Source organism: Cricetulus griseus, chromosome 3 (genome assembly GCF_003668045.3).
Source record: "Cricetulus griseus strain 17A/GY chromosome 3, alternate assembly CriGri-PICRH-1.0, whole genome shotgun sequence".
Lineage (NCBI taxonomy): Eukaryota > Metazoa > Chordata > Mammalia > Rodentia > Cricetidae > Cricetulus > Cricetulus griseus.
The window spans coordinates 21,313,945-21,458,123 of NC_048596.1; the positions used below are offsets into that span (position 1 = coordinate 21,313,945).

Consider the following 144,179-nt stretch of genomic DNA (forward strand, 5'->3'; position numbering starts at 1 on the left):
TGTTAATTGTGGATAAACAAGTAATGGCTTCTAAGATAAGGCTCAAGTTTTAGAGCCAGCTCTGTTTTCTGAATGTGTGCCTTTTGCTCAGCGCTGGCCCATTAGGAAGGGACGGGAGATCAGATAGCAAGGCCACATCCCGAGGAAGACTAGCATTTCTTCTGCGTCCTAGGAGCTGAAACCACTTGGCTGATCCTGAAGACTGCATCACCACTACTGGAAACTAGCTTTAAAAAGTCTCCCCGGTGCAAAGTCATCTTTTGAATTTTCTCGCGTCTCCCCCTCCCACCCCCCGCCCCCAGCTATATATACTTTTAAAAATCATGGTATACAAACCATTTTGTTCCATTCGTTTCACATATTTTGAACTCTGGGGGGGGGGGGTGAACATAAGCTCTCCTGCGCGTTGGGTAAGTGCTCTATCATTTTCATGTTGCACACTATTTCTTCACATGGTCATAATACACTTAGTCTCACTTTTGTTATTTGTTGGTTGGAGCTTTTTGTCGTGTAAGTAGAACTTTTCTTCTTTTAAGTCATGCCTTTGGAATCAGTGCCCTGAGAGGCTGAAAACATTGACATTGTGTGTGTCTTTTGTTCTGTGGACCCAGATAACAGCTGAGGACATTTAATAACAAAGCAAAGGGGACAGCCCTCAGATATCTATATCTGCATACAAACAAAGCTGTGTGCAGTAAAAACGTATTGACACCCACTATGCCACAGATTCACACTAGCAGGAAACGGGGGTGGGGGTGGGGTGATGACTAAGGGGCTAAGGGGCAGGCCCTGCCCTTGGGGAGCACAGGAGCTGTGGCCTTTCAACTTTCTCTCACTAAGACACAAAATATTCAAGACTGCTAAATAGATGACCTTTGCGGATGCTACCAAATTATGCAGAGACATAAAGCCTTGTGCCTTCCTGTTTTTTTTTTTTTTATATTGAGTATTGAATGAAGTTACTCTTACCTATAAGCATGGTTATACAGAGCCAGGCATGGTGGCTTATGTCTGTAATCTAAGTTCCAGGCTAGCCTTTGTGTAAACGTGACACCTTGTCTCTAAAAACCAAGGGCCAGGAAGATTGATCCATTGGGTAGAGTTAGGCTTTTTTCACCACACCTGGCAACTGGGTTTGAACCCCCAAATCTACAAGGGGGAAGAAGAGAACTGACTCCTATAAATTGTCCTATGACCTCCACAGACATGCTGTGTTATGTTATATGTATGATCACACACACACACACACACACACACACACACACACACACACACACACAAATACCTGTAAAAATCATAATAAATTGCTGTTTGAGTGGCTGACTTGAGTTGCATAAGAAATTGTACAATTAATGTTAGTTTGGGATTAGGACAGAATTCCCAACAATTTCTTAAGTGTCCCAAGACACACATTCCTATCATTTTGTACAATGCCATGATGCAAAGTGGCATTCTAGGCACTGACAATTATAAAATCAAAATATTGATCAATTCTAGAAAATGATGAAGTTACCCTATGTCCTATCATATTAAGAATTCAGCCAGGATTTAATTCTTTATGTAAAAATAAACAAGAACATTACCCCATAGGTAGCAGGTAAAATTTTTTGTCATAAACAACTAGTAAAATTATGTGTATACCAAAGAATAGCTTTAAAAGGTTTTGTGTATGTTCCTGTGTGTGGATACATATGTGTGGGTACAGTATGTATTCACATGTATGAACGTACAAGTAGGGGTCAGAGTACAACCTTGGTGTCATTCATCATCTTCCTGTGGTGAGATATTATTTATGATTTATTAGAGCTTGCCTGAGGATTCAGAAAGCAAAGTCAGCTATAAGCCATAGGAGCCAGGCACACATCTTTAATCCCAGCAGCCAAAAGCTAGGAGGTGGTGGTACATACCTTTAATCCTAGGACTCAGGAGTAAGAAGAGGTAGACCGATCTCTCTGAGCTCAAGGACACCCAGGGATACATGAGATTGAACCAGTTGAAAAGAGTAACAGATCACTTGCCTTTAATTCCAGCACTAGAGGGCTATAAAAGATAGAGGCAGGGTCTTCAGTATTCGGTAGGGGGCATTCATTCTCCAGCCATGCTGAGAGGCAGCAGGATCAGCCCACTCAGCCTGAAGTTAGTGGTAAGAGCTAGTGACCCTCTGCTTTGCTTTTCTGTTCTTCAGCTTGAAGTTTGAACCCCAGTAGCAAGCAGTCTCTGGGTCATTTATTATTATTCATGTTACACCTTCCACCTTTTGTCTGAGCAGGGGTTTTCATTGGCCTAGAACTTCACCAAGCAGACCCGGGGCTCCAGGATCCCATCTCCCCCATCCATCCTGCAGTGGCTGGGATTTCAGACTGTCGTCACTGAGCTCAGCCTTTCACATGAATTCTGGGGATCAAACTCAGGTTCTCACACACTGAAGTCCAACACTACTGACAGAGTCATTGCCCTAATATAAAATAAACAGACTTTTTCAGTAATTGTTTGGCGTGTATACCTATTATACATACCTATATACTTGAGGTAAATTTGTTCTGGGTGAAAAGGAGTTGAAAATGGAAAAAGTTTGAGGAGATCTGATCTAGAAAACCGGGATGAAGTTGATTACTAAGAATGAACTAATCATTCCCGGACACAGGCCTTCGTGCTGGGAGAGAGGCCAGATGATCCTTTCATGTGTAAATCTGTATACAGAGCGCCACAGAAGGTTGGCCAGAATGGCAAGGACACAGGAGCTGTTCATTTTACAGATTCATTCAACCTGGGTCCAGCTTCCAGAATGAATGGGACCGAGAAGAACTGTGGTGTCCAGAGGGAGTCAGTGGTCTTGGAGTTGGCTAATCTATCAAGTGGTGGTTCTAGCCTGAGAACACAGCGACTAGCAGCTTGCCAGAAAAAAAAAAACAAAACAAAAAACAAAAACATTTCCAGTCTTGAAACTAGTGCTTAGGAATGTGGGTGGGACAAACAGATAAGTAAACTGTAGACTGGATAGTGACAGGAAGAAGGTTAAGGCAGGGGAAGACAGGCGTTTTAGAGAGGATGTTTAAATGGCTCTCAGAAACGATCTTAGTAAGAAGATGGTATCTGTACGAAAAAAAGCCTTGGCATGTCTGAAGGAAAAGGGTATTCTCGATGAAGGCCTGGTGGTGGCAAGGCTCTGAGTAGGAGGCCTGTGTGGCTAAGGTTGGAACGTGCTTCTGGGGTAGTTCACAGCAGAAAGGGTTAGGAAGCGTTCCAGGCATTGGTCCATCCAGCACATCAGGACTGAGCTGTTGGGAAGATCAGAACCTGCCTCCGTTTCCAACTCTAGCCGGGAGGAAAGGTTTCTAGGAAAGTCCTGGAGCCTAATTATAACCCCCTTCCCCGTTATAGACTTATTAGCATTTGGAAGACTTCCAGGGTAGCACAAGGAGCCTGGGAAGTGATTCTGTAGCAGCCCCTAATTGCTGTGTAGCCTTAGGGGTGTCTTTTATCGTCCGGTAGCCTCAATTACTTCATCTGTAAAATGAGACTAGAGAGCCTTCTCATAGCGTCACGAGAGATCGTTGAAGGTACCTCTTACACTTCCCTATAATGTCCAAAAAGCAAAAGTGAAAACGGCTGTGACTTCACTCAGCCCTTTTCGGCTTTTTGCAAAGCACACTGCGTGGGTTTGTAGGACCCACCGTGAGTAGGGACACGGTTCAGGTCTCACCCAGCCCGCACACCCGGCTGGGAGCCGCAGAGCGGCTGTGGGTAGCGCGGAGGCGACGCGGGAGGAGGTGCGGGGGTGCTGGGCGGAGCCGCAGAGCCCGACCGGGCGACCTGAGTCTGGCGAGGTACTGTGAACGCGTTGGGAGTGGAGGCTGAGACCGGGCGGGGCTGCAGCGACACGGTTGAGGGCGGATCTGTCCCCGCCCTCGCTCGCGTCCCCGCCCGCTCCAGGAGCTCCCAACCCGCGCGGCGCGCTCTTTCTCCGACAGCTGCTCTGGGAGCTCTGCGCGCCCTGCTGTTCCGTGCCTGGCCCGTCTGTCCCCTCTGATTGTGCCTAGCGATGACCACCCAGCAAATTGTCCTTCAGGGCCCGGGACCCTGGGGTTTCCGCCTCGTAGGCGGCAAGGACTTCGAGCAACCTCTCGCCATTTCCCGGGTAAGAGTGTCCTGGGACGCGCGTGGGAACCGGGCGCTTCGGTAGGGTGGCGGCGCTGCGCCCGGAGGGGAGTCGGGGAGGTTGGAGCCCGCGGCGACCGCGGCGGGGCACATCAAGGTGCGCTGTGCTCTGAGCGCTCTGTGCCATCCGCTGTCCCTTCCCCGCCACTTCGCTCCGGGGCAAGCGGGCTCCTTGCTTGCCGCGCCAAGGCCAAAGACAGTTTTCTTTCTGCGCCCCGGAAGCGTGGCATGGCACGCAGACGCTCTTTGTGCCCGGGCGTGTAGACTTGGAGCTCCGCAGACCCCGCGCGCTGGGAGTTAGCACGCCCTGTTCTTCACAGTGGAAGAGCTGGGGAGCGCTGATTGGAAGCAGCAGAAAGTCCTGGAAGGTGAATGGGAGTACAGAGGAGTTCCCTGGAAGGCGAGTGGGATTCTTTTAGCTAAGAACTGAAACAACTACTTTACACTCTGAAGGTCTGACCCCATAGCTGCTGGCTCTCAGCTCTGTAAAGCCTTTCACAGGAAACAGCGGAGTTGGGAAGTAACCCCAGATAAACCTTCAGTAGACTCGCTCTGCCTCAGGTGCTTAGATCACCTTTCTGTCCTCCAGGTTATCTGTGATAAGTTCATTTCCTCCTGGAAGAGTAGTTCCAACCCTGTGTGTGGTGGCGATGACTGAAAACCTCTTAGCTGGGCCTCATCTCCGGGAGGGCTGGTGGCCCATCACAGACTGCTAGACTTGTGATCCATAAATGAAATGTAACCCCCTGTGAGACTAGGGCTCAGCATTTGAAGGTCCACACTTTGGGTATGTGATCTGGGCCAAACAAGGTCTATTTCCCAGTGATAGTCAACGTTTTTTGCTCCTTCAGATAGAATGGGTGTGTGTGTGTGTGTGTGTGTGTGTGTGTGTGTGTGTGTGTGTGTGTGTCTTACTAAATATCTTCTGATTAAGGAGAGAGGGGGAAACTTCAGCAATGCTTGGTCTAGAGGGACCACATTCTATTCTTTGGTACGTTTGCTTGCTGAAGCTGACCTTAAACTTGGTTCCCCAGTTTTGGAAATACCCCTCTTTTCTTAGAGGGATTCTGGGATGGAAGTAGAAGCTAAAGATCCTAATGGGTCCTCTTGACGTAAGGCCATGCTTCCAGCCCCTGAAGGAGATGGATGGGAGTTGCAGAAGCACTCCTGGCTCCCCTTGGCCTTTCTGCCAGCCGCAGGGCCTGCAGCTCAGGCTTTCTTACAGGTGGGCCTGGCTCAGCAACCAGCTCTTTGACTATCCTACTCCAAATGAGCAGGCAGCCTGGTTTTCCCCTTGACCATGTCATCGTCCAGAGATTTCTTTGTTATTGGAGATATGAGATGCTTTCCCACCCTCCAGTCAAACTTCTCAAGTACGGGAACTGTGTCTTAGCCAACCTGACCTGTTAGACTAAGCCTGGCCCAGGACTGCACCTGACTGTTCCTAGTGTGTCCTTGCAGACAGAATGCAAATGCTTCCCTATGGAGGGCACTGCCTCTGCACATTTAGAGTTGGTTACCTCATAGGCCAGTTGTTCCCGCTCTTTGTGTCTATAATTAACCTGTCAGTCCTCTCCATTTCCAAGAAACCTTCTTTTTAAGCAGGGGAGGATACAGTGGCAGTCTGTTGGAAGGGTAGTCTTGGCTTGTCATTTGGCTGCTTCTAACACCACTGGGAAAATAGCACAATGGTCCATCCGGCACAGTGTAGAAATGAAGCTGGCATGGACTGGAAAACACACCGAATCCATTGCTTTGGACCTTCATGCATTAATTAATTTTACTCCTTTTTATTTTGAAATAGACTCTCATGTTGTATCTCAGGGTGATTTTGAACTCTGTATGTCGACAAGAACTTCTGATCTTCCTGCCTCCCACCTTCTGAGTGCTGGGATGTGTGGCACATAGCGCAGGGGATTGAACCCAGACGTCATGCATGCTAGGCAAGCACCCTACCAACTGAGCTACATCCCTAGTCCATACTCCACACTCATGGTGAATGAGCACATGCCAAATGCAAACTCCTCAGACCTGACAGGATACAGCTCTAGAGGGAAGCTAATCTTCATTATGCCTTTGGCAAGTGTTTTAATTGAAAAGTGAAAATGACTCAGAGACATTGTCATTGTGATACTGGCTATAATTTACTTGCCTCTTCACCTTATCACTGCCTCTGTTCACCTCTTGGGACTGAGAAAGTGATTGTCATTAAGAGAATGTGTCATGGGTGGTCTGGGATCTGGCATTGGTCTGGAGTCTAGTTCTTGTCCAAGCGGTACCTAAGGTAAGCACCCAGAGTTTATTTATTTTTTTAATCACTGCAGTGGGGTAACAGCAGCCCTTGGCTACCAGTTGAAGAATGTCTAGTGCTCTGTAAACAGAGCATAATGGTGAGGAGCGAGCATTGGTAAGAGCTCTGCCCACCTTCTGGCTGCTGTGTGCCACATTTATTATCCTGGGCAGATACAGTTTGCAAGTACGTTTTTTTTGTGTAAGTAGACTTGCAGGCTCCACACCAAAGCAAACCATAAAATTAGGCAGGGAGAGGAGTGCCTCTTATTTAAATAACCATGTTTGTTTTCTCTTGCGTGGATTATTCTGGTGTTGGCCCCAGTCTTTTGTTAAAGTGATGAAGCCTAGTAGAACTCCATAGTATGTGCACAGGAGATACTCTTTTTTTTTTTTTTTTTTTTTTTCTAGGCGTATTTTCCCTGACTATGAAATGAACACCTGTAGAGCTGCACCCTGACCAGGATATACAATGTTGGTGGTGCATAGAAGCTTGGTGATATAACCCTGTCCTGACAGCCAGTAATTACTCTGTGCTTTTCCTCATAGTTTTACAGACTAGGCATTCTAAACACTAGATGCTGAATTTGCCCTGTTTTTAAACATACTTATATAGGGTATTTTATATGCATTGTGTGTGTGTGTGTGTGTGTGTGTGTGTGTGTGTGTGTGTGTGTGCACCTTCTACTACTCCTTTGTGCTTTCATCTGTTTTTGTGAGAAACTTAAATATCACAGCCCAAATTTCTAACAATAAATGGATATAAACTAGTCTTTTCTATCTAGAATCTCATTTAAGACTCACCTTTGACTCCCTGCTGTCATGTAGTGTTTAACTGCTCTCTGAAATGTTTTTCTGTTGGTTCTTGTTTCAACAGTGTAGCCCCCCCTCCCCGGTGTGTGTGTGTGTGTGTGTGTGTGTGTGTGTGTGTGTGTGTGGCCTCCTCTATGTAATTTCACATTTCCTCTAGTAGCTTTCAAGGGAAACCTTCAGAGAAGTCCACGCCCATGCTGAAATCACTTGCTGCTGGGCTGTGCTGACAACTAAAAAAAAGACAGGAAGAGGCGGAGCCAGCGATAAGGGGATGCTCTTAGTTGGAGTTGCCACTTATTTGCCCCTTGAGTCCTGGGGAACCCTTTGCTAAGAGCCTGTGGTTTTATACTAAGTGTTTGTGCCCTTGCCCAAGGACCCCGAGGGGGTGCTTAATAATGGTTACTCTGTAGCCAGAGGTCTTTCTGATTTTCAAGAGGGTTATTTCCAGATTCAAGTAGAGTTCTACATCGTGTCATAAAGGTTGGAAAAGCAGGGCTCATCAGTCAGGTTATAAAAAGGAAGACAGATCTAAAACTGCCCTGTGTGCATAAAGGACCCGAGCTGCATGCATGCATGCATGCATCCTGCACAGTAAATCACTTCAGAAGAGTTAGCCGCTCCGGCTGATCAAGGCTGAGCTGGGAGAAGGGAGGCAGATGGACCCAAGAGAATGACCTGAAGCGGAAGCTTGGGCCTCCCTTCCCAAACCTCTAGGATACTGGCCACGGAGGTTAATTTTCTTTTTAAAAACAGGTTCTGGTTGCTTTTTAAAGTTTTTAGATTTATTTATTATTTTATTGTATAGATGTTTTGCCTACATGTATGTATGTGAACTATGCATGTGCCTGTGTAATTGTCAGACGAGGGTGTTGGATCCCTTAGAACTGGAGTTACTGGTGATTATGAGTTGCCATTGGGTGCTGGGATTCAAGCCCAGGTCCTCTGCTAGAGCAGCAAATGCTCTTAATTACGGTGCTAACTCTCCGGCTCCAAGCTGGACAATGAATGAAGCAGGGACAATGGCTTTCAGATGTTGCATTGTGGGTGGTACTCTCCTGGGCTGATCAGGTCTGGAAAAGGCACCCAGTGGCTGTTGTGTCTGTGCCGGCTAAAGCTGACTCCCAAGCTGCCTACTTTCCTCCAGGCCATGACTTGCTAATGTTCTGTGGAAGACAGCAAGGCTGGTATCTTACTTAGTGTAGATGGGGAAGTCCAAGTGCCGGCAGGTTAGGTAATTTGTTTTCATTTACATGTTTAAAAAAATTGGCTCAACTGCTTCTTAACTTCCTTGTAACAGAGTGATTGGTTACAAATGGACAAAAGTGCTTATGTTATAAAATTAACTTTTTAAAGCATGGTTTATTTCTAATGGATCTTAGGGGGAAAAAACTGAAGTTGGAGAAGCTGAAAAGATGGGACTTGGTCCCGTGTTCAGTGTCAGGATTCAAGCAGAGCTCTTGCCCTAGGCAGCTCAGTAGATGACCCTGTGACCCTGTGGAAGTCATTTTCCTTCTTTGTAGAGATAAATAAGATGATAAATAAGATGATAAATGATAAATAACCTAGTGGTTAAGAGTGCTTGTGACTGTTTGAGAGGACCAGCTTTCAGTTCCCAGTACCCATGCTGTGTGTTTCACAATTGCCTATAACTCCAGCTCCAGGGGGACACACTCTTCTGGCCTCCTGGGACACCAGCACACACATCAAGTGGGTGGGAATATAAGTTAAAAAGTTATTTCTAACAAGCAAATAAGTTGTATTTGTACCCTTTGAGTAACAGAGCCTAGCATCTCTCATAGCATTACTTGTGCCTTCAGTTCTAAGTTGATTAAGAAAATGTACTATAAATTCAGGAATATTTTCAGATGGACATGTATTGCTAATCAGAAAAGCATATCTGTTGCTGGGCTTGGTGTCGCACGCCTTTAATCCCAGCACTCAGGAGGCAGAGGCAGGCGGATCTCTGTGAGTTAGAGGCCAGCCTGGTCTCCAGAGCGAGTGCCAGGATAGGCTCCAAAGCTGCACAGAGAAACCCTGTCTCAACAAACCAAAACAACAACAACAACAACAACAACAACAAACAGAAATAAAAACAAGCACACCTATTATAGACACAGAAGAGATTCATATGAGAAATATTTATTTTATCTACTTGCAGTAATCAGAGTACTTAAAACATATGTAGTAGGCCTTGAAAGTTACTGCTGGAAGTATTTAATGAATACCTTGTGAGGTAGGTACATTGGAGACCCTCATTTTACAGATAAGGACATTGAAGTATGGAAATATTGCTTGCCTATGGCATACAATAGTGAGTGACTATTGGATCAGCTAGCTCCAAGGCTTGTTCTCTTAAAGTCAAATATTTTAATAACCACTAATAAATTATGATTTGCTAATTATGCGCTTACATCACTCTCTTCCATACAATCTAAACCCATGACCAAAGTGAATACAGTACCAGAGTGTATTGTTCAGCAGGCTGCTGGCCAGGTAGCTTTAGTCACCATTCCGCTTCCTGATAAGCCATGACAATGAATATTGCATTGCAACAGTGTTATTCAGTGCAGAACTCCAGGAAAACCTAGTGCTGGCTAAGCATCAGTGTGAAGAGTACGACCCTCTTGGGCTTCTTACCTGACAGCCACTTGCATCTGTGAGGATTGACTGGGATACCCGTTTAGATCAGAGTGTCCCGGGAAGGAGCAGGGCCCCTCCTTGACCCTTGTGAAAGGCCTGAAGCCATAGCCTCACTTGGGAGAGGTTTTATTAGTCCTGGGGTCCTAAACCCTTATGGGCACCAAGAATGGAAGAGCGGAGGAGTTAAGGGCTGGTTAGAGAAAGGCTTGTTTAGGTGCTCACAGAGCATCTGGGGACAGTTTATGGCAAATGACCATGACCAGATGCTTCTTCAGTTCTTCTGTCAGTTGGGCCAAGTTCAAAATTCAGTACACCTATGTGGTGGTTTGAATAAGAATGGCCCCCATAGACCTGTGTATTTAAATGCTTAGTCACCAGGGAGTGGCACTATTTAAGAAGGATTAGAGGTGAGGTCTTGTTGGAGAACAGGTCTCTGTGGATGGACTTGGAAATTTCAAAAGCTTGTGCAGGTGCCCAGTGTCTCTGTTTCTCTTGCTCTGCTTTTCGGATTAGGATATAGCTATCAGTACTGCTCCAGCAATGCATGCTACCATGCTGGACTACACCTCTGAAACCGTAAGCAAGCCCTCAATTAAATGCTTTCTCTGATAAGAGTTGTCTTGGTCATGCTGTCTCCCCACAGCAGTGTAACAGTGACTAAGGCATGAGACAAAAGTGTTAGTAATTTCTGTATGGCTCTAGCACCTTTATGGTTGCTATACTGTTTTTAGCTTCATGGTGGAAGAAGTGGACAATGATCCGTCACAAGATCTTTGCGTACGTCGAATTCCGTCCTTGGTACTAACTGCCATGTGCACGGAAAACAGCACACTGACCTCGTCAGAGACCAGCTTCTGAACAGTGCTTCCAAGTGTCATTTTATAGATGCCGTATCAAATCAATTAGCTCTATAAGCTCAGCTAGTAAGGCCATAGGTATGACTATGTAAGATACAGATGCCTAAATGCACAGGATGCAGAGATGATTTGCATTATCAAAAGTATTCTAGAAGTGCTCATACTTCTAAAGCTAACAGTTCTAGCTGGATAATTAATAGAAATGGCTCCACTTTGAGCATCAAGAGTCATGTTTGAGAACTTCCCTGTGGCAAATTTTTCAATAGCCTCGAATTAAAAAACATTTTAGATTTACTTATTTTTTTTATGTTATATGTATGAGGGTTTTGCCTGCATGTACGTATGTACAACATACCAATGCCTGGTACCCATTGAGTTCAGAAAAGGGTGTTGAACTGAGTTTGGGTCCTGTGCAAGAGCAGCAAGTGCTCTTAACCACTCAGCCTCCCTCTTGCCCCATTAGTCCTAAATTTTAAATAATTCAGATGACTACTACCAACAATAATGTGTAGGTAAATTCTGGTTGAATCACATGCCATAAAACCCCACAAGACTGGCAAGATGTCTCCACAGGTAAAGGTTCAAAATTAACTTAGAGTCTTAGATGTCAGAATTGGGACCAATCTTTGCCAAAAGGTTTGTGACAAATGAGGTTTGAAAATCCATGTTCAGTTTCTTTATGGCTTGCTACGTCCATCGGTACATCTTTCTTGGGGAGAGAATTCACTAGGCATTTTGGTGACAGTTTGTGTTCTTGTCTGTGTGTACGTGATACTTAATAAGTTTACATGTGATTGTCATAAATGACCAAGAAGCCAGGCATGCATGGAGGCTCAGGAGGCTGAGGCAAGATTTAAGTTCAAAACCCTTGAGCTACACAGTAAGTTCCAGTGTAGCCCGAGGTGTGTGAGATTCCGTCTGAAGAAAAGTGAGGAAACAATCCCAAATCCCTCAAAGCAGAAGGTCAAAGTGTGGGAAGGCAAAGGTCAAAAGAAAAAGAAAGGAAAAGAAAAAGAAAAAGAAAAAGAAAAATGCCTTTCTAGCTGCTGTACTTCTCGGAGGCAAAACTGTTAATGTCTGGTTATAAAGTGTTGCAGCCTGGTTTTCATGGAAGTTACATTTTCAGAGTTAATTGCTGTATCGTGGTGGGTCATGTAGACGTCATTGTTCTGTATTTTCTGTCATAATTTTGTTAGAACAAGTGAAGAATTAAAGACAGCTCAGTATCCTTGGGAAATGGCATTCTTTGGCTTCTGTTGTATGTAGGTTCAAACCCTGTCTTGCCCAGGTTTTACTTGTATGTCCGGGGGTGGTGGGGGCAGGCAGATCAGCCCCTGAAAACTCAGCAGCTGTTTGAGGAGTGGGAGTAATAGTACTTACCTCCGAAGGTCATTGTGAAGGTGGGTGGCATATGAAAGGAGCTAGTGCTCTGGATAACCCATAGCAAGCATCAGGATACCACACACTGTTAAACGGTAGCTACATTTTTTTTAGTAACTAAAATTTTTTTCCTTTCAAAAATGATTTTATTATTTTATGTGTATGGCGTTTTGCCTGCATATATATCTGTGCACCGTGTGTGTCTGGAGCCCCTGGAGCCCCTGCAACTGGAGTTACAGATGGTTGTGAGCTGCTATGTGGTTGCTGGGACTTGAACCCCGGTCCTCTGGAAGGGAACCCAGTGCTATTAACCACTGAGCCATCTCTTCACCTCCAAAGATTCATTTTAATTATGTGTCCATATGTGTGTATGGTGGGGGTATCAGTATGGGTGAGTGCAGGTATCTACAGAGTCCAGAAGCGAGTGTGTCAGATCCTGGTAGTTGTGAGCTGTCTAACATGAGTGCTGGGAGCCATGTTCTGGTCTTCTGCAAGACCAGTATCCACTCTTAATCCACAGGCCACCTCTCCAGCCCTGATACTGTTTTGAACCCTTTAAGCACACCTTTCCAACAACCTAATGGGATGGATATTGTTGTCAACTTTATCTGATCAGTGAAGGAACAGAAACAGCCAGAACACAGTCTGCAAAAGTGAATGTCAGGTTTTGGTTATGGGTGGCAGTGGTTAGGACTGTTTGAAAGAAAGCATGCACAGTCATTATAGGCTTTTGGATGCTTGAGAATTGACGTCGCTTATAGAGGAACTAAGGTACTCTCTTTACTGCCGGCTCCTTTTACCTTCCTGTCTTCCGAATGGGGATTGCCCAGACCAAGAAAGCAGTGAGTCTGTCTGAACTTCCCCCCGGGCAGACTGACAACTTTATTTTGCACTGTGCATAAAGGGAAGTTGGGTTAGGGCACAGCTCATCTACAAGCACCCAGCCTACTTAATTGCCTCATTTCCTGGAGAAAGTGGTTATAGACTAACCAAGAACATTCTGAAGTCGTGTTGTTTCAGGCCAACCTGTGTATCCTCATGCAGTGTTTGCGGCTTTGATGTGGCTTCAGGGTCTGGGTGACAGCCTGGACCCACAAACTGCAAGCCAAGAGAACCCGAGGGAGGAGTTCATATTCAGCATTGAAATGTGGCAGGCAGGCTGCTTCTGTGTTGCTCCAACCCCAGTTTAGACTGTCAAATTTATACCTAAAAACCCTGACATGGCTGTTAGGTCTACACGCCATTGCAATGGTGCTTGAATTTCATGTTTTGTTAGTCCGGGGATGCATCTTATTTATGCTTACTTTGTCACTTTGTTCCGATGGGTTTAAGGCAATTTACAACACCGAAAACATGCATTTGTGATATTTAAAGCACAAGAACACATTTAAGATTTAATGAAATACTTGGAACGTAGAAGCGGAAACAGCAGTGTTCCAGGAATGTTAAATAAGTTGGTTTCTGTAATTGCACACTGACTTTAGCTGTGAGTTTTCTGGCCAGGGCAAAATGGGAACCATGTTGAGTGTGTTAGACATCTGGGCTGACATGCCTTGTATAATATTTGACTTCAGTTCCTTCTCAGAGGTTGACCAACATTGATAGAGATCTTTTTCCTCTCTTTCCTCTCCCTCCCTCCTTTTGTTCCTCCTTCTTTCTCTTCCCCCCTCCCCTTCCCTCCTTCCTTTCCTCCCTTTTTTCCTTCTTAGCTTCTGTTTTAGTGTGAGAGAAATTCTAATTGAAGTGTCTTCAGAGGACCTCCTATGTGCAGGAGTGTAAGTCCTTCAGGTTGTTTCTTGAGGAACTGGGCTTTTAGGTTTAAGTGTTTATTGTCTATGTAGTAATTTAACTTCATTCAGGAAGGAAGTCTTGGGAGAAGAAACAGTCAACATCCCCCTTAAAGTTTCCAAACCTAGTGAACATCAATTGGCTTTGCTAGGAGATGTTAAACGCAGAGATTGGGGGCTGAGGGTGTGGCCTAATAGTAAGAATGTATGCTTAACATGCCAGAGGCCCTGAGTTTGGCCCTCAGGACAAAATAAAGTGAATGAATGCATGAGTATTTCTGGATCATTCTGTGTTGATGTGAGATGGAGTGGGGGCTCTGTGTATATTTTACCCCCTCCTTTCAGGGTATCTGGTAGCTAAGGGGTGGAAAGCCAGTGCCACATCCCTGCAAATACAGTTCTGAGCTAGTGGTGAGCGGGATCCCAGGTTTAGTAGCCAGCTCCAAAGTGAGTAGTGTTCTGTAACACTGAGGAAATTGACCTGTAGTCCTAGCCAAAGGGAAAGTTAGAAAATTATTTGAATAGAGAACTTTTATTTTCCTCCAAAGGGGAGGGGAGAAGGCCTCAGAACATATAAACAGCTGACAAATGCTTGATTGAAACACTGGAGTCTATAGTAAGGCAACAATTAATGTATTGTTCAGAGTGAAACTCTTATTTTTCTTCCTTCTCTTGTCACAAGCTCTTCCTTGGTAGCCTAGGCTGGCCTTGAATTCATGATGGAGCCCAGAATGGCTTACAACTTTGATTTGGTGTCATGAGTGTTGGGATTGCAGGTGTGCACCCTCATTCCAGGTTGGCTGGAACACTTGAGAACAAAATGGGGTGCTTTCCATGGTTGAGAGGACACAGGCTACTGACCTGGGCAAGCAAAGGTGACTGGTAAATACTACCTAGGAAGTATGTGTTTTCTTCAGTGCTGGGCATTGAGCCCAGGCTTCATCAGCATGTAGTCCCACCTCAGCCTATCATAAAGGGCTTTGATGTGTAATTGTGCTTTGCACACCTTGAACTGAGCCTTCAGTACCAGACTCATTTGTATGTGAGAGCCAGGAAGCAACTAGAGGCTGACCAGAGGGTGAAGTAGTAAGATGAATCACTGGAGGAGTGATGACAAGTGATGCTGATCCTGGGTTTCTGTGCTGGGGCAGTTAGAGCATGATGGGGCTTGTGGCTAAGTGGGTGGTATGTTTCTCATTTAGAGGGACCGAGTTTCCTCAGTTGGTGCTGATTGTTGCCATCTGGAAATCTAGGCCGAGAATTGCCAGACTTTTTCACAAGCTTAGAATCTAGGGGTTTATGTGAAATTTACCAGTATGTGATTTAAATTAAAACTAATACAAAGCAGTCTTGATTGTAGACCAGATTCACTTGTTGGGCTCAGCTTTCAATTTCCAGTGCAGAAAGTTAAAGGAACGCGTTCAGCTGCTAGTAGAGTTTGGGTTTTAGGTAGGACCTTCTTAAGATCCATGAAGGCAGTGTTTCTCAACCTTCCAAACTAACACTGTGACCCTTTAATGCAGTTCTTCATGTTGTCGTGACCTCCCTTCCAGTCATTAAATTTTTTAGTTGCTACTTTATAACTGTAATTTTGCTACTGTTATGAATTGTATGTGATGAATGGCCCCAAATAGGTTTCAACCCACAGGTTAAGAACCACTAAATGAATGAATGGCTGGGCTTAGGGCTGAGTGATGGAGTGCGTCCAGTTTGAAATGTCATTAGAAAGTGTACTGGTGCGGGACGATGGTGGTGGTACACACCTTTAATCCCCTTACTTAGGAAGTAGAGGCAGGTGGATGTCTGAGTTTGAGACCAGCCTGGTCTACAAAATGAGTTCCAGGACAGCCAGTGCTGTTACACAGAGAAATCCTGTCTCGGGGGGGGGGGGGGTAATACTGGCTATTTTTATGTCAGCTCGACCGACACAAGCTCAAGTCACCTGAGAACCTCAATTAAGAAAATGCCTCCATAAGATTGGGCTTCTGGCAAGCCTGTAGGGTATTTTCTCAATTAGTCATTGATGGGAGGGGGCCCAGACCACTGTAGGTGGTGCCATCTCTGGGATGGTATTCCTGAGTTCATTAAGAAAGCAGGCTGAGCAAGCCATGGGAGCAAGCCAGTAAGCAGCACCCCTCAATGGCCTCAGTAACAGCTCCTGCCTCCAGGTTCCTGCCCTGTTTGAGTTCCTGTATTGCTTCCTTCGGTGATGGACTACTATGTGAAGTGAAAGCCAAATAAACCCTTTCCTCCCAACTTGCTTTTCTGGTCATGGCGTTTCATCACAGCAATAGAACCTCTAACAAAGTCAGAAAGTGTCCCTCCAGTGAGGTCATCTGAATGTCAGCACAGCTAATGGTCACTAGTTGTCTTTTTGCAGTAACTGGGCACAGAGAATACTGTGTGAGAATGCCATTGTTGTTTCCAGATAAAATACAGGGCCTGCTCTCTCTGTTGCCACTCTTATATCCCTTCCCCTTCCTTTGCTCCCTGGGTTTCATCTATGCAGTTCTTGAGACTTGGCCTGTTCTTTCCTGACTCCTTTTGTGACTTCATGGTTTTAAGCAGTACACCTGGGATTCATTTCTATAGTGCCCTCTCTCTCTCTCTCTCTCTCTCTCTCTCTCTCTCTCTCTCTCTCTCTCTGTGTGTGTGTGTGTGTGTGTATGTGTTGTGTGTTGTGTGTACACATGGATGTGCACATACAAGGGCCAAGGTGTCTTCTAGTACTCTTAGCCTTATTCCTTTGAGTCAGGGTCTCTCTCCGAACCTGGAGTTTATCCCTCCCCATCCCAAGTTGACAGCCAGCAAGCACCAGCAATCTTTCTGCCTCAACACTCTGTCTCTGTGCTGGAGTTGCAGATTCATAGCAAGACCATATCAATCTTGTCACACAGGTACTGGCATCCAAACTCACATCGTCATGGTTGTTCTGTAAGCACTCTTACCCACCGAGCCGTCTCTCCAGCCCCCATCATTAGCCTTTGGATTGCACGGTAGCTTTGAGCACAGCATTTATCATCTGCTTGGTGGTAGGCACGGCTCTTCTCATAGCATGTGGTTCCTGGAGTTCACAACTAAGAGCTCCACATTTCATGAGTTCTGAGCACTTGCTCGGTTTTGAATCATCTCAGCAACCCTCACAGCAGCCTCCTGAGTCAGGAATGCTGAAGAGCGAGGCACAAAGGTGCTGAACCCCAACCAACCGCAGGATATCAAGTCCTGGCCCCCTGCCTCTACATGTCACATCTTAACCAACAAGCTGCTACATCTTTCAGAATATGCTCGGGGATGTGTGATGAGTGAGTGAGTGAGTGAGTGAGTGAGTGAGTGAGTGAGTGAGAAAGTAAGCATGGGGAGGATGAAGCGTGCCAGTGTCACAAAGGAGGGGTTAGCTCTTACTTGCCATCAGTGTTGAGCCTCTGGCTCTGTGAATTTGCCTCACTGAAGAACTAGGGAGAGCTACACCACAGTTCCATTCTGCACTGAAGTGATGTTAGCAGGGTTTGAAGGCGCCTTATGAACATAGAATGTAGAGTCAGTGTGTGTGGGGCGGCGGGTGGGCCCAAGGATAAACTCAACTTGAGTGACTGCTTCAGAAACCAGAAGAACATTCTTTCTTTAATAGAAATTGTTGCACCTAAGCCACACTAGTCTTTTATATTCTAGTTGTTTGATCTCTGGGGCAAAGATCTGACTGAGGGAATTTGGAGGATGTCTACTTAACTAATAGATCTGGTTTTTTTTTGGAGGGAGGTATCAGATTTCTTTCTTTTCTTTTCTTTCTTTCTGTTTTTTTTTTTTTTTTTTTTAAATTGAAGCTGACTCCATCATGAGCCTGTTTTGATGGAATTCGATGGCTGCTAAGAAATTAAGCTAGATACTGTGTGCAGACCCTGCAGCCTGCCCTGGCTTGCTACTCAGCAGCTGAGTCACCTTGAGCAAGCTTCTTAACCCTTGTTTCTCCATTTCCTCATCTTCAATGATGCAAATAACATTGCCGGCCTGGTAGCATCATGAGAGGATCATAAGCCAACCCTCACTAACCACTGAGCTTGCACTTGGCATATAATACACACTCATTAATGATGGTCACTGTCAGAATTGAGGTTCACTGTTGTCAAGTAAGTATGTGGTAAGGAGTCCTCCATTCAGGCAGGAACTCTCCAGCAGCCAGAACCAGGTCTCCTCACCTGCAGCCCTTTTCAGTTTGTCTTATAATTGGCATGTTTGACAATGGGTGGGGTTCTGGGCCCCAGCTCAGTACAGAGCAGGGGAGCTGTTGTCTCATGCCTGGGAGGCACCTGGCCAGTAGGGTTTTGCGACACTCCAGTTCTTTGTCTAGAAAGCCATGGCAGATGCAACTCTTAAAGTTCTGGGTTTCTTTTCAGCTCTGACAGTGGGCTTATAATCTCTGCCATGGTATTTCACTGAAACAAAAAAACAAAAAGGGTAGAATTTATGAAGGTTTCTATGTTAAAACCAGGCGTAAGTCTTTAGCTATGGGAATTTAAACCACTCATGGCTTCTCTCTGGTCCTGTTTCTGAAACATTGTCTAATATATGCTTGCTCGTCTAATCCATGTGAGATCCTTATTTTTATTTTAAATATGCAGTTTGAATAGGCTCTGTAAGGGTAAATTTCTGTTATTTATTTGATCTATCACGCTCCCATCTTTTTTGGGGGGCAGGGGCAGAGGCACAGGTATCATGTAGCCTAAGTTGGACTCAAACACACTGTGTAGCCAAGAATAACTTTGAATTTCCGATCTTCTTGCCTTCACCTCGAAAGTGATATCAAGTCCAGTTTATGTGGTATTGGCAATCAAACCTTAGGTTTTGTACATGCTAGGTGAGCAGTCTACCTTTTGGTTTGTGTCCCCGATCCCAACCTTTTGAAAAAGAGATGGCTCATAAGAGAACATTATTCCAGCAGAATCTGAGCTGATGATCTTTTCCAGTAATTTTCAAAACTTTCCTTTGGCTCACAAAAAAAAAAGAAAGGAAGGAAGGAAGAAAGAAAAAGAAAGAAAGAAAGAAAGAAAGAAAGAAAGAAAGAAAGGAAAATCAGATTAAAGGATAGGCTGACTAGGTGTGGGCCTCCTAGGACTGGTTTTAGCTTGTCTAGGGCCTGTTGGGATGTTCCCTACAGAAATGCCACTCCCACAAAACAGTTTGAACCAAATGCTGGAAATTCCAGACTTCTTAGCAAATGAACATAAAACGTAAAAAGAAATTTCTAGTTTAAATCCAGGATAGTCATTTTTAAGGGAAGTTGTTACTTGATTAAAAAAATATTGATTATTTTGAAGTATTCATTTCAAATAGTAAAATATATTTGTGCCCATGTGGGTGCAGAGTTAGTCAGTGCCCTGCTGTTACTCTCCATCTTATTCCCTCCAGAAGGCTCTCTCTCTCTCTCTCTCTCTCTCTCTCTCTCTCTCTGAAATTTAAAATAAAGTTATTTTTATACAATATACTTTAATCATGGTTTCCCCGCCTCTCCTCTCCTTCCAGACTCTCCCCAACTCTCCACTCTTCCCACTCTATATCTTCTTTCTCTTTCAAGAAAACAGACAATTAACAAGGCAGACAAGAAAAGTAAAACAAACAAAAATAACTAAGAGCAGGAGAAATGCATGGATACATGTGTGTATGCAAACACACACACACACACACACACACACACCATAAAAACTCAAAATTGGAAACCATAGCATGCAAGCAAAAGACCAGTGAGGTTAAGAAATAAATGCCCAAACAAGGCAATATAAGGCAAGAAAATCTCTGAAAATACCTTTGAGTTCATTTTGTGCTGGCATATACAGCTGGGCATGGGATCTATCCCTAAGTGTGGTTTCTCTACCTAGAGACTCCCTTGGAGACCTTGAATTTTTTCTTTGTGAGCAGCTGTTAATTGGAGATAGCATCTTGGTTAGGAACAGTTGGCCTGTCTGGTTTGAACCTGTACAGGCCCTGTGGAGCAGCTCTGTTGTGTCTGGAAGATACTGTTTCCTTGGTATCACCCATGCCCTCTGGCTCTTAGCATCTTTCAACTTCTCTTCCACATAGTTCCTTGAGCCCCGAGAGACAGGGTCTCTTACTGAACCTGCAGCTCACTAGTTTTTAGTTAGCTGGTGGCTCGAAAGCCCCAGCAATCCTCCTGTCTCTCCCCACCACCTGAGCTTTGGGGTGATAGGGTTTACCTTTTACACAGGTTTGGGGGGGGGGGGCTGAGTTCAAGTCCTCATGTTTACACTTAAAGACCTTTTACCCAGTGGATAATCTCCCCAGCTCTTGAAGACATCTTTATCCACAGCAGGTATTTTAATTTGAATAACCCATTGATTATTTTGAGCATCTACTGCCATGTGGTAGGTGCCATAGATTAGTGATCAGGGAAGACTCACAAGGGTAATTTAAGTAGAGACTTAAACGGTGAGAAAAGTCTATCAGGTGGAGTTAAGAATACCTAGGAAGAGGAAGCTAGAACTTGGTGGGGTGGTAGCCTGAGGGGAGGGCTCCACTAGAGGGTTTCTGATTTATCCTATAGGGAACTGCTCTGCTCTTTTATACTGTTACATTTGATCACTAATAAGTGGCTTTGGTTGGCATTATCCTCCTGGTTTCCAACTAGTCTGCTTGGAGCTAATTTGCTGGTCTAGAGCCATTACCAATCCCAAATAAAGGGATACTTAGTAGGACCATTAAAAAGTGAGCCAGTGGTTATGTAGAGAGTTTGAGGCCAGCCTGGGATACATAAGCCATTCTCCATAAACATCAAACAAACAAAAACAGAAAAGCAAAACTCTGCATTGTCTGTTAGAAGAAGTGGACTGTATATGGTATAACACCAGGTCAGCCTGTATTTTTACTGCCTCACTGAGTGACTCAGAATGCCTTTCTTACTTCGGACTGGGAGGAAGGCCCGTCAGATATCCCACTCAGTGGCTGCTGGGAGCACAGCTCTTGTTTGGTGAGTGAGAGCTCTGTAAACACATGACGGGAGAGCAGGAGAGGAAGTTTAGGAGGTCAGGATCCACGTCTTCACATTCCAGGAGCGTTTTTGTCTAGTGAAGCCAGAACATGTTCAAGCCAGAAGGGACCTCCAGGACTAACTCAACTCCTCATCTTGTGAGGTCAGGATGTTGGCAAGTGGTGGGCCATGGCGGGTCCCACTCACCAGCAGCCCTATGAGGGCTTGAGTTTTCTATTTGGTGAGGGCTATTTGGGAACATGGCTGTGGAAAATGGAGGCTTGTGGCCTTAGTCTCCTATCCTGATTTGGCGCTTTGAAGAACCAGCTTATGGAGACAACCTGTGGTCTGCAACATCTTCTACTAGCTCCCACTATAGGGGCTTCCAAGAGGAAGCCAGAGCCCTTTGGGCACTGGGAGTCTGGAGATGTACCACTCTGCCAGTAGGTTCCTGTCCAGGGAGGCTTTTTTTTTTCTCTCTTTTTATTATTATTATTATTATTATTAATTCAAGTTAGAGAACAGGCTTGTTTCACATGTAAGTCCCCTCTCCCTCTCCCTCCCCTCACCCCCATTCCTTCTCCCCCACCTCCAACCTACCCCCCACCCCATCCACCCACCACTCCCCAGGCAGGGTAGGGCCCCCAACAGGGGCTCCACCAAGTCCACCAAATCTTCCTGTGCTGGGCCTAGGCCCCTCCCCATGTGTCCAGAGACAGAGTGCATCCCTTCAAGTGGGATGGGCTCTCAAAGTCCCCCCCACACACCAGGGCAAAACGCCAGTCCACCTCCGGAGGCTCCCAGGAGTGCAGGGGCCCAGGGAGGCCTTTTAATACCATACAGTCATGGACTGGCACAGGGGTGACGAAAGTAGTTAATAGTCAATAGCAGTTACTCTGAGACCAGTGCTGCTTCCAAATGAGTGCTATTCATTATGCCAGCATCTGTGCTCACTTGAGAAACCATTGAAGGTCTGTGTGGGGCACATTTACTCTGTTCACAGGAAATCCTCAGCAGGCAGTTGGACTTAAGGACCTGTGACGGTGACTAACCGGCTACCCCAGGCATCTGTGGTCCACAAATTTAGAACTACTGGTCTGGAAGCATCAGCTTTCACAAAATCAGCCACCTATAGAGAAGGACTCTTAACCATGGCCAACTTCCTGGTGCAAACCCATACTACCATATTTAAAATTATCTTTATTATTTGCTTTTTTTTTCTTGTAAAAGTAGCTCAAGCTCATTGTAAAGAAACTAACATGTTACTGAAATGTGTAGCTGTGAGCAATTCCAGTTTTGCCTGTGTTTATAATTTATAACATATGCTAAGATTTTACAGAAATAGAAGTTACTGTACACAATGTTCTCTAACTGTGCAAGTTTTAAAAATGTGTTGTTACAGGAGAGTGGGCCCTGCACCCTGTCTGAGCAGCACACCGGAGCTGACCCTGTTGTCAGGGACACAGGGGAGCTGGCCCTGAGGGCATAAGAGCAGGAGAGCCACCCCCCCCCCCCCGCCCCCGTATCATATGCCCCAACAGCAATCAGGAGAGAGGGCCCTACACCTTGCCTGAGCAAAACAATAGAGCTGGCCCTGGTGGTGTGTGTACAGGTGAGCCAGATCTGAGGCCCTGAGAGCAGGAGAACTGGCCCTACTCCTTGCTGCAGGCTGCATCGGGTGAGCTAGCTGAGGCAGTGCTGGAGAACTTGCCCCAGGAAGTGAGGGCAAGAGAAAGCTGGGGGGTTGACCAGACCGGCTGCCACTCAGGCTCAGAACCAGGGCTATGAGTTAGCCCACTCTGGCATCCACTTTATCTATGAACTGCTGGAGCGTGTGAAAGGGAACAATCTACAGATCCAATACTGAAAAATCTCCATGACACAGGACAACAGGATATCCAAGAGGAGTCCTAGTGAGAGCCATTATCAATAGTGTAGCAGAAGCCAGAGGCCTCAAACCAGACCATTGACTCATAGCAGTGAACACTTGCAAGATGTATGGACTAAAGCGTAAACTGTGTGACTCACCGGGCCACACTACAGCTTGCTTCCTTCTCCTTCTCCTTCTCCTTCTCCTTCTCCTTCTCCTTCTCCTCCTTCCCCTTCTTCCTCTTCCTCTTCCTCCTCCTCCTTCTCTTCCTTCATCTTCATCTTCTTTATCGTTCTCTTTTTCTCTTCTGTTTGTCTGGCTTTTTTGGGTTTTCTTTAAATTGTATTTTGTTTTGTGGTGAGAGGTTGCAAGGGCAGAGGGTTCGAGGGGACAGGGAGATGAGTGGGATTGGGATGCATGATGTGAAATCCACAAAGAATCAGTAAAAACAACCACAGCCACCATAACAAAACAAACAAACAAACAAACAACGTGTTGGTGACTTATTTTGAGGTCAGAGTATTAGAGTGAGGCTCAGGGTTGAGTCTGCAGCGGGCTAGCTGAGTGGCTAGTCATGTACTAATTGGGTGACCCTGGGGAGGTCATCAGACTTTCTGAGCCTCAGTTTCTGGTGTTCATTCTCCTTTCTCATAGTTGTTTTAAGGAGACAATGAGGTGATATACAGGAAAGGACTGAGTAACAGATTGCATGAACATGAAGGATTGCTGCCAGTTAAATTATGATTTTAGCATGGTTTCTTGGGCACTTCTGTCCCTGCTCTTTCTTTTTCTTTCTTTCATCCTTGCAGAGTCTTCTTATATATCCCAGGCTGCCTTCAAACTCACTACATAGCTCAGGCTAGCCTCAAATTTTCTCCTGCTTCAACTTCCCGGGAGCTGGGGTCATAGGTGTGTGCCACCGTGCCAAGCTGTCCTTTTTCCATGCTTTGATCTTTCTTAGTGAATACTTAACCCGATGGTATTTACTCCTTGGTTTCCCTGAAGACAAATAGTAGCTAATGTGCTTTCCCCTCTGTTGCCAGGTCACTCCCGGAAGCAAGGCTGCTATAGCTAATTTATGTATTGGAGATTTAATCACAGCCATCGATGGAGAAGATACCAGCAGTATGACACACTTGGAAGCTCAGAACAAAATCAAGGGCTGTACAGACAACATGACACTCACCGTATCCAGGTGAGGCTGTGGAAGGGTTAGTTCATTCCTGATGGACTGGAAGCTGTTGTGGACAGCATCTGCCTCCCCCATCCCAGAAGCCCGGGTGCTTCCCCGGCTCTGTGCTATGCGTGATGGAAGCACTCCGGAAGGCCTGTGGCTTCGGACTTTGAGGTTGCTCCTTTCTTCTGTGATTTTCCTAGGACTTCTCGTCATCTAGACCTCTTTCTCTTACACTTCACTTGATCTAACACAGCTAACGAAGATCCTGAGAAGGTAAAACAAGCTAAACACTGGGTTGGACCCTGAATAGTGGGTGTCTTGTCATGAGATCACAGCAGCAGGGGAGGACCTGAGCCTGTTAGACAAAGTGCCAAGTGCAGCTTCAGGTGCACTCCAAGAAAGGAGTACAGGCACTGAGCAGGCAGGTGAGGGAAGCCCCCTTGGAGGCTGTAATTAGGGTAGAATTTCCATTCTTCTTTCACATGGTCTTGGAATTGGCTGCACAAAGCCAAGATGTCAGGAGTGATTGGCTCAACTCTGAGTGGCTTCCTAGTTCCTGTTGGATCAAGTTCAGGTCCTTTTTGCTGTGTAAGCCTGCTTTATTTAATGGCTCACTAACCGTAGCTTGTATAGCTCTTCCTAAGGTTCTCATCTGTGAAGTACACTTGGTAACCCGTTTTCTCCTACTTGTGCTATTGGATTGATAGACAGACCAGGAGTGGATGAGAAATGCTGGAATATTTTGTTCCTTTTGGAGCTCTGCTTACTCTGTGGGAGGCAAACCATTTCATTACAGCCTTTTGTTCTTGTCTCTTGTTCTCTCTCAGCCCATGTCATCTCCCTCAAACTCATGTTCAGGTCATTCATGCATTTATTAGTAGGTTCTGTCACTGGTTACTGTGATGGATACAAAGTAAAGTATAAATGTTCTCTGCCTTGAAGAGAGAAAAGGCCCTATGCTAATGAAAACTGAAACTGGACTAAGACCATTGCTCTGTGATTGGCAGGAAGAGATCCTTTGCAAAACCGAAAAAAGGGTTCCTTGATTGATAAGTATGTTGGTGATATGGTCCAGGCTAAGAACACTGAGCCAACATACAGTTGAAGTCTACACCATCCTGAATGGAGGTGGCAGCATGAGGCAGATCTAGCCACTCAGAGGAGCCTGGTGGCCATGTCAATTCCCCACACTGTAGCGAGCGAGTTTGAGGCTAGATCAGAAGGGTCCCTTAAGGCTCTTGTAGGAGCTGTCCAACATGGATACCATCTAACTGACAAATAGAGGGTTGGTCTGATGGCAGGGTACAAGTTCAGAGGGTAAAAGTTAAGGAAAAGGGAACATTTTTCTAATTTGCTTTTAGCTTGTACAGTTGCTTCTTGGTGCCTGGGGGGTCAGTCCCCAGAATTGTTGTGGATGTCAAAATGTGTGAGTACCCAAGTCTCTTCTGACATTCTCTCCATGGGCATCGTCCTACATGCTCTGATAGGCTTCGTCCTGCATTCTTTATGTCGCCTCTGGATTACCTGTGATACAAAGTAAATGCACAGATACAGAGTTGTCTGTCTGCAACTGAATGACTAAGCAGAACCTGCAGATACAGAGGTTGAACTTAGTTCTTTATTTCACATGAATGAAACAGCAAGCGGCTTTAGGCTGGGGGTGTTGCTCGGTGGTAGAGCCCTGGCTTGACACGTGTGCCATGTTGAGTTTGATTATCAGCACTGCAAAACAGAATGAAGTGAAACCAAATAAAAGGAAACACCAGCTTTGTTCATTTGTTGCAGGTCTGAGCAAAAAATTTGGTCTCCTTTGGTGAGTGAGGAGGGGAAACGTCATCCATACAAGATGAATTTAGCATCAGAACCCCAAGTAAGTGCTTATCTTTGTCCCTCCTCTGCCAGCTGCTTTCCTGCTTGGGCATTGTTCCCCTAGTCCCTTGTTTTTCCTGCACTGGAGGCCTGGGGATCAAGTGGCTGGGAGAGCCTCCCACTGTCTTTGCTCTGGGATCTGGCTCAAGTTCAGTTCTTCCCGTAAGGGAACTGCCGGAGGAAAGGTCTGGAAAACCCCAGGGCAAGAACATGCCCTGGGCTGGAAGCTAGGAGTAGAGGCAGGCAATGAGAGAAGAGGGCAGAAGCCATCCTGCAAGTAGCGGTGGTAGGACTCTAGTGAATCGGAGAGCTAATTCGGCTCTTATAGCATTTAGACACAAAAGAATCATCCAGCGATGATGATGCGTTTAGGTCCGAAGCAGTTATAGAAACAGAGGGGGATTTAATAGTAAACCCTTTTTTCCCTGTGAATCCTGAGGTGGGAATCTGTTGTTCTTGTTACAGTGAAACTTGAAGATAGATATTAAATAAAATTAGTTAAAATGAGGTTGCGGTTAATCTTTAAAAACATATAGTAAGGAGTCACTGCATTGCTCGTTGTTCAAATAGAATTTTCTGGAACAGTGGATTGTCCTGAGACCCCATGTTTATAAATAAATCTCCCAGTAGATGGCTGCTTGTAGGTGTTTTCTTTCACTTCTCCCTTAGTTGCATCTTCTAAGGTATCTGCACGGTGTGGGTATGTTTTGAAATAAATAGAGAAATATTTAGGACATCTTGGTAAAATTCCTCATGTTGCTCATAACAAAGTATGTTCTCTGTTGGATAAATGAATTATCAATAAGTGAGGGGCCGAAGGAAGTGGCTTATGGCGTGAGTGCTTTTATACAAGCACAAGGACCTGAGTTTGAATTTCCAGCACCTGTGTATCAAAGCTGGTCAAGACTGTGGCCATCTGCAACGCCGTCAATGAGAGCTGGTCCGCCAGGTCAGCCGGAGGCTAAGGTTCAGGTTCATTGAAAGACCCTGTGTCTAAAATGGGGAGAGGTGATGGAGGAGACATCACATATCACCCTCCAGCCTCCACACACACTCGCAGGGGTGAGTGCACCTGCATGCACATACCACAAGCCAAAAAAAGTGAGTAAGTAAACTCATACTTTTTTCAATTTTCAATAAGATCTGAAATTGGATTTTTCTTTTCTAAGTTTGAGACATTAGTTTTTATAAAGAAATAGCAATCAAAAATTAATACATACTCAGCTATCTTATGCATAGTATAGTACATATAATTCATATGAAACTGAATTCCCATGGTGCCTTGGTGTGTATAAATTGAATGGTTGATGACAAGTCTTTATTTCTTAAAGGGGTTCCATTAAAATTTTGGAAATGTAGTTACAGTTTTTTCTATTAATGCATTGGCAATCATACTTAAAATGCCGAGTCGTTTTGAGGATTGTTTTGCCTCTGCCATGTCGAAACTGATGCGAACATGTTGTTCTGTGTAAGCCCTATAAGGAAATTCATAAAATGTTATTCTGCAGACTGCTAGTTGTATAAACAAATTTAAATCATGCCAGAGTTAATTTCAGTTTCCCTGGTAGTCTAGCCACTTATTAAATTTACTGTACGTGTTAAATTTTGATGTGTCAAGTTTTCGTATGATTTTTGTTTAACTTGGTCCCAAATGCTCATTTTTCACTTGAGGTAATTATTATTCATATCTTTATTATACTTTTCCTTCAATGCTGATGTTCTGAAGATCATTTTCAGACTAAAAAAAATACTATTCAAATTACTATAAAGGCCAGCTTGAGTGTAGTTTTGTCTTTATTCATAGAAAAATCTTCCCACCTCCCACTTCTTTTCTTAACCAGACAAATAGAACAGAGTTCATGGATATTAAAAAGATCTGCTAGTTCACATAAAGCTAACCAACACCCCAGCTTATCTGAGGTCAACATAGTTACATACCTAGTTTGTATTTCCTCATTATTGAGTTTCCTTGGAGACTGATAAATACAAAGCCCAAACAATTACATCATCCCTTCCACAAGGCAAGCCCTAAATCCGCCTGTCCTCTGCAAAGACTAGACTCCACATGGGGGGAGAGATGTTTCTTTTATGTACAAACCAGACACATTCTTGAAAGTTGCTTTATAAAGCAAGAATCAAGAATTAAAAAAGAAAAAGCTGTCCCAAAGAAAAAGCTCCACCACTCCCACAAAAGCAAACGGGGGTGGGGGGTGGGGAGGTTCTGGAGATGACTCCTGCCTGAGGACCCGAGTTTGATCCTTGGGAGTCACATAATGGAAGGTGAGAACTGATTCTCTTAAGTTGTCCTCTGATTCATAAATGTGGGTAGTATATAAATAAATAAGAATTTATGACATGGCTCTCCCATGGACTTCTGTTCTGACCGGGACTGTTTTTGTTTCTATGGGGAGAGAAATCAGGCCCTAATGAGAACCTGCCTGCCGGGTTCCGCACTGTGCTTGGCGCATGGACGAGTCACACCACCACCTTCTGAAGGAGCCTAGAGAAAGGGGCTCAGAGAGGCATAACTTGTCCACAGCCAAACACAAAGTGTCAGGGGAAATTTGAGCCAAGACTAAGGAATAAGCATCTTGTGCTGCTCCCAGAATTGCTGTGGAAACAGAAGGATGCATGCTGGATTCAGTCATGTTTCCCGAGCTGCCCTAGTGATGGGGTGAGAGCCCCAGGCGTCTTCTGTAAACCAGCTGCTGCCTTCACAGCCAATGGTTTCAGGATTCCTTTGAGTCAGTGTACATAAAACTGCGTAACCATTCCTTGACTAGGGCCATTTTTTCTTTAATATCCTCTTTTGTGATTATTTATGGTCAGGCTTGGTGGCATAAACAGGTGGATATCCGTGAGTTTGAAGCCATCCTGGTCTACATAGTGAGTTTCAGCGACAGGGCTGCATAGAGAGACCCCGTCTCGAAACAAAATAGAAATAGAAAACAAAAAGCATACAAGCCTCTTTTGATTATTTGTACAGATATGGACAAAGTCAATTAAACTTCACTGATTCTGACTTGAAGAGAAAATTTACTGGAATGATGAAAAAGACAGACATAAAAATATGTCTATGCTGCCTTTTACTTTAAATTAGCTTTGTAATGAATTAAACTTTTAGTTTTCATTCATAATGTTTTCCAATTAAACACTGAAGTTTCTTTTTTAAAAGGAGGAAAAAAGAGTAATAGAGGGCCTGGAGAATTCTTTTCATTTATTGGGGTGTTTAAGAAAGAAAGCAGGGTTTAGAAGAGTTTTCTTGGGAACTCAGGAAACATGCTGAGTTTAGGAAGTTCCAAAGAGCTTTCAGCACTGGAAGCTGGATTGATTTTGAGCATTGGATCAGGGAGAACCTTGCTAACTGACTCATCAGATAATCTGTGATTATTTTTTAAAGCAATGTTAGTTAAATAGTTCAGTTGGGTGCTGGCGGTGTACACCTTTAATTCCAGCACTCGGGAGGCGGAGGCAGGTGAATCTCTGAGTTTGAGTCCGGCCTGGTCTACAGATGGAGTTCTAGAACAGCCAGGGTTATATAGAGAAACCCTGTCTTGAACTGCATCCCCACCCTACCCCCAGAAAAAAAGTGCTTCGGTGTGTTTGTATAGATGCCTTAAGAGCTTGTTGTTGTAATTGTTCACCAGACTTCTGGAGATGTTTCCACGTTAAGGAGAGAAGGGCATGGAGACCCAGAAACCCAAAAGTCCTCCCTCCACAGGTTCTGCCTTCGACCCGGCTTCTAGAACCTTCCACTTTGTGTTCCCACAGAGAACAATAGGCCCTCCGCCCCTCCTCCTCCTCCTGTGCAAGGACTGAGACTATATAGTCAGCAGCTGTTTCTCCCGTGTTCCCAACACCCTCTTTCTGTGATGACCTAACCTGGGGAATTTATCTACACCTTCTGGCATTGAGGGCTTTGTGATGACCTAAGCCACCTCTCCTCTTCCTAATGCCTCTGGAATGTGTCCTGAAAGGATGCCTCTTCAGCTCTGACTTGGGTTCTGGTAGCCCAAGGCATGAGGCGTCATCCTCCCAGAGGTCCCCAGAGATCAGATCTGCTGGGTTTTGGGGAAGAAGCAATGATGGGGCTGATTGAGAGTGCATCTGTGGGTACTCTCAGGCCATTGGTAGCTGTCTCCTTGTGTTTGCCTGAGCCCCTCTACCCCCAGCTGAAGATAGATTTGAACCAGGGCTGCTGTAGCTTAGCTGGAAGTTTTCCCTGGCTTTTAGCCTATACTGCACATGATACGGGGACTGGGTGGACGCCTCCCTGAATTCTCCTCTGCTCCCTGCCTTCAGGAGGTCCTGCACATAGGAAGTGCCCACAACCGAAGCGCGATGCCATTTACTGCCTCACCTGCCCCCAGCAGTGCCCCCCGGATCATCACAAACCAGTACAACAACCCCACTGGCCTCTACTCTCCTGAAAACATCTCCAGCTTCAACAGTGCCGTGGAGTCGAAGACAGCAGGCAGCGGGGAGGAGGCGAAGAGCAGACAGTAAGTAGACCCTCAACCCCCCCTCCAGGCTAGTCCTGGGAGAGGCCTTTCCCACTAGTTTCTTCTAGCAAGTTGAACCACTCACTCATCCTGGGAGGGAACCTTTTGTAGTCGACTTGTTCACAAGTGAAAAGGGCTCCCCCTCTCCCTCTTGGTGGGGTCGTAGTAAAAATAAGAACATGCGTTGCTGGAGCTGTGGCTTAAAGGTTGTCGTGCTGGCTGCTCAAGCCCGAGGATCAGGGTTCTGTTCCTAGAGCATGTGTAAATGCTAGGTGGGCTTGGTGGCCGGTCTGTCATGCCAGCACTTAGAGGAGCAGACCAGGGATCTGGAGCAAGCAGGCTGGCCAGACTAGCCTCACGAATGAGCTCTGGGTTCGATGAACAAGATGAGGAACAGTGGAGGAAGATTCCTGGCATCACCCTGCAGCCTCCACACTTGCGTGAGCGCCTGTGTACACACACTGGCCACACACTCACAGGAGAGGAAAAAAAAAAAAAAAAAAAATATATATATATATATATATATATATATATATATATATATATATTGCCCAGCTCTGTGTCTGACACACATAGATCTTGTAATGATTGGGAATCGGCCTTGCTCTGAATGCTGTGGTCACTCACCCTCAGCAGCTGGATGTGGGCTTTCACAGGGCTGTTGTGTCCTGACAGAGTCCTCATTGTAGAATCCTTGAGAGGATGACTCCTCAAGATGGTCTAGTTTGTGTCCACGTTTCCCACCCGATCTGAGCAGGGGGAGGAGCCCCAGAATGGGCAGTGGTGAAACAGTGCTTCCCTTCTCACCAGAGCAGACTAGAAATGATAGAGGGAAATCCTTGAGGCTGTAAGTGCTCACCCATAGGATTGGGTTCTGACCTGGGAAGGGAAGAGATGGGACTGTGGGTGGAACCAGGCAGGTACCTTGCTTTGTCACAGATCTGTTGGCTGAACCTCTCTTTATCTCTGTCTTCCAGCAGCACAGGGGCCTACTGTCTGCTCTAGGGGGCAGATTTAGACACTTCAGCCGCCCAGGGCAAGGGAACTGGTTGTGAAGGTGTCAAGTTAGGAGGGTGGGGAGTAGATTAAGAGTTGCCAACTCATACGCCTGAGGGTGGGCCGGCAGGGTGAGGAGCAAAGGGCGGTGCTACCAGATCAAATATAACTGAATTGCACTGTGACGCCCTATGCTCATGCCCTGCCCATGGGGCAGGCCTAGAATCCCCACCTCTGCTGCTTACTTTCACTGAAACCCAAGTTGGAATTTTTTTTAAACCTGAAATTGCCAACTTTTAAATATTGGTGACGTTCAAATTTTGTTGGAAAGCATAGTACATTCCAACGTTGTCTGATCTCTCAACTCCAAAAGCCCATGTTGGCATTCAGGTTTTTTCTCTCTTCACCTTTATAATCTGTCCAGATTCTTTAGTTGTAAACTAACTGTTTCAAACACAAGTTAGGAGGGGTTACAGTCCCAGGCTTCTTAACTGTTTGGAGAGCTGCTCCAGGAACCCCATTGTCTTCAGGGGACCAGAAGGAGGGGTGGGAAAGAGAGGAAAGGAGGGAAGGAGGAGGCAGACCAGAAAGATACTAAGGCTGTTGGGCATCCTCTGCATGCGAGTCTCTGTTCCTGATACTCAGGACAGGATAGGACAGAGCCAGTATGTTCCTTAGAGCCCAGTGAGGTTTTGGTTTCAGAAGATGCTGATGATCACTGGCATAATGGCAGTGGCCAGTACCACTGCTTCCTCCCCAAATCATGGTTCCTTCGAAGCCTTACCTACTTGACACATTGATGCCCTTCAAGGTGCTCATAGGATGTTGGGGTTACATGAGAAAACTACACAGGGGGTCCCCAAAGCATCACTCCCTGAAGGGAAGCTTGCATGTAGCCCAGTGAGTAGTGGTTTGAATACCAAGGGCCACCATTCCTGTGTTTCAAGTGCTTGGAGAGGCTGGGAACGTGACCCTTCTTTACTGTCCCAGAGTGGAATGTTCCATGATCTGGATTTAATAACCCAGGAAATGACACATCCTTAATTGAAAGAACTGCTATGTACTGGGAGAAGTATGTGCCTGGAAAGTATTTTTAGTGTGGCTGCATTAGATATTTTTCCTTTGTTAATGTCTTCTTTCTTCTTTCCTCTTGCTTCCTGATTGCCCCCTGCCCCCCACTGCTCCTGTCACAGTCTCTTTGGCTGTAGCTTCCTGAGGGTCTTTATCAAATCTCCTTGAGCAAAAGGGGCCTATTATCTAGTTCAGCCTAACCTCTTTGAGAATGAGCGTGAGAAGGAGCGGGAATCCCTGATGCTAGCTAGAGGCCAAGGAGCTGCTGAGCCCACCATGTTTCTTGTACAGGGACCTCTGCCTGTTGGTTTGTTTCTAGAATGTTCTCAGAAAGGAGAGAGAGAGACGATCCTGCCAACCCATCAGCCACTCAGTAACCCTTCATGCTCAGCACAGGGCCCAGAGCTGGCTCACCCCCACTGTTTAGTCTGAATTTGCTGAGGTCCAGAACTGGTTCACTACATGCTTTGCATCTGAGGTCATCACCCGTTCCCTGGGGCTCACCCTGGTGTTCTTTTTTTTTTTTTTTTTGTCCCAAGCTCTTCATAGCATTCTGCTGTGTGTGTGGCTGTCTGTCTTGTAGGTCTTGGTACAGCTGCATCCCAGGCAGGCCAGGATTTCAGCAGCTGCATTGCCACATTGCTACCTGGGAAGGCAGGTGGGGGTCTCCTCAGCAGACCTTCTGGCACATAGCAGTAGGAGGGAGAAGGAAGAAGAGGCAGGCAGAGGGAGGCCCTCTGCAGCCCTTTGCCTCTAGGCAACTTCAGCTCAGCAGTTCTCTTTTGAGTACCTACTGTGTGCCATCCCAGTGACAGGAATGTTGCTAGCCCCTCTTCTCTCAGCTCTTCAATTGTGTGTAGAGGGGACCTGTTAACATTTGGTAATGCAGAGACTGATTTCATAATTTATGTGATGTCTGTCACTTTCTACAGCTTGTAGATTGGAGTCTTACAATCTGGCTCTGCTCCACCAGCTGAGTGACCTTAGGCAAACCCTGTAAATCTTCTGAAACCTTGTCTCCTAGCTTTAAGGTGGGCCCTTAACCACTTGCCTCCCTACCAGCTTGTCAAAGGAAGGCAGTGCCTTGGGCCAGAAGGTACTGAGTGAATGCTTGTGACTGCTGATTTCACTGCTGTGGGAGAATTCTGCCTCAGCAAACATATGAGCACCTTCCAGAGAAGATTTGCCTTGGCCTACTGTGAACTTCTTTCTTCCCTGAGTCATTGCTTAAGTTCAGCTATGGGTACCATTGGCCAGCATCCTCCTGGGGTGATGGTTTCTTCATGGCATAAGTGGCTGAGCTCCTGTAACCAGCATAAAAATCCCATTGTACTAGGTCTTCCGAATTGTGTTCAGGGTATTCGTCTCCAGACACCCAGGAGGCAGACTTCTAAGCCAGTGCAGGGGAGATAAAGGGTTCATTGCTGTCAATTCAAAAAGTAGCAGGGGATTATGTTAGCTCTGCCTCGATGGGAGCAGGATCTTACATGAAGGCTGCTTGTGTCTGTAGCTGATATGCCTGCGCCCAGTGTCTGGGCCTGAATGTTCTTCCCTTTTCTCCTGATGTCCATCTATTCCTTGCTTCTTATCATAAGAGACTAAAATTCAGGGCACATTCAGACCGGGCATCCCCTTCAGAACCAAATATGGAAACTTTCCCAGAATTCCTTTTAAAATTATTTTTTATTTTAATTAATTATCAAGTAATAGTCTGGGGCATGTGAAACCCAAGCTCTTATTTTCTAGGATATCATGAAACATGAAGGATTTTTCTGTTTCAGCTTACTCCTCTGTGCGTGTATTTGTGTGTGTGTGTGTGTGTGTGTGTGTGTGTGTGTGTGTGTGTGTGTGTGTTTTAAGACAGATGTCTCATTCCTTGGATGACCTGGAACTTACTAGGTAGACCATGCTGGCCTTGAACTCATAGAGACCTGCCTCTCCTTTGTCTCTTGAGTGCTGGATTAAAGGCATGCGGCACCATGACCATCTTTCATCTTACTGTCTTTTTAAATTTCTTTTGAGATTTATTTTTATTCTATGGATGTTTTATCTATGTGTTTGTGCACCTTGTGTGTACAGTGCCTTGGGAGTCCTGAAGAGGGCGCTGGATCACTTGGAACAGTTATTAGTGGTCATGTGGGGGCTGGGAATTGAACTCTGGTCCTCTGGAAGAGTAGTCAGTGCTCTAAACTGATGAGCCATTCCTCTGACCCCTCAGTTTGTTTTCCTTATCCCAAATTTAAGACGAGCCAAGAACTCTGCATCACTTAAAGTTAGTACTTCTGTTTGAGACAAGGGATTCTTAAACGAATTAAGCCTGCTCTTCTGAGATAGCTGCAGATGTGTATGAAGCTGTAGGAAATAGTGCAAAGAGGTCTCTTATTCCTTGTCTAGTTTCCCTTGATGCTGACTCTTGAGGTGTTGTTCTTGAGACAAGATCTTATTCTGAAGCCCAGGCTGACCTGGAACCTACAGTCATCCTCTCAGCTTCCTGAGTTTGGGATGACAGATGTGACCCACAGTGCGGGACTGGGGATGCCATCTTGAATTGTCAAGTAGAAGATGGACAGGAACACAGTGTAAAGAACATTTGAGTCAGTGGGGCATGGTGGCACCTCCCTTTAATCTCAGCACTTGGGAGGCAGAGGCAGTGGATCTGTGTAAGTCGGAGGCCAGCCTGATCTACATAGCTAGTTCCAGGATAGCCAGCTCTACCTGTCTCAACAAAAGCATTTGAGTCTGCACCAGGATTCCCATCCTGTTGCTGCACCCACCCCAGCCACATCCAGCACGCCCACGCCCCTCCCTGCACAGCCTCCAGCCCACCAATCTCTCACTGTTCCAGCTTTGTTAGTTCAAGAATGTTTTATTAACAGAACCGTAAAGTATGTAACCTTCTGGGGTTTGCTCAGCACAATTTCTTGGAAAGTCTTCAGGTTTTCTTTATATATCAATAGGATGTTTCTTTCTTTCTCCCCACCCGCCTTTTTAAAGTGTGGCAAAAACCACATGACATAAAATTTACTATTGTAACCACATGTGCTAAGTTATGCAACAGATCTGTTGAATTTGTTCAGCTTGAAATGCTGAAACTCTATACCCAATGAACAACTTCTGTCTCTCCCAAGCTCCTGGAAGCCACTACTGTGCTTTCTGTCGTGGGCCCCTCCTGCAAGTGGAGTCATGCAGCATTTGTCTTCGTTGACTGGCACATTCATGCTCCTCTTAGCATACTGCTCCAAAGTTTCACCCCTGTGGCGTGTGTGAGGACTTTCTTCCTTTTCAAAACTGAATCCAGTGTTTATCACATTAAAAAAAAAGAATCCATCTATCTGTTGATGGCTATTTAGGCTCCTTTCATCTTTTTAAAGACACCACTTAATGAGGAAAGCAAAAGGCTTTCCCACCAAGGTGGAGAAGGAGCTGAGGCTGTGCAGTCTGGTCGCTCTTCTGCATTGTAGCTAGGGTAACAAGGCGAGGGAAGAATCAGAATGGATTGCTACATCCAGCAAGAATATATCAGAAAAAAACCACACAGGCTGTAAGATGGACATAGAAGAAGCAGGTGTTGTTTCTTTATGCTAGCAGTAAGCATGTGGACACTGACATTAAATGTACCATTTATAGTTACTTCTTAACAGACTAAACTCAAGTTTGCCAAGTGAGTGGGGAGAATAGGTGGAAGGGAGGAGAGGCCAGTTAGTGTGTACAGTGCTATTGTTTGAGAGTCGAGGCTAATTCCGGTGCCATGTATCACTATGGAGTGGATAAGGAACAGAAATCCATTGTGTCCCTCAAAATAATGAGACTAGAGACTTGTCAGCAAACTCATCATAAATTAATGAGAAAGCTTAAAAAAATCTCCACATCACTTCTAGGATACATGTGGAAGCTCTTGTGTTAAGAGAGACTGTGAGACTTAAAACACATCTTAATGAACTTAAAACGACATAACAGCAAGTATCTTTTCCAAGCACAATGGATTAAAACTAGAATTTAGCACAAAGAAAACCGGAAAAATGACAAATATGTGGCCATCGAACAACACAACTGGAACAAGCAATGTAAGAATCACAGGGAAAGTTAGGAGACATCCTGAGAAACGGGAACAGACAACATTCCTAGCATTTATCAGGGTCAGGCGTGGTGGTGGTGGGTGCCTGGCATCCCAGCACTCCAGAGGCCGAGGCAGGAGGATCAGGATTTCACAGCCAGCATTGGTTACACAGTGAGATCTTGTCTCCAAAACAAAAACTAAACTAGAGACAGGGAAAGCAGAACCAAGAGACACACAGAGGGAAGTGCCCCAACAAAGCAAATCTGACTTTTAAGGAGGACTCGTTTATCAGTTTGTCCTTCACCAGTTACTCTTTGGCATCTTAAGTCTGCTATCCCTAGAGGCTAAAAATTCCTACTTAAAGTTTTTTTTTTTTTTTTTTTTTTTTTTTTTTTTTTTTTTTTTAAACATGGTTTTTCCTTTTTATGTTTAGTCTTAGGCATTTGAGTTAATCGTGTGGGTGTGAGATAAACATGGGGGGGGGTTGTTGATCACCATAGCTGTAAAAGGAGTTTGAAATCCTGGAGACCAGTTCCTCCCATTTTATTCTTTTTTGAAATTGCTCTTAACTTTTTCTTTTTGTTGCCTCTTCGTATGAACGGTAGAATCCAATTCATGGACTTGGCACGTTATATATTATTTCTTTCCCTTTTTTCTAGGGGCTGGGGGTGGGGGCAGGGTCTCATACTATAGTCCAGGCTGGCATTGGAGCCCACCATGTAAGACAGGCTGACCTTTGAACTGGTGGCAATCCTCCTGCCTCAGACTCCAAAGTGCTAGGAATAGAGGGGTGTGTACTCAGCTTCTTTCATCTACTGTTCTGTAGTACCAAGGGCTGAACGAGGGCCTCCTGTGTGCTGAGTACTCCCCCTGTGTGCTGAGTGCTCCCCCTGTGTGCTGAGTAAGTGTTCTTCCTGTGTGCTGAGGAAGTGCTCCCCCACTGAGCTACACACCTAGCCCTCTTCTACCTTTTATTTTGAGACAGGGTCTCACAAGGCAGCTGTCCTTGGCTTACTAAGGAGACTAAGCGAGCCTTGCACTTTTGATCCTTCTGTCTCAGCCTCCTGTGTACTCAAAAAATTTTTTTTTCTTGTGAATCTGCTGATGTGGTCAAAAGATTAACACCTTGACTCATTTTTGAATAGTAAAGTAAGTACAGGCTACTTGGCTGTGAGATGTAATTCTTTTTATATATTGTTGGATTTTATTTGCTATGAAATTTACATTTTATGAGGGATACTATCTTTTTTTAATACTATCATCTGGTTTTGTATCAGTGTGGTATTTACTTCATTAAGTAATCAGGAAATGCTTTCTTCTTTTTATTACAGGGAAGAGGCTATGTAGAGTTAATCTGATCTCTCTGTCTCTCTCTGAAATATGTGAACTCTCGGGGTGTCCTGTTTCAGCCTCTGACTGCCGAGAGTGCAGGCCTGGCTCATTGTAGAATCCTTATTTATTTACTTTTAATATCTCTCTCTATATATAAACAGGAATGTTTTCCCCCATTTCTTATGCATGATTTTATCCTAATTACTTTTTCAGATATTACTTTAATATTTTATAGCCTAATGTCCAAGACTTAGAATTTCTGAGTCTTGTGCTGTTTTTTTTTTTTTTTTTGAATTAGGTTGACTGTTTTGGCTAGGGTAATGGATATTGAAAATACTTCATAAAATGCCAGCATATAAAGATGTTATCATTATTTGGAAATAAATTATAAATTTGTCTGTCCCTCCCTCCTTCTGTGTCTTTGTCTGTCTGTCTGTCTGTCTGTCTCTCTCTCTCTCTCTCTCTCTCTCTCTCTCTCTCTCTCTCTCTCTCCCACTCTTTCTTCCTTCCTTGGAATGATTCCCAAGGTTGTTTGCTGGAAGAATATATGATGACCTTGTGGTTTAGTTCTGTTATTTTTAGTGTTCCCTTGGTGGCTTCCAGACATAACATACAACAAATAAGAGAAAAATTCTTCCCCCGAACATTCCATGACCTGATCTTGATTTTAAAATAGTTCTAAGAGTAATAGGGAAAAGATTAATAAAGAATAATGTAATATGCTTATTATAGGGCAGGTTCCAAGCTCAAAACTCAAAGAAATAAGTAGCTAACTTAAAACACAAATGGATGGACTTGAGCTGCCCTTGCTTAAAACCACTTTACTTTACTTAAACTACTCCACACTTTCCTACAAGGAGAGGGAGAGAGATAGACAAGAGTAGCTAGATGCCAGCAAAGGGTGGCTGCTTCTACCTAGTCATTGCAAGCCAAAGGTGGCAGGAGCAGCCAGTATCAACCTTGCCCAGCAGCAGCAGAGCTTATGTCACCCGAATGGGCCTTGTTTCTTTGTTGTCAGAGTATGGTTGAAGTCCAAGGGAAACACCTGCGGCTTTATCCCTGTGCTTGAGTCTTTCAGTTGGGGCCTGAGTATGGAAGTGTTCCAGGAGGCTGTCCTAGCTGCCCTACAGCTTGTCTTAGAGGAGAGAAAAAGGAGAGGCAGAAAAGGAGAGGGGAGCAGGGAGGGGTAGTAACTTAGAGGAAATTACCCATGGAAAACATACTTTTTCTTTTGAAAATGGAATGTGAACCAGTTGAACAATGGTGGGTGGGAAATGAGTGAACGAATGTAATTGCTGTAATTCCTTTGCTCCTGCCTGTGTCCTTTAGGGCTGTGGAGGCTGAGAGCTCATATCCCAGCAACTGCAGCTTGTGTATTTGTATGAGTAAATCTATCTGCGTGCATTGCGTGCATCAGTTACTGGTAATTCACCTGGCCCTTGTGCTTGTCTCCTTTTGGGCACAGTGTCCCTCAGGCCACTTCTACAAGTTATACAAGTGAGAGGGAAGAGTGCCTGTGGGCTCAGGAGGTGGGTCCCCCACAAGCCTACATAGTTTCCTTTCAGGGTGAGCTCACAGGATCAGGGAGAGCATAGCAAGGAGGAAGTGTCATCTGTGCTTACCTGATGCCCAGCTCCGAGCCTGGGCTATACACTGAGCTAGACTGAGGCATTTACAGAGAGCAAGGAAATCTGCTTGCTTACCTCCCAGGGGAAGTGAGAAATACAGAAACAAATGCGAGGGGAGTATGCAGTAGGAGAGTGAGTTAGAGGGCAGCAAGGGGTAGGGACAAGCAGAACTACCATAAGTCAATAAATCGCCTCCGAGGGGTGCACCCTGTGTGAAACAGGGTCCCTGGAAATACACGAGGGTAACAGGATAGGCAGGAGCAGTGAGAACAATGCCTGGCAGGAGGCTGGCAGCTTCAGTCACAGCTCTGCTGAGGAAAGGCCACGTCTTCAGGGCCTCGCTCCTTTATGTAAAGGAACATTTATTCCAAAGGAGTTGAACTTTCAAAACTGTAAGAATTTGGTTCTAAGTCAGGTGAGATTACATGGAGCTACATCGTGAAACTGTCTTGATTCATGGGTTGGAACTATGTCTCTGACTTCTGGCTGAAAATGAAACTGTTCCAAGGCTGAGCATGGCAGCAGAGGGACAGGTTACACATCTGATGGGTCTTGCTGATAGGCCACAGTGTGGCTTGGTCATTGGGGGAGCCGGAAATGTGAGGGCTCAGTAGAGTCTCCAACTGAAGGGTTACCTCCTTCCACCATCCTCCTGCTGCCAGGCAGCACAAGTCTTGGCCCAGTGAAAAACAGCCTCACAGTAGTGCCTGCCTTAGCTTGTCCTGGGGCCTGCGGAGTGACAGGAGGAAGGAGTGGGAGGCAAGGCCTGGCTTGCCTGGTCCCGGGGGTCTGAACCTTTACATAGCAAAGCATGTGAACTTTTCCTTCTGCTGCCTCCAGCTAGAGGCACAGAGGCCGAAGCTGCATTCTGAATGACGAAGGACGTCTGGAGGCATGACTAGCATTTTGACATGAGGAATGAAGAGATGAGGGTTCTGCTGGTTCAAGGAATGCATGTGCGCCCCCCCCCCCCCACCGCAAGGGGACCCAGCTGAACTTTAGTGGTCAGGTTGTGGTTGAAATTTTTCCTCTTCAAAATTTTCTCTTGACATAATGTTGATTATGTAATTTAAAAAGAAGGGAAGAATTCCCCATTCGTGGGAGTTAGCAAAAATGTAATTGAATTACAGAGACTATTTGGGAAAATAGCCTCTTACGGTATGAAAGTGGTAGCCAGTTTTGCCTACCAGGACCCCTTATAACATTGTCAAGAGGGCTGGAAGACATGGGAGAATCGATATCCATTCTTTCAGTCAGTGTGTGTTTGCTTGGAAGGGAGTGCCTGGTGAAGCTTTGAGCCTAACTTTTGACCCTTGCCCTAATGGATTTCCAAACATTCTTCTTAGCTCGGATCAGCCACATCCTTCAGGCAGCCTCATCATCGACAAGGAATCTGAAGTTTACAAGATGCTTCAGGAGAAGCAGGAGTTAAACGAGCCCCCCAAACAGTCCACCTCCTTCCTGCTTCTGCAGGAGATCCTGGAGTCAGATGGGAAAGGTAAGGGGCCCCATGGAGACTGTGTCACTGCTAGACATAGGTGAGCACAGCCCAGACTAGGTGGAGAGAGCACAGCTTGTTGTGGAAGGATGGGTCTCCCTGTGCAGCCTGGAGTTTGCCATCCTCGCCAGAGTCTTGGGTTATATGAGCACACACCACCACTTCTGCCTTGACATTGACTTTTTCTTTTTAATTGCAAAACATTTATTGAAAAGAGGAGCAGGGGAGAGGGAGAGAGGACTCAAATGCAGATCAGTTGTTGATTGCTGACGGTAGAACCCATGTAATCTGCATAGAGCTCTGGGTTCTATTTCTAGCACTTTGGGTAAAGGGTTACTACTGGGTTAGGAGTGGAATAGGAGTGTTGGTAGTAGGGGATGGGACAAGAGCGCCCCCCTCTGGATAATATTTTCTGGCTCAGTCTTTACTTGTTCCAGACCCCCTGAATGAGGATGTCAGTTTGGAGGTCTGGGCAGTTTATGGGGCCTCTGGCAGTGAATCAGTATTTATCTCTAGTATGTGACTGGATTTTGGGAGCCCTCTTCATGTTGAGGGATACTCTCCCAGCCTAGACACTCGAGGGAGGGTCTAGGCCCTGCTCCAAATGATATGACAGACTTTGAGGATCCCCTATGGAAGGCCTCAGCCTCCCTGAGGAGCAGAAAGGGGTTGGGATAGGGGTGGAAGGGCAGGGGAGGAGGGGTGGGAGAGGGAACTGGGATTGACATGCAAAAGAAGCTTGTTTCTAATTTAAAATTGGTCTAATCACAATTATAAAAATAAAAAAGGCCTATTTAATATTATTTTACAAGCATGGTTGCTTTGCCTGCATATAGTCTGTTCACTATCTACATGAAGCGCCTGCAGAGGCTAGAAGAAAGCTCTGGTTAAGAGCAGTTGTCAGTCACAGTTTAGGGCCGGAAACTGAACCCAGGTCCTCTGCAAGAACAACAATTGCTTTTAACTACTGAGCCATCTCTCTAGCCCTGGTTGTACAGTATTTTCAAATGTTTTATGCGTTTGTGTGTGTATGTGGGTGATTGCCGAGGCAAGAATGGCGTTGGAGCTCCTGGAATTAGAGTTACAGGGAGTCATTTTGAGTTGCCATATGGGTGCTGGGAACTGAACTTGGTCCTCTAAAAGAGTAGCTAGAGCTCTTAGGCACTGGGTCATATCTCCAGCCCCTATTTTATGTTGTTACAGATTTGTTGTCCAAAATGATGGTTTGATAATGGCATTTTCATTCAAGTATGTCACATACTTTGACCTTATTAACTTCTCCTACCCTTACATACATTAGTTAGTCATATGTACCATATTTTCTTTACCCAGCCATCTGTTAATGGACATTTAGGTTGACTCTATAAGTTGGTTATTGATTGTGCAGACTGTTACATGTTTACATGGATGACGAGGTGTCTGCTATGCTGACCTAGGTTCCTTAGGGTATATTTCCACAGTGGTATAGCTGGATCATATGTTCTATTTTTAATTTTTTGAGGAACCGCTGTACTGATGTACCTAGTGGCTGCCTCAGTTTCCATTCCCACAGCAGTATACAAGGGTGACTTCATACACCATATCCTTGCTAGCATTTGTTGCTGCTTGTTTTTATACAGACAGCCATTCTGAGAGGGGTAGGATGCAATCTCGGCACAGTTTAATTTTCATTTACCTGATGAGCAAGGATGCTGAGCACTGTCCTATTGACCGTCTGTACTTTGGCTCATTTATTGACTAGAAGATGGCGGGTTTTGTTTCTGGTGTTTAATATTTTGAGTTTATTGTATATTCTAGATAGCAATCTCTTGTGAACTTGTAGGCTTTATTTAAACATCTTTGTGCCTGGCCATCTGTTTCTTGCCACACATATATTAGAGAGCTAAGGTTGTGAGTGTGGCCTTTGTGAGAGTCTGTTGGTCTGTCCCTTGGCTGTTTTCATTCCCACACCTTGTTCCGAAGGTGACAGATGAGGAGGAGCATGTGGAGACCGCAGAAGGAAAATGAATCTGGGTGTCTTCCTTCCCCATGGGGCCCCCAGGTTTGCTCTTGCTTTGGGGCAGATGGCCTTTCATTATCATCATGGAGGCCCCAGGGTAGCCACATCCTCAACCCTAGGCTAGTTTCTGAACCATGCTCTAGGCTCAGAAATCACAAAGTGTGCAAAACAGCCATCGCTGTGTCTGTAGTCAGCACTCCATAGTTGTTTTAGATGCTGGTACTTCATCAGCAGGCTCCAGGTCGGCTTCACTGGTCCATGCGTGAGTTCCAATGATTCTGCTGGTCTCAGAAGACAGCTCTCCTTGGAGATGTTGCGTCCCATGTATGTTGAAGTGCTGTTCAATCAGACAGAAGTGAGGTAATCTTCATTCAGTAGCTGAGGCATGTAGCGAGACTGATAACGGGCAGGAAGCTTTTGTCTTCTCATAACTGCTTTGTCTAGCAAGTCTTCAGACTCGTCACCTCCTGGGTACCTTCCATCAGCACCCCCTGCTCCTGTCCCGGGGAGCTGCTTTTGCATACTGACTTGATCCCTATAATGTCTACTCTTCCATACCCCCCTTCCCTAAGACTCAGGCACCTAGCTAACATTCTGCTGTCTATACTCTTTATTTCCCCACAGTGCATACCCATAGTGCTTCAGGGACAGATACCTAGGACAGGAAACTTCCCTGAATACACCTGAATACACTGGGCCCCCTCCTCAGTGGCGTGGATTCTGTAGAGGGACAATTTACACCCCTACAAAAATATAATCAAAGTGCTGCTTTTGTGCAGAACATTGTTGTTTTATTAGCAGTAAGTGAGCTAGACTTTGGTTAAACTCTACTATTAGGTCTGCTTGACAAACAGCTTGAGATCCAACCTGTAGGGATAACAGCTCTGTCAGAACACATGAGAAGGGGGCAGGTGATTTTATCTTGAGTAAGCAGGTGAACACTTCAGTTAAGGTGGGCAAAGTCAGCCCGTCTGAGCCCCCAAATAGGACACAGACTTTACCACAAAACTCATCTGAGCTCATAGATGAGGATCTAAGCACAGGATTGTGAATCCATGTTTATAGCTTCAAGCCCTCCTTTCATCTTCTGCCCCAGTAACCAAAACCCATAGCTCTCATGTTCGAGGTTATCCTAACTGGCTACTGGAACCCTGGCCATCACTCTTACTTCCAGGTACCAGGGAGGAAGGAAGGGTGAAAACCATTGTTTCTCTGTCCTCTCCCGTTACACAGCTGATTCTAAATAATCACTCAGAGGCTTAATATCAATTGTAAAATGTTTGGGATATAGCTCGGGCCTATTACTTACTAACTAGCTCTCACAACTTAACCCATTTCTATTAATCTATGTTTTTGTCACATGGCTCATGGCTTTACCTGTCCTCTAGCATCTTGCTTCTCTGGTGGCTGGCTCTCGTCCCTCTTTTGATTCTGCCCTTCTTCCTCTATATTTTCAGTTTGGATTTCTCATCTAGCCTTATTCTGCCTTGCTGTAGGCCAAATCAGCTTTGTTACTATGCAATGTGAGCAATACATATTCACAGCGTACAGAAGGATTCTCCCACAGCAGAAGGGGCCAAGTTTAAATGGAGAGTCTCCATCAGATGAGCCATCTATCTCCTCCCCAGAAGTTCACCACTGTTACGTTATACACACTAACCATTCCATGTACATTTTATTATAGATACTACTATTCCACTATTTTATACACACTACCATTCCACGTTCATTTTATTGACTGGAGTTTAGTTAACGGGCTGTACATAATTGTATAATCTGGGCTTTATGATTTTATTTTATTTTTTATTTCTTAGACTGGATGCTTTCTTGCCTCAAAACCAGGATTTTGCTAAAAAAAAAAAAAAAAAAAAAAAAAAAGGTGATGGCACAGCTAATGATTGCTCGCATGTCTCTTGATGTGTGCTTGTGCTAAATTTTCACTTAGGGAAGCAGGATAAATTCTAGGCAAACATTCATCACATGGAGCAGGCTCTCTGGGAGAGCCCAGAAGTGTGTTTTCACCTGAGGTTGAATGGGCAAAGCCTGGATCACTGGCCACTGTTAATAAGGCACTCAGATGTGTGCTGCTATGATTGGAAGAGGCCCGTGGTTCAGAGAGAAGTCTGTGGGTGGAAACACTGGCATCCAGGGTCCACCTGTGACCTGCCATGAGGCCTTGAGCAGGTTGCTGGTCCCTCTGAGCTCTAGTATTTGCATGCAGCCCATGAGGGCAGCCCAGTGCAACAGGACTGCTGGAAGCGCTAAGTGAAACTTTGGGAAATGCTCGGTGTGGCTAGGTCCCCGAACAATTTGAGCAGTATTGGTGATAAACCTGGAAAACCAGAGCACCAGAGCAGCTTGTTCTTCCTAGTGTGGTTCATCCATCACTTTTCTTGTGTTTCATCTTTCTCTGGACAAATCATAACATTTGTAGGCAAAAGAAGAAGCATGCATATTGGTTTTAACTGTGAAATACATATAACATAAAATTCCCCACTGCAATCACTTTTAAGAGTTCAGTTATCACATACATGTGTGAGACACTACTGTCACTGCCATCCATCCTCAGAACTCTTCATCTTGTAGAATAGTAACTGATCCAATTAAACCCCACCTTCCCATTCTCTGCTCTAGCCTCTGGCCACTTAGCCAGAATAGATAGCACTACTATCTATTCTAAATACCTTGTATGAGGGGAAATCATAGTTTTCCCTTTTTGTGCAGGCTCATTCCCTCAGTGCAACATTTATACAATCTATACATGTTGCAGAACCCATCATAATTACTTTCCTTAAAATTTTCATTACATTTATTTATTTATTTATTTATTTTCATAGTGTGTTTGTGTGCCTGTGTGCCACAGTGGACATATGGACAACTTCCGGAAGTTGGTTCTCCCCCTTCCACCATGTGGGTTCTGGGGATTGTTCTCAGGCTTAACCTCTGAACCACCATGTTGGCCCCTTCCTGTTCTTTTAAAGTAGAATCATAGTCCATTGTCTGATGTACCTCAGTTTGCTCATTCATCTGTCAGTTGAAGGATATCTTGAAGGAGGGGAGGTATGGAATGAGACAACATACCTGAAGCAAACAGTGGTGGCTGGAGGCTCCCTCAGATGAACAAGCTGGGGATGTAGCCATGCTGGCTGCTTTCAGGGCTTCCGGGACCCTCAGATGACTCGGAGTCAGGTTCTAGAGAACTGCCATTGTTAGGATCCTGGGCATTATTCTATAGGCGTAGTGGAACCATGGAAGATCACAAAGCAGCAAAATGAGTAGAGAAACAGCTGTACTTTATCTAGATGATTTTTCTTCCTCTTCAGAAATAAACAAATGAAACTTGGATGAAGGGTTTCCTGGAAGAAGAGACATTTGGGGATATTTGTAGTTGTATGAAATCCAGTAATAAGCAAAGAGGATTCCGATGTCCAGGGCTGGATTTTTGAGAGAGAGAAAACAACCTGGAGCCAGCAGGTGGCGCTGTAGGGCTGAGAATGAGGACTGCTTCAGCACACAGGTCCTCCGGTGCACCAATTCTAGTCTCTTTCCACCAGAAAAGGATGTGGCTCGTCTTACCAGAAAAGATTTCACACCTCTCTCTGCCTCGTTTCCTTCTACCATTCTGCACTTTCTCTTGTTTCCGGGTGGTTTTCTGCTGACCCAGTGAGCAGGGAAGAGGAAAGCTTATATTTGAGACCCCAGCCCTTGCTGAGGTGGTCCCTTCCGTGGTCTGTTTGCTGCTCCACACTGTCCATGTGTGCAGAGATGCTGCTCTTTCTTTCTGTCAGACAGGACAGGCAACCAAGTCCCTTCAGCCAGAAAGTGTGGGCGCCTGTTTGCTGTGCTTGAGGCAGGATGCCTGAAGCAGCCCCCGCCCTTTTGAGATGTCTTCATGTAGGTCTGAGGTTGGCTGAGCCTTTCCTGAGCTCATCTACGAGGATCTCTAAACTATGCTCCATCTCATGGGTTGTTAGATATCTCGTCCCAATGTGAGAGGACACAGTATTAATAACAGTAACCTGAAGGACTGTTGAAAGTACAGGATGCTTTAAAATACTCTTAGTAAAGACAAAATGCTCTCCTTGTTCTCCATCAGCCAGCAAAGTGCCTTACACTCATTCTCCCATTGTGTTAGCATCAGGTGACACATGCTATAGGGATACTGGTTATTGGTGGCTCAGCTTGGTGTGGCACCCCAAATCTTCTCGTTCCAGGTACCTGGACAAGGTAGAGGCACCAACTGAGGCTTGCTGTTCTCATGGCTCAGGACAGAAATGCTATGGGGGCATGATCAAGCCACACATGTAAATTTCACACTCACATTTGCTCATGTCTGTTAGCCAAGGGCAGGATTTCCCAGCCTTGGAGCTGGTGACATTCTTGGCCGATGTTAGTGTTGGCACTTGTGTGAGTTGAGTTTTATGTGATTTGTGTTGTGAGAACTGATCCAGGCACTGTAGGGGGGCTTTCTGTATTGGGTTTAAAAATATTTCCTTTATAACAATGAAGGGGAGAGTGATCTATTTTATAAAAACGGAAGCGGAGATGCCGGACGTTGGTGGCAGGTAAATCCCAGCACTCAGGAGGCAGAGGCAGGCGGATCTTTGTGAGTTCGAGGCCAGCCTGGTCTCCAGAGCGAGTGCCAGGATAGGCTCCAAAGCTACACAGAGAAACCCTGTCTCAAAAAACCAAAAAAAAAAAAAAAAAAAAAGCTGAGAAACCACAAAAGGTTAAGCCACTGGCCCAGTAACATGGAGTCTGATCCCAGGGACTCTGGCTTTGCTTGAACATAGAGATTTACAGGTGGTTCTGAGATAACTCAGAGATACTGAGTTTTCACTTCCTGTCTAATATGGGTATTTTCCTCCCTCTAGGGGATCCCAACAAGCCCTCAGGATTCAGAAGTGTTAAAGCTCCCGTCACCAAAGTGGCTGCTTCAGTTGGAAATGCTCAGAAGCTGCCCATGTGTGACAGATGTGGTACTGGCATTGTGTGAGTATGGACTTCTCCTGGTGCTAAAGGCTGGGCAGACCACGGAAGTGTGGAAATTCCTGGGTGTTGCATAGCTTGGGGCTAAGTTTACAGATTGACCACAACATGCAGAACTGTTGTGTCGACATGGGAGAGGCTTCTGGAATGCTAGCCCTTCCTATTCACGGCCAGAGGCATGTTATGGGGCCTCTGAAGAAGTGCCAGGCCTCCGCTCTGGAAGGACAATACAGGGCTCAGGTGTCAGGTGTCACTAACGCAGCCCCATTTTCCCTCCCTCCTGCAGGGGAGTGTTTGTGAAGCTGAGGGACCATCACCGCCACCCTGAATGCTATGTGTGTACCGACTGTGGCACCAACTTGAAACAGAAGGGCCATTTCTTCGTAGAGGATCAGATTTACTGTGAAAAGCATGCCCGGGAGCGGGTCACACCACCTGAGGGCTATGATGTGGTCACTGTGTTCCCCAAGTGATTGAGGGGACCGGCCCTGCCTGCACCCACCATCCAGCCTGCTGTACCTGGTTCTCTGAATGTTCTGGCCTCTCCTCCCTGACAGTTCTGTGCTTACCTAGTGTTAGTCCTGCTCGGTGAACACTGTGTTTCGCCTGTGCTGACTCCCACTAGCAGTGTGATGCCTGCTTTTACACTACTGGAAATGGTTTTGTCCCTTGTCCCCTCTCCCGCACCACCATACACCTTCTTCACTTGGGTCTTCTCTGCTGCAAATGGACGTTGGTCACAATGGAACGAAGCCAAATGTAGTATCTCTCACGTTGATTTTTGTTTTACTTAATAAATTTAGACTCTAAAGCAGTGTGTGGCCTCTTAGTTGACCCTGCCTGTGTTCTGTGTGCGGCCTCATGAAATCCAGAGTCTCCCTCTTGGTTTTGGTTTCTTCGTGTGAGAGTCTCGGGCCTTTTTCCTGGACATGAGAAGATTGCTATGAACATGCCGTGTTCCTTTACATCTTTGAGGCCTGCTCTAAGTGTTATTGATGGATGCTAATTATCTTAGTTACTTTTCTCTTGCTGCGGTAAAACACTATGGAGGCAACTTTAGAAGGACAGTTTTATTTGGGCGCATGGTAGTGCCAGGGAGGCATGGCAGCAAGTTCTAAGGCAGCTGGAACAGAAAAGGGCGAGCTCAGGTCCTTAACTACAAGCAGAGAGTGAACTAGAAATGGTGTGGAGTCATTAAACTCTCGAAGTCCACCTCAAGTGACATACTTTAACTCTCCCCTTAAATTTCCCCAGTCAGCACCACAAATGGAGACCAAGTGTTCCATGCCTATGGGCCATTCTCATTCAAACAACCCCGCTAACATATGATGTTTGAGTCCGTTTTAGTGAAGTTGTCCTGGAGTTTGAGGGAATAAAACTTCCTGTCTTGGTAGCCTTTCTCCTGCTGTGATAAACTCCATGTCTAAGGCAACTTATAGAAGAAATTGTTTAATTTAGCCTTCAGTTTCAGGGGTTTCGAGTCCATGATGGCAGACCAAAGGAACAAGCCAGAGTTCCATCTTAGTCCACATGCATGAGGAAGACAGACAGACACAGCAGGGATGGTGTGAGTCTTTTGAAACCTCAAAGCCTGACTCCAGTGACACACTTCCCCCACCAAGACCACATCTCCTAATCCTTCCCCAAACAACAGTACTGTCAACTGGGGATCAAGTAGTCAAACATATGAGCCTATGGGCGCCAGTCTCATTCAAACCACCACACTGCCCAAATAATAGGTGGCTAGCTTCACCAGTTGGTATTAAAGTAAGCCTCAGTATTTCCAGGACATAAAGGTAAGATAAATCAGGATTGAGACCATTAGCAGCAGAGAGCTCAGAGATGGGTAATAGGTGGTTAATATGTTCTTCAGCTTTTCTCTGAAGGGTGCTGATTAGATGTTTGCCATTTACCTAGTTTGGCTGCATGCTTGTGTATCCAGCCCTTTGATATTGTGATGCTGTGCTGCTTCTGAAGGGTTCAGGTTCGAGAATAATGCAGGCACAATACAGCAATCATGCACAAACAAGCACCTCACCTTGCTTTAGGTGAGTTTCCAATTTTTCTTAGGCCATATTCATAGTTATCTATTGCCTGAAGGGACTCTAGCCCACAAACATGGTTCCGATAGGCCTTGTGCTCCTTACCCATTCTCTTTGCCTGTCTAAAAACTGTCCGGTTACATTCCTGAAGCTAGCCCCTGAGGTCCATTTCCTTATTTGGCCAATTCCTCCTCCCTACGATGACTACCAAGGTGCAGCTATCAAAGAATTGAAGTCCATCAATCAACCCCCCCCTTGGTTCACCTAATTAACATGCCCAATTAAAATTGAACACCTCATCCTAACACAGGGTTTCCCTTTTTACATTTATAAGCCATCATTTGCCTATGGGCCATGTCTGTCTCCTCTCTATCCAGAGGCAGTCCTTTGTTCCCATCCCAGGACAAATACCCCTTCCTTCTCCACTGTCCCCTCTTCCCTTCCTCTTATCTCTCTTCATCTGTCTCCTGTCTTTGTCTCTTATTCCCTATCCTCTCTCCCTCTGGGGCAAATAAATCTCCTTTGTGCTGAGAACTTGGTCTTGGGATGTCCTGATTCAACTCAGAGGTCTCCTCCATTGCCCATGGGCATGTCTGATGGGTGCTTTTCCTCAGAAGCTAATCATGCAAACAGGGCTTTAACTTCCAGTAGCTTTAGAGAAAATCCTGGTCAAGGTCAATCATCAATTAATAAAAGTCAAGAAGAAAATCAGAGAGCCATAATGATAGAAGATTAAAAAAAGGCAGAGTCAGGTTTTAGGTCAAGGATTTATAACAATAATACCCCAAATCGGCTAATTCAATGCTTACTCTAATAGTATTTAAATAGATTTTTTTACCACAGATGTTTCAAACTTTAAATGTGATCTGTTTTAAAATTTGTAAAAGGCAAGGAACTTTAAATATTGTGGTTCTGGGAAGTCAACATAAGAAACACTGAATTTGGTTAATTTACAAACATGAAAACATGCCACCTGAGTTAATAATTAGAAGGGGGGGTCATTAAACTTTCAACTTTAACAGTTCTACCATGCCTAAGCCAAGGCTCGGTGTGGCATCATGTTGGTTGAGTACAATAAAATTTAAAATTCCTGTTTCCCTGAGTAATTCGGATCTGTCTAAGGACCCCACTCCTTTTAGGGCTATTGTTGTCTCTTGACAACCTTGAGACCTCTCACTTGAAGGTAGCACATGTCCCCTTGTGTTTTCTCTCCCTCCTGACTACTTGGACAATATATAAGGAAAAATTAATACAATAACACAGCCAGGGACACATTAGACTTGGCCAGAGAAACAGCTATACCATAACTCATTATAGGATCAAACATCATACACTGGTAACCAGGGAAACATCGATCTGAATCTGAAGTTGTTGAATTAAAGAGAACAAAACAAAAATGCTGGGCTCCCAGGAGACAGTACAGACATGGAATTAGCATGGCTCTTAGGATGACCAAAGGAAGCCCAGACTATATAAGACAGACAGAAAGCCATATTTATTGTGCAGAAGGAGAAGCAGGGATTCCATTTTTGGTAGCTCAGGTGTGCTGAAATGGAAGTGTTAGGTAAGAGAAACTCCCCAATGATTGTTCCCTGGGAGGAACTTAAGGATATGCCAAGTCCCAAAGTGACACACTCGGGTGTAATATCAGTGCAAGTGGTTTTTTTTTTTTTTCTTAATTTCCTGACCACTGAATATAATTGGCATAAGCACTTTTGATGATTGATATAGCATCTACCTTGTTCCTTTGCCAATTCAGAACGTGGATGGGTAAACAGTTCAGAGCTGACCTTCCCCTGCAGCTTGGGCTGATTGTCTAAGCTGCAAATAATACAGAAGCGGGCTCTCTAATGTCATCAGGGATGTTGATGCCTGGAATGTTTTAAGCACCAGATATTGTGCTGCAATATCAGGGTAAGTGGTTTTGTTTTGCTTCCTTTATCACATGTGTGTGAGTGTGTCTCCTGCATGTATGCACACCAAAGTACATGTGACTGCAGAGGTTACAAGAGGGCATCAGATCTCCTGGAATTGGAGTTGCAGATCCTTGCAAGCTTTCACGTGGATTCTGGATACTGAGCCCAGGTCCTCTGTAAGAACAGAAAGTGCTTTTAACTGCTGAACCATCTCTTCAGGCCCAAGGGAATTGTTTATATGGAATTCCCCTGCCTTTCTCTAAAGAGATCAGTTTTAACTAGGGTTTCTCTTGCTGTGATAAAACACCATGGCCAGAAAAGCAGCTTGGGGAAGAAAAAGTTTATTTCACTTAACATCACAGTACATCATGGAAGGCAGTCAGGGCAGAATTTCAACAAGGCATGCACCTGGAAGCAGGAGCTGATGGAGAAGTCATGGAGGGGTGCTGCTTACAGACTTGCTTGCTGTGGCTTGCTCAACCTGCTTTCTTATTGTTACCAGGACTGGTAGTCAGGGTTGACTCCACCCACATGGGCTGAGTTCTCCTGCATCAGTCAATAACTAATTAGGAAAATCCAATAAAGACTTGCCATCAGGCCAATATTAGGGAGGCACAGTCTTAATTGTGGTTTCCTCTTCTCATATAATTCTAGTTTGTGTGAAGTTGACTTGAATGGAACTAGCAAGCACAGGATCCTAAGTCATTTTCTCAGATAACAGTATAGTTGAGGCGGGGGAGGCAGAAAGTATTTGTGAAGACAGTTGGTTGGATACAGGTTGAGAGCTGATGATACTCATGGACTCAAAACATCAAGATGGCCTCCTCGTTAAGTGAGGGAACAGAGGGGCCAGTGGTTATTTTTCTGACCTCTGAATATAGTTGGCATTAGCATACTTGGTGACTGACACAGGATATACTTAGTTGCTTGACCAAGGAGACAAGTATTATGATTGTTAGTAAGGAAGTTTGAAACGTTTCATTTCCCTTGAGTAATAAAATGCCTCCCAAATACTCAGTCCCTTTCAAATAAAGAAATGTTCTCCAAAATCCTTAAGGATCACAGTGCCCAAACAAATACATAAATAAATAAAGCCTTGCTTCTCAGGGAACAGAGTGGGACTGGAATGGCATAATTATTGGCATTCTTAGAAAATTCGAGGTTCTGGAGGTAATAGTCTTCAGTTATGTGTTTATTTATTCTGCAGTGTTTGGGTCTAACCCAGGGCTTTGTGCTTGTTAGGCAAGTGCTCTATCACTAATCTCTACTCCTAGTCAACATCTTCATTTAATTCATTAGTCTGATCCACATGAAAACAAGACAGGTCCTGGAAAATGACAGTGAACTCCTGAGAACTCCATCAAGAAGTTCCAGCAGTTGTGGCTTCTGTACCAGGTGTTGTGTTCCTGCAGACAGCTGACCAAGATAATCTCCAGTATATAGTATGTGAGTACTTGTTTGAGAAATGAAGAGGAGCAGTAAAAGGGAAAATGACTGCATCTCTTGATTATTGCATCTTATCACAGGGAGGGCTTCCTTGGACCACAGATGTGGAATATTCCCAATTCGGACCACTGTCAGTATTCATAACTGGAGCACTGTAGAGCATTCTAGGCAAAGATGTGTTACATTTGTGTATGCTGCAGAATATTACTTTAACTATAAAGGTGTGCTGCTTTTGTTTATGATGTATTTGTTTAACAGTGTAAAGATGTATGTTTAATTATGTAAAGATATGATGCATATGTTTCACCTTGTGTGCCTAATGCACCCAATTTATCTAATAAGGAGTTGAACAACCAATAGCTAGGCAGGAGAGGGATATGTTGGGCTGCTAGGGAGAGATAATAAATAGGAGGAGATATCTGGACTTGAGAAGAGGAGAAGGAGAAGAAAGGAGATGATGAGAAGCACACCTGGGAACAAAGCTAGGTAGCTGTCAACTTCCCAGACACAGAGACAGAAAGAAAGAAAAAGTAAAAGGAATTGAGACCAAAAGTAAAGAAAAACAGGTAAAGTTAAAAAAGCTTGCAACTTAAGCTAGGCCTAGCATTCAAAACTAGTAAGTCTCTGTGTCATGATTTGGGAGCTGGTTTGTGGTCCTAAAAGAAAAACAGCATGGTACACTGGGTTGACACAAAGGCTGCCAGCTTGGATGAGGATCAGTGTGGGAAAGTAGGCTTAAGCAATTTCAGGCCGTGTTGCAATTGCCCAGCTGCTTGTGTGGCATGACTTTATATGCCCTGTGAGTGAGATACCCTCTGACCTCAGTTTTGAGGACAGGATACCAATGGGAGAATCAAAAGGCAGCTTCCTTGGGTTCCTGATCAAGATGATTCAAAGAATATATTTTTTAAAAGATTTTATTTACTTATTACATAAAGTCTTCTGCCTGCATGCCAGGCATTCATTCAAGGTGGTTGTGAGCCACCATGTGGTTGCTGGGAATTGAAATCAGGACCTTTGAAAGAACAGTCAGTGTTCTTAACTGCTGAGCCATCTCTCCAGCCCGATTCAAAGAATATTATACTTTTTGCAAGACAGCTCCCGTCATGCCTCTACACAGCAGTCTGGGAACATAGACCCTGACTGAGATACAACAAACGTCAGAATGACCGATTGTGACCTGGAGTTTGTTATCTCATCAGTGAAGTGAGGTATCTGCAAGAGCAATCCTTCAGGAGGTGGATGGCTGAGGATATATTTAAGCTGCCTTAGCCTGAGCGCTTTGTCCACCTACTCCTACTGGACCTGTGTCTCTTCCTTGGCTCATTCCATGTGATCTTGTGGAGGTGGAGGAAACAGTCCAAATTTGGCTTGTGGATGATTTAGTTTGGTATTTGGGAGCATGGTGCAGTGGTGACTGTTTGCAGCTCAGTTGAGTTGGCCCAGTAAGGGCAAATTATACCACTGGCCAGAGCTTCTAGTGGTACGCTAATCTGAATACTCTACCTTGTGTGGGAAGAGGAACAGCTCAGGGTTAAGTGTGTCTGGACTTGAAGACACTGGTCAATACATTGTCTATAACTATCTAAAAAGCTCAAGGTAGGAAAAGAAGCGTGGGGTAGAGGAATATGAGTAGACATTTCTAACACTCACTTGTGAGGGAATCATGTTGAACGACAAGGTTGAATAAATCAACCTGTTACCAAACAGGTTTATAATGACAAATGATCTGCGGGGTTGAAATCTTGGTAGATAAAAGTTCCTGGAATGCAAAAATCATTTTGGAAGGTTTAAATTTCAAATGTTGAATTTCTGAATGTCCACATATCCCCAGCTAGAATTTGTAGGTTGATCAAAAGCTATCTGAAAGGGAAAGGATGCTGGGTTTTGAAGGATAGATTGGCCACACTACAGTGCTTAATACCTCTTTCAGCGGGCTGGAGAGATGGCTCAGTGGCTAAGAATACTGATAGCTCTTCTAGAGAGCCTGGGTGAAGTTTCTGGCACCTTATGGCAGGTAATAACTATTTGTAAGTTCAGTTCTGGATGATCTGAATGTCCCCTTTTGGATTGCATGGACACTACATGCATGTGGTACAGAGACATTCATGCAAAACACATATACATAAATCACATGTTTTTAAAAAGGAGAAAAATCAATTCAGATTCAAAATGTGTTATTAGCTTTAACATTTATTCCAGCTGATGAAATTCAAGAAGCTTCTAATAACGTGTGTTTGTGTGAAGAAGCCAGAAGAGTTACTGATTGCTTTAAAACTAATTATGGGACAGATATGGCAGGATGAGCAAGCCCGTGAAGATGCTGCTGTATAAATTGTCAGTATGGTGTCTGTCATCTCTGTTGCATGGGTAGATAAAATACACGAATAATGGGTTCCCACATGTCCCAAACACTTTTTTTTTTTTGCAATTTTATAGCTTTTTGCAGTTTTTATGCCAGATATTTAATATTCACAAGTATTTAGCAGTAGTTGCAGCACTAATGATCCAGCTGGCATTTGTGTGGGCAAGGGCCAAGATTCATACAATGCTCTGATTGTTGTTTTGTGAATATCTTTTCAGATTATTTTATGCTTGTTTCTTTAAACCCCCAAAAATGAGCAAACAGGCTGGAAAACAGTTTGTTAGCCTCATTCCTGTACCAATCTATAGAATCACCTAGCCAACAGGAAATTCTTATTTTTTTTTAATCCTTTCATTTGTGAAATTCAAGGATTGAGCTCAGTTATGGTCAGATTTGTAGGCAAGCTCGTGGCTCTGGAGTAGAATGTCCTAACATTCCACAAGACAGTGTTTGCTTCCTGCTACACCAGAGCTCGGGGGCTGAATGGATGTGGCTTCTTAGAAACCACATCTTCTTTGTGCTACATTGAAGAAGCAAGCCCTTTCCCCAGTGTTTCTACCCATGTTTGTAGTTTGGGGATAAAAATCACATTTTACTTTCTTCTCATGGTAAAAAGTGAAATGAAAAGCCAACTTACTTTCAGTAACTTCTATTACTCATGTAATTTACTTTTCTTTTGATACAACAAAGACATGTCTTTTTTTACAATTAACTTAAAAAATTAAAATTTGTTTCATTTCTATTCATTTTTGGTAATCAATATAATCTTTCAAATATCACAGTATCTTATCTTTTGGGTCTATGTTTAGTTACTTAAAAATTTTAATATATAAAAGTTTTGTGATTTTTAGCAAACCCTTATGACATAACATGTATTTTCTTACTTATTTAGAGTTTTTTGAGACTGAATTTTTCTGTGCAGTCCTAGCTGTCCTGGAACTCACTCTGTAACCAGGCTGGCCTTGAACTCAGAGATCTCTCTGCCTCTACTTCTCTAGTGCTGGAATTAAAGGTGTTAGCCACCATGCCTTGCTTTTCTTTCTCTCTTTTTAAAACATGTTCATATCTAGTACAATTCTTCTCATAACATATAATTAACATATAGTTTTTCTTCTTTCTTTCTACAGTATACCTTTCCTACAGTTTGATGTGACTATAAAGCTTACTTATATAAAATAATTTTCTATTTTATCATCAGATACAATGAATATGTTTTTGATAACATTTTCTTCCTGAGATAAGAGTTTAAATTGTTAGTTATTTGATATATAAGTCCAATATTTGCTTGAAAGATAAAACAAATATCTAAGACACATGAAAAAAACCCTTAGTGAACGAGGAGGTAGAAGTTTTAACTGAATGGTGGCACTTTGCTGGATTCTGGGCTACAGCTTTCCTCTTATTTCCTGGGCTTTGAAATCTTCAGACTGTGAAATACTACCATGCATATTAAGTTATCTTCTCGAACCTCCTTTTATGTAGCAAATATGAGCAGCTTGTATTTCCCAGTGTACTATTTGTTTAAAGAAAACATTTCCCTCCTCTTTTGAACAAATGTGTATTTGGTCATATTTTCAGGGAAACAACTAATAATATAAAGTCACGGTACTTATGATTTGTAAACTACAGACCAAAGTCCAGTTTTTGATCCCTTAAGCCATTTAAATTCTCATCTGTGCATTTCTCTTTCTTGCTTATACCTCTGGGAAAGCACAAATGCTTGCAATGTGGGGAATTGACAGCAAAAGTAGAATGATTACACCCCTGTCATCTGCTTCCAGCATGACAGGCAGAACCCAAAAGAGTGAACTGAGAACTTGGAGCAATGAGGTGAGGTAGAGATGCTGGGGTCTTTTTCTTTCTTTGGTTTTGTTCATTTTTTTCTTTTTTATTGTTTCATTTTTTTACATTCTAACACTGGTTCCCCCTCCCTCTTCTCCTCCTGCTCTTCCCACTACCCCTCCCATCTGATCCTCAGAATGAGTAAGGCCTGCCTTAGGAAGTCTATTAAGTCTGTCCCATCATCTTGTTGAGTCAGTACCAAGCCACCTCCACCCCCAACAACCCTGTCTAGGCTGAGCAAGGTATATCTCCATATAGAATGGTCTCCAGTAAGTCAGTTTGTGCATTAGTTTTAGATCTTGAATCCACTGCCAGTGGCCTCATATATTGCTTCAGTTGCACCATTGTCACCTATATTAAGGGTTATGCAGGTTCCCCATTTGTTAGACTTGTATCAGAGATGTATCACTAGCTCTGGTCAGCTGATTCTGAGGGTTTCCACATCATGATCTTTCCTCCTTTGATTGTATTCCAGGAGCTCAGCCCAATGGTTAGTTGTGGATTTCTGAATCTGCTTCCATCTGCTTCTCTGGGATTGTGGATTGTAGGCTGGGTATCTTTTGTTTTATGTCTGGTATCCATTTAGACATACTATATTTGTCTTTCTGGGTCTGGTTTACCTCACTCAGGAGTTTTTCTAGTTCTGTCCATTTGCCTGCAAATTTTAGGATGTCACTATTTCTTACCATTGAGTAGTACTCCATTGTGTAAATGTACCACATTTTCTTTACCTGTTCTTCAGTGAGGGTTCATATAGATAGTTTCCTAGATCTGGCTATTACGAATAATGTTATTATGAACATAGTTGAGCAAATGTCCTTGTGGTGTCAATGTGCCTCCTTTGGTGGCTACTGGTGTTCTGTTTAGGAAGTGGTCTCCCATGTATATGCCCAACAGTGGTATTGCAGGGTCTTGAGGTAGGTTGATCCCTAATTTTCTGAGAAATCCCCATACCTATTTCCACATCGGCTGCACTAGTTTGCACTCCCACCAGCAATGGAGGAGTGCTCCCCTTTCTCCATATCCTCTCCAGCGTTAAGTTGTCATCTGTGTTTTTGATCTTAGCCATTCTAACAGGTGTAAGATGGAATCTCAGAGTGGTTTTGATTTGCATTTCCCTGATAACTAAGAGTGTTGAGCATTTCCATAAGTGTCTTTCCACCATTTAAGATTTTTCTTTTGAGAATTCTCTGTTTAGATCTGTACCTCATTTTTTAAATGAATTATTTGGTAATTTGATGTCTACTTTCTTGAGTTCTTTGTATATTTTGGAGACCAGCCCTCTGTCAGATGTGGGGTTGGTGAAGATCTTTTCCCATTCTGTAGGGAGCCATTTTGTCTTGTTGACCATGTTCTTTGCTTTACAGATACATCTCAGTTTCAGGAGGTCCCATTTATTAATTGTTAATCTCAGTGTCTGTGTTACTGGTGTTCTGTTTAGGAAGTGGTCTCCCATGCATATGCCTTCAAAGGTATGTCCCACTTTCTCTTCTATGAGATTCACTGTGCATGGATTTGTATTGAGGTCTTTGATCTATTTTGACTTGCATGTTCTGTGCATGGTGATAAATACGGGTCTTTTTGCTTTCTTCTACATGTTGAAAGACAGCAATACCAGCACCATTTGCTGACTATGTTTTCTTTTTCCATTTTATATTTTTAGATTCTTTGTCAAAAATGAGGTGTTCATAGGTGTGTATGTTGACATCAGGGTCTTTGATTCAATTCCATTGGTCCACCTATCTGTTTTTATGCCATTACCAAGCTGATTTTATTACTCTACCTCTATAGTATAGGTTGAAGTCAGGGATGGAGATGCCCCCACATGATCCTTTATTGTACAGATTTGTTTTGGCTATCCTGGGTCTTTTGTTTTTCCATATGAAGCTGACTAATGTTCTTTCAAGGTCTGTAAATAATTGTGCTGGGATTTGGGTGGGGATTGCATTGAATGTGTAGATTACTTTTGGTAGGATTGCCATTTTTACTATGTTGATCCTACCTATCCAAGAGAATGGGAGATCTTTCCATTTTCTGATATTTTCTTTAATTTCTTTCTTTAAAGACATAAAGTTCTTTTCATACAGGTCTTTTACTTGTTTGGTTAGAGTTTTCACGTCTTGAACAGTTTCCTTCGTCTGTTTGATTGTTTTTTATTGGCTTTCTTTGAGAGATTTGTTGATTTTTTTTTTTTTTGTATTTTTTGGATTGTTTTTTTCTTCCATTTCTTTAAGGGTTTTTCTCATATCCTCTTTGAGGGGCTCTATCATTTTCACAAAGTTGTTTTTAAGGTCATTCGCTTCTGCTTCATCTGCATTGGGATGTTCAAGTCTTGCTGGTGTAGAGTCCCTAGACTCTGGTGGTGTCATATTGGTTTTTCTGTTGATGAATGTGTTTTTATATTGTCTTCTTCCCATACCTTCTTCCATTGGGTACAGGAGGAGTCTCTTCCTCTCCTGGTGGACACAGGTTCCCTTCTGGTGGGTACATGTAGGTCCAATACTTCGATGTCTCTCCTCTTCCCGTGGGTTTAAGGTGGGACTAGTACGAGGGCCCTGGCAGTCTCTGGATAGACTGGAAGGCTTGGATGGGTTCCCCAGTGTGCAGTCCCCAGGCCTAAGGTGGCTCTGAGCAGGGTATTGTTAGGCAGGCCAGAAACCGGTCCACACTTACCTCATCCTGTAGGCAAAGAAAGGGACTAGGATGCTGGCAGTCTTTGGGTGGGCTGGACCGCTAGGATGGGATCCCCAGTGAGCAGCCCCCAGGCAGCAAAGGAAAAAGGCCAAGTAACATATAAGGAAGACCTATCAAGATTACACCTGACTTCTCCATGGAAACTCTGAAAGCCAGAAGGTCCCATATAGATATTCCACAAACACTAAGAGGCCATGGATGCCAGTCTAGACTACTCAGCAAAGCTTTCAAGCACTATAGATGGAAAAAACAAGATATTCCATGTCAAAACCAGATTTCAGCAATACATATCCCCTAATCCAGCCCTACAGAAAGTACTGGAAGGAAAACTCCAACCTAAGGGTGTGTTTTTTCTTTTCTTTTCTTTTTCTTTTTTTTTTCTTTTTTTTTGTTTTTACAAATGCAGGGGCCTTTGTGTTTGGGGTATAGATGTTCAGAATTGAGATTTCCTCTTGATGTATTTTTCCTGTGATGAATGTGAAATGCCCTTCCTTATCTTTTTTGATTGATTTCAGTTTGTAGTCTATTTTGTTAGATATTAGGATAGATACACCAGCTTTTTATTAGGTCCATTTGACTGGAAATATTTTTCCCAACCCTTTACTCTGAGGTAATGTCTGACTGCGAGCTTGAGTTGTGTTTTTTTTGTATGCAGTAGAAGGATGGATTCTGTTTTTGTATCCAATCTGCTAGCCTGTGTCTTTTTTTTAGGTGAATAGAGACCATTTATATTTATGGATATTAATGACCAGTAATTGCTAGTTCCAGTTATTTATTTATTTATTTTTTGTTGGTGATGACATTGTGTGTTCAGTTCTGTTCATTGGGATTTGCCACTGTTTTGTCTGTATTCTTGTGGATGTAGGTGACTTCCTTGGGTTGGCGTTTTCCTTCTGGTACTTTCTGGTTTTCTTCTGTGATTTTGTTGAATATGTTTTCTGTGCCTTTGAGTTGGACTTCTTCTATCCATGTTATTCTTAGGTTCAGTCTTTTCATCGTGTTCCAGATTTCCTGCATTGTTTTGTGTTAAGGATTTGTTGGATTTACAGTTTCCTTTGACTTGTATTTTTTTGACTTCTATTTCCTCTATGGTATCTTCAACACCTGAAATTTTCTCTTCCATCTCTTGTATTCTGTTGTTTATGCTTGCATTTGTAGTTCCTGATTGTTTACAGAGGTTTTTCATTTCCAGACATCCCTCGGTTTTCATTTTTTTTATTGGCTCTATTTCAGATTTCAAGTCTTGAATCATTTCATTCACTTGTTTAATTGCTTTTCCTTGGTTTTCTTTAAGAGGTTTGTCCATATCTTCCAATGATTTGTTTATCTTTTCCTCCATTTCTTTAAGGGTTTTTTCATTTCTTTTCTAAGGATCTCAACCATCCTCATAAAGTTATTTTTTAAGTATTTTTCTTCTGCTTCATCTGTGTTGGTATGTCCAGGTCTTGCTCTTGTAGCACCACCAGTTTCTTGTGGTGCTGTATTGTTCTTTATATTGTTGAGTATGTTCTTACCTCGTTGTCCACACATCTCTTCCTCTAATTGGTATAGGTGATGCTTGTGGTTCATGAGGCCTCTCATCTCCAATTGGTATAGTTGGGGCCTGTGGCTCCATTGACAGCTTCTTGAGACACAAGAAGAGCAGACTTCTGGTGAACACTCCTCTGGTGTAAGAGGACCCAAGGCTCAGGTGGTCACTCCTTGAGGCCCAGGTGGTACTATAGCTCCAGTGGATGCTCCTCCCATTGGAGATAGAGCTGTGGCTCTAGTGATTGCTCTTCTAGGTGTAGGTGTGGCTGAAGGTCCAGTGATCAATGCAGTAGCAGATTATCTCTAACTGAGAAATGGCAGGGGATGCCTCCCTGAGACACTGCTCCTGGGTCTGAGACTCAGGCCTTTCTCTGATGTTGCTCTGGGCCTGGGCTTCAGGCTTCCCTCTGATGCTGCTTCCAGGATGGTGGTTTGGGCCTACCACTGATGCTGCTCCAGACCTGAGGCTCTCCAGACCTCCCTCTGTTGCTGTTTCTGGGCTGGGATTCAGGCCTCCCACTGATGCTGCTCTGGGCCTGAGGCTCAGGCCTCTCTCTTCTGATGCTTCCAGGCTGGTGAGCAGGCAGGTTGGAGGATTATCTCTTGTTCTTGTCTTCTTCTTTCCTCAATTTACACTCTGCTTTTGAGGTACAAACCCAGAGTAGCTGGTGGGCCCAGACAGTATCTTGCCCTGGCAAGAGAGTGGAGGTTGAAGTTGTAAACAACTCTCTTTTCTAGGCTGAGTTTCTAGACTTTCCAGTTCTATGTCCTGTTTAGCACTTCTGTCATATCTCAGCAAATTTGCTTTTTCTTTAATGTACCAATTCCTTTCTGTGTTCATAGTTGCCCAAAGAGTTCTATTCAGCCTTTTTTGACTTCATCTATGTCTTTGCCAGTCTTGGAGTTTTATTCATCTTTGTGAGTTTCTAGACATTTTCCTGTATCCACAGTGTTTCATGCAGGCTATGAAGGGGCAGAATAAGACCCTCACAGGGACCATATGCAAGATGGGGATTCAAATGTAGAACCAAGGGACTTGTTCTCTTGAGTCTCACTAGTTTTTTTTTTGTTGTTGTTTTTGTTTTTTTTGTTTTTTTTTTTTACCTGGTGGGGTCCTGACAGTTGCCTATTCACCCCCAAATCCTTTATGGGAATATTTATTTTTTATTTCCTTCTAATGGAATAGGGCCCTTCCAAGGAAATTTTGATACCTTTAAGACAAGACTGGCTCCCTATTCCATAGTCCTTTTGTCTTGGCCTTTTCCCTGGCATCTGTTTATGTGACAGTGGATTTTCATAAGGAATATTTCATAAGGAAAATTCTTTCTAATCAGTTGTCAAGAGCATGAAGTTCAGCCATTCCATTGAAAACTGGATAGTTTTTAACTTTACTGTTAAGATGTTACCTTACTGTCTCTGAAGAAGAGAGAATCATGAGTTAACTGTCACTCCAGTTAAGAGAATTTATTGGAAAAATGGTCATTTGTTCAGCAGCCTAAAGTATACGGGTGATAAATATTTGTTTTTAACCCAAAGTTCCTAGACTTTGTACTTCTTTGGAGCCTCATGTATAGACTCTTGTAGTGTAAAGTTCACAGTGCTCTTGCATATGTGCCGATGGCTCTTTACATCATCCTTGGGGTTTGCTTTTCTTTTTTAGTCTTCTTTCCTTATGGAACCAGTGATGACAAAGGGAGGCTCCCACCTGAACCCTCTCCTTTACCAGTTGTTGGAAATATAGATACTAAGTGAAGGCTAAGTATCCACTAACAAGTAGTTATGAGAATATCACCAAGTGTTTGGGCAGAGTGAGCATGATTGACATCCTTGCAGTTTTTTTTTTCTAGTGAGTGAATAAAAAAGCCCTAGAATTAAATAAAATATAGTTTTGGATACTGTGTATTAAAGAAAAATCATTCTTAGGCCACTGAAATATGATGTTAGAATATAATATGAAAGAAATGTGCTTTCTGAGATGATTGTTGAAATGAGCAAAAGCAGAAATTCTCTGTCCACATTATAATGTTTTGTAGTATATTACTTATTCTTGATAACCTCTAATGGAATGCAACTTTAGTAAAAACAATTATTGTATTACAATAATAATAATGCATACATTGATGTGATGTCAACAACACAACTAAAAATTCAGGATTTTATCTTCTAGTTCTTATTATATTTTCTGAATGGATGAATCAGCAACTTCTCTTCTCCACTTATATACATGACAGTTATTCTCTGTGTTGGTCCCAGGGGCATGAAAGTAGTGGGGAACAGATCACCAAAGTCTATGAAACCAGAAGCAAACTTTATATATATATATAAAAAATCACCACTGGACACAAAAAGCTTACCAATTAACTGGCACCACAGCTAGAGGTCAGGCTTCTGAAACTTGGGCCATAGGGGCAGGGGCTGGGCTTCCCTTTTATAATAAGAAGTAAGCATTAGGCATGGAAAAAAGAAATTTTACAACTTCGAGTTAAAGCTTAGACACATATTGCATATTACAATTCCTGCTAATAAGGTTTCGGCTCAATTAGTGTTCACATTAGCCTTCTGCATCTCTTTGCACCTCTAACAGTGTTTATAGAAATTCTGCATGTTCCTAACAGTGCTGGTTTCCCGTAGCAGGGAAGGATATGAAGCAATGCAAACATGAAAGTCACTCAGGGACATTTGGTTAAAGGTTATGGGATGGGAATCTTGCACACACCTTTATTAAAAGTTAACTTTAGTCCACGGCAGTTGTCAGTTGTAAGCGGCAGGGGGATTATCTTAAAAAACCAACCCCTAGCTGCAGAGAGCCATTGAAAAAGCTAACTTTTGGTTGTAACCAGAGTTGTCCATCATGAGCAAAGAAAAACCATTGTTAAAAGCTAATTCCTAGTTGCTGACAGAGTTCATGACTGTCAGTTTCCATTTCTTCAGGGTTATAAATTTATGTTTTAATTTTTACATTTCTATTCCTGGACCCTTCACTGTGCATCCTGAAGGAATGACGAGAAATCTGTCTTTTTCCTGGGATAGTCAGTCAGTCAGTCAGTTGCCAGCACTCTCACTGTCCCTACGAGCCTCTTCTCCCTAACCTTTGAGCTCTGAGCTAACCCACAGCTCCCAGCAAGCTTCAGAATCTCCCCAGGCTTCAACTTCTGTTTTTTTAAATGATGGTATGATTCTTCCCAAGTTATTTGGATGTGTTTACATTTCAATAACAATGAATGACTGACCACTTTTCATCAGTGCATGCAGCCAATTTTTTTGTCAATTCTTTTTTTTTCAGATTTTTAAATTAGAAACAAGATTATTTTATATGACAATCCCAGTTTCCTTCTCCCTCCCATCCTCCCCTACCACCCTCCCCCCCCCCCAACTAAAACCCTACCTATCACATATCCTTTCTGCTCCCCTGGATGGTGAGGCCTTCCATAGGGTGTCATCAGAGTATATCATATCCTTTGGGATAGGGCCTGGGCCCACCCCCATGTGTCTTGGCCTCTATGTGGAATGGGCTCCCAAAGTCCACACCTATGGTAGGGATAAGTACTGAACTACTATAGGAAATCTTGTAGATTTCCGAGGTTTCCTCAATGAAATCCATGTTCCTGGAGTCTGGATCTGTCCCATGCTGGTTTCCCAGCTATCAGTCTGGGGAGCAAGAGTTCCCCGATATTCAGTTCAGCTATTTCTGTGGGTTTCACCAGCCTTGTCTGGACCCCTTTGCTCATCACTCGTCCTTCTCTGCAACTGGATTCCGGTTCAGTTCAGTGATAAATTGTGGGTGTCTGCTTCTACTTCCACCAGCTGCTGGATGAGGGCTATCGGGTGGCATATAAATCAGTCATCAATCTCATTATCAGGGGAGGGCATTTAAGGTAGCCTCTCCTCTGTTGCTTAGACTGTTAGCTGGTGTTTGTAGATCTCCAGACATTTCCCTAGTGCCTGATTTCTCTGTAAACCTAAAATGTCTCCCTCTATTATGGTATCTCCATTCTTGTTATTTTCTATTCTTCCCCTGACTCAACCTTTCTGCTCCTTAATGTCCTCTGCCTCCCTCCTCTTCTCCCCTTCTCCTTTTCCAAGCTCCCTCCCCCCTCTTCCCGTGCTCTCAATTTGCTCAGGGGATCTTGACCCTTTCCCTTCTCCAGGGGACCATGTATGTCTCTCTTAGGGTCCTCCTTGTTTACTAGCTTCTCTGGCAGTGTGGTTTGTAGGCTGGTAATCCTTTACATAGGCCTAAAATCCTCATATGAGTGAGTACATACCATGTTTGTCTTTTTTGTGATTGGGTTACCTCGCTCAGCATGCTTTCTTCTAGTTACATCCATTTTCCTGCAAATTTCAAGATTCCATTGTTTTTTTTTCTGCTGAGTAGTACTCTATTGTGTAAATGTACCACATTTTCTCTCTCCATTCTTCAGTAGAGGGGCATCTAGTCTGCTTCCAGTTTCTGGCTATTACAAATAGTACATGCAGACCCTAGAGTGCAGAGGCCTCCTTATGGCGGGAAATTACCAACACTGAGCCAGGTAGAGAGATACAAGGGATTTTAATAGGGGAAAAGCCTTACTTTCAGAGTGACCTAGCCAGCCGGCGGGCAGCAGTCTGTACAGCAAGCCGAAAGCACAACTGAAAAGTGACCAGCCACCTGACTGCCTCTCACACTACATCACCCTGACCATGCTCTCGAAGGCGTGGTCAGGCTCACCTTTAGCCAGCCCCTAATCAGGCGTGGCTACAGCCTCTCCTACAATTCCCCTTTTAATCTAAAAGAGGATTAAAACTTAACAGTATAAAGTATCCAAAATTAAAAATCATAAAGGTGAAATATAAGAAGATACAACAATCTGCTTATGTCACATCCTAACTATCTATTTTAACTAAAGCCTAAAGTCATCTGAAAGAGGTGTCCAAGCCAGAACACCTCCTTCCAATCCCAAACCATAAACAATAGGAAGCTATCCCTAACTAGGTATATACATTATCCTAAATGACAACACTGGGAGAAAGAGGGTGTAGTATCCTCCAAGTTACTTCCTGCTTAAATGGGATGACGATAGCCTTGTGGGGTCCTGTAGGAAGAAAATGTTAGTATAGTAAAAGTCTTGAATGGATTGTATCCAGTCCATGTTAGATGGAATTCACTTGATTGAAGATCTCGCTTGAAATCCTCAACTTGATTGAAGTCAGTACCAGAACCTCTGGCCAGAGTGTCAGTTGAAATGGAGAAAGTTGGATCTAATGCAGTCAAGGAGGTGTGGCCCATTTTCTTTCTTGGGTGTCCAGGGATTGCTGTCAGGCAGGTCTTCATTGGCTGTGTGGGATTCAAACATAAGCAATTAGCAGAGAAATGTTTGCTTGTGTATGTACGAATGCTAGGAAAGGCAACCATGGGAGAATAACGATTATGAGAGGTTATACACTTTGAAAGAAAGAGCCAAGAAAAGTCAAAGACAGTCCCCAAATTCTTCTCTTATTCTGTATTGCATCAATTGGCTTTTTGATACAATACAGAAACTCTAAAGTTTAGTTAAACAACATGCTTGGATTTTAGAGGAGGAGAGCCAAATCCACCTCTAAATCCATCATTGGTTTAATTGGATAGGTACTGGGAAATAAAGAGAAATAGACTTCTCTGAGAGACAGCTGTAATGTTTACCATATAGCACGTTCCTTTTATTTGATGGTTATAGCTACCTTTTCTTCTTAAGCATCTACCCATGGAGTGTTTTTTGCCTTCTGAAGATGAGTTTTCCTGTGAAGATAAAAGCAAAACACTTCCCTTTCCTTTGGGAGGGTTCTATTTAGTTTATGAAATATACCTTAGTAGAATACTTGTCATTCATCCTTGTTGAGAGGTTTGTCTTTTTCAACTCAAATCTTGATCAAATTTGATGCTATCCAAAATTTTTCTTCTCCTATGGAAACCAATGCAAAATCCCTACCCCATTGTAACACATGTCCTGGTTTCCATACAGAGGTTAGTACATCTTTAAAGTATACAGGCTGATTTAGTTCAGCAGTTTTCTCCATAGTCCAGTGTCTTTCTGTAGCTGTTTGTCGTTTTTCATTGGCATTAAGGTTTAGTGTTAATAAAGCATTATGCAACTTATGTTTCAGAGGTTTAGTCTTCCAAGCTTATTTGTGGAGCATCTCCTTAAGTGTTCTATTAGATCTCTCAACCACTGCTTTTCCCATAGGATTGTGTGGTATACAGGTGACATGCTTTATGTTATAATATTTGAAAAACTGTTCCAATTTAGTGGAGATATATGCTGGAGCATTGTCAGCTTTTATTTGTGCATGTATACCCATTACTCCATCACCTCTAGCAGGTGTGTAATAACATAATCAGCTTTTTCAGAGTTAAGAGCAATAGCCCATTGGAACTCTGAGAATGTGTCTATAGTATGATGTACATATTTCAAATTTCCAAACTCTGCAAAGTGAAAGACATCCATCTGCCAAACCTCATTTCTCCGAATGCCCTTAGGATTACAACCTGCTGGCAATGGAGTTTGATTATAAAAGGAACAAGTAGGACAGTGTTTCACTATCTCCTTGGCTTGTTGCCAAGTAATGGAGAAGTCCTTTTTCAAACCTTTGCTATTTACATGATGTTTCTTATGAAATTTTGAGACTTCTAGCACACTTCCAACTAATAATCAATCTCATCACTGCCTTGTGCTAGTGGACCTGGCAGACCCGTATGGGATCTGATATGTGTAATGTATATAGGATTACCTCTGTTACTGATAGTTTCCTGTAATTGTAAAAACAGAGAAGTTAATTCTATATTATCAGGAACGAATTCTGTAGTCTCAATGTGTAAGATGATTCTTTCTGCATATTGAGAATCAGTAACTATATTAAGAGGTTCTGTAAAATCCATAAGTACCATGAGAATTGCATATAATTCTGCCTTCTGTACAGATGTATATGGACTTTGAACTACTTTACTTATCTCACCTGGTTTATAACCTGCCTTCTGTGATTTGTTGGCATCAGTGTAGAAGGTAAGAACTCCAGAAATGGGGGTCTGTCTTACAATACATGGAAGAATCCAGACTGTCTTTTTTTATGAATTTAATTCTGTCAATTTTGGGATAGTTGTTGCTAATTGTTCCCAAAAAGTCAGTAAGAGCTATTTGCCAATATTCATTATCCTTCCATAAGGAGGAAATTTCTTCATTAGTTAAAGGTACTATAATTTCTGCTGCATCTATTCCAGTCAGTTGATGAAGTCTTAATTTCTCCTTTAGAATCAAATCAGAAAACTTTTCTATATATGTCTTTAACTTTTTATTCTGTTTATGTGGCAGAAATATCCATTCCAACATAGTGTCTTCCTTTTGCATCAGAATCCCAGGAGGGTATTCTCTGGATGGCAAGATAACCAGAATACAGTCTAAATCAACTTTTATCCGATCTACATGAGCATCCAGTATTCTGTTTTCTACCCATTGTAACTTTTTCTGCCTCAGCGGATAATATTCTCGGACTGTTTAGGTCTTTATCAACTTTAAGGGCCATTTTTAAATGCTTTAAATCATGTCCTTCTACACAAATAATGGTCTGTAATTGAGAAATTTCCCTTAATAATTTCTGAAGAGTATTACCAGTTTGATAATGATCTCTCTTATTTGTACCTTTTGAGGTCTGATTCTTTGTAAGTCTATCTTATAATCTAAATAGTTAATATAATCTCCTCTTTTTCTCTTTTCTGGGGCAATCCGTAACCCCCAACGAGGCAGAACTTTCTTTTCTATTTCAAACATAGGTTCCAAAGTTTCTTTATTAGAATCTGATAAAAGAATGTCATCCATGCAAAGATAAACAAGAGATTGTGAAAATTTCTTACAAATTATTTCCAAAGGTTGCTGTACAAAGTGCTGACACAAAGTAGGACTATTTAGCATTCCTTGTGGCAAAACTCTCCCCTGATATCTCCTAACTGGCTGTGAATTATTAAGAATTGTTACAGTAAATGCAAATTTTTCTCTATCATTTTTCTGTAATGGTAGTGTGAAAAAAACTCTTTTAGATCAATGACTATGATAGGCTATCCTTTAGGTATTAAGGAAAGCAATGGCATTCCAGGTTGCAGAGTACCCAATGGTTGAATTACCTTATTTATAGCTCTCAGGTCTGTCAGCATTCTCCACTTACCAGAGTTCTTTTTGATAACAAATACAGGAGATTTCCAAGGACTGTTAGATTCCTCTATATGCCCAGCATTCAGCTCTTCCTGTACTAACTTTTCTAAAGCCTCTAGCTTCTCAGAGGTCATAGGCCATTGTCCTACCCAAGCTGGTTCATCTGTAAGCCACTTCAATGGCAGGGCCTTTGGCTCCTCTGAAGGTCTATCATTTGTATTTAGTTTCTGTACAGAATGGATGGTTGGTAACCGTTTTCCATAGCGACTTACCAGATCTTTTCTACTATCTAAAGATTGTACATAATTTGTATCTGACATTGGAGGAATATTAATCTGAGTATTCCATTGCTGTTAGAGATCATGACCCCAGAGATTTATAGCTATATCTGCCACATATGGTTTCAGCCAATTCAGACCACCGAGTTAACACTCTGTCAAACTCTAGAGAGAATTCCAATTCCCAAAAATTGTACATTTGCCTCTCTAAGAGGTCATTTCTGAGGCCAAGACGTTTGGGTAATAATAGTCACATTTGCCCCAGTGTCTACTAAGCCAGTAATAACTTTATTATTAATTTTTACTTTCAACTGAGGCCTGTTTTCATTAATAGAAGTTTGCCAAAATATGCGTTTCTCATTTTGTCCATTCACATTTGATTCTTCATCACTATTCAAACTACCATCTATAGCAGTATCATTTTTTAAAATAGGCAAAGAACTATCTATTCGTCTTGTGAGAGATTGTTTCCCACTGCTATTGGGAATGACCGGACTTTCTCAAAGTGGGGGACTTCTTGAGTCCCCCATCAGGGTTTCCCAGCCTTAACGTGTTTCCTTGTATGTCCCTGGTCGATCTACATTCATTGGTCCAGTGTCTGCCCTTACCACATCTTCTACACAATCCAGAAGGCAGTGGCCTTCCATATGAGGCATTGTTAGAATTCATTTGTCTACAATTTCTCTTAGTATGTCCCATTTTACCATAGCTGAAACATCTAGTTTCCTGGCGCCTTCTTGGTCTCTAGGGGAAGGCTTTTCCTACCCAAGATTCTGGTTCATAGTAGTACCTCTAGCCTCTTGGTACCTATGTTGACCTCTGTTAGGTGCTTCTACTTGCCAAGCCCTTGCATCCTCACATCTAGAACTTTTAATTTCCTGTTGCCTTTTTTAAACCTTTCGAAATGGCTTCTCCTACCCAAGCTCCAGTGTCTTGCGCATTATAGTCATTGTTGGCTGCATGCAAAACCCATTCTTCTAGCCCAGATAATCTGATCTTTAAAGGCTAAAGTATTCTTTGCATATTGGGTTTTCATTTTCATAAGCTATTGTATATATAATTGAGTGTCTTGTTTCTGAATCTGTTACCTATAATTCTACTGCCCTAGTTAACCTTTGTAAGAAGTCCTGGAACTGTTCTGTAGGCCCTTGTTCTATTCTGGTATAAGCTTGTAGGTGTTCTCCTGGCTCACGAACCTTCTCCCAGGCATTTAATGCTGCTTTCCCGCGAAGGGACAGTATATTGTCATCATATTCAGCCTGAGCCTGTGGGTCAGCATAAATACCCTCACCAAGAAGCTTATCCAGAGGGGCTTCAAAATCTTCCTTTATGCCCTGATGCTCATGGAGCTTCTCCACTTCCCTCACCAATGCCTTCCACTGGATTTGGCATGAATTCTCAAGTACACTGCTACCAATCATTCCCAATCTGTGGGTGTCACCATGTTAAAGGTTGCCCATGAATGCAATAGTTGTTTTAAGTATGGATTATGGATACCATATGAGACAACTGATTCTTTAATATTCTTAAGATCCTTCAGCTGTATAGGTTGGCATTCATAAGCCATCTGTCCATGTGGGTGTTTCTTAGAAGCTGGCTTTTCTACCATGGTAGCTGGGTACACTAATGGTGAATGAGTAACAACCTTAGAGGAATAGTCACGATACCTGGGTGGAGTAGGTGCCTCGGATTGGAGTGATTCTGCCTCTGAGCCATCCCAATGATCTTTAAGCCTATTAATGATATCCTTATGAAAAGTTTCAATCTCCTTAATCAGAAAAGGTTCCAAGCATGTTAGTGAATCTGTAAATTGCTCTAACTGCTCCTTTACACGTTTTTCTAGGTCTTTAATACGATCATCTTTAGGCAGCATCTGGATGGTATGGAAACTTCCTTCTAGGTATTGGAGTCTAGATTTGAGGTCATGATTTGCTGATTTTGAGTCCTCAGCAATTGACCATATGGACCTATGTAATCTGTCAGCCCTGTTGTAGGGAGACACTCTAGCCCCGCCTTCTAGTAGCCCCGACCAGTGTGCCTGGACACACCCATGAGGATGTGGTCAGGGGAGGTCCAAGATGATGCGGGGACAATTCTTAAGGGACCGTGCTTAGGTGGAGGCCCTTCTGTCTGGCCATGTTAGCTTTTGACCTGTGGGCATGCTCTGGCTCGTGCTTTGCTGGTATTTATCTGAATAAAGGTATTTTGAATCTACAAGCCTTCTCTGTCACCTTCACCCTGTACTGTAAATTATCTTCCAAACATTCAAATCTAGACTTAAATTTCTGATCTGCTACCTTCGATGCTTCAATAATTGATTGAATGGCATTGTCCAATTTTTCAACTCTATCCTGGGTATTTTGCACCTTTACATCTGGTTCTGGGTAACATTGCCTATCTGAGTTTCTAGCTGGCTACAGATATTCTTTATCTCATCTTGGACTTCTGACAGCCTAGCCTCTAAGGCCTCAGACATGGAGGATCTCTCTGTGTTCATCCTATGATAAATACACTGCATCTCATCTTGGGTAACAAACTGCTCTGTCTTTAGCATATTGGACACAGAGCCAAGCTTATCATCCAATTTCTGTTCCACTTGCTGTGCAATTGTGGTCTGACCTAATCTGTTCTCCAAAACTCATTGCTTAAAGCTGTTACTTCCTGCAAGCAGGTGGTGAGGTTATCTCTGTTCCTGTTCCTGAGCCCTCTGGCTAGTAATATTTGTACCAGCAGGCTAACTGCCATTACGGCATATAGGCCAGTAATTGGCAAATTAGCATCCTCCTCAAACATTGAATTCATGTAATAAGCAAAAATATTACCAATCTTAGCAAATGATAAATATTCTGCCATAATTTTACCTTATTTCTACTCCAGATGCAGTAACTGTCTTTGACCAGCAGGTGGCACAGACATTCAGTTAGTCCATAGCGTTGGGCAGTGGTCGTTGGCAGCTATGGAGAGAGGTCACAAAAGCGGCTGCACTTGTCTTAGAGAGTATCCGGCCTTGCAGCTGCAACCACTAAATGAAGCACGGCTTTAAGGCAAGGACCCTGCTGAAAGCCTAGACCTACTCGGTTCAAGGGCTGGAGGCCTCCGTGCATGGGTAGGCCACAGTTTAAGATGGTCCTGAGCTCATGGTGGTAAAGCTGTAGGAGGTCTGTGTGAGTTTCAAGTTGGGCGGACGGTTCTGAGCAACTCTGCGGCAGCGGGTCAGCTGGGAGCTGGAAGCACCTCTGGAGAGAGGGAGCTTTCCCAGCCTAGGCTGGAGGCCCGGTGGAACCCACAGGTTGTCCCAAATGGGGTGTAGGTTTCCAATATCCCGCTCCTGACAACTAGATATAGTGGGAAATTGCCAATATGGAGCCAAGTAGAAATATAAGGGTATTTAATAGGGAGAAGCCTTACTTACAGAGGGACCTAGCCAGCTGGCGCAGCAGCAGTCTGTATAACAAGCCAAAAAGTGAAACAGAAACTGAAACCCAGCCACCTGAAACTCTCACTCTAGGTCACCCTGACCACACCCTCGCAGGTGTGGTCAGACACACCTGTAGCCAGCCCCTAAGTAGGCATGGCTACAGCTTCCCCTACAACCTAGTTACATATTGCTTTCTTATTTGAACTCTAAAATTATGGACTTAAGCATCTAAAAATAACCATGCAGGAGACTATGTTTGAAAGGTTGTTAAGGTATTATAGGTATTGTAAAGGTATTACAAAACAGTATGTGAGATTACTTACTTCCATAATATAATGTTGAGTCAATATGACATTACTGCATGCGTGTGTTTTCAAGGCTGACCATATTGCTTTGCACAACTGGCTGGTGTGCTCTTCCCTATGGAGGACCACCTCTCCTGCTGCCAGCTTTTCTCAGTTGTCTGTAGTTCTTTATGTAGGATTGGGGCCAGGTTGGATTTTCCCCATGCAGTTTGGCAAGTTTGTTGGTGTCCTCCCTGTTCAGCTCATGTTTGGATAGTCATATTGGTGAAACTGTTCAAGTGTAGCTTCTGATGTTACTAGAAGAAACAATCTCACAGCAAACTCTCAGTCCTTTGGCTTTTACAATCTTTCTGCCCCCCCTTTTCAGTGTTCCCTGAGAAATAGGTGTGGGAGTGTTTTGTCATCCACTGGAACTGGACTTCACAACTCTGAATATTGGTTGGTTGTGGTTTTCTATAATGGTTTCAATGTGTTACAAAAAGAAGTTTTCTTGATGAGGGGTGAAGAGTACACTCATCTGTGGGTATAGGGACAAATATTTATAGATTGTTGTTAGGATCTATGCTAGTTTAAACAATAATGGTTGTAGATTCTCCTCCAATAACAATGGCTTCACTGGTGTGGAGTAGTTAGTGGGGTTTCCGGTTCCAGGCATGGTATCCTTCTTGCTGAATAGGTCTTAAGCACAATTAGAGAGCTATTGATATGTGTGTCACACTGTTTAGAAATAGGGCCCAGTGTCCCTTGAGCTGAAATTGATCTGATTGTCCCCTTCCTGAGGACTAGCTTTCATAGAACCAGAAGGTGCCATGCAAGCCTCCAAAGGAGAGTGGCAACCAACAGTCCCACCCAGCTACAATGCCTATGAACTATATCAATGGTCAGTAAGGCATGATAGCCCTACACATGCAGGAGTGGGACACACATTTTAGAAGATACAATATTGCAACAGACTTCTTGGTCCTAAGGCATTTACAATTTTTCTGCCCCTCCTTCCTTGATGTTTTCTTCTGAGCCTTAGTTGTAGGTATTGTGCTTTAGATGTATCAGCTGGGGCTAGATACCCCACAGTCAGTAGTTTTTCTGCTTTTTTTTAGCATCTGTGGCTTTGTGTAATGGTCTCTGCTGTAATAAAGCTTCTTTGATGAGGGGTGAGAAGTACACTTAACTATCACTATCTATCTATCTATCTATCTATCTATCTATCCATCTATCAATCATCTATGTATCTTATATGTATCATATGTAATTTAGCAAAATATAACATAATGATTCCCTGTAGCTATTGCAAATATCTTTAGTGTTGTTTATCTCTTCTACCTCCCAGTCCTCTCTGACCCATTCCTAATTAAAGCCCTCTCTGTATCCTGCTATTCTCTTCTCTAGAGCTCCCTACCCACCCCTGTGATCACTTTTAATCTTGCTGGTCCCTCTGCTTACTCCAGTTTATATACTCACATCTGAAGATTTAGAACTAGGAGCCACAAATGAGAGAGAACATGGAGTGTTTGTCTTTCTTGGTCTGGATTTGCTCACTCAATATTTTGGTTAGTATTTTTTGAGCTCTAAATTTTCTGGAAATAAAGATATATTTCTATAGTCAGACTCTTTGGAAGCCAGTTCCCAGATAATGACATGGAGATTTCTTATTCATTATGGATGCTTGGCCTTAGCTTAGGCTTGTTACAAACTATCTCTTATAACTTAAAGTAACTCATTTCCATTAATCTGTGTTCTGCCACATGACTCTGGCTAGTTATTGTTCCTCCATACTGTAAGTCCGACTCCCTCTGTGTCTGTCTGGCTTAATCCCAACCACCTCAGATTCTTCCCAAGTTCCTCTCTCTCCCTAGAAGTCCTGCCTATTCTCTCCTGCCTAGCTATTGACTATTCAGCTATTTATTGAATCTATCAAAGGCACCTTAGGTAGAGACTCATTTTTATGGTTACAAAAAGATTATCCCACAACTCCATGGGGCACTTTTTTGTTCTTCTTTCAATAGATAGATAGTAACTATATACTTATGAATATAATGTTACCTTTTCAATACATGTGTACATGTGATATAAGCAAATCAGGATAGCCAGCATATCTATTCAATACTCCAATACTTATCTTTTATTTCTGATGAGAATCCTTAAAATCCTGCTCCAAGATTTTGAAATATATACATTATTAACTTTAGTCACCATAAACTGCAATGCAAGACTAGGACCATTCTTCCTATCTATCTTTCTGCTCTCTAGCCACTGTCTTGTTTCTCCTACCTACTACCTTTATTTTGTGAATTGGCAAATCATAATGTAAAGGTGACAAAGATTAGACTTTCCAGCACAAGGGTTGCTGAAGAAGAAAAGCAATTGAAGATCACACATTGCTGATGGGAATGACAGCAAGAACATCAATGAGAAACCTGATACACTGAACCCGAGAGGAGAAAGAGGGGAGCAGCCTTACACTCTTTGGCACAGGAAAAGACATTCTGAACAGAACACCATTAATACAGGCACTAAGACCAACAATTAATGAATGAGAATCTCCTGCATGGCAAAGGACACCATCATTTGCACAAAGTCACAAATTTGAGAAGAACTCAAGATATTAGATATTAAGGTAACAATCCAATTAAAAATGGGGTACAGATTTAAACGGAGAATTCTCAATAAAGTTAACTCAAATGGCTGAGAAACACTTAAAGAAATGTTCAACATCAGGGAAATGCAAACCAAAACTACTTTGAGATTCTATCTTACATGTGTTAGAATGGCTAAGATCAATAACACAAGTGACAGCTCATGCTGGTGAGGACATAGAACAACAACAAAAAAAAAACACTCCTTCATTGCTGGTGGTGAACTTGTATAGTCACTATGGAAATCAGAGTGGAATTTCCTCAAAAAATTGGAACTGATCTACCTCAAGGTTCAGCTGTACCACTCTTGGGCATATACCCAAAAGATGATTCATCTGCTACAAAGTGACTTTGTTTAACCATGTTCATCACTGCTCTATTTTTAGTATTCTGAAATAGGAAACAACCTAGATATCCCTCAACAGAGGAATGGATTAAGAAAATGTGGTACATTTACACAATGGAGAATTACATGACCATTAAAAAATGACATCATGTTGTATGAACATGCACTATTTGGGTATATACCCAAGAGAGGAATTGTTGGATCTTGAGGTAGACTGATTCCCATTTTTCTGAGAAACTGCCATACTGATTTCCAGAGTGGTCTTACAAGTTCGCACTCCCACCAGCAATGGAGGAGTGTTCCTTTTTCTCCACATCCTCTTCAGCATAGATTGTCATTGGTATTTTTGATTTTAGCCATTCTGACATGTGTGAGGTGGTATCTCAGAGTTGTTTTGAGTTGCATTTCTCAGATGGCCAAGGATTTTGAGCATTTTCTTAAGTGTCTTTCAGCCATTTCAGATTCCTCTGTTGAGAATTCTCTATTTAGTTCTGTACCCCACTTTTTAATTTCATTGTTTGGTGTTTTGGAGGCTAGCTTCTTGAGTTCATTGTATATTTTGTAAATCAGCCCTTTGTCTGGGAGGCCAGTACGGGACTGATCCAGACCCCTGAACATGGATGTCAATGAGAAGGCCTCTGCACTCTAGGAGGCCTCTGGTAGTGGATTAGTATTTTTCCCTGGTGTTGATGCTCTTTTGCCCTGGACACATGGGGAAGGTCCTAGGCCCAGCCCAGGATGATGTGGTGGACTTTGTGGTGCCCCCATCAAGGGCCCTACCCTGCCTGGGGAGTGGAGGGTAGATGGGGGTGGGGGGTAGGTAGGGATGGGGTAGGAGGGAAGAGGGTGAGGGGAGGGAGAGGGAGAAGGGATTGACATGTGAAACAAGCTTGTTCCTATTTTGAACTAATGAAAAAATGACATCATGAAATTTGTAGGCAAATGATGGAGTTAGAAAAAAATTTGTACTGAGTGCAGTTTTCTGGACCCAGAAATACAAATATGGTATGTATTCACTTACCTGTAAATTAGCTCTGAAGTCTATGGTAACACAGCTACAATCCCTAGAACCATAGAAGGTAAGTATAGAATAAGGGACAAGGGTACAGATAGATCTTGCTAGGGAAGGGAAATAGAATAAATGATTTTGGAGGGATAATGGGTGTTAGAACAGGAGGATAATGTGGGAAAGAGGAGCGGGCTGAGGGAGAGAATATGGAGACAAACACCTAAAATTTAAGGGCATTTGAGTGAAACTAATACAGTAGAAACTTCCTAAAATATGTACATCTATAATGGTGATCTAAATGAAATCACCAAATAATGGGGAAGACAGACCCTAAGCTGGGCATCTCTTGTCACCAAATGAAGCTCCCAGTACTGGGATTGGGTTCCGTTTAATTGAGTTGTTGACCAAAGAGGTACAGAGAGATAGATGAACAGAGAGCTTGGGAAAAGTAAAATTGGGCAGACTATATTTAATTTTTCACATGATTGATAAGATTTCATAGTAATCTATCCTTCAATATCTTTCTTTAATTCTGATACAGATTCAAAACTAATTTATTTCTTGTGAGTTAGATATTTTATCATTTCTTCTCTTAGATGCTTCTAAATTCCAGTTAAAGTAGGCTGCCCCATCATTATCATTTGTTTTATTCTGTAGACCTTCTAGGCTTGCACACAAAAATTTTAATTTTGGAACATCAAATATTCCCCATTGAGAGAACTGTACGGCTGTTATATTTTGTTATGGCTCTCTATGTTTTATTTACTTATAAGGTGAAAATCCACAATCATCACATGTACTACAGGTTGGAGTTGCTGATGGTGGTTATATTAAACACTGTTTCCTTCTTCAAATATGTGTCTCCCATTTCCTCCTAGAAAACTGTAAGCTTTTCTGTGCCAGCTTATGGAATGTGCATTGTGAATCACGCTTGTGGGATTTGCCTTTGGGACTGTCTCATCTATCATCCCAAGACCATTTCCTCATGCAGTGTCATTGGTATCTATAGATGATTACAAAGTAGAGTCAGAGATAGGTTGATAACCGGTAGTTTATTGGAGAAAAATACTCACGAAAGGTAGCCTGTGACCAGGTTTGTACTGAGCAGGACAGACCCAGAAATGGTTCTGAGTCAGCTCAGCCAGGAAAAAGAGAGCCGCATGCATGCCCCCCTCCTTCTTAAACCCTTGTTACATATCTATGACCACTCCAAGCTGCCATGGTCATTGGTACCTCTAATCAGGCTTTCTCCCTACAATTCCCCTTTTAGTCTAAAGAGGATTTAAACTTAACAGTGTAAGTTATCTATAATTAACAATCATAAAGGTGAATTACAAGGAGATATAATAATCTACTTACATCACATCGTAACTATATTTATTCCATCTAAACCCTAAGGTCATGTGGAAGAGATGTCCAAGCCTGAACACCTCCTTCCAAACACAACCCTAAACAAAAGGAAACTAGCCCTAATTAGGTGTACATTATCTTTGGTGTCAACAGTGGGGAAAGGGGGCATAGTATTCTCCAAGTTACTTCCTGATGAAATGGGATGATGATAGCCTCATGGGATCCTGTAGGAAGAAAATATTAGAGTAGTGAAAGTCTTGAGTGGACTATCTGTAACACATGTATCCAGTCTGTGTTTGGTGGTAGATGTTTGATTTAAGGTCTAGGTTGAAGTCCTTATCTTGATTGAAGTCCTATTCTGCCACAGTTAAAACATCTAGTATCCTGATGCCTTCTTGACCCTCTGGGGATTGCTCTTCCTGTTTCATTACAGTTAGAGCATTTTGCCTGTTGGTGTCTTTTTAGACCTTTGGGGTTTGCTTCTCCTTCACAACCTTCTGTGTCATCTTTAAGACATTTAGTGTCTTGTTGTCTTTTTAAATCTTTTGAGATTGCCTCTCTTACCCAAGCTTCTGTATCTTGGATATTATAGTTGAGATTACCTGTAACAAGACCCACTCTTCCAGTGGTGCTGATCTGATCTTTAAAGGCAAAAGTATCCTTTTGCATAGTGTATTCACATTTTCATAAGCTAGAGATTGTATGAGTATTTTTCTAGAGTCTAAATCTGCTACCTGTAACTCTCCTGGATAGTCTTTGTAAGAAGTCAGTGAATTGTTCTGTTGGTCCCTGTGCTATCTTAGTATAGGGTTCTCCTCTTTCTCCTGGTTCATGATCCTCATCCCAAGCATTTAAAGCTGCTGTCCTGCATAAGGACAACATGTGCTAGTCATATGCAGCCTGAGTCTGTTGGTCAGCATAAAGACCCTCACCAAGAATCTCATCTTTGGGAGCTTCATATCCTTTCTTTAAGCCTTGAAACTTGAGGGCTTTTGTTTCCTCCCTCCATAAAGCCCTTTACTGTATTTGAGATGAATTTTCAAGTACAGCTGATATTAGGCGTTCCCAATCTGTGGGCGTTACTCTATTAAAAGTTGCCCACAAATTTAATAATTCTTTGACATAAGGGCTATGAAGACTATGAGACAATAGCCTCCTTAATTCCTTTCAAGATTTTTAGTTGTATTGGTTCCCATTGATATGCAACATGGCCATTTGGGTATTTTTTTTTTTAGAATGACAAAAAATATTTTACTAAAACATAAGATTTACAGAAGTTTCCAGACAAGCCATGTAAAATGGTCACAAGCTTTTTTCTTCTCCTTTTGTGGGTGGGGCAGAGAATCTACACTTAACAGCAAAGTCACAATGTTATTAGTGAGGGCTGTGATGTTTATTTAATGGTCCCATTTTGTTTCAGACAATCAAGCTTGTCCATCTACAGCATCTAAAGTTAGACTTGGCTAGAGAGCATATTCTAAAAAACTGGTTAGCTGCATGTAACCATGGCAATTAGATCTGAAAAGAGAGGGACGGGGAAAGGAGACCATAAAACTAAAATAAAACCATTTTCCCTGTAAAAAATAAAATAAAAACACCCATACCCCTGGTCAGCTAATCCTGACAACTACCTTCTTCATTCACAGTGCTTTGTACTTAAACCATATTCCTCCTTTTTCCTTTAAAAAGTGATTGACTGTGACCAGTACCATTGCTAACCAACGAAATTTAAATGAAAACAAATATTCAGATCACCTGGACCACTGCTTCAAAGGGTCCTGCCCCATGAAACCATACCAGTCTGGAAGAAATCCACAGCTCTTCACCCTCCATGGGAAAAAAAGCAGAAACTTCCCTTCCAAGTAACCTGTGCTTTAACAACTGTTGCTCCTTCCCCAGCAATTAATGATTTAAAGACAACACAATAGCATTCTTTTGTTAACAATCACACATTTACCATCACATTTCATACACACATGTGTGGCCAACCCATACATACAGAACATACATACATCTTTTGAACAAAAGTCACAAAGGAGAGGAGGTGTCAGGGATGGCCATCCTTACCATCTTTGGAGGGCCTTGAGGACTGCCACATCTTTGTCCATTCCTGTATGGTCTTTTGTAGGGCCTGGGTCTTTTCTTTATCCACTTGGACATATTCTCCTTTCTCATCTGATGTGACAGATGATGTGGATGGCTTGCGATGAGGGCTCTGGGAGACTGGCTGAAAGTCCAGGGCTATGTAATTCACATTGCCAGTACTCTTTTTTGGAGCTTGGCTGTTAGTGCCACTGGATACAGGGGATGAAGACATTGCGTTCTGCATAGGGAACTGTCTCTGGAGTCTGTATTGGAGATGGAACAGCAGTACTGAGAGGAGCTGGAGTTAAAGGTGTGGTTGACTGCGGACAAAGAAAGGGAGCTCATTGATGACAGTGTTGTTACTCAGGTCAAGGGGTACTGGCTTTGCTTTTTGCCCAGGCTTGAGGTGGATACTGACGGGGGTGGCTGGATCTCACTTCCTCGATTGGCAAAGTGATGGGGCATTGTGCTTATGAGGATGTCAGAAACTGGGTTTGTGGGCATATAGTTGTCATCAGAGCTGGCAGTGTCTGATTGACCCACAACAGTCTTTTCTAGAGATTTAGCAGACCAGCAGGCAGTTTCTTCACCTCGTGTTAGATACTTGTTGTCACTGACTGGAGGTCTCTGGTGAGGGCTGTCCCACAGAGGTGTCCTGTGGTGCTGTGGTGGGGGAGCTATGGCTGACTCCACTAGGAGGTAGGGTGTTGCTGGGTGCCTTGAAGGTATACACATCCTCACCATCTGCCGAAGACCCTGCTCTGAGCAGGGGCTGAATGGAGCAGCTGAATTCAGCTAGAGAAGAGCAGACATTATGACTGACTGAAGAAAGGTTTCTCAGGGTGTCAGTGCTCTTTAGTCTGACTGAAGCCGCAGATCTGGCAGATACTCTGGACCCATCTATTCATGTCAGCCTCTGTCTCAGCCACCAGGTAGAAGGTGAGCTCATTGGTGATGATATCAAACATAAACCTCTTTTGGAGCTCTTGTTTGTTGAAGGTCAGGGTTCTTCCAAGCATAGCGCCCCAACTTTTTCTCAGGAGGCAATTTCTCCAGCCAGCCTGTGCTTACCACAGTAGCAGGCTCGAGTGGACAAAATCACAGGCTGCTGGGACAGCTGGCTGTTGGTGGGTAGCTCTGGAGGAAGGATTCCTCAGTGGCAGATTTCCCGAATTTCTTTAATCCAAAGTTAAAATTAAATCTTACCAGTACCTTGTCTCTTTAAACTTTATCTGTGTGATTGACTGTGTTCTCTATTCCAATCCAACTCTCTCAGGAGTTGAGGCACCCCTTTTCCAGTGCCTTTGCAGTCCAACTCTCTTAGGAGTTGAGGCACCCCTTCCAGTAACTTTCCAATCCAACTCTCTCAGGAGTTGAGGCACCCCTTTTCCAGTGCTTTTACAATCCAACTCTCTCAGGAGTTGAGGCACCCCCTTTTCCAGTGCCTTTACAATGCAACTCTCTTAGGAGTTGAGGTACCTATTTTCTAGTACCTTTTGCAATCCACCCTTACAACTCCTTACTTGCTTTCCAGCCTTCTGAGGGTGATCTCTCAGGGTCCCTTTTTTTTTCCTGATCTTGGTGGGACCTCCATTTGTGGCTGCTCTTGGCCACTAAGTCTGAGTATTGGGTGAAAGCCTGGAAATTTTGATGAACTACAAGACTCCTGGTCTTTTTCTGAGAGAATGTCTCAGAAATGTCTCCACCTTTATTGTGGAGCAGCCTTATATACAAACTTACAAAAACCCCAGGTCAAAGGGTTCACAACAGGATATTGATCCCAGTGGAGTGAGGTCAGGAAAACAGGAGGTACCTGTGGATATGCTGGAAAACAACTCTTAAGACCCCATGGGGGCTGGGTTCCAACAGACCACTTATCTTTCAAAATATCTAAACATATTCTTCCCAACTTGTCTACATTAGGATGATAAGTTTTGGTCATGAAACGTACTTTAGGTGCTGCCATTGGGTATTCTTCTGGAAGGAATAGTTCAAGCTTAAAAGTCCCTCCCTCAAAGGGGGAATCCTGGGGGCCAGCAATGACCACATGAAAATAAAGGGCATTGTTCTCATCTGGTTCTGCTTTAATGCCAGGAACTGGTTCTGCCAGCAAACGATGGGTTTCCTTGATGATCCTGCGGGGCAGCCTGGCCATCTTGTCAGATCCTGAGTTCAGCCTCTACTCTTGTCTCTGCCTCTGCTTGCCTCACGCACAAGTGGAAGTCCCGGACTTCACTTCCTCGGGATGTCGCTGCACCCTCCGCTGCCTCCACCGAGGCCCCTTGGGGAAATGCCATTTGGGTATTTTTTTGATGGAAGTTTTTCTGACATAGTCACTGGAAAGACCAGTGGTGTGTGCACAACCACCTTAGGAAGGTTTTTCTGATGTTTGATTGGAACAGGTGCATTGGATTGGGAGGAATCCAATTTGAAGTCATCCAAGGCTTGTAGCCTGGTAACCACTGTCTCATTGAGAGATTGAATGTCATGAATCATAAGATTCTAAGAATTTTATAGAATCATTAATTATTCTTGTTTCTTCATTTACATATGCTTCTAAACCTTTAATATTCTCATCCTTATATAGTATCTGAATGGCATGTAAATTGCCTTCTAAATATCCAATCCTAGACTACAGCTTTTGGCCTGTGGCGGTAGATTCATCAGAGATAGAGCAAATTATCTGTGCCAGTTCACTAATCCTGTCCTGGTTCTTAGCTACCTTTTCATTTAAGGCATCAGACATGGAACAAATTTTGCTTTCTATTTGGCCATGAGTTTGTTCTGTCTGTGTTAGTAATGTAGCACGGCCAGACTTAGTATTCTCAACTTCTTTACATAAATGTTTCATGTCTTTCATTTCAGAGATAAAGTCTTCTGGGATGGCTTTTATGTCTTGTATCCAACTTTCTAAGCTGCTCATATTTTGTACAGGTTCTTTTTCCTTTTCCCTGTGTCTCAGTCCTCTGGTTAGAGATAGCACATGAGCTATGAAGCTGACCACTACCATAATATATAGGTATGTTACTGACAAGTCATAAGTCTCTTCTAACATTGAATTCACGAAAGAAGCGAGAATATTCCCAATTGTCTGCATTGTCAGATATTCTGCCATAATATGAGTTTACCTGAATCAGTTTCCCTTCTAGTCATAGTAACTGTGTTTGACCAGCAGGTGGCAGAGGTGGCCTGATGGGGGAAGTGCTTCTGTGTATGTGTTTTCTTATTGGATGATAAATAGAGTAATGTTTGGCCAATGAGGTAGCAAGTTAGGCGGGACTAGGAGTCAAAGAGGATTCTGGGAAATGTAGTAAAGAAGTGGTGATCCAGGCAGGAAGTGACATAGCAGGGAGACTCATAAATAAGCAAGGGCAAGAAGGAAGTTGTTCCCTTCTCTCTTCATCCTGGACTCTGCTCTGGAGTCGCCATGTGATCTGCTGGCAAGAGAGGGTGCCAGCGGAAGGTGTCCTCGAAAAGATAAGTCTTATAAAATATATAGATTTATGATAGTTAAGACTGAGCTAGCAGATGAGAAATCATAGTCATTGGCCAAGTAGCATTTGCACCTAATGTAACTCTCTGTATGTTACTTGAGACCTTAACGTGGTGGAGGGCAGAACTCGGTGGCCTGGCAGAAAGCACCCACATGTGGCAGAAAGACTTGTTACACTGGCTGGTTGTGGTGGCTCAGTGTTCAGCTGCAGATTGTTAAGTTGGTCTCAAGACAATATGAAAATATCTAAATGGCTTTCAGACAAAGTTAGAATGGGCGGAAGGGATGGACTCTTGTTAGTAGGAAGAGCTTTGGAAACCCACGGGGCCATAGCCATTTATGGGCACTGAGGTGGTATCTGGCATGATGTGGCTGTGCCCTAGGCAGTGGCAATACTGGCCATGGTGGCTAAATGGAAGGGGAAGGGCCTTGGGTTTGGAAAACCCACAGAAGGCACCGGGCAGAAACCACACTTGGGCTGGGAGACAGACCCAGAGGGATGAAGGCCCCAGGCGATGATGGCGGTGGCAATGAGGGAGGCTAATGGCTAAAGGCTAAACCCTAAATGGCTGAAGACTGAAAACACCGGCTACCAGTATGGAGGCAATGGCGGCAGCAATGGGTTCCTCTCAGTGAGAGCAGGTGGTGCTGGAGAGACTCATTGGCAATGAGTACTCACCGGCATTTCTCAAAGCTGGGCAGAAGGGGGAGGAGAAGGATTACCTGGGCACTGATGCAGCAGGGGCATAAACGCCGCCAGCCACTGGCTGGGTTAATATTAGTTCCCTAGGTCATGACCCACCTGTGGGTTCAAATTCAGTCCCAAATCTTCTGACACCGATATAGATGATTACAAAGTGGAGTCAGGATAGGTTGATAACTGGTAGTTTATTGGGGAAAATACACAAGGGAGCCTGTGACCAGGTATGTACCTGAGCAAGACTGACCCAGAAATCCTTCTCAGTCAGCTCACCTAGTCTAAAGAGAGAGCCACATGCTAGCCTCCCTGCTTCTTAAACCTCTTGACCACACCCAAGCGGGCATGGTCAGTGGTACCTCTAATCAGGGTTTCTCCCTACAGTATCCTATATATTTTACAGGGACATGAACATGACCAAACTCTTCTGTGTGTTCTGGCACAAGCCATCGAAGTTCTTTCTAGCCTTAGAACAGTGTATGTTTTGTTGTATTCACTATGAGGATGTTTTACAACACAAGTTTGCCCTGCTGCTACCACCCTGTTGGATTATTTTTGGGATATTTCTCATCAGAAGCTTAAGAAATTCCTAAGCCAAAAGGAGCCTGGTGGCAAAAAAGAAGTCATGGGCAGGAATGCAGAAATAGATGTTTGAAGAGTGTCAGGAGACAAAGGGCAATGAGCAAATCAAACACTCTGAACACATGAACACAGAAACCAAGACAAAGCAATCAGAAACCAGAATGTCTTAAAAGTTCTAACAGCCAATGAAACTGGTAACAAATGGAATACTCAGAAACCAAATTCTCCTGATCATTCAAAGCAGATACTTTAAAACAATCTCTTTGAAAGCACACCAAGCATCTAAATAATAGGATCCTGCAAAATCACAGCTCAAAATACAACATTGGACTAATGACCAAATCCAAGGAGGAACCAGCTCCCAGAAAGGACTCACAAACATCTAAACAAGGAGGTGAGACTAGACAGCTGGCAGCAGGAGAGCCTTTGTAATGGTGTCCAGTGCTAATACAGTTGAGTCCTTTGGGAAAAGTGGGCCATTCTTTTGAGGCCCCACATTGGTCATCAGGAAAGACATAGCTCTTACTCTTAACCCTCAAAGGAAAAAGAGATGGATTATTCTAGAGCCAAATATGAGTAACAGTGCCCAGGAAAAAAATTCAAATTTATCAAAATAGCAAGTCCCAATGTGGTTCCAATTCCATGAAATTTTTACAGTAACAGAACAAAGAAACCATAAATGAAGACATTTTTCTAGTACATTGGTGGGTGCATTGATTAGATCGGCTATGGAGAAATGGGGAAATCTTAGCCCACAGAGGCCTCAGATGCTATCTGATGACATTCTTGGCCGGATGATTACTAGAAGTTAGAGTGTTTGTACACCCAAAGGATTTATCTATTGTTCACAAAATTGTTAGGTCTCATACAGAGAAAGAAATAAATGTCTAGCAAATGGTTAAATATGTTACCAGGTAATTTGTCTCTGATTTGCAACATCCTAATTTCCACACACCATTGAAGTTCTAATCAGTCCATCAGATTTTGTAGTTCAATAATCTTTCTAAGAGTTCTTATTCCCAAAGACAAGCTATTGGAAGACAAAGTTGACTCCAGGGCTTCATTTTTTTTCCCTTCTCCTAGGCTGAGGTTCCTTGTGATATTCCAATACTTTGCAGATGATAGTTTTAATAGTCTTATGGGCAAAGGGGGGCACATGCAACTCCATTTAGAATATCTTCACTTTTGCCAGGACAGTTACAGATAGTATTTAACTCTATTGTTAAAATATAGCCATCCATGGGATCAGGTGGGGGAGAGAAGGACAGAGAGAAAGAGTTCGAGGAGAGATGATTGGAACTGGGGGAGCATTTGGAGGGTAATGTGGAAACCTAGTGATTTCCTGGAACCTATGAGGTGACCATAGTAAGGACTACTTGTAATGGAGAACATGGAGCCTGAGCTGGCCATCTTCTGTAATGTGCCAAGCCTCCCGGTGGTGGGAATGGGACATCAACTCAGCCTTACAACTTTCAACCTACACCCTGTCCTGCCTGCAAGATTTCCTGGAGTTATGGTGGCTCAGAGTTTGTGGGAATGGCCAACCAATGTCTAACTTGAGACCCACACCAGGAGAGGGATCCCTTGCCTGACACTGCTTGGATGGCCAGGAAATGGGAGCTGGACAGCCCCGAGACCTAAGAAAGAACCAAACACAACCATCCCAAAACAAGCCAGTGAAACAATTCTTAATGATACTCATAGATTGTTGCCTAGCTCAGTCATCAACAGAGACCCTTCCTGCAGCTACTGATGGTAGCAGATGCATAGTCCCACAGCTAAACTTTAAGCAGAGCTTGGGGAAACCTGAGGAAGATGGAGAGGAAGTATTGTCAGAGAAGTGGTGTCGAAGCCACCAGGAGAACAAGGCTTGCAGAACCAACTACACAGGGCTCATAGAGAATGAAGTGTAATTCTTTTCCCACTCTTGGGACCCCTTTCCTCTTAATGAGTTGCCCTGTGCAGCCTTGATATGATGTTTTGTGCCTAGTCTTATCTCATCTTGTTATGCTGTGTTTTATTGCTATCCCTGGGAGGCCTGCTCTTTCCTGAAGGGAAACAGAGGGGCTATGGATTTGGGGGAGAGAATAGGTGGTGGTGGGGATTAGGAGGAGTGGATGGAGGGAAGGCAGTGGTCAGAATGTATGAATGAATAAAAAGAAGAAAAAAAAACAGCCATCAATATCACACTTTAAAGAAGGGAGAGTTGTGTTGAAGTGTCAAACAGCAGCTTTGTTTATACAGATCAAAGTGCACTAAAGATAGAGGTCCCACCCACCGTCCAAACGCTGTGTGCTTCTTTGGACAGGATTTATAGACTCTTGGAATGTAAGCTTTCCAGTCATTTGTTCAAATTGTGCCAATGGCTCTCTTGGTCATCCTAGGGATTTGCCTGTCTTGTTTGTTTGTTTTTTCCCTATGGAATCAGTACCATGGCAAAGGGAAACTCCCACCTGGACCTACTCCTCTTCCAATTGTTGGAAATATTTTGCAAGTGGATATTAAAAATATCAGCAAATCTCTGAACATGGTAAGTGTGATTAGCTTCCTTTCAGTGGTCAGTACAAATAAAATGTGGTCTTAGACTCCATGAAGATGTTACCAGGGGTCAAGAAGAAAACCCCTAACACTTGGAGTCCCAACTGACTGATTTTGGCCACTTGTTTTTAACAGAAATGTAGGAACAGAAGTTAACAGTACAACAAGGAAAGGTATTTTAATATCACTGTGGCCACTCTGACAGAAAGAAATCCAGAGGTTTTCTTTGTGTTGACAGTCTTGAGGTTTGTCACAGGTGGAAAAGTTAAGGCAAGGAAGGCTCCAGGAGTTTGCACAGCACAGTCTTATTTATCAGTGTTGAGGAATTTTCTGGTTCTTAAGGGTAGAGGAACATTCTCATTTGGTGCTGAGGAAACTGGTTTTATTTTGTGTTCAGGAAGTTGTTAAACTGGTCAGGGGCAATCTCCTGGGATTCTGGATGGGGTACTATGGTACCCATAATATAACTGCCTTTTGGGTGGGTATCTCCTTAGAGTGAGCCTCCTGTAGAGCTCTGCTGTTCTTGGTGGTTAAGTATAATTATGGACAGCTTCTAGGGCACTGTAGAGGCTCTGTAACAGAACCTGTGAACTTGAAAAGACTTCAATCATGTCAATGGCTTCAACACTGACATTGATTATATGAATGGATTAGCCACTTCATATAAACACTTGAGCGCTTACCCAGCCTGCACTTAGAATCCAACAGAAATTGAACCACAGTTTAAGGTCAAGGAGACAGGCATGAAGTAAAGGCAGATATGCTAAGATTTATCTCAGTTTTAGTTACTCTTCAGGTACCTGAAGGCCCAAGTGAAGTGTAGATGGAGTTTCTGTTCCACTTGGTCCTGCAGCCGTTTGGACCCAAATAAACACACAGAGGCTTCTATTAATTATAAACTGTTTAGCCAATGGTTCAGACTTCTTACTGGCTTGCTCGCTCTTCAATACTAATCCATTTCTATTAATCTAAGTATTTCTTGGCTTACTGGAGAATGCCCAGTCCTGTCACTCCTTCAGCAGCTACATGGCCTCTCTCTGGTAGCTCATCCTCTGTGTTCTCTCCCCAGAATTCTTCTCGTTGGGTAGCCCAGCCTATAACATCCTGCCTGACTACTGGCCAATCAGTGTTTTATTCATCAACCAATAAGAGAAACATATACAGAAGGACACCTCCCATCTTCGAAGAGTGAATGTGTGTATGATGTGTACGCATGTAAATGTGTGTGCATATGCATGTTTGAGTGTGAGCATGTATGTGAGCATGTCTGTCAGAGAACACTCTTGAGTGTCTGTCTTGTTTGCCATATTATTTGAGACAGTGCTTTTGTCTGCCACAGCTGTCTCAGGCTAGCTGGCTGGGAGCTCCTGGGGATCCTCCTGTATGTTTCCTTTTTTGTTGAGGTAGAGATTGGATTTTGTGTGTGTGTGTGTCTGATTGTGTCTGGCTTTATGTGAACACAGCAAGTGCTTTACACGTGGAACCAGAATAAAAGTAATTTTTTTAAAAAAAATTTAAATTAGAAACAAGTTTGTTTTACATGTCACTCCCAGTTCCTTCTCCCTCCCCTTTCCCCCCACCCTACACCGATTCCCTATCCCAAAGCAAAATTTTTAATGTAAACCCAAGCCTGAAGGCTAGAAGGTAATGGGATCCAGGAGGTGATTTGTGACACTGTCAGAAACAGACTAATTGGTGTTTGTGTCTCGTCCTAGGTCCTTTTTCAGTACAGCAATTATTCTCTGATGAGCTGCAGTGCAAATGGAACTGTGTTCAGTTACAAAAATCTATTGATTTATAAATTCTCAAGTGTACATTTTCCTAGAGGATACATTGATTCGAAATCAAGGATACAACTAAGGATTCAGGAATTCTGAGAGTTCTTACCATATTTTCTGGATAATGAGTCAATGACTGCTCTATAGTTGATCCACATGGCAACTATTCCCTGAAACCTGAAGGAAAAGTCAGTCACCAGAGCTCTCACTGCCCTTAGAGCTCCTCAATTTGGGTGTTTTAAATGAACTCACAGCTTGGGGCAAGTTTTAAAACCTCCCTGAGGTTTAATTTCTATTTCTTTAATATGTAATGACTCCTCCCTGGTTAGTGTTTACATTCAATGGTGATCAATGTTTATTTGGCTTCAGACACCATGCTCCACGCATGCAGCTGATTTTAAGGGTGATTGGAATGTATAAAGCCTTGTAGAAGGTACTGGGGGTAGGCATGCCCATCCTGCTGTGTCCTCACTACTGTTAAAACACAGAGACTTCAGCAGAAGGGATGACATTGAGAATTGATGCAGGAGATGATTATTAGTGTACAAGTGGAATGACTGGTAGAGACGTCCCACACTCAGGAAGAGAAACATGTTTTTTTTTTTTTTTTTTTCCTGCAGATTTTTTTTATTTGAATTAGAAACAAGATTGTTTAACATGACAATCCCAGTTCCCTCTCCCTCCCCTCTTCCCCAACCACACCCCCAACTAAAACTCTACCTATCACATATCCTTTCTGCTCCCCCTGGATGGTGAGGCCTTCCGTAGGGTGTCATCAGAGTCTATCGTATCCTTTGGGATAGGGCCTATTGCCCCACCCCCCGGGTGTGTCTTGGCTCAGGGAGTATTCCTCTATGTGGAATGGGCTCCCAAAGTCCACACCTATGCTAGGGATAAGTACTGAACTACTCAGGAGGTCCCGTAGATTTCCATGGTTTCCTCACAGAAACCCATGTTCCTGGGGTCTGGATCAGTCCCATGCTGGTATCCCAGCTATCAGTCTGGGGAGCAAGAGAGAAACACATTCTTTATTGTAAGAGAAGGCTGGAAGAGAAATGCAATGCAAATGTAGATTTGACAGAAAAACATAAAAGTAAAATTTGAGCAAATATGTATCAGTCTCTGTTGTATAGAAGAAGAGTAGTAACAGCAACATTGTCAAGAAGATAATGATAGTGGCTGTTTAACTGTCATTTCTTTTTACATTACTAGATCTAAAGTCAGTGAATGTGTGAAATTAAAATGTCTCTTCAGTATGAATAAAAATATTTCCCTCACTGATCACCCATGCTTGTTTCCAGTTAGCAAAAGAATATGGCCCTGTGTTCACTGTGTATCTGGGCATGAAGCCCACAGTGGTGCTGCATGGATACGAAACATTGAAGGAAGCTCTGGTTGACCGGGGAGATGAGTTTTCTGGGAAAACACAATCATCCTTGCTCAGCAGAGTCAAAGAAGGGTTAGGTATGGCTCTTTGTTGGGGAAACTGAGAAACTAGAAGTATTTTTAAGTTCATGAATTATTTTGTAAAAATTGCAAAGAATTAAATATAGCATACAGAAAACATTTCTTTATGTCATATTGTGTAATTTTTGCTCTTATTTGTCACCTTCCCACTGTGCTCTCCCATTCCTGTCTCTTACTGATTCCCCTTTTCTCTCCAATAGACCCATTTCTGTTTTCACATATTATCTTCTCTTTTTATTCCCCGCTCTTAGATCTTTTCTTCCTCTCTCATGGTGTTTCTTCTTTCATCACGCACGGGGGGGGGGCCGCGGCGCGCGCGGCGCGTTGCGCGCGCGTCGCGCGCGCGCACACACACACACACACACACGCACGCACGCACGCACGCACGCACGCCCCCCCCCCAACACACAAACTTTATAACAGAAAATGGCTGTATTTGTTTTAAAGAGTCTGGCTTCCTTTATGTGAGATAAATAATTTACAGTTTCACCCATTTCCCTGTGTCTTAGGATTTCTATTGTTACAGCATGACCAAAAGCAAGTTGGGGAGGAAAGAATTTATTTGGCATAGGAAATCAAACAGGGCCAGAGGATCCTAGTGAGGCAGGAGCTGATGCAGAAGCCATGGGGAGGTGCTGCTTACTGTCTTGTTTCTCATGGTTTGCTCAGTCTGCTTTCTTAGAGAACCCAGGACCACCAGCCCATGGATGGTACCATCCACCATGGGCTGGGCCAGCCTGCATTGATCACTAATTGAGAAAATGCCTTACAGCTGGATCTCATGGAAGCATTTCCTCAACTAAGGCTCCTTCTTCTCTGATGACTTCAGCTTGTGTCAAGTTGAAACACAAAACCACCCAGTACATCCTGTAAATGTGATTTCATTTTCTTTATGTTTGGGTAAATTCTGATTTACATGCATTAGCAGATTTTGGTGGCATTTGCTATGACAGTTCAGTAAAAAGATACAGTGCCTACTGACAAATTTGGCTTCTTTTACTCACCTTTCCCTTTCCTCTCCTGCCCTCTAGTGTTCATTAACGAAATGTGTTTTTTTCCCCCCTAAGGGATTATTAACCTGTTTTTAAAATTGATTAACTTTACAAATGTCCGCACGAAGCATTAAGTTTGAACTTAATGCTTATGTATTATGTATTATGTATTATGGAATACTCCCTGAATACTATAGTCAGAAACATTATGATAAAGATACTGACACAAAGAAAGGAAATGAAAGTGACAAAATATATTAGTCACCATATTCTGTCTCATGGCCTGAGTATGGATCTAGATGATTTTATAAATGTGTAGAGTGTGGAGACCAGTATAGATATGACTTTTTCCAGATTTGTGTCCCGTCTTTTATCTTTAAAAACTGTAAGGAGCACTTGAATATAGTGGGATTGGGAAAAAAAAAAAAAAAAAAAAGCACAGCCTTGTTCTCTCTACAAGAGCCACAGGGACACTCAGAGTTTGTATACTGCACTGATACTGGAAACACTTTTTTTTCTTTTAAATTATATTTGAGATTATAATAATTACATCATGTCTCCCTTTCCATTCCTCCCTATAAACCATCCTATATACCCCTCCTTGCCGTTTTTTTTTTTTTTTCAAATTCATGGCCTCATTTTTCAGTAATTGTTATTGTAAATATAACTTAAATGTAACCTGCTAACCTGCTAAGTTTGTAGAACCTTATGTGTATGTATATTTTCAGGGCTAACCATTTGGTATTGAATAACCAGTCAACATTCAGAGTTGTGCAGTCCAGTGCTAAAGGAAACATCTACAAAATATTCCTGCACCTTAGGCTTAGGAAACATTGTGGAGAGGGGGTGGAAAGATTGTAAGAGTCACAGGTTCAGGGAATTTGTTGTGAGAATGTGTCTCTTAATAGTGTTAGAAGCTATATCCATAAGTCTCACCAGCATGACTTCCCAACATGAGGCAAAAAAGGAAGGCACCAATAGATATGCCAAAGTGTATGGGGAGAAGCCTGTAAGGCCTCACTACTACACACAGAACTACAGGAAATGGAGGAATATTGACAGTGAAAGGAATAGTTTTCTCCCAGAAACCATTTCCACCAATTGTAAAAATGGTTTTAAAACTTAAGTTCTGTCATGTGAGCTTCCCACAGCTGTTTGGCCCCATCCCCCATCAAAGTTCAGAAGTTTTTCAGTCACAATGAGATCACATCCTTGCAAACCATTCTAAGCTTCAACTGGTCTAAGCTGAAAACATACTTACCATAGTTAACCTAACAAACACTATGGTTTCACATGGCACATTGCTGAGTATAGGTTATTGTCTTCCATGGATGCATCGCTGATTTAGGAGGTCTGGCTTTGCTGCCCAAGATTAGGAAGGCATATTCTATTACATGTAATAACCTAAGAACATATCATGGTTTACACTGACCATGTAGCTATTTTCTACTCATTCATAGCAGAGAAACCAGAAATTGAACTGAAGGTTGGAAACCAACTGTATTCCAGTTATTGATTTTCAGTCTAGTACAAAGCTGAACACTGAGTGCTGGCAAGAGTGACAAGGGAGCTTTTGCTCCTCTGCATTGTTGTCTAAAAATTCCTTGGCAAGTTATTTTTTATGGGCTTATCTTGACCATGTTTTGAGTTTAGAGAATTTATGTTGAACTTTCACACAATACATGCAAGAGTTTAAGCAAGCACAAGAGTCAGTATTATTTCCTGTGAAGAACACTCTAAATGAGATAAATTTTTGTTCCAACAGGTATCATTTTCAGCAATGGAGAAATATGGAAGCAAACACGGCGTTTTTCCCTCATGGTCTTACGGTCTATGGGGATGGGAAAGAAAACTATTGAAGACCGAATTCAGGAGGAAGTCCTTTATCTCTTGGACGCACTGAGGAAAACAAATGGTGTATATCTATTTCTATAATTACTAGATAAGCAAGATGAATAGTTATTACAAATAGGCTTTTTTATGAAGGTCATGGAGTCAGAAGTATACTTGTCGTCCTCCACTCCCCTCTGTCTCTTACTTAAGCTTCCTAGGCCTCTCCTCCTGGGGCAGATCTACTGCAGCTTCCATAAGTCTAAGCCCATCTGGGTCATAGGTCACTCTTGGAACTTATTGAAATTCCCTCCCATGGAATTTCATTTTTATACTCTCTCTTTACCCCTGTAATTACAAACAGCTTGGCTTCAGTGCAGATCGATGGCCAAAGATTAGCTTAATTTTCAAATTGTCTCACATGGTAACAACTTCTGCCATTGCACAAACAAATGATCCCAAATCTCTTGTAGCTAAACTTGCCCGGCTCTACACTTCCCAAAGTCTCTCTTCTCTCAGGTTCTTCTACTTCCCAATTTTACAAATCTTTTCTCTACAATTTCTCTGCTCTCTGCTTAAAAAAAATCCCTTAAAACTATGTAGTAAACTGTATCTCAGGGTGTTTTCTTTTCTTTTTTTGAGACAGGGTTTCTTTGTGTAGCCCAAGGTATTCTGGAACTCACTCTATAGATCAGGTTCACCTTGAACTCATAGAGATCCCCCTGCTTCTGCCTCCCCAGTGCTGGGATTAAAGGCCTGCACCACCACTGCTTACTTATCTCAGGATTTGTAAATTCATTGGCTATGGTAAAACAAATCTATAAGATTTGTAACCAAATTTGGTTTAAAACATATAACAAAAAGTCTATTATTAAAGACACTGTACATGAGTAATATTTGCTACGACTGACTGTTTATGTGAGTCAGCTCTTGTTTGAAATGCTGAATATGTAGCCAAAGTCAACTCTTGTTTAAAAATAGATCTAAAAACATAGATCTTTTAAATGTAGCCATATGACTGGCAGCCATTGTTACTAAGGCTAAAGGGAACATTCCATGTGACTACACTGCCATTTTGATTAGATGACCACATGGTATAAACCAAGTAAGGAAACACTTATAAAGCTTCTCGGTACCACTGAGCTCATAGTTTATCACTGAATCTCTTTTAGACTAAGGAAGCAACAAAAAGTCTCCAAAATAGTTTGTATTAGGGCAGGTTTTTGTATAATAAAAAACTCGTAAATTTAATGATATACCTAGGTTAACAGAAACTAACTTAGAGGTATATGTTTAACTACTTATGTCTTTGCTGTATGTTCAACACCAGGCTTCTAGAGATTGTTACGATAGGTTGCCTGAGGGTCCTTGGTGGGAAGTCCTGTCAACCTTACACAAGAAAATCCCATTTGAATTATCTTAAATGTAGTTGCATGTTTCATCTATCTGTTGATCTCCCCCTGCCCAAAAAAATTACTGATGTCTTTATGTCATGCTGGATTCGTAATCAAACTTAAAACCTTTTTTTGAGAATTTGATGCATGAGCCCTAGTCTACATCATTTCCACAGCCTTCTCCAATTCATGATGTCTTCTTTTAAAATCATTGTTACACAACACACACACACACACACACACACACACACACACACACACACACACACACACATGCACACATATATGCCCACATGTACGTATAACCTACTTAGTCTATTTAGCATTGCTTGTATGTATGTGTGTCCAGAGCTGAATACTTGGGATTGGACAACCTCTGTGGGCATTTTTCCTTGGGGGAATGATTCTCCGTCTCTCAGAAGCCATTGACTGCTTGTAAACTGGGCCAAAACAGGGACTCCTCAGTCTATACCAATTTCTCAATCAATATGGAAATTCCAGTTCATCTTGAGATAGGAATATGTGGAATTTCCCCTGTGCTGGTTGCCATGTCAACTGGTGTCGTTATGCTGTTCTTATTCAGGCAATCATATTGTTGAGAATTCACAGCAGCATTTTCCATATCATGTTTGGGACACTCTCTAGCAGCTGGTGTCCTTGTCTTCTGGCTCATACCGCTCTCTTCCTTTTCCAGGATTTTCCCTGAGCCTTAGGTGTAGAGGCTGCATTGCAGATATGTCAGTTAGGGTTGGATACCCCATGATTACTTATTCTCTGCATTTTGGCCAGTTGTCCATATCTGTAATATTCTCCATCTGTTGAAAAAGAAACTTGTGTGAACTACAAAAATAAACACTCATGACATATTTATAAAATTATTTTAAAAACTATTTGAGATTTGTATTTAGAAGATAATTACAATTTGATATTTTTACTTCCTCTAATCCCAGAAGGCTCTGAGTTGCTATCTCAGCTTTCCCACAAATAGAACGAGCTGTATTTCTTTCTGCATAGCAGATCTCAGCTTAGCCCTGAATTCTGCTTTGAATCAACCCCCACTTCATGAACTTCAATCTTCCTTAGGAAATTGTGGAGCCCTCATTTGCATGGAACTGCCTGGGGAAATGTGAATGTAGATGAACTGCAAGTATAAGATGTATCATAGGTTTGCCGAGATTGTAAATATCTCATTCACAAGTTTAAATTATTTCACACACATTGGCTGTTTTGAATGTTTGGGATTTAATAAAATATATTAGAAGAAAAGAAATTGATTTAAAAAATCAAGTTAGTAAGATTTGTATGAGCACTGTGAAGAACTGTTCACACATAGATTTAAACTGCATCCATTTGTAAATGTTTTAGAATGAGGACTTTAATAGACTGGGAAAAAGAAGAGAGTGTTGTAGACTGCACAGCAGATGGAGCACATCAGATATTTTATTTGGGGGACAGAGAATAAAGTGTCTCTCAGGCTTGTAGAGGTCAGTGATGATTTTTCTCTAGGTAGCTCACACTCCCAACTGTTTTAATGTGAAAGTTTAAGATCTGTATGTGGATTGTATATTAACTTCTAACTTTCTTTGTTCTAGGAGCCCCCTGTGACCCTAGCTTCCTTCTGGCCTGTGTCCCCTGCAATGTGATCTCTGCTGTCATTTTCCAGCATCGTTTTGACTACAATGATGAGATATTCCAAAAGGTCACAGAGAGTTTTCATAGAATTATTAAAGCTTTAGAGTCACCTTGGGCTCAGGTGAGATCCAGTTCTATTTATATGTGAAAATGTTATGTGACCCAAATCTATACCATCACCATCCAAAAGCTAATACTGAGATTATAAGCTTTGTCTGTCTGATACCAGGTTTATCGGAGAGCAGGCATTTTGAGAAGAAGTGGGTAGTTTTCAACTTCAAAAAGAGGCCATTTGTGTGAATTTGGGAAAATGAAAGGACTTTTGCAGGCTGTGCCCTGACTTGTGCATTCTGTCTTCTAGCTGTCCCGAAGTTTTGGAGAATCTTATCCTCTTTGACTATTTTCTTCCCTCTGTCCCTCCTTTTCTTTCTCACTCCCTCACTCCTCCTTTCCCACCCTCTACCACTCTTTCTCTCCCTCCATCCCTCCCTTCTTCTCTCCCTCCATCCCTTCCTCCCTCCTTTTCTCTCCCTCTATCTCTTATTTCTTTTTTTTCCTCCCTCTCTCCCTCCCCTTCCTTCCTTTCCATTATATAGCCCAGGCTAGCCTTGAACTCTCAAATGACCGATATGTGCCTGTTTAATTAACTCAGCAGTTTGAATTTCTTTATGATGCACAAGTTCAGCCATACAGGCAGTGGCAGTTGATATAATAATTCTCATAAGTACAGCGATGATCAGCCCAATCATCCGACTAGTTCTTATTAGTACCCTTTCAGTGAGTTTCTGCACTAGAGTCATCACATTTTGAAAACTTTAGAAGGCCAGCTTCTAAAATCTTCACTCAGAGTTCAAAAAAAGGAGCTAAAAATAATCGAAGGAACAGAAATCAGAGAGAAAGAAGACTCTACTTACAACATGATCTTTCTATCCATGTCTCTTTATTCTGCTTCTTCAGCAACAAAATGTTTCCAGTTATATATCATTACCACTAGCAATTTTCATCTCTAGTTGGTTTGTGGGGCTGGAATTCTTTTGCATCATAGGAGACAGATAAGGATCTTCTCATAAGGGAGGTACTGGATGTCAGCTCAAAGTTGAGAGTGGCTAGTGAACATCCCATGAACTTCTTAAGGGGGAAGAAGGTTAGTTCAGAAATTGAATCATTAGGGCATTCTAGAAGGGGGAGACTAGTGTGCTACACTACATTTTAAAGTTGTTAGATAAGAATTTAAAGTTTATATTCAGTAAAAATTACGAGTAAGGGAAAGATTGTCTCTTAATTCAGTGGCTTTTCTCCCAGCATGCATAGGGAATATTGGGTAAGTAGGCAGCCTAGTAAACAGCAGAGGAATGCAGGCAAACAGCTTTTGGTCTGCTGTCTGCACTTTTGCTATTGTTTCCTGCTAGGAGAAGCTTTTAGCATCAATTGCTTAGGGTTATAAGTCTAAGTTTAATTTGCACAAGAAGTGAAACCTGGACCTTCCAGTGCTCTGGCCTCAGTGGAAGCACAGCTCCTAATTCCTGAGGATGAGCAAATGGGCTGATTACTTTGGCCATTATCTTCTCAGGGGAAACACAAGCAGTAAATCTCTGAGCTAAGACCTTGGGTAATAAAACAAGAAGTCCGAGAATCTTTTAGTGCAGGGTTAGTTTAGGTTATTACTTTTCTATCTGCCAGTGAGGTAAAACCAGAGCTTGCTTATTTCTTTCTATTCATCTAGGCAGCTGTGAATCAACAGCTTTGGGCGTGTAGTAATTCTATGTCTTTGGATATCTGAGAATGTCTTAGATGGGATGCTTTTGCCTGGGCCCTAAACACTGCCCAAATGCCTGTCCATAAGGATAATTGCAGGAAGGCAGATCTCTGCAATTGCATGGGAAAGGGAACATGGACCAGATAGTGGGAAACAGGTCTCATACTTAGCTAAGCAATGCAATCAGTAAACTAAGACCTGTTATTGGAAAACAGGTTTCACACATGGCTAAGGAGTGTAGTCAGTAAATTCCAAATGCGTGAGAGAAATGGTGCCCAGTAAATGATCAGATAGTGCTAAACTGTGGGAAGTAAACCCAAGTTTGTTAGAGAAAGGAATAAGATACTGGAAGACTCTACAGCAAGGAACAGCCACTTTTATCCCTGAGATTATAACACCAACTGTGACCTTCATATTGGTTTAAAAACCTCCATGTAGGGCCCCTGGCTCTGGTGGGTTGTCTCAGGAAATGATGGCTGTATGATCACTGTGTGATCTTGCGCCTTGTAGCAATTACATGTGAGCCTTGCCATGGCCTCAACAGTTTCAGCAGTGTCCAGACGGCTGGCCTTGCTCTAAGAATGTATGTTTCATAAGTGACATTTAAGGACATACTAGAATTAGCACAGGTATGAAGAACACAGTGTTCACAAATGATACTATAGTTATTAGGGTGCCATTGAACAGGCCTTTTCAGTAACAAATAAGGTGATGGAACACATGCTATAAAGTTAAACAACAAAGTATACTTACCATCATTTATGTTCAACCTTCCTTTGCATGCTTTAAGAAGGCAAAGGCACTTGGTAATTTCCACAAATTAGTTTGAACTGAATTGCCAAATTGCCAAAATGCAACCATGCCATTGAATAGGTTCATTAAAAGTAGAACTAATCTCCACAGTTTCATTTAAACAATACCATTACCACTTCAATTCCGAGAGAATAGTTATCTTGAGGGGAGCCATATTGGTTCCAATCAATGACTTCTCCATGGGAGATATTATTAAGTACCCAAGAGTTCTCACTTTCACATTGTTGCCAGTGTACCAGTCAGATGCCTTGCTGGTAACCCACATCTCACAAAACAGTAGACTTATTGAAATAGTAGCATTAATCTCCTATCCTCTAAAACCAGATGCATGAAGCACATATAAAACTTATTATGAAGATCCTGGGTAGTATAGACAGCTACACTTGAAAAGTTATATTTAGTGATTGAGTTCCGTTCCTCATACAAATAGGAATTCCTTACAAATCCACAGTATAATTTATGATTTCCTTCCCCTCCTCCATTGGCTCAGCAGGTCCTTGGTTGTCATAAGGACCAGGTAGCCAAGAAGATTCATTAGCCACCACAGGGAAATACATATATATCTCCCCAACTTAGAAATATAGGCCCATTATGTGTGATTGGCCACCGTTACCTGTTCAGTTACCATGGACAGCATAGCATGAAATAAAGTGGCAACAGTCAAAGGTTTCTCAGCCAGTCAAACTACTGTTTCCTTTACCAGAAAATTTCTTAAGCTATCTCCAGGTAGAAGGATCAGCCTTTCATTTTAAGGGCTTTCTGTATCTCTTCACAACTTTCTTTTCTCCAGTACTAACATAACATACCTTGGCATCACTGTAACACCTTTCCTGGTTTCCATTCCATTATTTTCTGGTAGTACACAGGCTGACTCAATTCAGCAGTTTTTTTCCTACAATCCAATGTCTCAGCAGCTGTTGTCACTGCTTCATTAGCATTAAAACATTTAAACTTCATAAGGCATTGTGTAATCTGTCCCCGGGAGCTCTCATATTCCCCTTCTATCTAAAAAGCATTTCTAAGTTAATTTTTTGTTAGCCTGGTTATACCTTTATAGCACTTTGAATTTATCATCATATAAAAATAAATTTTAATCCAAAATAATAGTAAGCAGAGGTTTATTAGGGTTTAGAATTTTTTTTTTTTTTTTTTTTTGAGACAGGGTTTCTCTGTGTAGCTTTGGAGCCTATCCTGGCACTCACTCTGGAGACCAGGTTGGCCTCGAACTCCCAGAGATCCTCCTGCCCCTGCCTCCCGAGTGCTGGGATTAAAGGCATGCGTCACCAAGGCCCAGCAGGGTTTAGAAATTTTATACGTGCCATCTTCTACCAATAACAGTTACAGCTGCTCCTGGCTATTCTCCTAGGCAGGTTTTTTTTTTTTTTTTTCCTGCTAGCACTTTTTAGAGGCTGAGGTGGCTGCAGCTCAGTATTGCTGTCATGTTTCCATAAAATTGTAATATGAATTAATAAATGACCCAAAGACTGATATAGGGGTTCAAACTTCAAGCTGAAGTTCAGAAAAGCAAATCAGCTGGCCACTAGCTTCTTATCTCTACCTCAGGCTGAATGGGCTGATCCCGTCTCCATGAGCTCTCACCAAGCCTCAGACTGTAACCTCTCCTCAGCATGGCTGGAGAACGAATGCCTCTCTGAGACCTTGCTTCTGTCTTATGTACTTCCCTAATGTTGGGATTAAAGGTGTGAACTATAATTCTCTTTTAGATTGATTCACTCTTGTGTAGATCTGGGTGGCTTTGGACTGAGTCCTAGGATTAAAGGTGTGTACCACCACCTCCTAGCTCTGGCTGCTGGGATTAAAGGTGTGTTTCTGGCTTCTATGGCTTGTGGCTGACTTTGCTTTCTGAACCCTCAGGCAAGCTTTAATCATAAATAATAAATCACTACATAAAATTCAATTCATTTATTTTTAAAGCAAGGAAACTGAACTGAAGGAACACATTAAGCCTTCTTCATACTTCTGTTTCATTTTTTTTTTTTATTTCTGTCTCAAACTATTCATGTTCCATCCATTCCGACTTGTTAACTAGTCTCCATTCTCAAGTACCTCATTCCAAATGTTTCCTTCTACTGTATTTTTTCTATATCTACAATCCTTCTGCAACATTCTTTTTCTCTCAAGTCAGGTTGCTTTCTATTCTCAGCACATCTCTATCCTTCATGTGTTAATTTATATATGGGGTCAGTAATTGTTGAACTTCAGTCTTGCTTAAAGATACCCATTTTGGATAAAGATGTTGTAAACTGGGGTTTCAAAGCTGTCTCTTATCACCATAAGACCTAAGTTTGAGTCAAGGGTGTAAAGATTTCACTAGACCCAAGATAAATGATAAATGGGTGTTTTGGGGGGATGCACAGATAATAATAATCATGGGAGCACTTGTCTGCCCTTCCTGTTGGATCAGTTGACCCAAGAGAAAGAGTGATAGAGACCATGGCTTAAGCTTTCCTCTTTCTACTTCCATTTGCCTGAAGCCACACCCAAAAGGGTGTGGCCATCATTACAGGTTCACAGGCAAGATGTCCCTACACAAGTTTTGTTTTTAGTCCACTCAATAAACTGTTACCCAAATTTAAATAAATAGCAGAATGGGCTAGAGACATTTAATAAAAGCTGATTACAGAGAGTTTAAACTTTTGAGCTGTATAACTCAGTGTGGGTACAACATTTTGTGCCGCATATGGAATTTGCATCTAAATATGCTCTTTGTCCTTTTCAAAAGCCATCTATAAAAGTATTAAAAGGACCCTCTATAGGATTTTAGGATGTAACTATGTGCAATACCCATGGAGTGTTTATAATAGAGGATTCTTTTTTTTATTTTCACAGATCCCAAGTAATATGATAATGTGACCTGCTAGTTATTGACAGTGTGGAACAAACAATTTACCTGCATTTAATTTAGTGGAAAAATATTTTTTGTAGGCTTTTTATCAGTAAGATCATTTCTATGAGTGACCACCTTAGAACATTTAAGTTAATAACCTCTTCTGTTTCAGGTGTTACATTTTTACAGAATTTAACTGAGAGTTTCCACAAAGTAACTTAAACAACAGAGCCAAATCCTCAGCAGTAATAAATGGATAAGATATAGTTTAAAATTATGAATTTTGCTCTTTCATTTTATTTACTATGACAATTAGGCATCCATTTAAGCATTAATTAGATGAGCAAGAGAAAGAACATCCTTCATGTAAAGAATGACTAATATTTCTGGAAATTTAAAAAGCATTTGGCTTAGTACTTTATGCCCTGATAGCAATTTTTTTTCTAGAAGTTGAGCCTGTCTTAATTTTTTCTCCCATGAAGTGACCACAGATATTGAGTTATTCTTGGTATTAGGGAAAAACCCAAATATTTTCCATGAAGGGGCCTTTAATACTGAGTTATTTTCCTATAAGGGAAAACAAAAAACACTTAAACAAAAATCAAGCAAATGAAGAAGATTCTAAGTTCAGGGCTGGTTGTGTTGGCTCAAGGTAAAGCAGTAAAGCCCAGCCTGTCATTATTTGGAATTCAGGTGTTTCTGCTCTGCACTGGTGGGCCCTTAACTATATGCAGCCTTCAGCCAGAGAGCTCTGAGTTCCAGCTGATGTTAATTTTTTCCAATCTTTTAGACTCATTCTATTCTGAGTAGCCTAGTTATTTAAAATCTGTCTTACACAGGGTGAATGCAAATCATATGAAAACACTAGTTCTTTCTTAAATTCATTTTTATTTAAGTAAAAAACAATCTTCCTTTACATACCAATCCCAGTTTTCTCTTCCTGCTCTCCTCCCATTCCACTGCCAACCACGCCTCAGGGAGGGTGAGGCCTCCCATGGGGGACCATCAAAGTCTGTCACATCATTTGGGGCAGGGCCTAGGCTCTTCCCCATGTATCTAGGCTAAGAGAGTATCTCTCCATAGGTAATGGGCTCCCAAAGCCAATTCCTGCACTAGGGATAAATACTGGTTCCACTCTCAGAGGCCTCATAGCCTGCCCAAGTCCCCCAACTGACACCCACATGCAGGGGGCCTGGTTTGGTCCTATGCTGGCTCTCAAGCTGTCAGTCTGGGGTCTTTGAGTACCCACTTGCTCAGATCAGCTGTTTCTGTGGGTTTCCCCAGCATGGTCTTGACCCCTTTGCTCATTACTCCTCCCTCTCTACACTTGGATTCCAGTTTAGCTCAGTGCTTAGCTGTGAATCTCTGCTTCTGCTTCCATCAGCTACTGGATGAAGGCTCTATGATGGCATTTAAGGCAGTCATCAATCTCATTATAGGGGAAGGGCATTTAAGGTAGCCTCTCCACTACTGCTTAGATTCTTAGTTGGGGTCAACCTTGTGGATTCCTGGGAATTTCCCTAGTTCCAGGTTTCTCATTAAGCCTATAACAGCTCCCTTTATTAAGGTATCTCTTTCCTTGCTCTCCTCTGTTCTTCCCCCAGCTTTACCTTCCTGATCCCTCATGTTCCTCTCCTCCTCCCTTTCTACCCTCCTCTTTCTCCTCCCTCCCTCCTTCCTTCCCTGTTCCCAATTACTCAGGAGATCTTGTCCCTTTCCCCTTCTTGGAGGGGCGTGGGGGGGGAGGGGGGGCGGCGTGTCCATGTATGTCTCTCTTAGGGTCCTCCTTGTTTCCTAGCTCCCCTGTAGTTGTGGATTTTAGGCTTTTTATCCTCTGCTCTATGTCTAATATCCACTTATGAGTGAGTGCATACCATGTTTTTCTTTCTGTGTCTGGGTTACCTCACTTATAATGGTTTCTTCTAGTTCCACCCATTAGCTTTCGAATTTCAAGATGACATTGGTTTTTTCCACTGAGTAGTATTCCATTGTGCAAATGTACCACATTTTCTTTATCCACTCTTTGGTTGAGGGGCATCTAGGTTGCTTCCAGGTTCTGGCTATTACAAATAATGCTGCTATGAACATAGTTGAACAGACATCTTTGTGGTATGAATGCAAATATAGTTCTTTAAACCACTTTAGATCTGTCTTCTCTGCAGGATTCCAACTAATAACTACTTTCATTTTTTTCTATCAGGGTTTATTTTTGCCTCTTGAGGGTTTCTATTTGCAGGCCTTGATTAAATAATTCCTCTTCTTCTATCAGGAAAATCCTTTTTCTTGAAGGGTCTTTCCCTTTATTTTTTCTTTGTCTCTGGAGCCATTCTATTTGTATCTGTAATATTTGCAAATGTGCAGTAAATGCTTCTCCTTTTAACAACTGTACATATTGCCACTCCTGAGATGGGGGAATTCCCACATCCCTGTCAAATGCTGGAATCCCCTTACTTGAGCAATCACAACCTGAAGTCCTGGAGTCTCACCTGAACATAAAATAACTCTCGTACTGGAGTGTCTGGGTTCCTCTTTCCCCCCAGTCCCATGACATCAGGCACCATATGTAGGTGTTCTGTATGATGGGAGTGGGGGGAAGAGAGAGAGTCACTCCAGAATGTAATTCAGCTTTTGCTAGCAGCAGGGGAATCAGCTTCTGATGAACCGAATGCCTAGCAGTTCCACAGAAACCTCTTTATTGCTACATAATAGACACTTTTAGCAAGTCAATTTCTTCATACCAAAACTGTTTATCTGGTCTAGATATTGTCTGAAGGAACTATTAACTAGGAAATTATCAGTCATATGAGACTTCCTTGTTTGCCAGGAAAGTCCAGAGCCTAAGATATGAGAAGGCTCTGAAATCCCTTCAGGAAGAGCCACTCAAATAACTACTGACTATTTACACAGGTTACTTCAAAGCCTAGTGCCATCACTCTGGAATTTATGCCAGATACAAAGGATCTGTTGAATATTTCATTACAACTCTCATTTATAATAAGATGGTAGTTGATCCTAGAATGTCCCTACTTCATACTTTTTCCCCAAATAAAAAAATAACAGATTTTAAACAGCTAACCACTGGTTATACTTTAAAAATTACATATATACACATCATTTGAAAAATTAGTCATTCATTTAATCACCAATTAGATGACCAGGGGAAGAAGACATCTTCCATTTGTGAATAACTAACTTGAGATTATAATCACATCATTTCCCCCTTTCTTTTCTCCTCTCCAGCTCCTCCCATGTACCTGCTCCCTTGCTCTCATGCAAATTCTTTAAGAATACACATACACCCCAATACATAAATCTAGCCCCCTGATTCCTTTAGTGTTGCTTATATGGATATGGTTTTAGGCAGACCACATGGTGTTAGGAGACATCCCCAGAGAAGACGAAATCTCCCTCTTCCAGCAGTCTATATCAGTTAGCAGTGGAATCTCATGAGATTTCTCCCTCCCACATCATGTCTATTAGAGTTGCAGCATTTAGGTGACTGGAGAAACATGCTCAGGATAAACCGGGATGAAGAACACTTCTATCCCTGCTATCTCTGATTTGTGGTCTTAGAATTTCACTACCCATTCTGCATCTCAGTATTCTTACTAGGACAGAGGGGGCAGTGGGATTGGCCCACACATTGCTTTGGAGTTCTGCTGTCAAGGATTGAATGTGATCTGAAGTTGCTGCACAAACTGTGTACATGGCCCCTCTGGCCATTTGATCCACGCTGTGCCTGCTCCCCCAAATGCTAAGCATACAGGAGTGCATGAGGCATGTGAAACTCACCTTTCTGAATTGCTGGACAGTGCTGTTTACCCTAATGCAAGTTTGTTTCTCTTGCAGCTGTGCAGTATCTATCCTGTTTTATACTGTCTCCCTGGAAGCCATAAAAGCTTCCTTAAACATGAGGCTGAACAACACGAATTTATTTTGAAGGAAATCAAAAGGCATCAAGAATCTCTGAACCCCAGTAACCCTCAGGACTTTATTGACCATTTCCTGATTAAAATGGAAAAGGTACAAGGGATCTTGATTTGCTAGTTCACATTTGTGGGAATCTGACTCACTTTTTTTTTTCTTGGTGAAATTGAGATGTTTATTCTAGTAATATATTTACTGCATACAGAATTAATTTCTCATGCAAATCCTATAGAATATTTAGATATTGCTAAGATTCTCAGTTTATTTAGAATTAGGAAGTCTATATTTGCTGTGACTGAGGTTAGTTCTTTAGTAACACATAGATATTCATTCAAGAACATATCACTATATGCAAATTGCCCTCCATGAATAGCAGGTAGAAAGACTTAGAGAACACAGAACTTTTCTTTAAAGAGGCTCTAAGGAAGCTTTGCAATATGTTTTTGACCCCCTATGCTCATCACTCCTCCCTCTCTACACCTGGACTCCAGAAGTTTGGCTCAGTACTTAGCTGTGAATCTCTTCCTTTGCTTCCATCAGCCTTTAATTTAAATAAAAATTAATTTAAAAACATCAATGGAAAATACATTACCTTAATTTAACGTAACAAGTTTCCTGTTACAACAAATGCCATATAGAATTGTTTCTGTATTTTTCACATTTTACGGGAACTAATCATCACAGCTTGAAGCTCTGAGATGGTGAAACCCAGTGACTTCAGCAGAACACTGTTTCTAGAGATGCTGACTTTGTGCCATCTATGATTCCAACAGATAATTATCAGACATAGGGAGACGAAGTTAAGCAGTAGAGCTGTTGTATTTGATGTGCCTTAATGGGGATTTAAACTACACTAAAGCGGTTTGGAAATTTCATATGGAAGGTGTTTTCTGTTCTTTTGAGTGATACATTTAAAACACACACCAAAGCTTGCTTTACATTTATTTACCTTTCTATTTGTAATCACTTAACCTGTCTTTGTGAGAATCATTGATGTAGTATTATTTATCTTGTAACTCATATGGTTAATTTTTAAAATATTAAATTTTCCTTGATGAAAAAAAAAACCAAATTAACATGCAAACGAGCAAAACTAATTCCTATAACCTATAATTGTTAGGAAAAGCAGAATAAAAAGTCAGAATTTACCATGGAAAACCTGGTTGCTACTATATCGGATCTTTTCAGTGCGGGAACAGAGACGACGAGCTCCACAATCAAATACGGTCTTTTGCTCCTGCTGAAGCATCCTGAAGTCACAGGTATGATCATAGATGGACAGATCCCTGTCCAGGTAGACATGGGCAGATGGAACTAGAAACCGTCACTCTAGTGTAGACTCTGTACTAGCAACATTGGTATTACTGTGCTTGCCTCCCACTGCATGAATTTAGTTCAAACTACATCATAATAAAGAAAAAAAATACAGTATTTAAGCTGCAGCAGGGAATGGAAGATCAGTGGCCACTCTTTTCCATGCTATGATTCAGAATCGTTGATTTGGGTTAGGACCAACACATAATAGTTTTCTTAGGGTCCAAAAAGAACTAGCCTCCTCTCACATTGTGTCACGCATCATAATAAATACCTATTTTCCAGAAAGTATATATCACTTACACTTAGCATATATTAATTCTAGATAATTATGTGCTTCATTACAACATTTTCTTACATATGTAATTATTTTTATTATACCCCCTGCTCTCTCTTTCTCCACCATCTCCCCTAGTAATATCCTTTCTCTTCCCAACTGGTCCTCCTTTTACTTTCATTTCTGTTTTTTTCTTTTTTCAATAAACCAATATTTTAATTAGGTTTATTGACCTGATCATTGGTGAGATGTTACTTACTGGATTATTGACAATTGACCAATGGCTACATTACTTAAGAGAATCTTTTTTTTTTACATCCCAGGAAATATTAATTCCCCATAGATTCTTACGAATGAGGGAAGGTTGATGGGATAGATCAGTCTTGTATGCATGTTTTGTGGATTGTCATAGCTGCTGACAGTTCAAGAGTGAAATGGCCATGTGCCGTAGGGTTTTCTATTGCTGTGAAGAGACACCATTACCACTGTAACTCTTATAAAAGAAAGCATTTAATTGGGGCTGGCTTATAGCTTAGAGAGTTAGTCTATTATCATCATAGTGGAAAACATGGTGGCATACAGGCAGACATGATGATAGAGAGGTAGTTAAGAATTCTACATCTGGATATCAGGCAACGGGAAGAGAGAGTGACCCACTGAGCCTGGTTTCAGCTTCTGAATCATCAAAGCATATCTCCTGTGGCAAACTTCCTTCAATAAGACCATAGCTACTTCAACAAGGTCACACTCCAATAATGCCACTCCCTGTGAGTTTATGGGGACCATTTTCATTCAAACCACCACACCATACTTGATAAAATGTTTACAAGCCACTTGTGCTTTGTTTTTAAAGAACTCTGTTCAGAACTATAGCCTATGTTTTGTTTGGATTATTTGTTTTATATTTAGAGTTTTATGTTTATTGTATATTCTAGATATCAATCCTGCATCAGATGTGTAGGTGAAAGTGATTTTCTCTTATCCTGTTGACTGCTTTTTCATTTGATTGACCATTTCCTTTGCTGTAAAGAGGGGTTTTAGTTTCATGATGTTCTTATCAATTCACGAGTGACTGGAGTCCTTTGTTAAGTCCTTTGTTTCCCCGCTTGTAGCCTTATTAAAGCCTCTTTTCCTCCTTCATGCCCATGTGTAGATGGACAAAACAAGATATTTCATGACAAAACCAGATTTAAACAATACCTATCCACAAATCCAGCAATACAGAAAGTATTTGAAGAAAATCTCCAACCCAAGTAACTCAGTTACAGCCACAAAAATACAGGTAATAGACAATCTCACAATAGCAAAACCAAAAGAATGGAAACACACACATACCACCACCATCACCACCCAAACCAAATAATAACAGGAGTTAAAAATCATTGATAATAACATCTCTTAGTATTAATGGACTCAATTTGCCAATAAAAAGACACATGCTAAAAGAATGGATACAAAAATAGGGTCTGTCCTTCTGCTCCATACAAGAAACAGACCTCAACTTCAAAGACAGCTGTTACCTCAGATTAAAGGACTGGGGAAAGATTTTCCAGTTAAATGAACCTAAGAAGCAAGCCAATGTAGCTATCCTAATATCTAACAAAATATACTTCAAATTAAACTTAACCAAAAGAGATCGAGAAGGACATTTCATATTCATCAAAGGAAAAAATCCATCAAGATGAAGTCTCACTTCTGAACATCTATGTCCTAAATACAAGGGCATTTGTAAAGCATTACTTAAGCTTAAATCACACATCAAACCCCACACATTAATAGTGGGAGACTTCAACACCCCACTTTCACCAGTAGATAGGCCTGCTGGACAGAGACTTAACAGAGAAACAAGGGAACTAATGTGTTATGACTCATATGGACTTAATAGACATCTACAGAACATTTCACTCAAATTCACCTCATGGAACCTTTGCTAAAACTGATCATGTACTCGGTCATGAAGCAAATCTCAACAGATATAAAAAAATTGCAATAACCTCTAGTATCTATAGTAAGAAATTACCAATACAGAGTCAGGTAGAAATATAAGGGTATTTAATAGGGAAAAGCCTTACTTATAGAGCGAACCAGCCAGCCGGTGGTAGTCTGTACAGCAAGCAGCAAAGAGAAACCGAAACCGAAAACTCAATCCCCCTACTCACTCTGACCACGCCCTCACAAGCTCTCAGGTACTCTTGTAGCCAGCCCCTAAGAAGGCGTGGCTACAGCTTCCCCTACAAGTATCTTATCAGACCACCATGGGTTAAAGTTAGAGTTCAACAACAACACAAATTACAGAAAGCCTACAACCTATGGAAACGGAATAACTCTCAACTGAACTACTACTGGGTCAAGGAAGAATAAAGAAATTAACGACTTCCTGGAATTCAATAAAAATGAATCCACAACATACACAAATTTATGGGACACAATGGAAACAGTGCTAAGAGGAAAGTTTATAGCACTAAGTGCTTACATAAAGAATTTGGAGAAATCACACATAAGTGACTTAACAACACACCTGAAAGCTACAGAACAAAAAGGAACAAACTCACTCAGGAGGAGTAGATGGCAGGAGAGAATCAAACTTAGGGTTGTCATTTTTTGTTGTTTGTTGTAGCTGAAAACTCTTCTATTCCGTATATGTAATAGATTTTCATCATCCATTTATTGGTTGACTGACATCTAGGCTGGTTCCTTTTTCTGGTATCAATAAGCAAGGATGAATAAATGTGTCTGTGGTAGCATAGGGCTTCTTGGGTACATGTCTAGGGGTAGTCATGTGGTAGATCTCTTTTTAACTTATTGAGGACCCACCATAATGATTTCCATAAAGGCTGGACTAATTTGCACTGCCATCAGCAGTGAAAAGGGTCTGTTTCCCCACAACTAGAGTGGCATTTGTTGTCAGATTCTTTAATGATAGCCATGGGGTGAGATGTGAATCTCAAAGTAATTTTAATTTGCATTTCCCTGATGACTAGGGATGTTGATCACCTAAACAGTTTTTATCCATTTGTGTTTCTTCTTATGAAAATTCTATATTTATTTCATCTGTTCACATGCTAATTGGCAGATTTTTTGAATGTGTTTAGTATTTGCAATTCTTTGTAATTTCTGAGTATTAGTCTGAAAGATAGCTGGCTAAGAGTGTATATCATTCTGGAAATCCTGTTAGTTTTTTTTTTTTTTTTTGCTATGTAGAATCATTTGATGTCATTTGGTTCCTTCTTTAATTCTCCAGGCCAATGCCCTGCTATCAGAACTCTGTTCAGAGAGTTTCTTCCTATACCTAGTTCTTTAAGTTCATCTTGATGTTTTCCCCAAAAGTCTCAACATTTCAGGCTTCATTCAAAGACTTTGATCTACTTTAAATTGCTTTTTGCATAGAGTGAAAGATATGAATGTAATTTTATTCTACTGCAAATAGATACCAAGTTTCACCAACACCATTTATTGGATAGTCTGTCTTATTTTTCCTCACTGACTGTCTCGTGTGAATATGTTTATTTTACTAATTTACTTCTCAATATGTTTACTAATTTACTTCTCAATATGTTATATATATGGAAAAAAGTATTGATTTTATATGTTAACTTTCTATACCAATGCTTTGCTTAAAGTTTTTATAGTCTTTAAGCACTTTTTGTAGATACTAGCATCTCATACTTGGAATATTGTCATCTATGTGTTAAGTTTTCTACTCTTAGAGAAACAATGGAATTTGTTTTCCTCTACTCTCCACTTCCTACCACAACTTGAAAGTGATCAAGAATCATATAAAAGATAATTCTTTTCCATTTTATAAAAATCATGGTTTCTTCCTTGGAAGCTAAAATTCAGGAAGAAATTGCACGTGTGGTTGGCAGACATCGGAGCCCCTGCATGCAGGACAGGAACCACATGCCCTACACTGATGCTGTACTGCATGAGATCCAGAGATACATCGACCTTGTTCCCATCCCCTTGCCTCGTAAAACAACACAGGATGTGGTATTCCGAGGGTACCACATTCCCAAGGTGAGATCTATTTCATGTGTGCTTCTCACCAGGCATCTTTGCCTGTCAGTTAAGTAATGTGATTACGTAAAGCCTGACCTTTCACAAGGGTGCCAGTATCATACACCAGTCATCTTAGACCCCTTACACCCTGCTCCTTTGTATTTTATTGATATGGTTTTCTGACATGATCGATTTTTCGTAAACTTTTCAGTCTGTTGATCTGTCCATACCCTTCCTGTCTGTTAGTGCAATCTGCTGTCCACGTCTTTGCTTTCCAGTGTGTTTTACTACTCTTGTTTATTAACCACAATTCTGTATTCTCACCTCCCTCCATACTTTGTTTGACGTACTTAGCATAAGTCCAGCCTAACAATGTCTTTCCTCTTCGTTAGTATATACTGAAAAGTATACTCAGTATATGAAAGAATATATTGAAAGTAAAAAAAAATTCCAGAGTAAGCATTAAGAAACCAAAAAAGCCTTTCCCAAATACCAAAGTTCTTTTTGTGTTGGCCATCTACTGCTTGACATCAGTCCTGCCTAAAGTGTAGTTTGTTTCCTGGAGACTGCTGGAGAAAACTAATTTTTCCTAAGTGAGTGGCTGCTAATTGGCACTTGTGTTTACTTACACTCTCAGTGCTGACAACTCATCTGGATTAGACTTGTGAAGCTACTGTGCAGTTGTGCCTAGAAACCCTTGTTTCGTTGGTGTTCTCCATCCTCACTTGTTTCAGACACCCCTTGAGGGAGGGTTTGAGAAGATGCAGCACCAAAATCTCAGATACTGGGAATCAGTGAGTAGCAGAGCTGCAGACTCCTTTATTAAGGAAGTAAGGCCTGCCTTTATACCCCCTCCAAAGGTCCTATTGGCTCAGGCGACTGACTCTGCTGTATGTCCTTTTCTCATAGGTGTCTCCAGGTCAGGTGTCCCTCTGTCAGCGTCTCTGGGCATAGAGGCAGGCTTTTGGCTTGGCTCATGCAGGAGGTGCCTGCTGTGAATGTGCATGTGGGCGGCTGTGGCTTGGGTTTCTCCTACACCCACTGGCTCTTACAATCTTTCTATCTCCTCTTCCACCAAGTTGTAATGAATTTTCAATGGCATTGTCATGTGGGATGATACTGCTGAATGTGTAGCAAGAGCTTCTTTACTTCTGCAAGCTCCTGACATCAGACCACAAACTACTGATGATGGGCTGTGAGGTCAATGCACAGAGACCCTGAATGAGAATTACAGGCTATAAGATCTCTTAAGCCTGGCACTGATGTGTTCTTTAACATGGAACAAATGGCCTTTTTACTTGGCCTCAATCTGCTGGTTCACAGAACAAAGAGATCAAATGAAAGACATCTAATTTTTTTTTTCAGGTTCCGTGACCTCCTTCATATATGACTTTTGTTCTTTTCCTTTCAGGGCACAAGTGTAATGACATGTCTGAATTCTGTCCTACATGATGACAAAGAATTTCCCTCCCCAGAGAAGTTTGACCCTGGTCACTTTCTGGATGAGAGAGGCAACTTCAAGAAGAGTGACCACTTCATGGCTTTCTCAGCAGGCAAGCAAGCTTTGTTTCCTTATGCATCAGGGCCCAGGTGAGGTGAGAAGAGCTGCACATGGAAGTTCTTGTGCATGGCATGTGTAGTTTGGAGGCATTTCTCTCCACCTAGAGGATCCAGGTCACTGTGGACCCAAAGAATACCTTACATGCAGCAACTCAGTGCTCAGATTCAGGTGTATAGTGTAGGGAGAGATCCTGGATACCTGTACCACTGACCACACCCGTGCACAGGATATGGTTATGGATGATATATTTATAAATGAGAACAACTCACACGAGAAGCCGATAATCAGATTGGCACTCCAAGACCTGACCAGAACTCCAAAAGAGGCAGAGCACCTCTTCTCCTTTATCTTTATCCTACCCATCTCTACCTACCTGTGACTACTTCCAAATGGGCGTGGTCAGCAGTACTGGTATCCAGGATCTCTCCCTACAATAGTACAGTGTATGAAAGAAACAAAAAGATCAGTGAATAGAAAAAGACACTACCCTGTGAAAATGTGCTATTCTCACATCCTCCAGGGGAGACCAGAGAGAGCAGTTTACAGAATTGGTGTTTTTGAAGGACAGCAAACTAAATAGTCAGACTGCAAGAGAAATTGCTCTCAGGAAGTACTACCATTTAAATGCCTTCTTTCAATTTGAAAGGGTCTCAGAAAAGAAAAATTGATCTTCTCTAAGGGACAATTAAAAGGTTAAAATGATGACTAATGTGATTAAAAAGAAAGAGACTGTTCCCATGGGAACAGAGGAAGTGGAAGAGTATGGAAAATTCCTCAAAACTGACACAAGCTAGTAGGCTGCAATGGACCAGGAACCAGGTGCGACTGGAAACTCTCTTGTTGAGGCAGAATTTCCTCTACTGGAAATTCATGTTCCAGGAGAACCAGGGCTATTACATAGAGAAACACTGTCTCAGAGAAAAAAAAGAATAATTAAAATAGTCATGGATCTGAGTGTGAATGGGGAGAGGAAGAGTTAAAATGATATAAATTTATGAAATATAGAAATGTAAAATACTCCCCCCAAAATGGTTGAAATGAAACAAAATTTGTCCCAAGAATGGAAGGACAGGAACAAAAGCAGGACAGTGCAAAAATAGTCAGTTGTTGGGTAATTAATCTGGGTTAGTTAGACACTCATTAACATGTATTCTGTGTGTTAACTCAGAATCAGAATTAAATGACTTATCAGTTGCCATGTCTTTTTTAGGAAGAAGAGCGTGTATTGGAGAAGGTCTGGCCCGCATGGAGATGTTTTTAATCCTGACCAGCATTTTACAGCATTTTACTCTAAAACCTCTGGTCAATCCAGAGGACATTGATACCACCCCAGCTCACACTGGCCTATTGTATCTTCCTCCACCCTATGAGCTTTGTTTCATTCCCATCTGAAGCTGGGTAGTCTTTCTCATGGATGACTGAGACCCTGAATTTACTTAGGAGCAAACAATATTTTGTGGCCTATATACCTGCACTCTGCCATTCTTCTTAATAGCAGATCTGCTACCTAAAATTTTCTCTATTCTTTATGAGCTGGTTCTAATTTCCACATATGCAAAAAGCCCCACTGGTTCAACACTAATAAAATTCTTGTTGCAGTGTGTGTCAGATCATTAGTTACATTTCCACGTGAGTGCATTCCAAATGGAAAGTGCATTATCAGTCTCCTGTCTTGTTTTAGTAAGAGTTAGCAAACAGAACTCACTCTGTGGTTTTCAAGAAAACTGACCAACCGTGGAACTGAATCGTCAATCATTCCTTTGTCATTATCTAGGAGAATGATCTCTTGACAATATTATGTACATATTTTGTCTTTTCTCCATACAATTTTAAGGTATGATTATATGTAAATATTTTCATAAGTGATGTTCATGGCTATGTATGTAAATATACTGGCATATATATGCATATGCACACAGGGATATAACAATGGAAGATCATGCCTACCAAGGAGAGTAACAAGAGATAACACTTGAATTTCCCAGTTTCCATAGATACCCTTTCCTTATCTTCTTCCAGAGCTATACACACTCCACATATGATTCCATATAGCCTCATAACACACAAACAGAAATATCTGCATTTGTGGGTTTAAAGTTAACTATGGTTTGGAAGTGCTGTTTATATTACAACATATCATAGATTTTTTTTATAAACATATCTCATAATATCTTACTGTTTGGCTATCCCATAATCTTCAAACTTATTTCCTGTTTAAATACATATCCCTATTTAGTGATATTTAGATTAGTTTTGAAATATTACCTTCATATGTTATTGTAACCACATATGTTTAATGACTTCATACTATTCCTTTTAGTAGCTTTTTACCTGTGCAATGAGCACTCAACAGTAAATATAAACTGTTACTTTTGAAATACTGAATATTGTTACATTAAATCTATATACTCTATAGTCCATTCATCTTTACTTGCCAGTGTTCATTGCCATGAGTCATTGGTCTGCCTCAAGGCCCCTAGCTTCTGCTATGCCACTGCTAATGGGTTCCCACTGGGGCTCCTTTGGGGCATCCTGTTGCTGTCCTGTGTCTTGGAGATCCTGATTGTTTGGGTCTGTAGGTATGTCCCCTGAACATGCTCCAAAAGTTTATATATGAGGGCTAAATCAACACAGAGCCCTTGTTCTGGGCTTGGGTGATAGCTGGGTTTGTTGCCCACAAGCATTTTCTCATTGTCACCACCCAGGCAAGTTCTCCAGCGTGGCTTGGCTCACCCAATGCAGACTGCAGCAAGGAGTGAGGTCAGTTCTGCTCTCAGGCCCTCAGATCAGGGTCACCCACACTCACATCACCAGGGCCAGTTTTGTGCAGGGAAGGTGCAATGTCCTCTCTCCCAATTTCTGTAGGGGCATACGGAGGGGGTGGAGGCATCAGCTGTCTTTTCATGCCCTCAGAGCTGGCTCACTTGTGCACTCAACAACAGGGTCAGCTCTGTTACGATAAATCCTTCTGCCAAAAGCTGCCTCGCCCCACTGCCACGTGTGCGCTCTGTGTCAGCCGCCTGCCCGAGTTAGGCCCAAATGAATACACAGAAACTTGTATTAGGTTCAAAGCTGCTTGGCCAATGACTAGGACTTCTCATCTGCTAACTCAGTCTTAACTATCATAAACCTATATATTTTATAAGACTTATCTTATCCGACACCTTATTGGCATCCCTCCTTGCTGAGATCACATCTTGCTGCTGGAGCAGGAGCAGAGAGGAAAAAGGAGGCCCTTCCTGTTTCTCCTTCGCTTAAATATGAGTCTCCTTGCATGTCACTTCCTGCCTGGATCAGCACTTCTCTACTACATTTCCCAGTTCTTTGACTCCTAGTCCCATCTACTTGCTGTCTCATTGGCCAAACAGTATTTTATTTAACAATCAATAAGATAAACATACACAGTACATTCCCTATCAGAGCTCTAGTGTGCTTTCCAGGTGGGGTGCAAGGCCTTCTCTCCTGTGTGCTGTAGCTGGTGAGGGTTACAGCTAGTTTTCTCACTCTTGTGACTCTGGGGTCAGCTCTCACCTGCAACAGGTACCAAGGGATAGAGGGGAGGGCAGTAAAGTAAATTTTTAAAAAGGAAGGATTCAAATTATCCATTCTTGCAAATGAAATGATCATATTCTTTTTTCCATCTCTCTCTCCCTCCCTCCTTCTTTTCTTTTCTTTTTTTTTCCTTTTCTTTCAAGACAGCATTTCTCTGTGTAGACCCAGTTGTCCTGGAACTCACTCTGTAGACCAGGCTGGACTGGAACTCAGAGACCCACTTGCCTCTGCCTCCCCACACTGCCACCACCTGGTTTCATGATCGTATTCTTAACCATGAGGCTTAACCACAGACAAAGAACTACAGACTACAAAGAGATATAGAGAATGGGAAAAATAATTTTCGTCAGAGAAGAGCACACCATTTGTTATCTAATACCAAAGCCTCAACCCTGAAAATACATATAAGTGACACTATATATACAGAGAAGTCTGTAGGTATGTCTTTAGGGATTTGGATATATTTATATACATAAATATATGTAAAAATTAGTGAAAAAGGATACAATTTTGAAACAGAGCTATATGTCCACAGTGGGATTTTATATTTATCTGTAATGAAGAATATAATCATGCAATTTGTAGATAATACATGGGGTTGAAGATCATTATACAAGATGAAATACTTAGGGCATAGGAAAACAGATATCTTATTACTCGGTCAACAGTTATATAAAAGACAATTATTTTTGCATTTTAAAAACCATGATTTCTGCTGTGGAGACTAAAATTCAGGAAGAAATTGCATATGTGATTGGCAGACATTGGAACTCCTGCACACAGGGCAGGAATCACATGCCCTACACAGATGCTGTGCTCCATAAGATTCTGGGGTACATTGATTTTGTTCCCATTCCCTTGCCTTGTAGTGTAACACAGGATGTGGAGATCAAGGCAGTTCTATTGATTTAATCTGTACTCCACAGGCACCTTTTTTGTTAACAATTAAATATTGTGATTACAGATAGCTAGGCTTTCCAAAAGGATGTAAGAATCATACCTTGGACATCTCATTCCCCTCACCTCTGCCCCTTTGACTGTGATTTGTTGATGGAGTTTTCTAAATGTCACATGCTTGGGTTCTCACAAAATTCTCAGTACATTGATATTTCCATACCCTTTCTGTCAGTCTGTTATTAGATTCTTCTCTTAACATCTTTTCTTTCCAGTGGGCTTTACTAATCTTGTCAGTTAATCACAACTCTGTATTCCCTCCTTTCTCCTTGCTTTCTATTTGACTTACTTAGGAGAAATCCAATCAAACAATATCTTTTCTCTTCCTTGCTTTGGGGGAACTGATCTATACAACTCAGTGAGTTGAGATCATACCAAACATATTGGTATTGTTTTTATGTTCATATCAGTATATATAAATTATTTTGAGAGTTGGTCTTATTCTGGACTTGAAAATAATATCCAAGATCTGGCTTCCTGAGTACTGGAATTTACAGGCTTGTGCCACAATATCATATATTCCCCTCTCATCTGTGAAACCTAACACACACTGTATCCACATGATAGCTCCACAACTTTTATAGTATATGTGTGAAATAGAAGGGTGTGCTATTGGGAAAGACAAGCTGACAATAGAGAAAAATGATGAAGAATCAGGTAGTGTAAATAACAATGGGATTGACTGTCCAATTATATGAGATACTTGAATGCAAATGTCACTATTAATCATTTCAGCTTTTGAAATGAACATATGGCAACTATGTCTACATAAAATATTATAAATACAAACATGCAGTGATTAGAGACTGTGATATTTATGAAAGATTAGACAAGTTACTAAATAAAGTACAACAATGGGCAAGAAAGCATTAGTTCAGGAGTCAATTCATCCTTGATAAATTCTCAGAGTGATTAGTGAAAAATGCAATGTTTCATGAATATTCCCTTTCTTAAAAAAGAAGAAACAATGCAAAATGTGGACTGGCTGATCTTAAAGATATTTGTATCAGATCAACATAACTTGATTTTTTTTGTGTGTTCTTTGACTTAATAATGTGATCTCTTCAGTAATGGGATCTTAACATGAATTTCTTGAGGATAACTTAGAGCAATGGCTATAGCCTGTAATATTTGTGGGTCTATGGGACCTCCCTGGCCAAAATCTCTGATAGAGGTAACTTGTATCTGGCACTGGGCCTTTCATTTGTTAGCCTATGTTGTCTAATAGGGTCATTGTACCACATTATAGAGTAAAACATTTAAACTCTCTTTATATGTACATATGATGTAGAAACTTCATTTCACCTGGCTTGCTTTCACATAGATGTAAGGTGCTATGCATGTTAGTTGAACAAAAAGTAATCACCAATATTATCCAGCAAGGAACTCTTGGAGCTACAATAATAAGACAAGACCAATGGTGCAAGAGTGGCCTAAAAACAGAGTAGTAACCCATCAGTTTTCTATTAGAATTTAAGGCCCATTCCATAAGATGGAACTAATACTATCTGGAACTATTATCAAAGAGAACCAACTATTAATACTCCATGGGGACATAGTATTTAACAGACTCCAACTGAAACTCCAACAGAATGCAACTTGATTACTTTTACTTATTATCTTTTCCCTATTGATTATATTGTTATTTATTTTTATATATTTATTGCATTTAATTTATTATTTATAATAGTAATTTACTTATTTACAATTTTACTTACTTATTATTTATGTGAATTTATTATTATATTTTATGCTATCAATTAATATAGACCTATGATTATTGGAGGTGCCAGAATGAATTGGCAGAGTTTTTGGTGCCCAGTGAGACAGTATTGTTTTGGTTTGTGGTCACAGCCCCACCTCCCAAGACTTAGTATTCTTTGTAACAGAGGGGGAAGAGGTTTCTGGTTCTGGTTAAGCGTCCCTGCTTAGAATCATCTGATGCCAGGGATCTGCTCACTGGATCCAAACTCGGCATCGAGATCCAACACACCCGGACACTGCCAAGGCCTCGGTAACAGTGCCACCTCCATCCACAACAAGAGGAAAGATATCAGAGTATTGGAACTGTTTGCATCTACCAGAAGCAAATCTTGGTCCCATACCCACCAGGAGAGGAAGAGACTCCTGCTACACCCACCAGAAGAAAGGATGAGAAGAGGACAATGTAAAAGCACATTCAACAACAGAAAACCCAATATGACAACACTGGAGACTAGGAAACATACACCAGCAAGACCTGAACAACACAATGCAGATGAAGCAGAGGAGAATGACCTTAAAAACATCTTCATGAAAATGATAGAGGACCTCAAAGAGGACATGAGAAAATCCCTTAAAGAAATGGAAGGAAAAACAAACCAAAAAAATACAAGATATCAACAAATCTCTCAAGGAAACAATTCAAGACCTAAAAACTGAAATAGAGACAATAAAGAAAGCACAATCTGAGGGAATGATGGAAATAGAAAAGCTGGGTAAATGATCAGAAACTACAGATGCAAGCATAACCAACAGAATACAAGAGCTGAAAGAGAGAATCTCAGGAGTTGAAGATACACTAGGAGAAATAGACTCATCAACTAAAGAAAATCTTAAGTTCAACAAATCCCTATCACAAAATATCCAGGAAATATGGGATACCGAGAAATTACCAAACCTAATAATAATAGGTATAGAAGAAGGTGAAGAAATCCAACTCAAAGGCACAGAAAACATATTCAACAAAATCATAGAAGAAAACTTTCCCAACCTAAAGAAAGACATGCCAATGAAAATACAAAAAGCCTACAGAACACCAAATAGACTGAACCAAAAAATGTCTTCTCGACACATAATAATCAAAACACCAAACATACAGAATAAAGAGAAAATATTAAGAGCAGCAAAGGAAAAAGGTCAAGTAACATATAAAGGCAAACCTATCAGAATTACATATGACTTTTCCATGGAAATTCTGAAAGCCAGAAGGTCCTGGATAGATATACTACCTGCACTAAGAGACCATGGATGCCAGCCCAGACTGCTATACCCAGCAAAGCTTTCAATCAATATAGATAGAGAGAACAAGATATTCCATGACAAAACCAGATTCAAACAATACATATCCACAAATCTAGCCCTACAGAAAGTTCTGGAAGGAAAACTGCAACCCAAGGATGTTAACTACACCAGAGGCACCTCCTGCATGAGATAGAATCCAAGCCAAAAGCCTGCCTCTATGCCCAGAGACGCTGACAGAGGGACCTAAGAATTAAAGGTTGGGGAAAGATTTTCCAATCAAATGGACCTGGAGACACCTATGAGAAAAGGACATACAGCAGAGTCAGTCGCCTGAGCCAATAGGACCTTTGGAGGGGGTATAAAGGCAGGCCTTACTTCCTTAATAAAGGAGTCTGCAGCTCTGCTACTCAAAAGATTCCCTCATCTGAGATTTTGGTGCTGCATCTTCTCAAACCCTCCCTCAAGGGGTGTCACTTAACAAGTGAGGATGGAGAACACCAACGAAACAAGGGTTTCTAGGCACAACTGCACAGTAGCTTCACAAGTCTAATCCAGATGAGTTGTCAGCACTGAGAGTGTAATTAAACACAAGTCTATAGAACATTCCACTCAAATAGGAAAGAATTAGTTTTCTCCAGCAGTCTCCAGGAAACCTTCTCTAAAATCGGCAGGACTACTGGCAACATAGCAAACCTCAACAGGTAAAAACTATTGATTAACCTCATGTTCTTATCAGGCTTACCATGCTTTAAAGTTAGAATTCAACAACAACACGAATTCAGAAAACTTACAAACTCACTGGAAATTAACAAACACCCAAGAGGACAATTCATTGGGTAGAGGAAGAAATAAGAAAACAAACAAAGATTTCCTAGAATTCAATGAGAATACAGACACAACATACCCAAACAACACTTTGAAAGCAGTGCTAAGAGGAAAGTTCAAAAGTGCACACGAAACAGGAGAATAATCACACTAGAGAATTAATAGCACAACTGAAACTTTAGAACACAAAGAAGCAATACACCCCGGAGGAGCAGACACCAAAAAATAATCAAATTGAGGACTGAAATCAATAAAATGTAAGCTAGGAAACAATACAAAGGAAGAGTTGGTTCTTTGAGACAATCAACAAGATAGAAAGACCTTTATCCAAACAGCAGAGAGTGAACATGCAAATTAATAAAATCAGGAATGTAACAAAAGATAAGAGGAAATCCAGAGAATCATCAGGTCATACTCAAAAACCTGTATTCCTCAAAATTTGAAAATCTAAAAGGAATGGAAATTTTCTGGACAGATTTCACTTGCCAAAATTAAATCAAGAACAGTTAAGAAAAATAGACCTATAACCTCTAACGAAATAGAAGCAGGAAGTCTTGGCTTCAGTGCAGAATAAGAAATCAAGGAACAACTAATACCAATTCTCCTCAAAGTATTGCACACAATAGAAGCAGAAGCATTGCCAAACTCTTTTTATGAGGCTTCAATAACCTTGCCTAACAAAGAGAACTACAGAGAACATTCATGCAAAAATTCTCAATAAAATACTGGCAAATTGAATCCAAGAACACATAGATCATACACCATGATCAAGTAGGCTTCAAGGGATGCAAGGATAGTTCAACATATGAAAATCCACAATGTAATCCACCATATAAACAGACTGAGGAAAAAAAACCCATGATCATCTCACTAGATGCCGAAAAAGCCTTTGACAAAATCCAACATCCTTTCATCATAAAGGTCTTGGAGAAATCAGGAAGAACAGGAGGATACCAAAACATAATAAAAGCAAATACAGCAAGCCAAAGTCAACATCAAAATAAATGGAGAGAAACTCAATGCAATTCCTCAAAAATCGGTGGCAAGGCTGTCCACTCTCTCCAACCTCTTCAGTATTGTCCTTGAAGTTTTAAATCAAGCAATAAGACAACAAAAGGATATACAGGAATACAAACCAGAAAGGAAGAAGTCAAGAATGTCACTATTTGCAGATGATTTGATAGTCTACTTAAATGACCCGAAAAACTCTATCAGGGAACTCCTACAGCTGATAAACAACTTCAGCAAAGTGGCAGGATACAAGATTAACTCAAAATATCTGTACCCTACTATAAACAGATGACAAAGAGAACTAGAGACCAATAGAAACTCATGAACCATTGCACAATTGCCACAAAACACATAAATAATTGGGGAACACTAATCAGAAAAAATCATACACCATGATCACCGTTCATTTTGGGATCTAAAGAAAGAAATTAAAGAAGAACCAGAATCAATGGAAAGCTGCCGAAAAAGCTCCCATGCTCTTGGAACATAGCAATATACAGCAAGCCAACAGGAACATCAACATGCAGTAAAAATGGCAATCTTGCAATAAAGCACATCTGCAGATTCACTATTGCAGATGATTGATAGTCCTTATGGAAATCCAATCAGGGAACTCAGACATACAGCTGAACAATTCTCAACTTCTATGGAGAAACAAAAGACCCAGGATAAAAAAACTGTAGCCTACTACAATACAAGGAACACATTGGTGGATGAAAGAAATCAGAGAAACCTCAAAACAACATAAAATAAAATGGAAAGACCTGTACCGAAGAATTTTGAGTCTACCCAGAAAATGGAAAGCTCTCCCATGCTCTTGGATTCCAGCAATTCCACTCTTCTTGGCAAGCAATACAGATTCAATGCAATCATACATGGGAAATCCAAACACAATTCTTCACAGCACATTTGTAAGAACAATTCTCAACTTCTATGGAGAAACAAGCAGCCCCAGCTCCAAAACAACAATAAAGGAACTTTTGGAAATCAGTATGGCAACTCCTCAAGGAAAATGGGAATCAGTCTACCACATGAGCAATTTCAGGAAAATGGATGGATATACGAAGAAACCAATTTGAGCGAGGCATACAACAAGGATATCTGTTCAACTATGTACTCCTTATCACTCATATGCAGAAACTGGAAGCAGCCTTGATCAGCTTAGAACTGAAGAATGGATACAGAGAAGCTAGTAACAATGGAGTACTAAGATAGAGAAAAAAATGGAATCATGAAAATTTCAGGAAAATGGGACAAGATCCCCTGAGCAAATTGGGAGCACCCAATCACAAAAAGAGGGGGGAGTATGTACTCACTCACTCAATATGAAGGGGAGAAGAGTAAAGGATTATCAGCTTAGAATCCACACTGCCAGAGAAGCTAGTAAACAAGGAGGACCCTAAGATAGACATAATAGAGGGAGAAGGGGAAAGGGACAGATCCCCTGAGCAAATTGGGAGCAAAGAGGGGGAGGGAACTAGGAGAATGAGAAGGGGAGAAGCCTAGGGATGCAGAGGTCATGAGGGAGCAGAAAGGTTGATTCAGGTGAAGAACAGAAGATAACAAGAATGGAGATACCATAATAGAGGGAGACATTTTAGGTTTACAGAGAAATCAGGCACTAGGGAAATGTCTGGAGATCTACAAAGATGACATCAGCTAATAATCTAAGCAACAGAGGAGAGGCTAATGCCTTAAATGCCATCCCCTGATAATGAGATTGATGACTGATTTATATGCCACCCAATAGCCCTCATCCAGCAGCTGGTGGAAGTAGAAGCAGACACCCACAACTAATCACTGAACTGAACTAGAATCCAGATGCAGAGAAGGACGAGTGAAAAGCAAAGTTGTCCAGACAGGCTGGTGAAACCCACAGAAACAGATGACCTGAACATCAGGGAACTCCTCCTCCCCAGACTGATATGGGATACCAGAAGGGGCTGATCCAGACCTCAGGAACATGGGTTTCAGTGAGGAAACCTGAGAAATCTACGGGACCTCCTGTAGAAGTTCAGTACTTATCCCTGTATAGGTGTGGACTTTGGGAGCCCACTCCACATAGAGGTAATACTCCCTGATCCAAGACACATGGGGGTGGGCCTAGGCCTTATCCCAAAGGACTGATAGACTCTGATGACACCCTGTGGAAGGCTAACCATCCAGGGGGAGCAGAAAGGATATGTGATAGGTAGGGTTTTAGTTGGGGTGGTGGTGGTAGGGGAGGATGGGAGGGAGAAGGGAACTGGAATTGTCATGTAAAACAACCTTGTTTCTAATTCAAATAAAAAATCTGCAAATAAAATAAAATAAAAAAAAACAGAGGGGGATGAAAGATTGTAATAGCAAAGGTAGTAGATGATTTCAAGGAAACAGTGCTTTACACTGAAATATGTTGCACATGTTACACATATGTGCAATAGCACACATGATGACACAGCAGTTATGCCAGGAAACACAAGACATGTTTAAGTTCAAGCCAATCAAATTTCCTGAATGTATGTGTTGGAGGGGGGTAATCACAATATCTCACCACTAGCTGAATAGCTACTCTTAAATAATTGTGGCCAGAAATGAGAGACTTCATTTCCTTTAACATTAGCAGGTAAAGTGCCACATAACAAAGAGAATGTAGGCATCACTTTTTGGTTTAATTGGTGGGGTTGTTTGAAAGAAAATGCCCCTAACAGAGAGTGGCACTATTGGTGTGGGTTTGTTGGAGTTTGTGTGCCCTGTTGGAGGAAGTGTGTTATTGTGGAGGTGTAATTTGAAGTCTCTTATAAGCTCAAGCCATGCTCAGTGTCACAGTTTACTTCCTGTTGCATGTGGATCAAAATGTGGAACATTCAATTCCTTCTTCAGCACCATGTTTGCCTGCATGCAAGCTGGTTGCACCTGGAGATAAATAATCTGGTTGCCCCTAAAGACAAATACATGAGGCCATTTTCCCAGGTATGGTTTTAGTGATTGAAGGTCAGAGTTTGAAGCAACCTTAGTCTGCATGTACTCCCTACCACTCAAGGCCCAGCTAATTAATTGTTGCCATTAAGTCTTGAATTCCAATGTCATTTTCTGTCTGGGATCCCTCACCAACTTACAGCTATGTACATGGGCCAATGTGACAATGTACAGGAGCCCAAGAGAACTACCTGATTTGTTTGATATTATGGGAATGTGTTGGGCCCTGAAAATGTAACTTGTAATTGTGAAGGAGCAGGGGCAGTGGTGGTGTGGAGCTATTTGAGAGATGCTGCAGAATAGGGAGTGTGTGTGTGTGTGTGTGTGTGTGTGTGTGTGTGTGTGTGTGTGTTCTGAGTGTTAGATATGAAGTATGAGGGAAGTGTAAGGAAGTGAGTGGGTGAATGAGTGAGTGATATAGCAGCTTCTCTGAGGATAAGGGGGGCCAAAGAAATGGTTTCAGACCCGGGAGAATGTAGAGAAGCTGTGAAAGTTGCTAGACACCTGCAAGGGGGTGGTGAGAAAGTTCAGGAAGAAGCTGAGTGGAGCCATGAGGAAACAGAATGATGGGTGTCATGGTAACAAAAATTTCAATCCAGAGTCTCCCCAAGCAGACTGAGAGACTTGCCATGGAGAAATGTGCCAAATCACAGAGGAGCAGCACTCCTTTGCACATGATGGGAGCATGGTAGGTTAAGAGGAAGCTTTGTGACATACTTGTGAGGCTTTATCAGCAAATGTAGACACACAAAGATCTCTCCAATGTCACTTACCTAGTAGAAGGGGAGAGAAAATGATTAGAGCAAGTAGAGGAGAAAACAGTTGGAGAGGTACAAGTATCTTATTGAGTAGACTTTCTCATATGGTAGGACCCTGAAGGGAACATTTGGAAGATGCCCATTAGTGGTTGCCCCCAAAAGACAGTGCCTACATGGTAGGTACCACAAAGGGAATAGTAGGATCCAGGAGCCAGAATGAGGACACTTGCTTAGTGAACAAGACGCTATGGATCATTAGGTTAGGTGGAGGGAAGAAGGAACTGGAGTGGCAAACTTTAGAATCAAGTTTGGTGGGTGGCAAAACACTGCAGAGGCAAAGTATCTGTACAAATCTTAAAGAGTCAGGTTAGAGGCTTGGTTTGGAGTTGCCAAATTCCTTAGGAAGAAACTCATTTGTGCTACTCCCAGGATTTCAGCTCCAGATGAATGAAAAAGGAAATAAAGAGGAAGGAGATGAGTGCTCCTAGGTAAGATGGAGGAGAAGCTTCTTATGGATGCATTGGAGAGCATAGCCAGAGGCAGAGACATCTTGGAGAATCCAGATTGGACATGGCCCCATCTGAGCTGGGCCATGTCAGCAGAGGGGAAGGGGAGTGAAGAGAAGATAGGGGAGAATGGGGAGCAGCAGTTAAGATGGCAAAGGTACAAAAGGGGCAGGTAATTAAAGTGGCTGGATTACATATGGAAGAACCCCTGGGAGACGGCAGCTCTGCTACTGGACTAGAGAGTTCAAGTTGGCCATGGATATGGCAGCTCTGCCCTGTAACCGGTAGGGACTGAGGGATGCTGGGAGACCCTGGCTGGCAGACCTTCTGTGATGCGTTAAATAGGCACCTCGACATTTGTCCCATTGTTTGAGACTTAACAAGAACCATATTTTATATCACTTTCATCTGTTCAAAGATTGCATGGCTTGTGTGAATATATGCCTGTGCACTGATAGTTATGTGTTGAGACACTTGTCTGCATTTGCCACTACTATAGTTGTTAACTGGGAATAGGCAAAGTGGCTTCCTTTGGCACTGACAGGAAGGGCTCATGAGTTACTTATCTTCTCATTTAATAACTTCCAATGCAACGAGAAGGGAATATATTAAGTAAAACAAATAGGAAGGTGATTCTTCCCATGAATGTTACTTTTGCTGGAGAGAAGAGAGACACTTGGACATAAAGTAAGCAGTAGGAAAGCAAAAGGCATGCTCAGGTTTAAATTAGAAGGAACAAGTCAAAAGTATATTTAATATGTTTATATTTTGTTTTTGATATGAGCAAAGCAGGAATGACCTCCATTCTGCCTGTGTATTCCACTCTTGTTTCTCTATAGGATGTGGGTGCTGAACACTGTTTATCTGTTTCAGATGGAGATGCTTCCACTAACTCTAGATGATGCCTGCCAAAGAGCTTTTCTTTCTCTTACTATCCTCCCCAGTCCTTTTAAATATATATGTACAGTGGAAGAGCATAGAACTCTCTCTCTCTCTCTCTCTCTCTCTCTCTCTCTCTCTCTGTATAATACATTTGCATACACATAATATGTATGTGTTCATTTGTGATTGTATGTTTCTGTGTTGGTGTGTGCAAGAGGATATTGAGTCAAGAGCTCAGTTTTTGGTGGTGTTCCTTAGGAACTTCCTACATTGGTTCTGGGATAGGATATCTCACTGTGCTGGCTATAACCCGGCATGATTCTGGTTCTGCTTCCAAGCCTATTGTAAGAAGTATTCATTATCATTTCTGACCTCTAAGGTAAGTGTTGAATGTAGACTTGTGTCCTTAGACCTTCCTGGCAAGAACATTGCCAACTTAGCCACCTCCACAGCCCCCTTCCCTTAATGTTCTCTATGCTTCCTGATAGAAGAACCAGTAGGAATCTTTGGGAAGAAAGTCTGTTTTCTTTCATCACTGTCCAGAGCTATGCATCCTAGTCTCAGAGCAGCACATGACTACCTGGCCAACAGTTTTCCTTGGGTAAAGGCACCTGTGGAAACAGACCAGTAGTCCATGGGAGAGTATAGCAATTTGTAATACTCGTGGAACTTGCAGGCTCTTTTCTCTCTTATTACATTCTTTTTTCTCAATTTTTAAAAATTTAAATTAGAAACAAGATTGTTTTACATGTCAATCCCAGTTTCCTTTCCCTTACCTCTTCCACTGCCCCCCCACCTATCCCATACACTTTCTGCTCCCCAGGGAGGGTAAGGCCGTCCATGAGGGTTCTTAAGAATCTGTCATATCATTTGGGAGAGGGGCTAGGTCCTCCCCTGTGTGTCTAGGCCGTGGGAGTATCCCTCTATGTGGAATGGGCTCCCAAAGTCCATTCCTATGCTGGGATAAGCACTGATGTACTACAAGAGGCCCCATAGATTTCAGAGGCCTCCTCACTGACACCCACATTCATGGGGTCTGGATCAGTTCCATACTGGTTTCCCAGTGATCAGTATGAGGACCAAGAGCTCCCCCTTGTTCAAATCAGCTGTTTCTGGGGGTTTCACCACCCTGGTCATGACTCCTTTGCTCATCACTCCTCCTTCTCTGCAACTGGATTCCAGTTCATTTCAGTGTTTAGCTGTGGGCATCTGCTTCTACTTCCACCAGCTTCTGGATGAAGGCTATAGGATGGCATATAAGTTAGTCATCAATATCATTATCAGTGGAGGGCATTTAAGGTAGCCTCACCTCTGTTGCTTAGATTGTTAGTTGGTGACATCTTTGTAGACCTCAGACATTTCCCTAGTACTGGATTTCTCTTTAAACCTATAATGATTCCCTCTTATGGTAGCTATTATCTTGCTCTCCTCTATTCTTCCCCCAACTCAACCTTCCTGCTCCCTTATGTCCTCCTCATCCCCTTCTCCCCTTCTCATTCTCCTAGCTCCTTTCCCCCCACCTTATGCTCCCAATTAGGTCAGGAGATCTTGTCCCTTTCCCCTTCTTCGGGGGACCATGTATGTCTCTCTTAGAGTCTTCCTTGCTTCCTCGATTCTCTGGCAGTGTGGACTGTAGGCTGGTATTCCTTTGCTCTATGTCTAAAATCCATATATAAGTGAGTACATACCATGTCTGTCTTTTTGTGACTGGGTTACCTCGCTCACAATGGTTTCTTCTAGTTCTAATCCATTTGCCTGTGAAATGGAAGATTCCATTGTTTTTTCTTCCCGCTGAGTAGTATTTCATTGTGTAAGTTTATCACATTTTCTCTATCCATTCTTCAGTTGAGGGGCATCTAGTTTGCTTCCAGGTTCTGGCTATTACAAATAGTGCTGCCATGAACATCATTGAACAGATGTCTTTGTTGTATGAATGTGCTTCTTTTGGGTATATGCCTAAGGATGGAATTGCTGGTTCTTGTGGTAGACTGATTCCCATTTTCCTAAGGAATCGCCATACTGATTTCCAAAGTGGCTGTATGAGCTGGCACCCCCACCATCAGTGGAGGAGTGTTCCCCTTTCTCCACATCCTATCCAGGAGAAACTGTCATTGGTGTTATTGATTTTAGCCATTCTGACATGTGTAAGATGGTATCTCAGAGTTGTTTTCATTTGCATTTCCCTGATAGCAAAGGATGTTGAACACTTTCTTATATGTCTTTCAGCCATTTTAGATTCCTCTATTGAGCATTGTCTATATATTTCTGTAACCCACTTTTTAATTGGATTATTTGGTATTTTGGAGACCACCTTCTTGAGTTCTTTATAAATTTAGGAGATCAGCCCTCTGTCAGATATGTGGTTGGTGAATACCTTTACCCATTCTGTGGGGGTGGTAGTTTTACTTTGTCTGTCACAAATGCAAAAGCTGTAATTTCCCCTGGAAATTCTGTTCTTTCTCAAATATTTCCCTCTAAGATTTAGCAGGGAGCTAATGCTTCTCAGATCTCATATTTGGAATTACTATCTACAACTTGCAATTCTGAGAACTTTTCTTGCTCAATAGAGACAGTTAGATACAAATGAGGAAATAACACTTGGATTGTTAACCATGTCTCACAGTTCTGGAAAGAAGGGTAAGGCATGCATGTGCAGAATAGGGAAAAAGCCCCAAGAATACATGTAGTGCCAACTGTTGACAGTAAGTTCCCCCGGACACTATGCTTATATAATCAATGATAAGATGTAGTATGATCCAATGGTAAATGCATGCAAAATATAGGATGAAAAGATCTATCTTTTCAGAGGCACTTATAGTGTTGGAAGAAGTATACTATATTGAGATGGGAAAAGAGTGCTTTATCAAAGTCTGTCTTTTACAGATACATTGAGACATGGAATCCTTTTATAAAAAGGGAACCATATAAGTGTATTGTAGAATATTATTTTAAGATGTATTACATTTTTTATGTTGTAGAATATTTGTTTAGTGATGCAAAGATGTGTTGTATTCTGTGTTGTGTTTCTTTATTTCTGTGAAGGAGTGTTACTTTGCCTGTCTAAAACACTTGATTGGTTTACTAAACAGCTAAATGACCAATAACAAGGCAGCATGAAGGATAGGAGGGGACGGCAGGCAGAGAGAATAAATGGAAAAAGAACAGGAGGGCTCAGGAAGCATGAGAGATTAAGGAGCTGGAAAAGAAGGTGCCAGCTACACAGTCACACAGTCAACCATGGAAGAAGAGTGAAAGTAGTAAGATTGCAAAAGTAAGAAAAGGAAAAAGCCCAGAGGCAAAAGGTAGATGGGATCATCCAAGTTAAGAAAATCTGGGTAGAAATAAGCCAAGCTAAGGCTAGTCATTCGTAAGAATAAGACTCAGTGTGTGCATGTATTTGAGACATGGGTGGTAGCCTCCCCCCACCACCAAAGAGTAAAAAACAACCAACTACATAAAAGCATATCTTTCTGGCCTTCCCTTTCCGCCACTCATCACAGACCAGACCAGGTGAGCGACCCCCTGCTTTTACCCAACCTCTGTCCTAAGCGCCATCCACCCAGATCCCTCCAGACTTGTCCCTGCTTGAAACAGACATGCCCAGGCAGGGAGGAGCTCCCTGAATCTGGGTACAGGCCACTCTTCATTCCGTTCCCGGTGACTGATCTGCCAGGAGAGTGAGGAGACTATGAGGAGAGGCAAGACCATCCAGAGCTTCAGACATTGAATTCCTGGCCCCACACACTACAGAGTAACAAGAGGAGATAGAGAGATCCTACCTGCACTCACTGGAAAAAGATATGGGAAGAAGACAGAATAAGAACTCGCTCAACAACAGAAGGACCAATATGACACCACCAGAATCTAGGGACTTCACTCCAGCAAGACCTGAAAAGCCCAACATAGTGCATGAAGATGAGATGGACCTCAAAAATTATCTCAGCAAGATGATAGAGACCTTCAAAGAGGAAACAAGAAAATCCCTTAAAGAAATAGAAGAAAAAGCAAGCAAAAATTACACGAAATAGAGGAAAAGACAAACCAAAAAATTCAAGAAATAAACAAATCTCTTAAAGAATCTAAAGAAACCCAAGAAAAAACAACCAAACAAGTGAAGGAAGCTCTTGAAACAGTTCAAAGCATGAAAGCTGAATTAGACACAATAAAGAAAACACAGAATGAGGCGATGCTGGAAATGGAAAGACTGGATAAACGATCAGGATCTAAAGACGTGAGTATAACTAATAGAATCCAAGAGACAGAAGAGAGAATCTCAGCTATTGAAGACTCGCTAGAGGATATACATTCATCAACCAAAGAAAACCTCAAGTCCAACAAATCCCTAACACAAAATATCCAGGAAATATGGGACACCGTGAAAAGACCAAACCTAAGAATAATAGGTGTAGAAGAAGGTGAAGAAACACTGCTCAAAGGTACAGAAAACATATTCAACAAAATCATAGAAGAAAACTTCCCCAACCTACAGAAAGATATGCCTATGAAAGTACAAGAAGCTTATAGGACACCAAACAGACTGGACCACAAAAAGAAGTCCCCCCGACACATAATAATCAAAACTCCAAATCTACAGAATAAAGAGAAAATATTAAGAGCTGCAAAGGAAAAAGGCCAAGTAACATATAAAGGCAAACCAATTAGAATCACACCTGACTTCTCAATGGAAACTCTGAAAGCCAGAAGGTCTTGGATAGATACCCTACAAGCACTAAGGGAGCATGGATGTCAACCCAGACTACTGTACCCAGCAAAACTTTCAATCATTATAGATGGAGAAAACAAGATATTCCATGACAAAAACAGATTTAAACAATACATATCCACAAATCCAGCACTACAGAAGGTTCTGGAAGGAAAACTCCAACCCAAGGAACATAACTACATGCACAAAAACACAGGCAATAGATAATCTAATTTTGCCAAACACAAAAAGAAGCAGGAGGGCAAAATCCACACACAATGACACCACCAACAATAAATCCAAAACAAACAAGAACCAACGAACAATGGACATTAATATCCCTAAATGTCAATGGTCTTAACTTACCAATAAAAAGATATAGGCTAACAGAATGGATACGAAGACAGAATCCATCCTTCTGCTGTTTACAGGAAACACACCTCAACCTCAAAGATAGGCGATACCTCAGAGTAAAAGGATGGGAAAAGATTTTCCAATCAAATGGACCCAAGAAACAAGCTGGTGTAGCAATCCTAATATCTAACAAATTGGACTTTAAACTAAAATCAATCAAAAGAGATGAAGAAGGGCATTTCTTACTCATCACAGGAAAAGTCCATCAAGATGAAATCTCAATCCTGAACATCTATGTTCCAAATACAAAGGCACCACATTTGTGAAAGAAACATTACTAAAGCTCAAACCACACATAAAACCACACACACTTATAGTAGGAGACTTCAACACCCCCCTTACTCCACTAGACAGGACCACCAGACAGAAACTCAACAAAGAAACAAAGGATCTGAAAGAAGTTATGACCCAACTGGGGTTAACGGATATCTATAGAGCATTCCATCCAAACTCAAAAGAATATACCTTCTTCTCAGCACCACATGGCACCTTCTCTAAAATTGACCACATAGTAAGCAAACCTCCATAGATACAAAAGAATTGAAATAACCCCCTGTATCTTATCAGACCACCATGCATTAAAGCTAGAATTCAGCAACAATACAAATGGCAGAAAACCTGCAATCTTTTGGAAAATGAATAACACCCAATTGCACCATTCCTGCGTTGAGGAAGAAATAAAAAAAAAAAAACAAATTAAAGACTTCCTAGAATCTAATGAGAATGCAGACACAACATACCCAAACTTATGGGACACTCTGAAAGCAGTGCTAAGAGGGAAGTTCATAGCACTAAGTGCCCACATGAAGAAACTAGAGAAAAGTCACATTAGAGAACTGACAGAACAACTGAAAGCACTAGAGCAAAAAGAAGCAAACTCACCAAGGAGGAGTAGACGCCAGGAAATAATCAACCTGAGAGCTGAAATCAATAAAGTAGAAACTAGGAAAACATTACAAAGAATCAATGAAACAAAGAGTTGGTTCTTTGAGAAGATCAACAAGATAGACAAACCTCTAGCCAAACTAACCAAAAGGCAGAGAGAGAGCACACTAATTAACAAAATCAGAAACGAAAAGGGAGATATAACAACGGACACTGTGGAAATCCAGAGAATCTTTAGGTCATACTTTGAAAATCTGTACTTCACAAAATTCGAAAACAATGGAAATGGACAGTTTCCTGGATAAATATCACTTACCAAAATTAAATCAAGATCAGATAAACAGTTTAAATCGACCCATAACCCCTAATGAAATAGAAGCAGTCATCAAAAGCCTCCCAACCAAAAAAAGCCCAGGACCAGATGGCTTCACTGCAGAATTCTACCAGAAATTCAAACAAGAGCTAATTCCAGTACTCCTCAAACTGTTCCGCACAATAGAAGCAGATGGGAGATTGCCAAACTCTTTCTACGAGGCTACAATCACTTTGATACCCAAGCCACACAAAGATAAGACTAAGAAAGAGAACTACAGACTGATATCCCTCATGAACACTGATGCTAAAATACTCAATAAAATATTGGCTAATCGAATCCAAGAACATATCAGAAAAATCATCCACCACGATCAAGTAGGCTTCATCCCAGGGATGCAAGGATGGTTCAACATACGAAAAACCATCAATGTAATCCACCATATAAACAAACTGAAAAAGAAAAACCACATGATCATCTCACTGAAAAAGCCTTTGACAAAATCCAACATCCCTTCATGATAAAGATCTTGGAGAGAACAGGAATAACAGGAACATATCTAAACATGATAAATGCGATATACACCAAACCAATAGCCAACATCAAACTAAATGGAGAGAAACTTGAAGCTTTTCCTCTAAAATCAGGAACAAGACAAGGATCTCCACTCTCTCCATACCTCTTCAATATTGTACTTGAAGTTCTAGCTAGAGCAATAAGACAAGAACAGGGGATCAAAGGGATACAAATTGGAAAGGACGAAGTCAAACTTTCACTATTTGTAGATGACATGATAGTCTACATAAGTGACCCGAAAAACTCTACCAGGAAACTCCTACAGCTGATAAACACCTTCAGCAAGGTAGCAGGATACAAAATTAACTCAAAAAAATCTGTAGCCCTACTGTATACAGATGATAAACTCAATGAGAAAGAAATCATGGAAACATCACCTTTCACAATATCCACAAGCAACATAAAATATCTGGGGGTAACACTAACCAAAAAAGTGAAAGACCTGTACAATAAGAACTTTGAGACTTTAAAGAAAGAAATTAAAGAAGATACCAGAAAGTGGAAAGATCTCCCATGCTCTTGGATAGGCAGAATTAACATAGTAAAAATGGCAATCCTACCAAAAGCAATCTACAGATTCAACGCAATCCCCATCAAAATCCCAACACAGTTTTTCACAGACATTGAAAGAACAATACTCAACTTTATATGGAAAAATAAAAAACCCAGGATAGCCAAAACAACTCTTTACAATAAAAGATCTTCTGGAGGCATCACCATCCCTGACTTCAAGCTCTACTATAGAGCCATAGTTCTGAAAACAGCTTGGTATTGGCACAAGAATAGACAGATAGACCAATGGAATCGAATTGAAGACCCAGATATTAACCCACGCACCTACGAACACCTTATTTTTGACAAAGGTGCTAAATCCATACAATGGAAAAAAGATAGCATCTTCAACAAATGGTGCTGGCACAATTGGATTCGGACATGCAGAAAATTGCAGATTGATCCATACCTGTCACCATGCACGAAACTTAAGTGCAAATGGATCAAAGATCTCTCCATAAATCCAGCCACACTGAATCTTCTAGAAGAGAAAGTGGGAATAACCCTTGAACAAATTGGCATAGGAGAACGATTCCTGAACATCACACCAGAATCACAGACACTGAGGTCTGCAATCAATAAATGGGACCTCCTGAAACTGAGAAGCTTCTGTAAGGCAAAGGACACAGTCAGTAAGACAAAACGACCACCCACAGAATGGGAAAAGATCTTCACCAGCCCCACATCTGACAGAGGACTGATTTCCAAAATATACAAGGAGCTCAAGAAGCTAGCCACCAAAACACCATACAATGAAATTAAAAAGTGGGGTGCAGAACTAAACAGAGATTTTTCAACAGAGGAATCTGAAATGGCTGAAAGACACTTAAGAAAGTGCTCAAAATCCTTGGCCATCAGAGAAATGCAACTCAAAACAACTCTGAGATACCACCTCACACCTGTCAGAATGGCTAAAATCAAAAATACCAATGACAACCTATGCTGGAGAGGTTGCGGAGAAGAAGGAACACTCCTCCATTGCTGGTGGGAGTGTGAACTTGTAAGACCACTTTGGAAATCAGTATGGCGGTTGCTCAGAAAAATGGGAATCAATCTACCTCAAGATCCAGCCATCCCTCTCTTGGGTATATACCCAAATATTGCATGTCCATATAACAAGGACATATGTTCAACCATGTTCATAGCAGCATTGTTTGTAATAGCCAGAACCTGGAAGCAACCTAGATGTTCCTCAACTGAAGAATGGAAAGAGAAAATGTGGTGCATTTATACAATGGAGTACTACTCAGCAGAAAAAAGCAATGGAATCTTGAAATTCGCAGGCAAATGGATGGAACTAGAAGAAACCATCCTGAGTGAGGTAACCCAATCACAAAAAGACAAACATGGTATGTACTCACTCATATATGATTTTTAGACATAGAGCAAAGGTTTACCAGCCTATAATCCTCTTCCCCAAAGAAACTAGAAATCATGAATGACTCTAAGGGATAAATGGACCCCAGGAATGGGAAGTGGCATGAACTCCCGAGCTAATTGAGAGCATGAGGGTAGGGGAGTGGGTGCTGCCACAATAAGAGCACAAGAAGAAGAGGAGAGGAGAAGAAATGGAGGAGCAGATATATTGAGTAGGGGGAAGAATAGAGGAGAGAGAGCAGGATGAGAGATACCATATCAGAGGGAGACACTATAGGTCCGAGAAGAGATCTGGAACTAGAAAGATCTCCAGAGACCTACAAGGATGACACAATCTGACAGTCCAGACAGTGGAGGAGAGGATGACCTACAAGCCCTTCCCCTAGAATGAGATTGATGACTACTCTCTATGCTATATTAGAGTCCTCATCCAGTGGCTGATAGAAGCAGAGACAGACATCCACAGAAATACACTGAGCTGAAATTTGGAACCTAGTTGAAGAGAGGGAGGAATGAAGTATGAAGGGGTCTGTACCAGGTTGGAGAAACCCACAGAAACAGTTGGCCTGAAAAAGGGAAAGCATATCGACCCCAGACGCTCTTTGGGAGGCCAGTACGGGACTGATCCAGCCCCCCGATCATGGATGCCAATGGGGAGGCCCCTGCACTCCTGGGAGCCTCCGGAGGTGGACTGGCGTTTTGCCCTGGTGTGTGTGTGGGACTTCGAGAGCTCATCCCACTTGAAGGGATGCACTCTGTCTCTGAACACATGGGGAGGGGCCTAGGCCCATCACAGGAAGATTTGGTGGACTTGGTGGAGCCCCTGTTGGGGGCCCTACCCTGCCTGGGGAGTGGTGGGTGGATGGGGTGGGGGGTAGGTTGGAGGTGGGGGAGAAGGAATGGGGGTGAGGGGAGGGAGAGGGAGAGGGGAATTACATGTGAAACAAGCCTGTTCCCTAACTTGAATTAATAATAATAATAATAATAATAATAATAATAATAATAATAATAGAAAAAAAGCATATCTTTCTGGCATGAAAGGATTGTCTGGATTTTCACACTGTTTTCCTTAAAGCATTGGACATCTATCTATTATCTTTTAACTTTGTAGCGACAAGTATCAGGCAGCTTGCCCAAGTGCTGTGATAGCAGGAGATGTCTGATCCAATATTTAGTTAAGCCTGCAAATATTTTGAGCTCTGTGTGTAGAATAAGGTTATGTTGGGAGTGGGAAAGTGTATTTGGGGAAACAAAAAGGGGGACAATAGAAGGCTTCATAAGGATCATGATGTATTCCTTAAAATATATTATGTTTCTTAAAGTAAAAAATAAGAGCCAATAATAAAGCTGTTCATGTAGTCCTGGTAAGAAGCTATTTGGGGCCACTTGAGTGCAATCCACCTGGTCGTCAAATTTTTTTTGTCATGATGCTCCTTCCCTATCTCAGGACCTGAAAATAGGCTGAGGCTGGACCCCTTATGTGAACTGAAGGATAATCTGATTAGAACAGGAATACAAACTGAAAATTTTTATCAAGACATGTAAAAACTGCAGTTGACTGTGAATTATTATTTATGTTTTACATGGTAGAATTTTATCCGTTTTACACTGAAGCCATGTTAACAGCTTAGGTTTAGATTCGTGTGAGTACAAGGAATATTGAGAGTGTTATAGAGAACATAGAATAGCAGATATGTTTGTGCAGTGACTTAAGAGACTGCCAACTGACATCACTGGGCAATGAGAAAACACAAGCCATGAGAAGGGGGAAGGACACAGTGTATAGGCTGGAAAAATGGTAAATGTAGGCTTTGGGGTGATTTCAGAAAGGAATACAACATGAGCTAGCCATCTGATCTTTTTCAGACAGGAATGAAGCAGATCTGGAAAGGGGGAGGCACTGAAGAGAAGCCATTGACCACTGGGGTAATATTGACATCCTTTGGGGGAAGCAGAGATTTCAACTTGAACTTCTGTAAAATGGTAGTCAGGAATAGAAAAAGCTCCATTTGAGCCAGGGCTTCTCCTGCACAAACACGTTTTCCTGTGGGGAAAAGAGACAAAGGAGGTGACCATGACTTGTACATAAGTGAGGGTGAGATGCCTTGTGTTTGTAAACCAAACAACTGAGCTAAGAGGAACTGCTGAGTTACTGGATGGGTAGTTAATTGTGTGGATGAGTGAGAGGATAATCAGTTAAGCAGATAGACAACAGTGGGTAACATTTAAGTAACATAAGATTTACAAAATGAATCAAACAAAAATCCCCATCACCTTGACTTTGGAAAAGAGTTTTTTGCTTGTGTTTACACAGAAAATGGAAAGCTATGGATCCTTTCTAGACTAATATGGTTTGATGAAGCAAGACACCCTGACACAGTGTGCCAGGTGATCCAACATCTAAAACAGCTGAGACAATACAGCTCTACCGACTACAAAAACAAGGACCTGGCCAGGTTTCTGTGTTTTATCATGATCCCCATGGTATGGACCCCCAGCCAGCAGGAAGCAGTTTGGAATGAATGATGCCCAAATTTCCAAATGTTGCTTATAAATGTTTGTTTTCATTTAAATGGGGTTGGTTATAAATGGTAATGATCACAGTCATCTCTTTTTAAAGGAAAAATGGGAATAGAATATAGAAATGAATACTTTGCATTGGTATGGATTTTCATTTATTGATACAACTTTAAGGTCAATTTTGTGATATGTATATTTCTCTTTTAGGTATTGTGATTATACAGATTTTTTAAAAAAATGTAATGCATAATTAAATACAGATTGTATATAGTCATGTATAATTGTCAAAACTTACAGTTAGGTTAGTTAGGTTTTCTAGATGTACAGAGATGCATTTAAGATGGTAGATATTCTTCAAACCTTTCAAAGACTTCAGAATATATGGCATTTAAATGGCTTAGGGCTTTTCATGACAGTGAGACACAACTGCTCCTGGCACACCAATTATGTCAGAAAGGAGGATGGGCATGGACAAAACTCAATATGGAGTTTGCCTTCAACATGGCAAGATTAGTCATTTGGGCAAGAAACTGCTCTTGTCTGGACTGTTTGATAAACTGGACATGTAGTACCCACAGGAAAATGACTGATGAACTTGCAAAACAAGACAGTCCTGAAGGGTCCCTGCTTCATGGAGAAGTCTGCCAGACACACTGTGTCCTATAGGCTGAAGATGGAAGCTCCAACTTTACAGAGGAACTTCGTGTGACTGTCCAGGCAGCAAGATGTCTCTGTCAGATCTGAGTTTATATATTATCCTTCTGTCAACTTTGATGGAGTTGAAGACAGATAGCTATAGTTATGGTTTTTCTTAGTTGTGATAAAAGATAAGTTACATATAAGACTTTAGACTCACAAAGATAAGATAGATGATAGAATATTTTCTTTAAATCTTGCTAAGTGTTAATGAAATAAATATTGTAACTATAGTTCTTACTTGATAACTGTTTTGTTATATATTTTACCATGTTAATGTTAAAACACTTCTTTTTTTATTTAGACAGGAAAGAGAAGATGATGGGGGAAATTTGGTGGCAAGCACCTCTAATCCCAGCACTGGGGAAGCAGAGGCAAGCGTATCTGTGTGAGTTTGAGGCTATCCTGGCTACAGGATATCAGGGCTGAAATCCATAAAACAGAAACAAAAAATACAAACATTCCACAAAACAAATAAATAGTTCTTTGAGAAAACCAATAAGATTGACAAATCCTTATCCAAATAAACGAAAAGACAGAGAAAGAATATCCAAATTGACAAAAATAGAAATGAAAAGGATGACATAATGAAAGATACTGAGGAAATCCAGAGAAATACAAGGACATAAATAAAAAATCTCTAGTCTACCAAATTGAAAAAACTAAAAGAAATGGAACATTTTTGATAAGTAGCACTTACCAAATTTAAAAGATAAGCAATTTACACACACACACACACACACACACACACACACACACACACACACACACACACACACACACAATCACCTAGTGAAATATAAGTAGTCATTAAAAGTCTCCTAACCAAAAAGTTCAGGTCCTGATGATTTAGTACAGAATTCTATCAGACTTTCAAAAAAGAGTTAACACCAATACTCCACAAAGTACTCCACAATGTAGAAGCAGAAGAAACATTGCCCAATTCATTTTACAAGGCCACAATTACCCTGGTACCAGAACCACATAAAGACTCAACAAAGAAAGAGAATTATAGTTGAATTTCCCTTATGAACATAGATGTAGATACAATCAATGAAATACTTGTGAATGGAATACAAGACCATTTAAAAAAGATCATCCGCCATGATCAATAAAGCTTTGCAAGTGTTAGAGCTCCAGAGGGAATGGTATCTTGACTTGCTGGGAATTCAGGCTATACCTACAATTGTGAAGGGAGATCTCGCAGGTACCTATAACTCAGGAGGGAGCGGCATCCTGACTTGTCAGGAAGACAGGCTATACATACAGCTGTGAAGGAGAAAGTTATCTTGACTTGTCAGGAATTCAAGATATACTTGAAGCTACATTCTGGTGGAGGATTGTTTCCAAGCAGGTGAGTATTTAGCTTCCAGGCAGAAAGGCCCTGCTCTCTAGGCCCTAACACCTAGTTGCTCATCCTGAGCCCTTTCCCCACCCACTGAATCCCCAGAGATATGACAGTAACCTCTCCATATCCCCAACCACTCCCCTGTACCATATCAGTGAGTGAGGTGATAAAGCTTGCCTGGAGATTAGAATGCAAAACTAGCTACAGTCATAGAGGTCAGATGGTGGTGGTACAAACCTTTAATTAATGCAGTCACACTAGTTAGCCATGGAAGCTGGGCAGTGGTGGTGCAAGCCTTGAATACCAGCACTAGAGAAGTATATAAGACAGGGGAAGGTTCTCAGAGCTGGCATTCAGTCTTGAGTCAATTAGACTCCAGTCATGTTGAGACAATTAGTCTCCAGCCAGGTTGAGGACAGGATCACCACAGACTTGGGGGAGATAACAGCTCTCTAGTAGCTTGACTGTATTGCTTTTCTGATCTTCAGCTTGAACCCCAATATCTGTCTCTGGGTTTATATAATACATGTTATAAGTGACTACCAGAGCTGATGGCCTGCCTGCATGTGGAGGAGTTAAGTTTCTGGGCTCCCAGAAGGCCCTTCTCTCTAGGCCCTAGCCACCAGTGTCTCATCCCAAGCCCCAACCCAACTATCCTCCACCACATCAGCAACCACCAGAGCCAAGACCCTGCCAGTACCTGGAGGTGCAATCACCAGAGCCACAGGCCACACCTGACCAATTAGAGGAAGAGATGAATAGACTACAGTGTAAGAATACATTGAACAACATAAAGAGCCATACAACACCACCAGAAGCTAGTGTTTATACAACAGCAAGACCTGAACATCCCAGTGCAGATTAAGCAGAAGAAAACAACCTTAAAAATAACTCCATGAAGTTGATAGAGGCCCTTAAAGAGTAAATGAAAAATTCCCTTAAAGAAGTGGAGGAAAAGGCTAACAAAAAATTGGAAGAAATCAACAAATTCCTTAAAGAAAGTCAAGAAAAAACAAACAGGTGAAGGAAACAGTCTAAGACTCAAAAACTGAAATAGAGGAAATAAAACCCCTACAAACTGAGGGAATTCGGGAAATGTAAAATCAGGGTAAATGATCAGAAACTACAGAAGCAAGAATAACCAACACAATACAACGGGCATTGAAGATACGAAAGAGGAAATAGATTCATCAGGGAAAATAAATATTAAATCCAACAAATTCTTAACACAAAACATTCATGAAATCTGGAAGACCATGAAAAACCAAACCTAAGAATAATAGGGATAGAAGAAGGTGAAGAAGTCCATCTCAAAGGCACAGAAAACATATTCAAGAAAATCATAGAAGAAAACTTTCACAACCTAAAGAAGGACATGCCTATGAAATATTAGAAGCTTACAGAACACCAAATGGACTGAACACTTAGTGCCCCTCCACATAATAATCAAAACACTTAACATACAGAATAAAGAAAGAATATTAAGAGCCGCAAAGAATAAAGAAAGAATATTAAGAGCTCCATAGGAAAAAGGCCACATAACATATAAAGGTAGACCTATCAGAATTACCTGACTTCTCAATGGAAACTCCAAAAGTGAGATGGTCCTAGACAGACGTTCTGCAGACAGTAAGAGACCACAGAGACCAGGCCAGACTACTACACCCAAGAAACCTTTCAAGCACTATACACAGAGAAAACAAGATATTCTATGGCAAAACCATATTTAAACACTATCTATCCATAAATCCAGCACTTCAAAAAGCACTAGAAGAAAAATTCCAACCCAAGTAAGTTAGTTACACCCATAAAAATACAGGCAATAGATTATCCCACACTAGCAAAGCACAAACATGGGAAACACACACATAATATCACCACCACCACCACCACCAAAACAAAAAAATAAGAGGAACTAGTAAACACTGGCCATTAATATTTCTTCATATCAATGGTCTCAATTCAACTATAAAAAGACACAGCCTAAGAGAATGGATATGAAAAAAGGATCCATGCTTCTGCTGCATACAAGAAACACACCTCAACTTCAAAGACAAGCATTACTTCAGAGGAAAGGGATGGGAAAAGATTTTCCAATAAAATGGGCTGAAGAAACAAGCTGCTGTAGCTATCCTAATATCTAGCA

The 144,179-nt window shown here is 42.0% G+C and overlaps 3 protein-coding genes across 5 annotated transcripts in view; 2 read left to right on the forward strand and 1 right to left on the reverse strand.

Moving 5' to 3' along the window:
* The first annotated feature begins 3,925 nt into the window (after window positions 1-3,925).
* Pdlim1 (PDZ and LIM domain 1) lies at window positions 3,926-48,702 on the forward strand. Its single transcript, XM_027407402.2, has 7 exons — window positions 3,926-4,138; window positions 23,814-23,965; window positions 25,733-25,817; window positions 30,119-30,318; window positions 40,749-40,900; window positions 47,774-47,891; window positions 48,175-48,702. Exons 1-7 carry the CDS (start codon window positions 4,043-4,045, stop codon window positions 48,359-48,361), a joined length of 990 nt encoding a protein of 329 aa, XP_027263203.1. The 5' UTR covers window positions 3,926-4,042; the 3' UTR covers window positions 48,362-48,702.
* A 39,501-nt stretch (window positions 48,703-88,203) lies between these two features.
* Window positions 88,204-115,804, forward strand: LOC100756757 (cytochrome P450 2C70). The gene is made up of 9 exons (XM_035443072.1): window positions 88,204-88,605; window positions 91,693-91,855; window positions 94,616-94,765; window positions 97,667-97,827; window positions 106,973-107,146; window positions 108,171-108,312; window positions 112,471-112,658; window positions 114,052-114,197; window positions 115,416-115,804. The coding sequence occupies exons 1-9, from the start codon at window positions 88,438-88,440 to the stop codon at window positions 115,591-115,593; spliced, it is 1,470 nt and encodes a 489-aa protein (XP_035298963.1). The 5' UTR covers window positions 88,204-88,437; the 3' UTR covers window positions 115,594-115,804.
* A 23,257-nt stretch (window positions 115,805-139,061) lies between these two features.
* Window positions 139,062-144,179, reverse strand: part of LOC100757240 (cytochrome P450 2C29) — a 26,432-nt gene continuing 21,314 nt past the window's right edge. For all 3 annotated transcript variants that reach the window (XM_035443074.1, XM_027407404.2, XM_035443073.1), the window contains one exon: window positions 139,062-139,513. In XM_035443074.1, the coding sequence (XP_035298965.1) occupies window positions 139,332-139,513 (182 nt within the window). In that variant the 3' untranslated portion in view covers window positions 139,062-139,331. The remainder of the gene's footprint in view (window positions 139,514-144,179) is intronic.

What these genes read in the sequence shown, in the direction of transcription:
- LOC100756757 (XM_035443072.1), top strand. Translation starts at nt 88,438, where the DNA reads ATGGCTCTCTTGGTCATCCTAGGGATTTGCCTGTCTTGTTTGTTTGTT. An exon ending in TCAGCAAATCTCTGAACATG is followed by an intron (nt 88,606 to 91,692) that starts GTAAGTGTGATT and finishes GCTTGTTTCCAG; the next exon opens with TTAGCAAAAGAATATGGCCC. An exon ending in CAGAGTCAAAGAAGGGTTAG is followed by an intron (nt 91,856 to 94,615) that starts GTATGGCTCTTT and finishes TTGTTCCAACAG; the next exon opens with GTATCATTTTCAGCAATGGA.
- Pdlim1 (XM_027407402.2), top strand. Translation starts at nt 4,043, where the DNA reads ATGACCACCCAGCAAATTGTCCTTCAGGGCCCGGGACCCTGGGGTTTC. An exon ending in ATTTAGCATCAGAACCCCAA is followed by an intron (nt 25,818 to 30,118) that starts GTAAGTGCTTAT and finishes CCCTGCCTTCAG; the next exon opens with GAGGTCCTGCACATAGGAAG. An exon ending in CCTGGAGTCAGATGGGAAAG is followed by an intron (nt 40,901 to 47,773) that starts GTAAGGGGCCCC and finishes TCCTCCCTCTAG; the next exon opens with GGGATCCCAACAAGCCCTCA.